Source organism: Apodemus sylvaticus, chromosome 1 (assembly GCF_947179515.1).
Source record: "Apodemus sylvaticus chromosome 1, mApoSyl1.1, whole genome shotgun sequence".
Classification (NCBI taxonomy): Eukaryota; Metazoa; Chordata; class Mammalia; order Rodentia; family Muridae; genus Apodemus; species Apodemus sylvaticus.
This window is the reverse complement of record NC_067472.1, coordinates 13,941,468-14,063,363: the sequence shown is the minus strand read 5'-3', so window position 1 is coordinate 14,063,363 and position 121,896 is coordinate 13,941,468. Positions and strand designations below refer to the sequence as shown.

General features: G+C 44.9%; 2 protein-coding genes across 3 annotated transcripts; one reads left to right on the top strand and one right to left on the bottom strand.

The window, feature by feature from the left end:
* Positions 1 to 414: 414 nt before the first annotated feature.
* On the top strand, positions 415 to 57,989 carry Slk (STE20 like kinase). Of its 2 annotated transcripts, XM_052183986.1 has the most exons (19): positions 415 to 1,101; positions 18,570 to 18,734; positions 21,752 to 21,800; positions 22,199 to 22,348; positions 25,314 to 25,386; positions 25,526 to 25,720; positions 26,611 to 26,692; positions 29,074 to 29,202; positions 29,500 to 30,855; positions 32,153 to 32,283; positions 32,488 to 32,611; positions 36,452 to 36,631; positions 38,816 to 38,908; positions 45,569 to 45,698; positions 46,349 to 46,473; positions 47,171 to 47,359; positions 47,880 to 48,005; positions 48,965 to 49,078; positions 54,625 to 57,989. In XM_052183986.1, exons 1-19 carry the CDS (start codon positions 952 to 954, stop codon positions 54,769 to 54,771), a joined length of 3,708 nt encoding a protein of 1,235 aa, XP_052039946.1. In that variant the 5' UTR covers positions 415 to 951; the 3' UTR covers positions 54,772 to 57,989. The 2 variants fall into 2 exon arrangements, with proteins under 2 accessions (XP_052039946.1, XP_052039937.1); XM_052183977.1 differs by lacking the exon at positions 38,816 to 38,908 and having other exon boundaries at positions 417 to 1,101.
* Positions 57,990 to 59,555: 1,566 nt separating this feature from the next.
* Positions 59,556 to 104,952, bottom strand: Col17a1 (collagen type XVII alpha 1 chain). The gene is made up of 54 exons (XM_052184116.1): positions 104,742 to 104,952; positions 98,700 to 98,762; positions 96,579 to 96,623; positions 95,605 to 95,709; positions 94,504 to 94,638; positions 93,485 to 93,532; positions 92,470 to 92,505; positions 91,460 to 91,507; positions 89,753 to 89,896; positions 88,376 to 88,534; positions 87,689 to 87,760; positions 86,240 to 86,311; positions 85,515 to 85,586; positions 84,383 to 84,544; positions 83,934 to 84,014; positions 83,455 to 83,499; positions 82,386 to 82,610; positions 81,439 to 81,654; positions 81,092 to 81,121; positions 80,698 to 80,724; positions 79,812 to 79,838; positions 79,650 to 79,712; positions 79,039 to 79,143; positions 78,136 to 78,198; positions 77,580 to 77,615; positions 76,956 to 77,009; positions 76,699 to 76,734; positions 76,237 to 76,272; positions 75,542 to 75,604; positions 74,592 to 74,627; positions 74,282 to 74,353; positions 73,451 to 73,477; positions 72,564 to 72,599; positions 70,854 to 70,889; positions 70,510 to 70,590; positions 69,168 to 69,203; positions 68,536 to 68,613; positions 67,670 to 67,723; positions 67,515 to 67,556; positions 67,286 to 67,339; positions 66,676 to 66,735; positions 65,992 to 66,042; positions 65,388 to 65,510; positions 64,842 to 64,979; positions 64,305 to 64,370; positions 63,818 to 63,958; positions 63,299 to 63,388; positions 63,099 to 63,209; positions 62,599 to 62,745; positions 62,018 to 62,365; positions 61,376 to 61,504; positions 61,074 to 61,136; positions 60,860 to 60,940; positions 59,556 to 60,410 (listed from the first exon to the last, which is right to left on the bottom strand). The coding sequence occupies exons 2-54, from the start codon at positions 98,749 to 98,751 to the stop codon at positions 60,358 to 60,360; spliced, it is 4,410 nt and encodes a 1,469-aa protein (XP_052040076.1). The 5' UTR covers positions 98,752 to 98,762; positions 104,742 to 104,952; the 3' UTR covers positions 59,556 to 60,357.
* Positions 104,953 to 121,896: the final 16,944 nt, after the last annotated feature.

The following is a 121,896-nucleotide window of genomic DNA, read 5'->3' as shown; positions in this document are numbered from 1 at the left end:
CTTGTATGGGTTCTGAAGCGGAAACAGTCCATTCTGAGGCACCAACAAGCATAGGCTGCTTTCCCGCGTCCCCCTGTGCAGAATGAGGCAACATCCGCCAGCGCAATCAACAGGGTCGCGCCGAAGGAGACCTCACCAACACGGTCGTGGAGTCACCAGACTCCGGCTCGCAGAGGTCAACGCAAAATCCTCGCGGCGGAGGGAAGCGCTCAAGCCTGCACCACACCTCCCGCCGCAGGCGCCAGCGAGCCGCCCCAACGCCAGCTCCGCGGACCCAACGCGCGTGCGCGGGGCCAGAGGGTACGCCCTCGCGAGCGCGCGGGGAGCAGGGCGCGTCCCCGGGAGGACGAACGCGCGCGCGCGTGGCCGAGGAGCTCCGGCGCGCTGCGAGTCGGCGTCGGCGTCCGTGCGCGCTGCGGGCCGAGGCTGTGTGGGCTGAGGCGACGAGCTAGGCGGCGGCGCCCCAGAGCCGAGGGGACGCGCGGGCGTCGCGCAGCGGGAGCGGACGCTTCGGATCAGACGCAGGGGCCCCGGCGGGAGAGCTCGGCCTCGCCGCTGCGCGCCTGGCGGGTGCCGGCCGCTTCCCGGGCCCGGAGCGGCCGCCGCCCCGGGAGACGCGCGGTGACACGGGCCTAAGGCGCCGCGGGCCGCGGGCGTCCTCGCCGTTCGGAGCCGTGCGGCCCGGGTCGGGCCGGGGACGAGCGCTGGGGCAGGTGCAGCCCCCGAGGCCCGCGAACGAGGTGCCCACCGTGCCGCTCCGCTCGTCCCGGCTCTCAGCGGCCGCGCGCCCCCCTCCGGGGCCGGAGCCGGGTCGGCGCCCCGCCTTCTCCGGGGAGCGCCCGGCGGGAGCGGCCCGGACCCCGGGCTCGCGCGGGAGACGACGCGCCACAAACTTTGCCTTTTATTGTTCCTAACCCTTTAAGTGCAAGGGGTTCTGTCGGGGCTGGGAAGATGTCCTTCTTCAATTTCCGTAAGATCTTCAAGTTGGGGAGCGAGAAGAAGAAGAAACAGTACGAACACGTGAAGAGGGACCTGAACCCTGAAGAGTTCTGGGAGATTATTGGAGAACTGGGCGACGGAGCCTTTGGGAAAGTGTATAAGGTAAGAGGGAGAAAACGGGAAGTTGGCTTAGGAGATGAAACGCCCGCCTGTCCGGAGTGGCACGAGGACTTCACCCCCACAGCCCTTCCCGTGCCTTGCCCGCCCCTTGGCTTTGTAGGTTGAAACTTCAGCTCTGCATCCGAGCAGCGGCTCGGGACGTAGGGCTTACGGAATACCGTGGGGCCGGGGGCCGGTTCAGGAGGGATGCGTCTTAACCCTGTCAAACTTCCCGAAAGAAATAAGTGTAATTTAATGGGAGGAGCGGGCGGTTGTGGCCCTCAAGTCTTTTAAAATCGGAAATTCATTAGCTTCTCACTGTGCTAATGTTTGTTTCCTAATGGCGTTTGCATGTGTGCATGAAACAGGCCATTTTTTGGGAGATGGGGACATCCAGCTGGCAGGAACTATAGTTCAAATAAAACGAGCAAAGATGCATTGCCAGCTTGGAGTCTTTTCTTGAGTTGGCTGCTTGGACACATGGGATGGAATGTCTGACAAAATTTCCCAGAAGATCTACATTTTATCCTAGTTTTGCAATATGATAAGCATCGTCTAGAAGGCAATACGAGTGCTTGAGGAATCAAAAAACTACACGAGTCTTTATTGATTTCAATAGAGGTTTGATATTTCAACACAGAGGTGTGAATGTTAACTGTTTACACTGTCCTAGGAAGTATATGAATGATGTCATTGGAATATTTACTTCCTGAAGGGTGAGGTTTTTATGAGCCACAGTTTAGGGGAAGGACCCACAGGTTGCCTAGAAATGAAAACATAGATTCAAGACTTTTCCTTCTCACATAATTTGTATCCTATAAAAGTCCTGGGACAAGGTGAGCAGGTAAGTGGCAGTGTCCATCTGTCCGTGGAGGGAAACTCTGAAGCTCACAAATTGATCATCATGGCCACATTGGTTGGGTCTAGCCTTGAACTCAGGCCTCTGTTCCCGTGTGTAGTAGTGTGTTTTTACTTTAACTCCATTCAGTAGAAAGCATGTCCTCTACTTTCTAAGCACAGTACACTTTGTCTTGTAATGTGTGCCTTGAATGCGATCTGTCAGCATCCCAGTCATTTTTTTATCCAGTCTGAAAGACACACTTTGATTGCTTTATGTGTTTTCAGAACATCTTGTTCACATGGCTACTGTAGCACATGTCACATATTATAATTGACATTTTCATGTTTAAATATTAAAATTAAGGCCCAAAATTTTACATTTTAATCTTTTCCTCAGCACATGCATTTCCTTACGTATCCGTTGAAATGAAATAGTGTATGTTACCTTCAGATGAATGCTTTTGAAAGTCTGCATATAGTATGGTTTCAGTAAGAGCTTTCTGTATAAAGTGCACGGTAGGAAGGGCATGTAGGTGTGGTAGGAAAATGATTCTAGGGGAGACTTGTTTAGTACTGGCCGTCAGAGCCAGCTTGGTGGTTATTCATGACCAAAATAACCACCTCTACCAACTTCCATTTTCTTAGTTGTAGAACCATAGGTTTCCTTAAACAATTCTTCAGATCTTTCCACATATTTAATGTCCTCTGAATATGCAGCTACTGAGGAAAGGCAACGATTGACTCACAAGGGACCTGGAGTCTTGTAGTGAGAAGATGGTTGGTAATCATGAACACTTTTCATGGTTTAAGACATTTCATCCAATATAAACAGCACAGGATCAAGAGCATGGGCTTTAGTACCAGAGCATTCCCCTCCCACCACAGTAGTCCGTGACCTTGGGCAAAGTACCTATTTATTCAGTGACTGCTTTCCCTCTTGAGAAGGCTGACTTGGGATCTGTAGTATAAATATATAGAAAGTACGAGAGGCGGCCAGAAGGGGTTCAATAAATGGTACAAATTTCTGTTACTGTTTATAGAGGTGGTAGAAGCAAAATGTGGGATGGGAGAGAGGAAAGGGACCCAGAAACTACTGACTTGGTTTCTAGGGCAGATGTGCAGTTGTACTCTGCAGCAGACGATGTATAATCCTATTGTATGTTAGTTGAAATTTCCTGAAAATTTTGAGACATTGTGTAGCTCAGCATTACCAAGTGCCTAGCATAATTCCTGGGGGCTTAAAGATTGCTTTACAATGATATTGACTAACACAAATTCTTTGTATCTGCTTTTGAGGAGTCAGGCAGGAATTTTGTTTTGTTTTTTGTTTTAAACAAAAATTTACACTTAATTAGCTTATCTGACTTTTTGGCTTTCCTTTTTCCTTTTCCAAAATGGTTTATTTTTTCAGAATTTTCTGAAAGTTATAAACTTATGTGAGGGAAACTAGACTTCTTTTTGTAGGGTAGATGCTATCATACCTTAATATTTTTGGTAGTGTGCAGTAGACTACTATTTTAAAACTTGATTCCGGCTACCATTTGCTTATAGAAATTGGTGACTGTTGAAAGGTTAAATGATAACTAGGCAGTCATGTTGTGTAGTTAGTTTTCAAAATCGGCTTCCCACCATACAGTCACACTCCTCCCTCTCAGCCCAGATCTGTATGGCTCTCACAGTTACTTGCATGCTTGAAAAATCACCACTGTTTTAAATTTGTTTTCTTTTTAATGTAGGGTGGTTAAATGTAAATGAAGATATGTAATATCCTTCATTTAATCAGTAACAGAAAGATAACATTAAAAATATGTATAGAGTAGCAAGTCTAGAAATTGTTTTACCTATTAAAGTAATTGAAAGTCCTGACTGTGTGCTGTATCACAACTGACAGGCCTATGCTTTTTAGAAAGTAGTGAAATATGTAATTCTTGTATGTGTGTGTTTAGGTGATAATAAAATAAGTTTACATTGACAACATCAGGGTCAAGGAATTCTGTTGTACCTCAGACTCTCAATTTAGTTTTATAAGTGTTTGAGTATTATAAAAATAGATTCATATTAAGTGTGTGCTGTGTCTTCCCTTTCAGAATCATTATTGTTTGTTATATGACCTTGGTTATTATCTGTCGCTGTGGTTAGTTCCACTGCTAGTAGGCATGTTGGTTGTATCTAAGTTTTGACACTGACATAAAATGCTGGGATGCTTCACTAAGACTTAGGAGTGGCATGGCTATGTTTCTGGAGAAGTGTGACTCCAATTTTACTAGATGCTGTCAAACTAAACTATTTTACATTTTTATTGGCTGTAAGATGTCTTTGGTCTTCATTCTTGTCAACATTTGGTACTTTTAGAATTTTTGACCACCTGATTATTAATAAATGTTTTTTATGTTTGTTGTAGTTTAAATTTTTTATATTCCATTCTTTTGTTCATTTTCTTATTAATACCATTATTCATTCATATGTAGTGCACACATTTGTAGTAGTGTATTCGTGTATATTCCAAATGCATCCATATACATCATTTTTACTATTTTTCTGGTTTGGTATTGTAAATACCTTCTCATTCTGTGTCTTGTCTTTCTATTTCATTACAGTGCCTCTGGTGAGAGACTTTTTCAAGTCAGAAGAATACAACTTTTCAGTTTTTTCTTTTCAAGCTAATGTTTATTTTTAAGGCATTTGTTCCTAAACCAATATCATGAAGATATTCTACTTTATCTTCCAAAAGCTTTAGAATTTTACTTGTAACAAGTCCACAGTTACGTAGACTACTACATTTTTGGGGGGAGGGGAGGTTGGTTTTTTTTTTGAGACAAGGGTCTCTCTGTGTAGCCCTGGTTCTCTTGGAATTCAGGCTGGCCTGAACTCAGAATTCTGCCTGCCTCTGCCTCCCAAGTGCTGGGATTAAAGGCATGTGCCACCACTGCCCAGCGACTACTAAACTTTTGTGTGTGGCATGAGGTAGGGATTCAGTCCTGTGTGCTGTGTTCCTGTCCTCCTCTGTTGAGTGTTTACTTACCATCTGGAGCTACTGTTTGCTTAGGCCTATGCGTTTTCTGTTAAGACGGGGGTCTCGTATTTAGCACAGTATGCTTTGAATTCTACTTCCTGCTTCTTCCTCCAAATTCTGGGATTACTGACACAGTGGGGCCATTCCTGGCTTTCTAGAGGTTATTATTTTTAATTTCATTTTTCAATTAGCTTATAAAGTAGGTTTCCCAGTGGCATTTCACATATGCTTAGTTTTGGTTGACCCTCCTCTCCTTTTGCATGTTCTTGCCTCCATCTTCCTTAACTGCTAACTCCTACTTCTATTTCCCCTTCCATTTTAGCGACTTGTTTACCTAACACCAAAATGTGTATATATTTTTGATTAATTAATTGATTAATGTGTGTGTCTGTGTGTGTGTGTGTAGGTCCTCATGCCACAAGACCTGTGGTGCTCAAATGACAATTCTCAGGAGTTGGTTCTCCCTGGGATGGAACTATAGTTGTCAGTTCTGCCCCAGATATGCCTTTACCTTCTGAGATACCTGGCTGGTCCAAGTAAATTATACCTGATAAACAGATCTTGACTCCTTCCCCTCCACTTCCCTGTCTTCCCCTCCCTTCCCTTCCTTCCTCCCCACCTCTCTTTTCTCTCTCTTGCTCTTCTCTCCCTCCCTCTTCCCCCTTCTAGTTTTTTAGTCAATTGCTCTGTCTTACATGTACTACTGTGATTGTTATTGCTGTTTTGGGCTTGATATCAATTTATTCTTTTGAGTAAGGTTATATTTTTGGTATAATGAGTGAGATCATTTGATGTTTTTTCTACATTAACATTTTTGAGATGGTACAGTTTACAGTTTATTCTTTTATTGGTAGCATTTGGATGGCTTTTACTTTTTGTATATTAATAGTAAGATTAATCTGTGTACATATGTGTTTTTCCTTGTGTATATGCGTGTGTGTATGCAGTTTGTCCTGTACGGGCATGTGTGTGTTGAAGTGTGAGTGCACAAGTGTACAGAGGCTCAAGGTTTACTTTCTCTCTATTCTTTCAGGCAAAGTAAGAAGTCTGCCAGTTGAACTAGTCTGTCTAACCAGCTTGCTCCAGGAAGCCTGCTTACCCTTTCCTAATGCTGGAATTATAGGCAGGCTACCATGACTACATGGAATTTATGTGTTCTTTTGGAAATCTGAACTCAGATCCTCGTGTTTCTGTATAAGCCCATTAACCACTGAGCTATCTCCCCAGATAGAAAATGTTTCTATAGTCTAGCCTGGCATAGAATTTGTAGCTCAGGCTGCCCTTAAATTTTTAGTTTTCCTGCCTCTGATTCTCAAGTGTTGAGATTGCAGGCTTATGCCACCTTGCTGGCAGCATAAGTATTTTCGTGTGTGTGTGTGTGTGTGTGTGTGTGTGTGTCTGTCTGTCTGTCTATGCGTGCATATGTTCATATGTGCATATATGTGCGTGTGCACCTTCATTCATTTGTGTTGGATGTGTACCTGGCCATGGATTTTCTCACTTAAAAGTATTTTTGTAATTTTGAACTTCTACCACGATGATTCTAGAAATAGTTTGGTAAATTTTTGATTACTATAACCAGTTGAGTATAAAGAATAGAGTATTATTTGGTTTATGTTCCTGGAGTTAGGATCATCCAAGAGCTTGGTACAACATCTGCTTAACATCTGGTGAGAGCTTTTATGGCAAGAAACATCATATGGAGACAGTAAATGTGTCAAGATCTGCCTAATAGCCTAACTATTTTTCCAGTAATTTATTAACCCATAAGTGGACTCTGCTTACTGAAGCAATTTCTGACAACAAAGTATGTGCAAGGAAACTTCTTGATCATGACAAACTGATTTGAAGCTTGACTGTGGCAGAGCCCTCATGATCCTGGTGCTTCCTTAAGTCCCATTTCCAGACAACATTAATGTGTGAATTTGGAAATTAAATTTCCTGCATATGAAGTTTAACTCAGACAGTAAAGTGCTTGTAAGGAACAGAGTTCAATCTCTGAGCATCTGTGTAGGTATCAATTTTTGCAACTTACTTTTAATAAGGGTTCAACCTCTCCTCTAGCCCACTATCCAGCAGAGGTCGTGGAAGAGAAAAGTTATTAGGCTATGGGGAAGTGGATCTGTTCAGCAATAGTTCTTTAGGGTTAAGCTCCATCTTCTTTGGCAGCAGTTCAGTCCTGTAGCAAACACCAAATACAACCCAGCAGCTGCAGACCAGTCCTCTAGGCAGACAGACACCACACACTGTAGTTCAATCATGGAGAAACCACCAGGCTTGCCAACCAGCATAGGAAAGGCAGCAGAAGTGGCAAACTGCTGCAGGAGCATCACGAGCAGTTCTTGGACAAGTTTCTCTCTGTCTACTAGTGAAGATCAACAACACTATGTAAGGTAAACCAATACATGTGTGTCTTTAGTGAAGAATAGTGAGGGGCGCAGACCAAATCAAGGCTCAGTGCTCATCTCCCACTGTCTGTGGGGTCATATTTATACTCCTTCATTAAAGATTCTTTCATGTGTTTGCTATATCAAAACATCCTTTCCCCTGTGTCTGCTTCAGGAAAACAGTCTTTCCTTTAGCAAGACATCCTTTTACCTGTGTGTCCCAGCAAACCATCATTTGACGTAACTAACTTTCCAAAAAAACCTAGAAGTTATCACTTTACACCTGTGTCATTCAGCTGGGACACTTGGGATGCCAGAGCTGGAATGGTGCAGGCAGATAAATCCTTTGCCAGCTGTGTTAGTTTATAGGCGAGTTCCAGACCAGTGAGCGTCCCTGTCTCAAAAAACAAGACGGATGGTACCTGAGGAGCAGCAGTGAGGGTGTCTACTTGCCTCCACCCACACAAACAGTGTGTGTGTATGTGTGAGTATGTGTGAGTGAGCGTGCGCATGCCAGTATACACTTAAATGAACTTGTATACACATACAAGCACATACATACAGACACACACAGAGTGCTTTATCCAACTATTTTCTAAGTCAGTAAGAGAAACAGTTCTTTTGCCAAGGTCCACAGCTGCTTGAATATAAGATGCTGCTGCTACTGTATAAATGTTGCTTCTTCACCCGCTCAAATAAGAAACAAAGTTAGTATGCTGGTATATACTAAAATGGGAATGGAATAGTTTTAAATTTCAGAATACTTTTTAATGGATGGTGCTAATCCAAACTGCTGAATTTATTTTCATTCCTAAAACTTGATTTTAGAAGGTTTTAAGTAAATAATCTCAAGAATATGAAAAAAGCAAGACAACTTACTTTCTACCCCTCCTTTTTCTTGTTAGCTTTCTGCTTTCTATGTGGCTATAATTACTTAGTTCACATAAAAGGAGTAAAACAATATTTAGTCTTTCTTCTTTTAATCTATAATATAGTGAATCAGCTTTGTCGGTTTATCAGTGTATTTCCTCACACGTTTTCCTATAAATTAGTGCTGGAATATTAGTAGTGCTTTTTATGGAAAATTATTTGAATTAGTACTCTCTCTCTCTCATTCTTCCCCCCAATCTATTTTCTTCTCTCCCTTTGACCTTCTCATTCTTTTTTTTCCTTTGTCTTGTCTCATCTTGTCCCCATATATATGCTTGCTTGAATACATCTATATACAATACATATATATATATGTATATATATATGTGTATGTGTGTGTGTGTATGTATATATATACATGCTTGAAAATTGTGGACAGATCAGTTAAAGATGAATTTTTGTTTCTTATTTGAGCAGGTGAAAGACAACTATCTTTTTTTATGAGCTAGTTTGATCATATAACCAGACTGTAATATAAATCTTCATTTATGCCATATGAAAGGATGGCATGATGAATCTTGGGGGAACCTGTGATGCCTTATCCCACAGCTGTGCTTTCCAGGAAGTGTCCACGGGTTTTCTGTCCTCCTCTATATCAGTTGTATTCAGCCTGTGTGTAGAGAGTGTCTTGTATATTGTATGGATGCATCACCTGCCAATTAAAAAGCCTATGGCCTATGGCTTAGGCAGAAAATAGAGATGAGACATCTGGGAGGAAAAAGAATTCTGGGAATGAGCGAGGTGGCAGATTGATTGGGTCAGGAGATGTAATGAGATGGATGCATGGTACCCGAGCATAGGGACCAGTCACATGGCAGCCTGTAGGTTACAATACATGGGTTATCTTTAGTTAGGATCTAGTCAGAGAAGAGCCTAGCTATATGGTCAAGGTATCTGTAAATATATTTTGAGTCTGAGTCTTATTTCTGGGAGCATGGGGCTGGGAAGAAGAACTGGGACCTAACTTCTGCAAAAGCTTACTGGCACGCATTATTTACATTTTTAATATTTTTTTTTCTTTGAGACAAGCTCTTGTGAAGTAATGCAGGCTGGTCTTGAACTTGGAGCCCGTGTTTTTTAGTCTCATAAGTGCTATGGTTATAGTTATGTACTATAATGCCCAGCTTTTTTTACTTTCTTCATTGTGGTAGGATATATATATAATATTTATCATCTTTATTCCTCTACTTTTCAGAATAGGACCTTAATATTTCTTTGTGTGTGGGGTGGAGTGATGGGCTTTGAGATAGGATCTTGCTACATAGCCCAGTCTGGCATAGCTCTTACTGTGTCTAACAGGCTGTTCTTGATGACCCCTCAGTCCTCCTTGCTTACCCTTCCTAATGCTGGGATTACCGGCATGCATCACTATGCCTGGTACACCTTGACTGTCTTTATATGTACTGTTGAGTGGGCTTAAATATAACAGAAATGTTTACCACCAACCACTAGGCTATGTAACTCTTCATTTTGAAAAACGAAAATTTCCATTTAAAGACAAGAAAGTCTATTTTTTCTCCAACCCTCGGCAGCCATTATTCCACTTTATGATTTTGATTGCTTTAATTGCACATTATAGTATATCATTTTGTGATTGGCACATTTCAGTTGCCCTGTTTTTAGCTTCAGCCATTTCTAGCTCATCAGAATTTCTACTTTTTTTTTTTTTTTAAAGCAGTGATGACTTTTAATTCCAGTACTAGGGAGGAAGAGGCAGGCAGATCTCTGAATTCAGGGCCTGCCTGATATACCAATTGATAATTCCAGGACAGCTTAGGCTACACAGAGAAATACTGTTTTGAAAACAAACAAATAAGCAAAACTCCCAAACCAACAAACCAAAAACCAAAAAACCCAAACATAATAACAACAAGAAGATACTCATTTCTACTTTTTTTTTTAAGATCTAAATAATACTCCTCTGCATATATTCACATATTTTACTAAGCCATTCCTTTGTGGATGGGATTTTGGGTCATTTCTACATTTTAGCTATTGTAAATGATGCTTCTGTGAAGAAAAGTGTGTGCTTACCTTTTTGAAACTTGTGGGAGTGTTGGACCAGGTATAATCTCATTTCAACCTTTGAGAAGCTGCTTTGCAGCTTCCCACAATCCACTGCAAGATCGTATATCCTCCCTGCTGTGCGCAGTGGCCCAGCCTTCTCCACTCTCTCAGCCGGGCTGTGGTGGCACACGCCTGTAATCCCAGCACTTGAGAGGCAGAGGCAGGCAGATTTCTGAGTTTGCCTGGTCTGCAGAGTGAGTTCCAGGACAGCCAGGGCTTTACAGAGAAACCCTGTCTCGAAAAAACCAAATCCCCAAAAAAAAAAAAAAAAAAAAAAGTTAGCTACTCTAATGAGTGAGGTAGTATTTGTTGTAGTTTCATTTTGCATTTTACTAATTAGTGGTGCTCAGCATGTACCATATACTTATTGGCTATTCCCATATCATATTTGAAGAAATTTTCTTCAGTCCTTTGCTTATTTATTTCGTGTGTGTGTGTGTGTGTGTGTGTGTGTGTGTGTGTGTATGATACTTATGTATACATGGTGTATGTGTTTGGATGCAAATTTGTTCATGTGCATATAGGCCAGAAGTCAGTGTTTGGTGCCTCGTTCAGTAGCTCTCCACCTTACTTTGTAAGAAATGGTCTCTCCTTGAACCTGACACTTACAGATTTGTCTAGATCTGCAGGTCTCAATCTGTAGTTGTGATCCCGACTTGCCAACAGTCCCTTTCACAGGGGTTGCCTAACACCATCAGAAAACATGGATACTTAACAGTATGATTCAAAATTACAGTTAGGAAGTAGCAAAAAAAAATTTATGATTGGAGGTCGACATAACATGAAGAACTGTATTTAAGGGGCACAGTATTAGGAAGGTTGTGAACCTCTGGTCTAGATCGTCCTGCTAGCCCCTGGGATGTTCCTGTGTCTGCTTCCCAGTGCTGCTTCTGCATGGGTAATGGGGATCTGAACTCAGATTCTCATGTCTGTGTGGCAAGCACGTTACTGACTGGACTATTTCCTCAGTTTCTCCTTTGCTCATTTTGAATTACATTTTTATTTTAAACAATTTATTTTAATCATGTTTGTGGGTTGTGTACAAAAGCGCAGATGTCTATGGTATTGAAACACTTGAACTGTTGTGAGCTGCCTGATGTGGTACTGAACTTGTGTCCTTTGTAAGAACACTATGTATTCTTAACTGCTGAGCTGTTGGTCATAGCCAAGGAGTAATTTTCAAATATTAAGCTGTATTCTTAAAAACAATTACATTTTGTTTTTTTTATTTTGTATGCGTGTGTATGTGTATGTGTGTCCTATGAGACACATGTGGAGGTCAGGAATAGTCTTTTTCTACTTTATAGGCCCAGAGGACCAAACTCAGGTAATTAATCAGCAAATGCCTTTAGAAGTTAAACAATCTCGTTGGCCCCTTAATATATTCTCAGTTTTATAGTTTTAGGTGTTATATTTAGATTTTTTAAAGGTTTGAATTTTTGTATGTGATACTGGATAAGGTACCAACCTAATTCTTTTGCACATGGATACTGATTTTCCTAACATGATTTATAGAAACATCTGCTCTGTCCCCATCTTTAACACCCTTGTTGAAGATCATGACCACACAGAAAAGCTGGGTTCTTCTCTGAGATTCCACTAATCTGTCTGTCTTTATACCCATGCTTATTTTGATTACTGTAGCTTTGTAGTAAGTTTTGAAATAAGGAATTATGAGTCCTTGAGGTTTGTACTTCTTTTATAAGATTGTTTTGGCTATTTAGGGTTATCTGAAATCCCATATTTTAGGATGGCCTTTTTTATTTCTGAAAAAAACGTGAAATGTTGAAAGAGTTTACATTGAATGTATAGCAATCTGTTGGCAATATTAACATTATTGTCTCTGTGAGCATATAGTGTGTTTCCATTTTTTTAATGCCTTTTTTTCCCCAGTAGTGTTTGGTTTTTGTCTTTTCTATCTTTTTGATTAATTGAAGACAACAAACCCTCTGTTGTCTCAGTTTTCCATATTTTATCTCTCAGTGTTGCTTTTAGTATGTTCAGGCTACTCAGTCAGCAGTCTGTGAAGTAAGTGGGACAGTGATGTAATCTGAGAGTTGGTAGACATTTTAAGTATCTTTATGCTCTGGACAGTTGGGATCTTTCCACTTGTTGTGTGGCGGAAATTATACTCTTTGCCTTTGAACCCCCAGAATCAGAAGTGGCCAAATTAACAGTATCAATATCAGATCAGTATTAGGGATTGGATTTCATCTTTTTTTTTTTTTTAACAACTTATTTTGTATTTATCCTGTATGGGGTTTAACCTTTCTCTTTAGTTTAACACTTTTGTGAGACTGGACTCAACTTGATTTTCTTTGTAGAGCATTTAAATTTTTCTCTCTCTCTTTTTTAGGTGTTTTAATTTCCTGCTGAGATTCTTATTAAAATTTGCTTGTTATAAAAAATATTATGTAGTCTCAGAAAATGTAGAACTGTGGAAATAAAATAGGATTTAAAAATTCCTCACCAACCAAGAAGTGTAACCACTGTTAAAAAAGTAGTGTATGAGAGTCTAGTTTTTACCCTCCTTCATTCCGAACATAAAATCAGTACAGAGAACTCAGGTAAATTATGTTTTCCCACAGTTCTGTAAATGTAAAGTAGCCATTGTGTTGTTAAGTTATGCAAATATAAATATATTGACTTTGAATGTCCGTGGCTTATCCTTGAAACCTTTTATCAAGAGAAGTTTAAATTAATTTTTACTACTTGTTATCCTGTTCTTACTTCTTAGTAATATTTGTTTAATTATTCCATGAAGTCTTTATGTGGAGTAGATGGAGCATGTGTTTAGCATCTTCAAGGCTATGGGTTCAATCCCAAGCTCCATATTAGACAAGATGAGACAAAACTAACTAAAAATACCTTAAGCTTCAAATTAGGAGTTTTCATAGTTTGGTTATTGTGTAGGTGATGTTTTAGGGTTATGGTACTTAACAGTGCTTATTTCACCTTGGATGTTCTAGAGTTCTTTGGAACTAGATTCCAAGGAGTGATTATTTTCAGGCAGAAAAGTAAAACTTTTTTTTTTTTTTTCTTTTTGTGTGAGGAATTGGAGTTAGGGCCTCTCTCAGGTGCTAAGCATGCCAGTGTGCAGAACTATACTTTCAGCTTCTTGGTACACTAATGTAACTTTTGTTTGTTTATATTAAGCAGAAAGATACCATTGTTGGTTTACAATTAAATCTAGGGCAGTGGGATATAAGAATTTGTTACAATAAGGAATTTTAGAGATTATGTAATGTTAGTTACTTTTTTTTTCTTTTCTCCATTTTTTTCACTAGGACTAATACTTTACTGTGTTCCTCTATCAGGACTGGTTGCTTTGGGTCTCTTCTTCCTACAGTGATCTAGTAAAATGGAAGGAGAAGGGCTCTCTGAGGGATTTTTGTCTACCTAATTTTTAATTACTGGCTCCGCTGTAGCTGAATGCTGTGTTTTACCAGTGGTGATAAATCTCTCTATGTCTGTCTTTTTTTGTTTTTCAATAACTATGAAAAGTAGCAAAGTGGGAGCTGTTTTTGTCAATGCCATTTTAGAATGGCTGTTGGCCAGTCTCAGTCTTCATGTAGCCATTCCTGCATCATTAACTCACGTGTCCTTTGTGTTATACAGTTAAAACTCCTCAGTATGTCAGCCTCTAAACTATTATAAGTTCTTTTGGAAGAAGCAAAGTGCATACTACTTACTTAAAATTTTGATTATGCAGAAAGTTCAAGAGAGCATCAGCAGTATTACCTGCAAAATGGGAGTCATTATCTTCCAAGATCTTGGAGAGGAGAGCTCACTTAACAAATGCTGAACCTCAGTGTGGCATTCTTCCCAACACTCCACAGGTGGAAGCAGGAGGAACCTAGGCTGAGCCTAGCCTAAAATACTGCAGCAGGACCCTATCACAAAGCCAGTCTTCCACCTGACCAAAGTGTCTTATTACTAAAGCATCTAATGGTCTGAGGATGATAGTATATGGAAAAGCAGAAATATCCGATAACGGTTACTCAAATGTAATTCACAGGAGTCAGATTTAAAATTTCATATATTCACAGGGATAATAGATATACAATAGCAATTTAGATGTATTGGCAAATTTTAATTAGTTTTTTCCTTTGGTCTAGGAAATAATAGCACATCTTTTTGTTGTACTTTTATTTTTTGAAATAGGGTATAGGTTGGGTTGACACTCACTATGTAGTTCATGCTGGCCTCCAACTTGGAAGAATCCTCCTGCCTCAGCCCTCAAGTGTTGGACTTGCAAACATGTATTAGTATACCCAACTTTATTTTTTATAGTAATAGTGTATCTTAAAAGGAATCCTAGATTTGATAAAATTTGATGGATTAGGATATCCTAGTATCAGAATAGTAAGGGAACCTTGTATATTTATAGGTCTCCTCCCCACCCCCAGCCAGATGGTATGGCTACCATTTCATTTAAGAAATGTTAATTGGTCGATCTTAGTGGTTAAGTTTACATATTAGAACTATACTATGTGATTTAAAGGGGTTCTTATTAACAAATATTAAGGCTGATCAGTTTTTCTAGCATTATTGTAAATAGTGCTTTGATAACATTTTTATGTATGAATTATTTATTTTATGAAATTATATTCTTATAATACAATGTGGGATGTGTGTAAGTATACGGTGTTCCCATACTGAAGCTATGCACACCTGTAGACAGATCATAGGCATGCATGTCGATGATGTAGCTGTGAAGGTGGTGCAGGGGCTGCTGCTATTTTCCATAGTGTTTGAGTTCTCTAAATAGACATGCATGTAAAGAGTGGGTTTTGGCATTTTTTTGTTTGTTTTTGCTATTTTGTTTGTTTGTTTTTTGAGATGACGGTTCATTATGTAGCACTGGCTGTTCTGGAACTATATGTAGACCAGGCTTGCCTTGAAGTCAGAGATGCTCCTGCCTCTTCCTTTAAAGTGCTAGGATTTAGAGTGTGCACCACCATGGTTAACGTGCTGGATTTGAATATGCATTTATCCATTCATTTGATACTTGTTAGTATTTTCATACTTGGTTTTAGCTGAAAGGCCAAGAAGTGACTGTTAGTAGTTTTAAAAAGTGTATTTTATTTTTTAAAGGTAGTGCAGTTTTGATGAAATGATAACACATAATATAAACACCTTATAAAAACAACCTAATTAGTATTTTAAGATCTGATTCCTAACCTTTTAAAAAAATGATCTTGAGGTGGGTGAACCCTGAGATTAGACACTTTCTACAAAGCCTGGTACCCAAATTTGAATCCCGAGACCTACATGCTAGGAGAGACCTGACTTCCAAAAGTTGTCCTTTGCATTCCATATGTACATGTGGGTAGTATTCACTGTTAATACACAACAAAATAAATGAAATGTAATTAAAAACTTAAAACAATAACAATAACAGCAAACTCAGATCTTGGCTCCTACTATTTACGCAAACCTTTAACTTGTAAACATTGGAAATGAGAAATTATTTAGCTACAGGGGAGGAAAATGGAAAACAGTGAAGTGGAGCAAGGAAAAGATAACCAAACAGCTAGAAAGAAAGTACTGAACCTAAAGGATGTAAGGAGTTGGAACTGAACCTGTACTTTACAGTCCTGACTGGGTCTGAGAGTCAAACTGATCTAAGATGGATTGTTAGGAGAAAAGCATACAAACTTCACACAGGTTTTACATCCTTACATAAGGATCCCTTACATCCTTATAAGGGAACCAGGACTCAATGAAATGGTAGCATACGTCTGTTTCGGATTTTAAGTTGGTCCGAGGCAGCCGTGGAAAGCTGCACAGTGATTCACAGAGATTACAAAGACAGTTTTTGTTTTTTTAAAAGCAAGGACTACCTGTGTGGGATTCTCTGGTCTATGGCTTCTATTAAGAATATTCTATTAAGAATAAAATGGTGCTTTAGTGGTTAAGATTGTTTACTGCTCTTATTAGATGATCCAGGTTCAGTTCCCAGTATCCATATAATGTCTCTAACCTGTAACTTCAGCTTCAGGGAATCCAGTGTTCTCTTCTGGCTTCCATGAGTTCCTACACGAGTGCATACAAATTCATACAAGCACACATGTAAAAACAATACATCTTTTAAAAAAAAGAAAAAGAAAAAAAAATGTTTCCTTTGGTGTACAAAGAAAAGGTATCTTTCTTGCTTGCTTTAAAAAATTACTGAAAACTCTGTTTTCAGGAATGGGGATGGTGAGAATGTTTTGTGTAGTGTTTTTCAAGGCCTTTAGTTGAAAGCAACCCTTGTGTCAGTGTGATGTGTTTGGAAAACTTGTAGACAATAATGATTAATGTGAAAATACACTCAGAAACATCTGGGTTTAAATCCTGATTCTGCCTTTTACTAAGCCATAAGACTGAAGGAAGCCTGTTACCATATTGTCTTAGTTTGGGTTTCTATTTCCATGCAGGGATGCCGTGACCATGGCAGCTCTTAATAAAGAAAGCATTAACTGGGGCCAGCTTACAGTGCAGAGGTTTAGTCCGTTGTTGTCCTGACAGGAAGCATGGCAGCATGCAGGCAGATGGAGTGCTGGAAAAGAAGAGAGAGCAACACTGGGCCTGAACCGAGCATTTGAAACCTAAAAGCCCACCCTTAGTAACACACTTCCTCCAACAATGCTGTGCCTATTCCAACAAGGCCACACTCGTGATATTGCCACTGCCTATGAGCCTATGGGGGACATTCTCATTCATACTACTACACCTGTTATTTGTTTTCCTTTGAAGTAGGGGTAATAAAATATCATGGTGTTGTTTTAAGGATTAAATAATACTACTAATAATGGCTAATAGTTTTGAATTCTTACTATAAATGTGAGACATTGTATTAAATGCCTAACTTAAATAATATATATAGTTAGTATATATTAGTTTTCAAAAACTGAAGTGTAGGTAAAATTCACTGATGAGAGAATCAAAACAGGAGTTTAAAAACATTTGCTGAGAGCAACATGCTTGGAAGTGGCAGCTGCGGAATCCGAGAACCATGAGCTGCAGAGACAGACAGTGGTGCTGTCCTCTGTCTGAAGCCTGGCAGCATTCTGCCTTCTGCATAGCGGCTGGGATTGATTTATTTTTCTTAGGCAGGTTCTTGCTTTGTAGCTCTGGCTGGCATAGCATTCTCTGTGTAGACCAAACTGGCCTCAAACTGGTATTGTTTCTCCTATCTCTGCCTCCCAAACTCTAGAATTGCAGGTGAGAACTACCTCACCCAGTCTGTGTAATTAATACTTATGTTTAAGTTATCTTTTAAAAATAGTGTGTAAGAGAAACCATAGTCTGGGAGAAACTATTTGCAAAAAACATGAGGTGAAAGTTTGAAAACTCTAAAACTCAGTAATTAGAAATTAAACAAAACAAAATAAAACATGAACAGCTACCTCACCAAAGAGAATATACAGCGAGCAAGCAAGTACCGGAAAGATGTCCCACACATGTCTGCTGTGAATTATACTTTGAGACACCCAGGAGACTTTGGGAATCTAAAGGACAGCATTGGGATGTGGAACAGCATCACTAGTAGGGACGCAAAGTGACATGGCCACTTTGGAACTCAGTGTGGCAGTTTCCTGTTTTCTTCAAAACTAAGCCCTCTGTATGCTCCAGCAGCTATGTTGTTTGCTATTAACTCAACAACTTGAAAACATATCTATATTGCCCACATGGTACTTCATAATTCCCAAAGTTGGAAACAGTCAGCATATATCATTAGATAGGTGAAAGGATAAACTTCTGCACAGTGGGAGACTATGTAGCACTAAGAAGAAGTGAGCTGTCAAATCATAAAAAGACTTACAGGAACTTTTAATACATATAGTTAAATAAAAGCCAATCGGAAAACTCTGTGATTCCAACTATGTGCCATTCTGGAAAAGGTAAAGCTAAGGAGGTGGGGAAAGGATGAGCGGTTACCAGGGTTACCAGCACTTGGGCTTGTAGAGGTGACTGACTGCATTTTGTTAGTTCTCAATGTGTGGCACCAAGGTGGAACACTAATGTGAGTTGTGCATGCAAGAGACAGTGGTATGTTAATGTAGGCTCATTGGCTGCAGCAAATGTACACCTGGTGTAGACTGTGGTGGGGTGGGGTGGATACAAAGGAACATTGGCTGCAGCTTGGTTTTGATAAGAACCTAAACATTTTCTTTTAAAAAACAAACATTAAAATGTAAATCAAGCATTTAAAGTGTGACAGACGTTTCTGATATTTTCATTTTTAGGCCCAGAATAAAGAGACCAATGTTTTAGCTGCTGCAAAGGTAATTGACACCAAATCTGAAGAAGAACTTGAAGATTATATGGTCGAGATTGACATATTAGCATCTTGTGATCACCCAAACATAGTCAAGCTTCTAGATGCCTTCTATTATGAGAACAATCTCTGGGTATGTAATTTTCATTCCTGAAAAGAGAAGCCAAAATGATTTCACTGTCGTAAAGAGGTTGTGAATACTCATTCTGTGTTGCATCCTCTATATAGCTAATGCAGTACTTGACTGAGGGTTGTCTGCCAGCAAGAGTCATCAACAAATTTCAGTGGGTGTTCAGCTTTAGATTTCAAATTGTAACATTTTATCCTAAGTATTTGACACTGGATCTAGGTGGGAGAGCTTGGTCAAGAATATTAACATCTCCAAAATATGTTTGTAATTTCAATTTAAGTATTTTAAATATTTTTGGAGAGTTTTTTTCTTCTTGGTTTTTTGAGACAGTGTTTCTTTGTGTATCCTAGCCATTATGGGACTCCCTCTATAGATCAGGCTGGTCTCAAACTCAGATCCACTTACCTCTATCTCCTGAGTGCTGGGATTAAAGGCGTGCCCCACCACTGCTCAGTGAAGGTTTATTTTTCTTTGTTATTTATAGTTTTTAATCCTAAAGTTTTTATGAATGGTACAATTCTGTAAGCTGTGAGTAGTGCTAAATATTAGACTCCACCTCACCTCCTGATGAAGTGGTTACAATTACATACACTTTGCTCATTTTCAAGAAAATAGACACAAGTAGATTAAGCAGTAAAATCTTAATACTTACTATAATAACTATTTACTTATACCAACCTACTTTTATCAAGTCTCTTTTTAAAAAAATTAAAAAATATTGATTTATGTATGTGGGTGTTTTGTCTGTATGTATGTCTGTTCACCATGTGCATGGTGGTGGTCAGAAGAGGACATCAGATTTCTTGGGACTAGAGTTATAGATAGTTGCGAACTTCCATGTTGGTGCTAGAAATCCAGCCTGGGTTCTCTGGAAGAACCAGTGAGCGCTCTTGACTGTGAGCCACAATTCCAGCCTATCAGGAAAGCTCTTTATAAAGTAGAGTTTTAGATGCTTTTCTTAGACTAAGATCTGGCTTGAAATCAAGACTTTCCTTTTGGATCTAGCTGCTTCTAGTTTGGAGCTTAGCTGGGTTAGCTCACTCTTGAGCTTGTTTATTCCTCCAGAGGATAGGTAAAGAATTCAGCTTTCAAATTGTATTTCAGATCATGTAATGATTTTGAAAATAAATTTTTATTGGAAAGCATTTATAAAAAATACTGTAGTAGCCTGGTGTGGTGGAGCACACCTTAATCCCAGCGCTCAGGAGGCAGAGGCAATGGATTTCAGTGAGTTGGAGACCAGCTTGGTCTGCATAGTTAGTTCCAGGACAGCAAAGGCTATTTATATAGAAATCCTGTTTCAGAAAACAAAAACAAGGGCTGGAGAGATGGCTCAGTGATTAAGAATACCGACTGCTCTTCCAAAGGTCCTGAGTTCAAATCTCAGCACCCACATGGTACCTCACAACCATCCATAAAGAGATCTGATGCCTTCTTCTGGTGTATCTGAAGACCGCTAGTGTTCTTACATATAATAATAAATAAATTTTAAAAAAAAGTATTTAGCGGAGGGAAAACATGGAATTACACATTTTGCTAAAATATTATTTTAAAAGAGTATAGTTATTATTGGTGTCATGCCTTCTAAAATACTTGTTCAGGATTCTATCAGAATATTCCTAAATATTACAAAATAAAAACTCATAGGCATTTTAAGAAATAGACTGGGGGCTGGAGAGATGGCTCAGCGGTAAGAGCACTGGCTTCTTTTTTTAGAGGTACTGAGTTCAGTTCCCAGCAACCACATGGTGGCTCACAACCATCTGTAATGGGATCTGATGCTCTCTTCTGGTGTGTCTGAAGACAGCTACAGTGTACTCACATACACAAAAAAACAAGCTGGGCGGTGGTGATGCACACCTGTAATCCCAGCACTCTGGGAGGCAGAGGCAGGTGGATTTCTGAGTTCGAGGCCAGCATGGTCTACAGAGTGAGTTCCAGGATAGCCAGGGCTCCACAGAGAAACCCTGTCTTGAAAAAAACAAATCCAAAAATCCAAAAACAAAAAACAAAACAAAACAACAAATAAATCTTAAAAAATGAGAAAGAAATAGACCTTGATGCTATTGCAAAATAAAAATTTAATTTACTATGAGGGACAATTTAACAGGCACCATTAATATAAATAAAATAATCATTATAGGATTATAACTGTTGTTAACAGTTAAGGATGGGTCCATGACAGTGATAATTGAGTTTGAATCTGTGTTTCTTTCTTTTTTAACTTAAAGAAAAGGACTTGAGTGATAGCTCAGTGTTTAAGAGCATGTACTGCTCTTACAGAGAACTCAAGTGTGTTTCTCAGCACCTGTGTGAGGTAGTTTCCAGCGGCTTGTCACTGCTTCCTGGGGACCCAACACCCTTTTCTGGCCTTCAGAATATATGTTCACATAATCTGGTATAGATACATATACATATGCATAATTAAAAATAAATTAAATCTTTAAAATAAGCCTGCTTTTTTTTCAAGATTTATTTATTGAATGATAGACAATATATTTGGTTACTTAACATTATAGTAGTTAATTGAAAGATGAAGGTAATGAGATATTTCAGTAATAAGATCTTTAAAATGTATAAATAATATTACAATGATTACACAGTGTATATTTGCTAATTTTAGAAAAGAAAGGATACTAAAAATGTGTCATTTATAAAAATGGGCATAATTGGGTGTGATAAAACATGACTACCAGCTTTTGGTGGTAGATACAGGGGGATTGCAGATTTGAGTCTAGCCTAGATTCTGATTTGAGTCTAGTCCAGACTATAGGGAAACCTGACTCAAGAACAGAAAAGAAGACAGAAGGAAAAGGGGAGGCGGCATACTGCTGTACCACGTTCTCCTTGTAAATTCTGAGAACATCTCTTAAGACCAGTAGCTGATGACAAAAAGAGCCCCTCATGTTTGGCATGGTACTGTTTCTATAGCCTAGATTAACTAGTAGCTTTTCATTTGTCTGCTCTTGCTAAGTTCTGAAACTTGGTATAATTACAAGCACCTTTTCATTCGTGTACAGATCCTCATTGAATTCTGTGCCGGGGGAGCAGTGGATGCTGTGATGCTTGGTAAATACCTTTGTTTTTATGTTTGATTCTTAAATTGTTCTCAAATTTCAACTGTATGCACATAAATCTAATTTTAGAATTTAGTACATTAAAAATTCAGCTTATATTTTAGGTAAATATAATTATGTAATGTTGAAAGTCTATGTCAGGAAAATAATTTTTGTAGATACTTAGCTCTTTTACAATAAAAGAGCTAAAATAGGCATTTTAAGAAATAGACTGAAGGCTGGAGAGATGGTGAAGATTTATTTTCTTTGTTATTATTTGAAGTCAGAGATGACTTCAAATCATCTTTGAAAGACCACAGTGGAGGAATGAACTGAAAAATATTTAATTAGCTTTATATTTTCATTGTATAAAAATAAAAACATTTTTTTTTTTTTACTTTCTCCTTATAGAACTTGAGAGACCATTAACTGAGTCCCAAATCCAAGTAGTTTGCAAGCAGACATTAGAGGCATTGAATTACTTACATGACAACAAAATCATCCACAGAGATCTAAAAGCTGGCAATATTCTTTTTACCTTAGATGGAGACATTAAATTAGGTAAGTTATTTAAAATTTGAATTTGTACTCTGAGATTGACAGTGGAATAGATGCTGTTTCGGCCTACCCAGACACGTAAACCAGGGGGAATTACTCCCAGCTGTTCCTGTAAACACTACTGTGGTTAAACATTACCAGTCCTTAGCATCCCTAAGTATATATAAGTAAGTATAGGCATCTGATGACACCTAGGAAGACAGCAGAAGAGGGTGTGTTCTTTCTTAGAAGCGTGGATTTATAAAACACTAGTTAAGATTTCCTCCTGTAAGTTTTTGAATATAGATTGAACGCTTGTAAATGCTTTATATTTGGAACATAATATAATACTAAACTCAGTTTTATCTTTATGACAACATATCTAAGAGGTTTTTGTTCCACTTGCTCTGTCCAGAGCCTTGCATTTCTTAAGCAAGTGATCTATCTCTAGTAGCCCATGTCAGTCTTACTTTATTTTACTAGTGTACACTTACTAAACTAACATGTAACCTTAGGTTTGAAAGTAAAATAAGTTTAAGGATTAGCATTTAATTTTGTCTTTTATACTAAAGGAATAAATGGTGAATGTTATTTATTAGATATAAATTATAGAATTTGATGTAAACTTTTAGTCGGGGGTAGTTAAGTTCACACATATACATACAAGTAGAAGATACAGCCTTTTAAGTTTTTCTAAACTGGACAATTTCAAGCAGTGCTGTCTAAATTTATTTTTTGGAAAAAGTAAAATTATTCAAAAGCCATGTTGATATTGATTCTAGTGATTTTACCCATCTCATTCTACATTGTCACAACGTGGGATGGGACATTGACATGGGAGGTGCTAACTTTTATCCTTATTGTGTCATAAAGAGATATAGAAATCCACATGTGTTTTTAGATAGGAGTTTTGAATGGTGACTTAGGTGAAGACATTAGACTTGGCCAGCCCCCACTCCACCCCCAGGTTTTTCACAGCTTGTCAGAGCTCAGCCCGTGCCCCTCCCTTTCCACACTTTCGATGACTTGGGCCACCACCCATGTGTGTTTCCTTACTCTCAGTTATTCCTTACTTACTCCCAAGAGTTTGAATTTGCTTGTATATAAAATTTGACATTTCTTTGACGTCTCTGTTAATTATACATTTCTTCTCTATTCTTCTCTTTACATAGTAGCATGCATTCTCATCAAATTAATATTGATCCAACCAAGAGAGTAATATTTGATTGTTTGGAGGCCAAAAAAGAAATATTATCACAATGGCATGTGACTTCTCCAGATCCACAGCATGCAAACAGATAGACTGTACAGATGTAGGTTCTAGTTTCCCAGTGACTGGATGGTTAGTGAAATGTTTCTTAAAGACTCCTTGAGGAGGTTGGAGTGAAGTGTGAGCCTGGGTCTGGACACTAGACCTGTAGGTGTCCCTTCAGCTGCACTCGCTGCCCCTGCGGTGGTGAGTGCAGTTTCTGTCTGTATGTTAGTGAGTTAGTGGATGAAGCAGAGGCCTAGTAGGGCCTCGATGCATCTCAAGCTTGATAGAACAAGTCTCGTGCTGCTTGATTAGCAGTGTCGGTACATTTCTGCTTGGGTTAGGGTTCTTTACTCACTACTGGGTTCAGAGTCCAGGACCCACATGTGCCAGGAAAGCGCTCTACCAAGACTGGCACCAGGCTGATTTGTCCTGATATCCAGATTTTTCTTTAATTGAGGCTTCAAAATGAATTATATCATGTTTATTTATTATTTTTGATAAATTTATAATCAGTTCATTCTTACTGTAAGTTAACAATTTTATAAGAAGAGATTCTCTTTAGTTGTTTGATTATTTGTGACAAAAACAGAAAAAAATATTTTATTTAATTTTAAAGATAATTAGTTGGTTCTGAGTTCTAAGCTAAAAAGGTAAGCTTAACCTCTAATAAAATTACAGTGGCACTGTTCTTTATAACTTAAATCAGAAACCATAAAGCTTCCTGGGTTTTCTTTGTAATATAATTAAATTCTTAAAATTTTTTTGTTTATTTATTATTAGATGATCTTACTGTGTAGCCTAGAGTAACTTTAAACTTCTGATCTTGCCTGAACCTCTAGCGTCTGTGACGGCAGGTGTGTACCACTATGTTCACTCAGCATCTGTAGTGTAGTTTTATGATGGTGCTGATGACATAGGATGCCATCATGAAGGCTGCTTCACTATAATTTCTGTTTTTTTTACACTACAGGAAAGTATCGGTTTAATTGTAGCATGCAACATTTGGCATTTGTTTTGAAGTATATAATTGTATATACTTGTATATGCAATTGTATAAAAGTATATAATTGTTTTAATTTAGAGTAACTTTTTTGTATTCAATTCTGAGAAATTTATCATCATTGTTATTTATCATTTGAATGTATATAGATGGTGATCAGTATATTTGTGATGAGAAATTTAGCAATTTCTTGAAAGGTGTGAGAAAGAGGATGGTTAAGATTAGAGTGGTGGAGATGGCTCAATGGATAAAGTGCCCATTGTGGTATATGAGGTCCTGGTATATGTTGGATCCCAAGAACCCATGGAAAAGCTGGGCGTGGTGATTGATGCGTGTAACCCTTACGCTGAGTGCTAGAGACAGGAGGAATCCTAGTGCTCCCTGGCCAGGCTGTTTTTGCCAAAATGGTGAGCTCCAAGCTCATTAAGAAGTAGTATTTCCAAAAGTAGGATGAGGAGGAACTGGGGAAGACCCCTGACCTTGGCCTCTGGCCTCCGTGAGCATGTATGCACACACCTACATGCATAAAGAAACATATATGCACTACACAACACACACACACACACAATCCAAACAGACTTAGAATGGCAGGGAAGTTCTTCCTGTTATGCTTACTTTATAATAAGGGAGGCCTCATTAAAGTCTTGAAATGCTCCCCTCTTTAACTCCATTGAATACAGTTCATCATGCCTAAAAGCTGTCATTAACGTTATTGTACGATTATTTATTTCAAGCGGATTTTGGAGTATCAGCTAAAAATACCAGGACAATTCAAAGGAGGGATTCATTTATTGGCACACCATATTGGTAGGTATTCATTTTTATGAATTTATACTGTTAGTTGTGTCTGCAGTAATTACTTTGTCCACACATAGTCATTATCCTGACTATAGTTTGTAATGACTATTAATTAAACATTGTAACTTTCATTTTCCTTTCTTTATAGGATGGCTCCTGAAGTAGTCATGTGTGAGACATCAAAGGACAGACCTTATGACTACAAAGCTGATGTTTGGTCCCTGGGTATTACTTTAATAGAAATGGCTGAGATAGAGCCACCTCATCATGAGTTAAATCCTATGCGAGTGCTGCTGAAAATAGCAAAATCTGAGCCCCCAACATTAGCACAGCCATCAAAATGGTAAGCTATTTTAAACAAAGTCTTTAAAGAACTAAAACATGATGTTCTGTTCTTCTAGTTTGCTAAGGGTCTTTTAAGTTTGGGGATGTGGCACAAAGGCTGTCAGTGGGTCTGTTTCTAAGACTTAGGGACCTTGGGAGATTGCTCAGCCATTAAGAGCACTGGCTACTCTTGCAGAGGGTTTGGGTTTAGTTCCAGCACCCACTTGGTGGCTCATGGCTGACTATGATTCCAGGGGATTCGATGCCCCCTTCTGGCCTCTATATGGAATGCAGGTGATCACATCTCTACATAAAGTAAAAAATGAAAACACCTGAGAAAGATCGAAGGCTCACGGAAACCATTATAATAACTGACAGGGTTTTGTGTGGAAGACGTTTTCTGTTCTGTAAACAGTGAAGCCTATATACAGTTTATATGTATTTGTGGAACTTAGTATAACAAGTTTTGTTACATTTTGGTAACTTGTGGAGATACAGCTGCATAGCAGTGATCATCTGTGTGCCCTATTGCATGTATATCTAACATATTTAAAAAATATGTTTCATAAAGTGTCTCTCTGTTTTTGTTTTGTTTTGTTTTGTTTTGTTTTTGTTTCTTTGTGTAGCCCTGGCTGTCCTGGAACTCACTCTGTAGACCAGGCTGGCCTCAAACTCAGAAATCCGCCTGCCTCTGCTTCCCAAGTGCTGGGATTAAAGGCGTGTGCCAGCACCGCCTAGCTATAAAGTCTTATTCTTATTAGTTTTCTTACCTTATTCAATTAATACTAATATATACTAAATATAATGAAACTAAACATAATTCATTAAGGAATTTTGTTTGATTTTTTTTAAAGAATTAATAACAGGGAAGTAAAATAAAATGCCATTGTTGACATTTTTATTCTACAGGTCTTCAAATTTTAAGGACTTTCTAAAGAAATGCTTGGAAAAGAATGTGGATGCTCGGTGGACCACGTCTCAGCTGTTACAGGTGAGTGAGGATAGTGTGGTGACAAGAAGTCAGAGTGTTTAACAGATCTGTTCACTGTTAGGGTGTCTCTGTGGAAAACCATCATGTGGTTTGTTACACGGCTTAGGACCACATGTGGTGTCATTATTAGCAGGCACTTAGTGTATAAATTGTCTCTCCTATGTAATTATGTTCTTTTTATTGTAATAGCTATTTGTATGCTGTCTCTAATGACTAAAAGCTAGCACCTTATATGCAGAGGCTATGAGCTCATGAACTTTTTTTTTTGTTCCTCTTATTTCAAGAGTTAAGTGTACAGTTAATAGTGTTGACTTTAAAAAGTGATGTGGGGCTGAGGAGATGGCTTATTTAGTAACGTGCTTGCTGACTAAACATGGGGACCTGTACTATATCCCCAGAATCCATGTTAAAAAGCCAGGTGTGGTAGTACATGCCTTTAATCCCAGTGCTGAGGAATCAGAGGTGGGTCCATTCCTGGGTGTGTTGGCCATCCAGTGTAAACCAGTTGGCAAGCCCTGGTCAGTAGAGATCTGTCTCAAAAAAAAAAAAGGTGAATGGTGCCTGGGGAAAAATGACACCTGAGCTTGTCTTCCGCTCTGCATGCACATGTGTACTGCACAGAAGTGAACACTGTACACACACCCACATGTGTGCGTGCGCATGCGCGCGCGCACACACACACATATACACACACACAGAAGATGGTTAGATAAATTAGATTTTATTTTAAAGTAGGGCCTGTACCTTATATTTGAAATAAAATTGTGTCATTATTATTACCTCATAATATTAGAGATAAACTGAATACCAAATCTTAGGGCAGTTGTTATAGGGATGTGTGTTATGTAATGCCAGTGTGGTAGTGTATTAAACTGACCTGTTTATCTGGGTATAGGGTGTGGGGAAAATTGACTTGCTCTGTTTTAACAAGTATATCTCTATGTCCCTAAACACACTTCCCAGTATTAAATTGCTCCTGTATTTGAAGATCTTAGTCCATAACAGACTGTATTAGGTAGGGTTCCCTGGAGAAACAGAACCTATAGAGGGCAGAATCAATAGAATTAATCTCCATGTATGCAAACAGGTTTTATTAGAGTGACTTACAGGTGACTGTTTCAACAATGGTTGTCTCCCATTGGAAAGTTTAATAATCCAGTAGTTTTTCAGTCCATAAGACTGGATGACTCATCTGGTCTTCACTATGTGATGAAATCCCAAAGAAGTAGGCTCTAATGCCAAGGAAGGAATGGATTTGCCAACATTAGTGAGAGCGAGCAGGCAAAGAGTAAAGTAAAGCTTCCTTTTTTCATGTCCTTTAAAAAGGCTGCCAGTAGAAAGTGTAGCCCAGATTTAAGGTAAATCTTCCTGCTGCAGAAGGTGGAATTTAGGGTAGGAACCATTTCAAATGGTTTGATCAAGAAAACTTCCTCACAAGTGTACCCAGCAGCTTGGGTTTTAGCTAATTCCAGATGTTGACAACTAAGAGTAGTCACCACACAGACACTGTTATGAGCTGAGAGCACAGAGAGGAGGAAAACATCTTTTACTTAACCTTGACATTAGGATCATTTAAAAAAGCAAAACAGGTATTTGTAGATACTTTTAACAGAAATGTAAAGGGTTTTGTAACTTTTTTTTGGGTAACGTTTTTATTAATATTGTGATGAGATTTATGTAGATACTAATGTAAAGAAAACTGGGTGGTGTACATGCACATGCATAGTACGCTTGCTTTTCCATGCCACATTGTGTGTTTGGTGGTCACAGAGTGACTTTCAGGAGTTCTTGTCACTCTATATTAATCTCCATGTATGCAGCCACCATGTGGTCCCTGGAAATTGAACTCAGGACCTCTGGAAGAGCAGGCAGTGCTCTTACTTACTGAGCCATCTCTCCAGCTCTAATGAAACTTTCAAACATAGAAAAAGCAAATGTATCTTATGCTCAAACAACAAGTTGTTTTGATTATTGACAAAATTCCTTCAAATTACTAGAACAAAACAAAACATAAAGAGGTCTGCAAGATGGCTCAGTACAGGTACCTGCAACCAAGTCTGGCAAACTGAGTTTAATCTCCGAGGACCACATGGTAGAGAAAGCTGACTCTTGAAAATCTGACCCCCTCATGTACACACACACTAAATGAGTAAAAGTGTTTTTTTAAAAATAAAACAAAATAAAATCCAGCTCAGGCAATCTTTAATTTTGCTTACTCCTGTCTCCTTCATTTTTGTTCCAGGTATAATGTTTGAAGTTATTATGTTTTTTATATCCATATTTCATAGTTCTTGACATAGAGGGATCTTTTTATATATTTAAAATTTACAAGCATTTCAGTTATCACTGAACATGTCTTTTTTGTTTTTCACAATCAACAGCATCCCTTTGTTACCGTTGATTCCAACAAACCAGTCCGAGAGTTGATTGCTGAGGCAAAGGCTGAAGTAACAGAAGAAGTTGAAGATGGCAAAGAAGATGATGATGATGAAGAAACAGAGAATGCTCTGGTCAGTGTCAGTAGGAGTCACGGTAGGAGAGTTCTGAGATGTGGTTGCACATGGATCTGAGGGTGCATTGCAAAACATTCAGTTAGAAGTGACACTAGTAACAAGGTTCCCTTTGTCACCTATTTTCATCATGTTCATTATTGAAGATGGAGACTTTTCAAAGTTATTTTTATAACCTCAAGTTTTATAGAATATATCTAATAAAATATCATCTGAGTATAGACATATAAAACCATTATTTGAATGATTGTTTTGAGCTCATGTTTAAGTACTAATAATGTATAAAATCTTTTGTAGCCAATACCTGCAAATAAACGTGCCTCCTCTGACCTCAGCATTGCCAGCTCTGAAGAAGATAAACTTTCACAAAATGCTTGTATTTTGGAATCTGTGTCAGAAAGAATAGAACACAGTACTTCTGGGGATAAATTTAGCAACAGACTTAATGAGAAAGCTCCTACTGACGGACCTGAGAAGGCTGTGGAGTGTATTAATGAGCATGCAGATGATGTTAGCTTAGAAGCTGTGGCTGAACTAAATGACCAAATGGCAGGGATCCATGAGAATGGGAGAGAGAAGAAAAGACTCAAGCTGGAAAATCTGCCAGATACAGAAGACCAGCAAACTGTGGATGTTAATTCAGTCAGTGAAAGAAATGAGAATAATATAGTAACTTTAGAAGTGAACACAGATCGTCTGAAACCAGAGGAAGACAAAAATAAAGAAAACCAAGAGATACTTGAGAATAAACTTTCACCATCTGAAGAAATTAAAGATATACATATTCATACAGTGGACTTAGTTTCTCAAGAGACTGGAGAAAAAGAGGCAGATTTTCAGGCAGTTGACAGTGAAGTTGGGTTTACAAAGGAAGAAACCCAAGAGAAATTGGGAAAAGATGATACAGCTCAAAAAGTTGTCATCAGTGACAGAAGCAGTGAGGTGGGAGCAGACGAGGCTCTAGATGGTAGTCAGAAGGCTGCTGAGCACAGCAAGGATGCACAGAGTGGGACTGTGGAGGGAGCTCTGGAGCCTACCCAGACTCTGACAGAGCAGCCCACAGAGGACCCTGAGGCGGGTGGTGCTGAGGAAGAGCCTCCTGCTGGAGAGAGAGTGGAAGATAGACAACTAGAGCCACAGTCTGCAGTGTGTGAAGGTGAGACACAGTCAACCAGCACTTCAAAGACCACACGGGCAACCCTGGAGGAACCAGACACAGATGAAGTTGAGCAAGTCAGTGAGTCCAATAGCACTGAGGAACTAGAGAGACTTGTAGTTCCTGGGGCTGAGGAACGGGCTCGAGGGAGTGAAGATGAGGCTGCTGCTACTGAGGTCGATTTGGAGAAGAAAGAAAATGCACAGAAAGTGCCAGTTAAAGCAGAGCCCCAAGCTCCTGCAGCATCGCAGCCCAGCGAGCCTCACCCTGTCTTAATACCCAGTATTAATATTAATTCTGAAAACACAGAAAATAAAGGAGAAATGGGTGCTTTACCAAAACCTGAAACCATACTGCCACCAGAGCCTGAAAATGAAAAGGGAAATGACACGGACTCAGGCACTGGGTCCACTGTGGAGAACAGCAGCAGTGACCTGAACTTGTCCATCTCTAGCTTCCTCAGCAAAACTAAGGACAGTGGCTCAGTGTCTCTACAGGTAAGTGTGTCTGGGGCTTGTTGGGCCTTGCTTTGTTATTTTGGCAATCTCTAATTCATTGCTACCTTAAAACACTATTATATCAGTGTAGTAATAACCTTATTCTTTTGGGGTCATAAGGCAATGAAAAACAATTGGAGAGAGATATTGTGGGAATAATCTAGAATTTTTGCAAACGATGTAAACAGGACAGGACAACTTCTTGTTTTCTCTTGCATATGTCTGAATGCAGTTTTGGCAAATCTAGCAAGGCTCCTGAGGATCAGGATATGTAGCAAAAGATAGTATATTTTTTAAATGCATTGTATTTATTACTTTGCATGTTTATGGCTGTGTGTGCATGTGTGTCATAAGGAGCATCTGGAGGTTAGGGGAGCTTAGGGAGTAGTCGGTTCTCTTCCACTGAGACTGCTTCTGTGAGAACCAAGGGAAGGCTAATTGCATAGACCTTACTGTAGAAGCTGGAGAAATTTATAGGTTAAGGAAGTGTGTGTGTGTGTGTGTGTGTGTGTGTGTGTGTACATTTACATACATTAAAAGCCTGTCAGAGTTAGAGGAATGCTGGGACTGCTGCTGCCATAGTCCTTTTGGAGGGAACCTTGAGGCCCTAGAACTGGATGGAGAGGTGAGAAGTGGCTGGAAGGTGCCAGAGGCAAACCTGAATTATGACTTATTTTCAATTGTGTGCCTTTTCTTCTACTTCCTGTTTTTGGCACGCCCTTTTTGTCTCTTTCCCTTTGGTCCTCTCCTTTCCCCTCTGTTCCCTTCCTCTTTCTCGTCCCCTTCTCCTTTCACAGTGTTTTCTTTTTCTTTTATTCTCTTCCCTTGTTTCTTGTTTATTCCCAGAGTCTTATGTGGAGCTTCCCAACCTCTCATCAAACTCCTGAGTGCTGGGCTTAGCTTTCTGCACCCGACCCCAGGAAACAAAGTAACTGTCTCCCTGTAGGGGGGAGAGCCCACAAAGTGAGAGATGGAAAGGTTAATATATAGAACTCATCCTATTTATTTGTATGAAAATTTTATTATTTTTGCCTAATTATACAAATTATGTGTCATAAAAGTTCCATATGCACATGACCAGAATGCCCAATTTCACTTAAAAGTTTTTTCTTTCATCTGTAAAGTTGAATGTGAGTTCTCAATTTTGGTTTAAGGTAATTTAACTGTTTTACAGATGATTCCTACTGCTTTATATGTGCAGTATTTATGGTTGTTGAGGCATTTTATTTTAAAGAGGAAAATATCTTTCACTGGTAATATTTATACAAAACCTAACCCCAAATGAAATCTCACTCAGGAGACAAGAAGACAGAAGAAAACATTGAAGAAAACACGCAAATTTATTGTTGATGGTGTAGAAGTGAGTGTAACAACATCAAAGATAGTTACAGACAGTGACTCCAAAACTGAGGAATTGAGGTTTCTCAGGTAAGTAGAGAAACAATATATAATTAACATGAGTTTTAACCTCTTTGCTGTTTCTGGAAACTGAGGAATAGAGAAACTAGTAAATTCTTGGTTAATTTTAGATTACTTGAAAATTTGTTTTTGGTTTAAAATCCTACAGTTAAAGCTTTTATTTAAACTATTACTCCAAAGTGTAATTTGCTTCTTTCTGTTATACTTTGTCAGGCGTCAGGAACTTCGAGAGCTAAGGTTTCTTCAGAAGGAAGAGCAGAGAGCCCAGCAGCAGCTCAATGGGAAACTGCAGCAGCAGCGTGAGCAGATCTTCAGGCGCTTTGAGCAGGAGATGCTGGTGAGGCCTTAGACTCTGTGCTGTGATGTCAGGGATGACCTAGTGTGTCTGAGACACTCTGAGACTCTGCTGTGGTGTCAGGGGTGACCTAGTTTGAGAGAGACACTCTTAAACTCTGTGCTGTGGTATCAAGATGAACTAGTGTGTGTGAGACCCTCTTAGACTCTGTACTGTGGTGTCAGGATGACCTAGTGTGTGTGAGACACTCTTAAACTCTGTGCTGTGGTTTCAGGGATGACCTAGTGTGTGTGAAACACTCTTGGACTCTGTGCTGTGGTGTCAGGATGACCTAGTGTATGTGAGACACTCTTAAACTCTGTGCTGTGGTTTCAGGGATGACCTATTGTGTGTGAGACACTCTTGGACTCTGTGCTGTGGTGTCAGGATGACCTATTGTGTGTGAGACACTCTTAAACTCTGTGCTGTGGTATCAGGTTGACCTAGTGTGTGTGAGACACTCTTAGACTCTGTGCTGTGATGTCAGGGGTGACTTAGTGTGTGTGAGACCCTCCATGCAGCGCCAAACACTGATCTCTGAGTAGGGGAATTTCCTGCTTTTGTGATGACTCAGGCCTCTGTTTTTTGAGGTGTTTTTAGAAAACAAAAACTTCTTGAAAGGGATCAACAATCCTTGTCTTCTCGCTGATTTATAGTATACCAAGCTTCATTTGAAATCTATCGTGAAAAATTAGTATTAGGAGACTGGTAGATTGTTTACCAAGTTTTGAGAGATCCCTATTACTGAGTGCCTCTTCAGGGCTCCAGGTTTGTTTTTCAGCTTTTAATCTTAGGTTTTTTGTTTTTTTTAAAACTATTTTGAAATTAAAATATTATTACATAATTTCCCTTTTCCCTGTCCTCTCTCCAGCTCCTCCCTTGTACTCTCCTCCCCTTTTAAATTCACAGTCTCTGACCTCTTTTTCTTTAATTCTAGCATATGTGTATTCCTAAATATACAAATACAACATGCCCGGTTTGTATAATGTTGCTTATATGTTAATATGATTTCGGGGCTGACCACTTGGTATCACATAATCATTTGGAGGGCTTATCCCTGGGGAAGGCCATTTCTTCTACTCTTAGCATTCCTTAGTTGCCTATAGTTCTTTGCTCATGGGTGTGGTAGTCTTGACATTTCTGGGAGACTCAATCTCATAGCAGATATCCTGTTCTTTGGAATTAGAATCCTTCCACCCCCTCTTCCCTAGTGTTCCCTGAGCCTTGAGTGCAGGAGTTGTGTGAGGATGGGTCAGTTGGGGATAGCACCAAATGATCACTTGTTCTCTACACTTTAGGTTAGTTGTCCTTTTCTGTAATGATTTTTATCTGTTGTAAAGAGATTTTGTTTGTTTGTTGCTCCTGAGGGGTAAAAGTTACAGTTATCTGTAGTTGTAAAGATAAATATTAAAATGCAATCAGGAACTTGCTGTTTTTGTAAAGTGATGGTTATAGGTCCTCCCCCAAGATCTAGGTAAGTTAGCTAGGTTTCTAATACCAAGCATGATTTCCTTCTTGTTGAGTTCAATTATGGAGATGTTGGTTACCACCAAGATGTATGAGTGCTGACATGGTACCATGCCATGCTGACTGTTGTAGTTCATAAGCATCATAGCTGGCTAGGACACGAAGCTTGCATGGCATTTTATGGTACCATAAAAGCTACTCCCTTCCGGAGGAGTCTTTCAGGTTAGCTTCTCTGTGGATCTTCTGAGTCTTGTGTATAAAATGCATGGTGTCTTCAGCTATAGGGACATACTTCACCCTCGTGGAGGCAACCAAAGGCACCAGCAGTCATCTATAGCATTTTATGAGTTTCTTGGACTCCTCTGACCAACAGCCCATAAGGGGGCTTCTAATGCCTGGTGTTGGGGTTTTTGTGAGATAGTCTGTGGCTTTGGGGGGGGGGCATTGTCTGCCCAAGTGGGAAAATTTTATTTAGATTATGCATGTATGTATGTATGTGCATACACACACACATAGACTTAGATATATGTATAATTTTAGGTAAATAGGTAATAAAGATATCTTATGACTTTTTCAGATGTTTGTACTATACCCTCCTTCTTCTTACATATTGACCTTTACTCAATTCTCGCTCCCACCACTGCCCCATTTCTGTCATTTCCTCTTCAAAATACATTTACCCTGCTACCCCGCTATTCTCTTCTCTATTGTACCTTCCCTTCCCCTGTGCGCCTTTGCTACTTTTCTGGCTTCTGGGATTGCTCCAGGTTATACAGTCAAATATGAAGATTTGAATTAAGAGCTATTATGAAAGAGAATATGTAATACTTGTCTTTCTGGGACTGGCTTAACTCACTCAGTATAATCCTTTCTATTTCCATCCATTTGCCTGCGGATTCTATGGTTTCATTTCTCTTAGCTGCTACATAGTATTGCATAGTGTGTCTGTGTTGCATTTTCATTATTCCTTCCTCAGTTGGACATTTAGGATGATTCCGTGTCCTAGCTGTTGTGAATAGAGCAGCAGTGAGCTTGGCTGAGCAAGTGTCTGTGAGTCGGTTCTGTCAGGTAGATGGCAGGAGCCTGCCAGGTGCTCGGGCATAGGCCAAAGAGTGGTCTGGCTTAGTCACATGGGAGATTGATTTTAGCTTTCTGAGAATTCTCCACACTGATTTCTATAGGCGCTGCAGCAGTTGGCAACCCACTCAGGTGAATGAGCGGTCCCCTTTCCCCACGTCCCTTCCAGCATTTGCTGTCAGTTATTCCATTGCTCTTTGCCATTTTGATTGGGTGTGATAAAAATCTCAAGGATTTTTTTGATTTGTAATTCTCTGATTGCTAGGGACAGTGATATTTATTGAAGTATTTCTTAATTTCTTAGCCACTTGTTTTTTTTTGTTTTTTTTTTTGAAAAGTCTCTGTTTGGGTCTCAGGCCTCAGTTTTGAATGGGTTGTTGGTTGTTTTGGCTCTTTGTTTTTGAGTTGTGTATTTTGGGCATTAATCCTCTGTCAGCATCAGAGCTGGCAAAGGTTTTCTCCCATTCTGTGCACCTCCTGTTCAGCTGACTGTTTCTTTAGCTGTTCAGAAGGTTTTTGGTTATATCAATTGTTGGCCTTAATTCTTGGGCAAATGGAGTTCTACTCGGAAAACCCTTTCCTACACCTTTATCATCGAGACACTGTCCAAGTTTTCTGGATTCTAAAGTTTTAAGGCATGCTAGCTCGAGCTGAGATTAGACTTGTTTGTGGTTTTTCAAAATTTACTTTCTTCACTGGCTTGTACAGTTAGACCTTCATGGCCTTGTCACCACTGCTGTGAGGTGCTGTGTACTTGTTGCTAAGAACTTCAGTTCTCTTGGGTCTGCAGTTAGGAAGGGAATTTAGGAACGTGGTAGAAAATCTCAGTAACCATAGGTTGAACATCTAGCTTAATGTATGTTAGAAGAAAAACATTATTTAGAATAGTATTAAAGCTTAAATTACAGTGTTGTGCAGTCTTGTAATGAGGACTGTGGTATGTTGATTATGTGGCATTGTTGATTTTTGTGTTTGGTCACACTGCAACAGGGTCCTGAGAAAATAATGAGAGATGTTCTCACCCAGTGCTTTTGCAGTCCTTTTATTCTGTTTTTTATAGTTTTAGAGATTATGTCTTTTCCCTGCATAGATTTTTGCTTTTCAGTTTCTTTGATTTTTGAGGACTTTTGAGGGTCTTTATTTTGTGAGACAGTGTCCCAGTGTATAGTGTTCCATTCCTGCCACCATTCTCTCCCCCTTCCTTCCCTCTCTCCTTCCTTTCCTCTTTTCTTGCATATTTTATAAGTATTTCTATATTCAAAAGTGTACAATACTTGAATAGATTGCGTTGTTTTACAGAGTAAGAAGCGACAATATGACCAAGAAATTGAGAATCTAGAGAAGCAGCAGAAACAGACAATTGAGCGGCTAGAACAAGAACACACTAACCGCCTGAGAGACGAAGCTAAGCGCATCAAAGGAGAGCAGGAGAAGGAGCTGTCCAAGTTCCAGAGCATGCTCAGAAACCGCAAGAAGGAGGTAAGGCGGCCATTGTGGCTAACTACCAGGGCTGCTATTAAAATGCAAATCACAGCCTAAGGAATTAGGAATAATGGCGGGTGACAGAATTGTACTCATTTATTTGTTCCTTTGTTCTGTCTTCCAAACAGTGATAGGCTGGCTGTTAGTGAAGTCCTATATTATCCTCATTTTGCTGCCAAGAAACAGGAATAAACGAGGTTTCAGTGCCTATCTCGCTTAACTTTGAACTAAGTCTTCAAATACAGCCTAAGCTGTATTTCATTCTGCCATCCCCTCTTACTAGTGTGATATTTAGGGCCTTTTTTAGAAATTCCTTTCAAGAGAACTTAACCTCATTGGTATTTACTGGTTAACAGCCAGAATTATTGTTTACAATTTACTTAACATTTGAAATTTTCTCTACTAGGTTTATTGATTTTTTTTTTTTTTTAGATATTTTGCCAAGTAAAAGCTGAATAGCTTGATATTCAAAATATTATCTATTATATCTTTGGGAAAAAAATATGTGATTATAAAAAGGTTTTGTCTTTCCTGAGCTGCTTCCCTGTGATATAGCTGATTACCATCATCTGTTAGTGAAGAGGTTTTTCCATGTATTGTCCTTTTGTTCCGAGATTAAAATAAAATACATCCAAGCAGTTTTTGGTGATAATTTTATGATTTGTTTTATATCTTCAGTGCAGGTGAAGGATTTACATTTTCAGGATATAAATAAACAACCTCAGGGGAAAATAATTATGATCAGTTCTCTTAGAATTGGAAGAAAATATCTCAACCGAACTGGGAATGCATTTTCACTTTTGTTACTCAGTTACCAAGATTTTAGCTTTTGACTTTTGCATTTAACTAAGAAGAAAACTGAACATCACATTATTAAATCCTAAAGATATATCCAAGAGAAGTGAGCATTCAGTGTACTCTGCTCTCCTCAGGGCACATGTGCTGTTGGTCTGCAGTTTTATTGCTGAGGTTAGCATTTCTAACAGGTTGTTGTTATCGTGGCTGTGTCTTACATAGAGTTGCTTTATATACCATGATAGAAATCCTCATTAATTAAAAAAAATCCTGGGTCATTTGTTGAGAGGCTAATCTTTGTATCACATTAAGTTAAAAGATTTAATTCTAGATGAGTAAGTCTAAAGTTACTGTTATATTTTGAATTTGGGGTGTTAACTAGTTATGTTTGAGAGCGTATATGTTTATATTGAATAATCTTATTGTGTATTTTTTTTCCTTATTGCTAAACTTCTTGCAATTTGGGAGTCTCTTGCTTTATTTGGTGATTTGGTGTCATGAAGAATTACTGTTGGGAACTTTAAGGACACTGTTAAATCAAAATCAATTTCTTTCTTGGGTGCCAGGGGCATGTGGTGATTTGGAATCTGGACTCTTTTGGTGCTTTTACTTGTAAAAATATGCTTGTTTTCAGAGCTGGACTATAGAGCTTTTGGTGGGTGAAATTCATATTTAGGCTATTGAAAAAAATAAATAAAAAATGCTTCATTTTAAAATATACTTTGTTTAGTGTAACAAATCATAGTTTACTAAACTTTAAGCTTCCTTATGTTACTGATTTTAAAGCTGACCAGCTTGGCTTCAGTTTTTGCCAAAGAGAATGTTATCTAATCCTACAAAAAGTTGTCAGCTATATGCATTTTGTCATACCATGTATGAAATGGTATATTTTATGGAAAGATTTTAATGTCCATTGATTTTCTCTGTGCATTTGAAGTCCCACTTGCTTCTTCCCTTTCCTACCCTGTGTCATGAAGTGGATCATTGAGAACTCTTCCTTTGGTATGGTCAAGTCAGTTGTTAAGTTTGCACTTTATCAATGGCATTAGCTTTTCATGTGCTTAGAGTCCTAAACATATGGATAGGTACGTTTGTAATTTCTGAGTCTGTCACTGTTACCTCAGCCGTAGTGCTGTGTCACTGATTAATAGGAGGGGACAGTGAGGCAAGGAGTGACCTTTGTGTGCTGTACTGCCTCTTTCTGCACCAAGATTAAGCATGCTCTGTATTTTTGTTCTTTCCCACTAACCAATGCTTCTGCTAATGCATGGTGGAAGGCATCTTTTTAACAACTTCAACTCTGATCTGAAGCTTTCTGCTCACATACTCGTGTTTTCTGTGGAGAAAGTATCATTTCCCCACCTCCTGCATGCTTATACACTGTAGGTTATAAATGAAGTGGAGAGAGCGCCCAAAGAGCTGAGAAAAGAGCTCATGAAACGCAGGAAAGAGGAGCTTGCCCAGAGCCAGCATGCTCAGGTAACAGCAGCAGCTTCAGGCCACTAAACCAGAAAGCAGCCTTCTCGCTCTCTCGGCTCCGCAAACCATGGTTGAAAGAGGAGATTTTAGCTGTAATTATTATTTAATGTTGAACTTTTCTTAGGTGTAATTATTACTTAATGTTGAACTTATCCTTGTCTATTGATACCCAGCACCCCTCTTTTTTTTGAGTATGTTGAATTTATACTTGCTGACCTTTAAATTGTTAATATGAAAGTAACTGAAATGTTTAGAAAGTTGATTACAGATAGAAGAAATGAAGGCATTAGGGTAATGGTTACTCTTTACTGATTTTATCATGATGGAAGTGCTTGTTTTTAAGTAGTGGTTCCAGTGCTTGCATGACTATTAGAAAACCATTTAGAAAATAAATAGTAAATTTTATTATTAAGTGGTAGATCAAACATTTGCTGCTTTTTAAAAGATTAACAACATAATCAACTTTAAGAACATTTTTAATATATTTATTTTTGGTTTAGAATCTAACAATTAAGTGAACAGGATTTTTTTAACAAGATGGATAAATTAACCAAATAAATGAATATCTTAACAGAATTTCCATGTTATCTCACTATATTATTATTTTAATGTGGTTTTATGCGATAACAAATGATTCTTAAACTTTTGGACTTTATAGGACTCTAGAAAGAAACATATAAGTCACAAAAATTCATTAGGGACCATGACATAGACTGCTACTAAAGTGTGAGTGACAGAGAGAGGGAGAAGGAGTATGAGTGTGTGTGTCCACGTGCGTGCATGTCTGCGTGCGTGCGTGTCCATGTACATGCATGTGTGTGTGTTTGCAGATATTTTAAAACTACTGTTTACCTGTTGTCATTTCAGAGCTGATAATATTTTAATACTATGGAAAAAGGGAACTATGATCTTAGAATTTACAATTTTAATAAACTCAGGTGATTAACTAATATTTTTCTAGCTATGAGCCATTGGGGTACTTTGTCATGTCCTAGTGTGGGGTGACCGGTTGAAGGATGTGGTGACAGATGTAGAAAATGCTGTATATCTAACACTTAGTCTCATGGTGCGCATCCCCCTGTCTCAGAGGTGAGGAGGAAGCCCTGGAAGGTGGAACGGCCCCCACACTGACATGTCTGGCAAGTGGTAAAGCCATGACACCTGTGCAGACAGCCTGTGCTCCAGGGTCATGCGTGGATCAGCACAGCACCTGCCTTCCCACTCTGCCCACTCCACCTGCTTAGCTTAGCCATGGGCTTTGTGTTTAGTGGGCATTTTTTTGTGAACAGTGTGAAAAAGGAGTCCTTGCTGGCTACATAGACACTTCTGGTTAGGTTAGATTTCAAGCTAGATAAATAAGAGCAAAAGTTTTGCCTTAAAAAGAACAAAACAGATGGTTTTTGTTCTGTAAGTATATCAATTATAAGAGTTGAGAATAAGAATTTGTTGTTGAATGAATGGAGTGATTCTATAATTTTAGTTTAACCTTTTCTTAATGACTTTTCATGTAATTTAGGGAGCTGGTTTATGTTTTCCCATGAAAGATAAAATAGTTGGTATATTCTTTCTGTAAATTTAGTGTTTAGAATGTGTAGCATTTCAAATGTATTTAATTCTTTGATAAATTTATTAAAACCTGGTAATTTTGCAGTCTGTTTTGGACTTTGTTAGAGTCCTTATGCCAAGACTGTGTTTATGCTACAGAGCTCATGCTACAGAGCTAGTGCATAAGACACCCAGCCACAGGCTCCCATGCTCTCTATAGGAGCCTGTGTTCAAAGGCTAGTGCTGCAGGGCTCAGGGGCTGCTTCTGTGTGGACTAAAGAGAAGGATTTTTTTTCTGTTCTTTGTCCTACCCTTCCCCTCCCACTTTTCTTCTCTCTCTTCCTCTCTCCTTCCCTCTCTTTGTTTCATATTTCATTTATTTATGGATTTTTATAGGATAATGTTTTTTGAAAGTTGTCATATAGAGCCTAAACAGGTGCTGGACCCACTCAGTTGGCTTGCAGCCCTAAGGATACCTAAGAATACCTGATTTATCTAGCTCTCATGTTTTATCTTATCTCATCTCATCTAACTACCTTCTTTGTTTCTATGTTTTATCTATTATCTCTTCTATCTATTATGTTTCTTATCTTCTGTCTGTCTTTTTCCTTTGTGGTTGAGCTTTTAAAAAGGAAGTCTACTGATTTACAAATGAGTTAAATGTTGAGTTTGGAAATTTCTGTCCTAGTTCTTATCTTTTATTGTATAGATGGGAAATAGGTCCCTCAGTTAATTGACTTGACCTAGGCCTAAAGGTCAACATTTGTACAATTATTCTTTCCATTTACACAAAGCCATTCAGATACCTGTATTCTCACCTGGGAGGTGCATTGTATTCTAATCCACAGGGTGTTGCTCAGGTCATGATTCAGTCTTTTCAGTTGTCATCTTGTGCAGTGTTCAACGCCCAAATGCAGGACGTAAGTCCGCGTGCTGTGGGGGGTGCCTTCTCTTCCTTGTGTTTTCTTTGACTCACATGTGCCTTTCATTATTAACTTCATTAACTGAAATGTATAACACTAAAAGTGGATGCCAGTAATAACTGTAATAATAGTCTGGCAAGCACTTTGTGCTAACAGTGATGCTGAGAGTTCCCATCTGGTCCTCACAGGCACCATCCTCATGGAGGGATGGAGTATGTCCTTTACCCAGAGGCAGATGTAGGCACAGAAGACTAGCGATCTGCTACAGACCAGTGGGCTGTGGCATCGGCAGCAGAGCTGGATGCAGAATGCTTGCAGTGAAGGGCTCTGTTTTCCTTCCTCCCCATCAGAGACTTTTAACTTGAAATTGTCATGATTTTTAATAAAAGTAAAGTATTTTCCTGGTAGAATTTTATAAACTTTGCACATGTGAGAAATTGAATGCTGTGATTAGATTTTTATCTTTGTGTGAAGTGACATTTTGATTATATATATATAATATAAATGTCTTAATTATGGATATGGTCAGAAAAGCCATGGTAAAAGTAGTGATTTTACTCCTGTGTAACTTGTCTCCTTTTATTTAAATTCTCAATAATAATAAATATTGTGGTACTGCTATTATTACTGTAGTTTGAAATTAAGTCTGAAATTCCAAACTGTATTCTTTCTCACAGTTACCATAGAAAAGGCTAGCCAATATAACATGCTAATTTTTGTTTGCAATGTTTGGTGTATACAACTGGAGTAGATAGAATACAGCTTGATTTCTGTTTCTGTTTTCCTCATTCCCAAATTAGATTTCAAAAAGTAATTGGCAGATACTTTTTAAAGCAAGAAATTATTATTTATAGCTTCTTTTCTGATCATTACCATTTCTGAGCAAATTTGTTGAGTAAGTGATTAAATTTCATACAAATAGTTTAATTTGTCATAATCTTTTTCTGGTAGTTTTTTAGGTGCAAAGCTATAGTTTTAATACTTACAATTGGTTAACTGATATAAATTACTTATCATAATTTGAGCCATTGTACTTTTAAAGGCCATTGACTTCATAGTTTATTAGGTCATTGTTAGAAATGACTTTGACTTACTTTCTTTCTTTCTTTCTTTCTTTCTTTCTTTCTTTCTTTCTTTCTTTCTTTCTTTCTTTCTTTCTTTCTTTTGATCCATTTATTATATATAAGTACACTGTAGCTGTTTTCAGATATACCAGAAGAGGGTGTTAGATCTCATTAAAGATGGTTGTGAGCCTGGGATTTGAACTCAGGACCTTTGGAAAAGCAGTCAGTGCTCTTAACCACTGAGCCATCTTTCCAGCCCTGACTTTGGCTTCCTTAGTTTGGGTTCTTTTGTTGTTGATATGTATTTTTAAAGACAAATGTTTTAGAATGGGAAACTTCTCTTGAATCCTGTTCCTAAGAGCAATTTCTAGTTACAAATTGCAATACAGATATATTTTGACCTTGATAGGTTCAATGAATGAGCAATAATATTAAATTTGAATTCATTTATTTGAAGTAAAGAAATATATTAATTTCTGTCTACAGGTCTTTCAGGTAATGTTTAGTGTTTAAAAATGTAAATCATGTGTCCAGTGTTTGGTCTGTGTTGTCTGCTTGCCTAGTCAGCCGTGAGTCAGTCTGGCTTCTGGCTGACTCTGGTCAGGAAGCACTCCCACACAGCCCTTCAGCACTGCCCACCTTGACTTGGACTTGTTTGTCCTTATTTGTCCTCTGGGGCAGCACAGGACCTGGTCTGCTGCCTCTGGATAGCCATCTTAACCACTGCTCTTTATTACGGAGTCCTTCAGCTGTCCACCGTGAAGCTTACTTTCTGAACCCTTTGTCCTCGACTTTGATTTTCCTGTGCTTAGTTTTGAGCCCTCAGTAGTTTGCCACTTGAGCTGGGGAGATGGCTTACTAGTTAAGAGCACTTGCACTAGACTCTGTTGCCTAGTCTCCAAATGACAGCTCACAATCATCTGTAACTCCAGTTCTAGAGGATCCAAGCGTCTCCACTGATCTCTGTGGGTGCCAAGCATGCCCATTGTGCATGTGTGTGCTTCTGCATGTGTGTACTTGTAGACAGAGCACATACATGTAAAGTAAATACATCTAAAAAAACTTTTTGATGTGGCACTGCCATAAGAGACTAATGATTCAGGACTATTGGCATTTGGGACCTATAGCTGGGTGCAGCCTTCAAAGAAGGCATTTATTGATTTTAATTACATTGTAGCTGACCCAGGGCCTAGCATATACTGAGTCAGTCTGTTTCTAGCACTGCCCAGCATGTACTAAACACCTCAAGAAAATTCTCTTTGCCCTGAACCCCCGCCTTGTGTGATCCAGGTCTTAAGTGCAGCAGCATGGCCACAAACTGTATAGACAAGCTGACTGTACTTACAGCATGGCCTTTGTTGAGCAGCCTTGGCACGCAGCTGACATGCACCTGGTTGCGTGCCCTTAGCTCGCCTCTTTGTTTTCACATGTGTGTTGCATGGATCTATGTTTTGATATCTGACTTCTGAGTCTAAATATAAAGTTGACATATATACTAGTTAATTAGTTGATGCAGGTATCTATTAGAAATAGGTGTAAATATTAACCAATGATCTTTTACCAGTGATAAAAATCTTAACCAAAAGAAGCTCCTCGCTGTACTCCCAGGCTAAACGTTTACTGAGTAGGTTTACATACAGACATTTGCATCAGAGGTTGAAAGAAACAGTATTTTAATACAAATAATTGCTGTAGGAAAAGGAGGAACTAGAATAGCTTTGCTGTTTGTTCTAACTGCTTAATAGGTGGCATACAGATCCTATATCTCTTTAATAAAACCTAGACTTTACTCTAGATGATTAATAGAAGCTTTTAGGCTGTGATAGGTATGTAGGTTACTGTGGTCAAGTAGCTAATTGTGTTTTATAAAGACAGTTCACTTGTCTGTCTTTCTGCTACTGTTTAGATTTATAATAAAACATACATGATACTGCAGATGACAAGGTGGTAACATTTACAACTTCACACAACTCCCTCACAACAGCCTGAAATGACCAACTCCAGAGGCAATGCTATGGGCCAACTCTTGGAGGAGTTTTGCCAGCGCGTGTGCCTCAAGGATCAGGCTGGTAGTGATCCAGATCTTGTCCTCCTCTGTCCAAGTACCAGAGAATAGTTCTGAAATAGAGCTGGGACTTGATTGTTTCCTGGATGCTTGAGAAAAGGATTATGGATTAAGTATTGTTTCAGTCCTAAAATGTAAACCCACCTTTTAAATTTGCATATCCTTTGCATTAAACACCATCTTCTATTATTGCCAAAGGGGCATAGATACAGACTTACTTTTTTTTTTAAAGCATAAATTTAGCAAATGGTAGGCATTCAGTAAATATTTATTAAGTGAATTAGTGAGTCTCAAGTGTTTTGGAAGAATCCCTTTATTGTTAAGAGTTTTGTGTGTAGGTTCATAAGGTGTCTCCTACTCCCCTACCTCTACTTAGTATCTCTCCAGCCATGCATTGTTTCTCACTAAGTCTTCAACCCGCTCCTTTTCAGCACAGGATGTGGGCGATAAGCCCTGTCCTCCTTTGTGAGTGCAGGTGTGGGATTTCTTCCTTTTTTTTTTTTCTTAGAAAAATAGGGCTAAAGACTGTGATAATCTGTGTTTCTTTGTTGCCTCTGTTCTTAAACTTACTCTTGTTCTAGCTGTACTATTGTGTACCAGACATCAGCTTCAGAAACTGTAATTTTGATATTTTCCCAAAGTTGTTAATGAAATAGAGCATTTTAATTATGAATGGGATATATCCTTTTTATGTGTATCATTTTTAGTTGTGAATTTAGAATGTTGTATATTCTAGTACTTTTTAGATTAGTGTTGGATAACTAATACATTTGTGTTGTACCTGCACAATATAATCTTAGTGATATTTTTTTTTAGTCCCACCAGCTTTATAAACTTTACTTAGAAATCTTGTAAGGATATATATATATATTTCAGTGCCAGAGTACTTGCCTGGCATGCACAAGGCCTGGGTCAGTCTCCATTACTTGTCCTCAAAAGAGAAGAAGAAAGAAACGTCACTAACCACTGATTCATAGATAACCGAATACATAACTAATACATTGATAATTGAATGTTTGATTCAGTAGCTCTGTATTAACAGATGGTTGACCATGTCTATTAGGAACAAGAATTTGTTCAGAAGCAACAACAAGAGTTAGATGGCTCTCTGAAAAAGATTATCCAACAGCAGAAGGCAGAGTTGGCCAACATTGAGAGGGAGTGCCTGAACAACAAGCAGCAGCTCATGAGAGGTATGTGAGCGTCCGCACTGTGTGCCTCAGCCACACCGCAGAGGCTCGAGGGCCTTGCCTTTGCTGTGGTGGCAAAGGGAAGGATAAAATTATATGCGAGAAGTTGTCATGAAATATAGTAGAAGTATCTACAAAGGTATACCGTGAACTGGGGTGTAGCTCAGTGGTAGCTTTAATGTATTCACGGTGCCATGATCTAAGGGCCTGCCTCATCTCAGCACTTCAAAAGCAGACCCCTCAAAACCAACCACCCAACCAACAACCCAACAAAAAAGATTTCCTTCTGGATAATGCTAGAAATTTATTTGAATAGTTTTATATACTCACTATGCCTTATAGTTACTGGTGTAATGAGGAAATGATAGGATGGAATTTTAAGTCCTTATTCCTTCTAACAATTGGTTTAGTTTTTCTGTCTTTTTAAGGTGGCATTTTGACATTCTTGGTAGGACATTCTTAGTTTAGGGCATTAAAACAAAATAAAAAGTGATAATAAATGCTATTTTATATTGGTAATATTTTCTTTATACCTTAGAATATCAGTTTGTGTGTATGTTAGTATATATAAAATACTTTAAATATTAAAATGAAGAGTGTTGGGCATTAGTTAAAAGAACCGAGTGACATTTTTGAAAACTACTTCTTTGTAGCTCGAGAAGCTGCGATTTGGGAGCTTGAAGAGCGACATTTACAAGAAAAGCACCAGCTGCTTAAACAGCAGCTTAAGGATCAGTATTTCATGCAGAGACATCAGCTGCTTAAACGCCACGAGAAGGTGACGCGAGGGGCTTCCTTTGCTTCTTCGTGCATTTTACTTTAAAAGTTATTTCATTGTGAAGTTTAATTTCTTAGAGGATGGAGTCTTGGCTTTATTTCTATCTTTTATCCTAATTTCATTGAGCTTTGAGTAATTGGTTATGCTTTATTTTGATAACTTCTTTTTGATTATATATATATGACCTTATGAATTGTAATCTTCATTGTGTATCTCCCTCCCTGATTCCCGTTGTGATCCAAGTATCTTAATAACATGTTGTTTTAGTTAGGGTTTTACTGCTGGGAACAGACAATGACCAAGGCAACTCTTATAAAGAACAGCATTTAATTGGGGCTGGCTTATAGGTCAGAAGTTAGACTTCTACCTCTTGTTCTAAAGGCAGCTAGGAGAAGGCTGACTTCCAGGGTCTTAAAGCCAATGCCCACAGTGACACACCCACTCCAACAGGCCACACCCACTCCAACAAGGCCACACCTACCCCAACAACCTCCTAATAGTGCTACTCCCTGGGCCAAGCATATTCAAAAAAAAAAACTCACATGTCTTTCCTGAAATTGGGAAAAAGTTTTGCTGCAACACTGCTGTCATCTAACAACTTTTCTTATAAATTATTATTGCCTAGTATTTTGTTGCTCATTATGCAGTGAGGGAGGGTGACATATCGCTGCATTGTTTCTCTTTAAATCCTTTTCAGGAAACAGAACAAATGCAGCGTTACAATCAACGACTTATTGAAGAATTGAAAAACAGACAGACTCAGGAACGAGCGAGGCTGCCCAAGATTCAAAGAAGCGAAGCCAAGACACGAATGGCCATGTTTAAAAAAAGTTTGAGGATTAACTCAACAGCCACGCCAGACCAGGACCGGGAAAGAATCAAACAGGTATTTAAACAGATGGGTTTTTTTTCAGGGTTTAACACATTTGAATGACCTTTAAAAGTCCCTCATGATTGGGTTTAGACATTTAGTCTCCCCTTGGGATTGTTATTTAAGTTACTGGGACCGCAGGGCAGGGTACGTGTTGTGTACCAACTAGTCTTCTGTATTTAGGACCATAGAGAGCAAAGCTTGCTCTCTCTGACAGATCTGAGAGCATGGGCATGAGATAACCTGACAGCTTTGCAGGTGAAACATGTCTGCCCTGTGACACTTGCACAGCCACAGATGACCATCTACCGCTGGAAGTCATTAAGCAGTTGGAACCCAGAGGCTTGAAGTCAGAAGGCTGGCTGTCCTCTCCCTGTACCCATTGTGCCGGCCACAGGCCTGAGTGGCAGGGTAGTTCCACCTTCCGTGTTCTGTATTTCAAGCTTTGTTACATTCCTTAAATTGCCACTCTAGAGTATATAGAGATTACACTGCTTCCTAACTAATTCATTGTTTTTGTTTTTCTTATTTATAGTTTGCTGCACAAGAAGAAAAGAGACAGAAAAATGAGAGAATGGCTCAGCATCAAAAACACGAGAGCCAGATGCGGGATCTCCAGTTGCAGTGTGAAGCCAACGTGCGAGAACTGCATCAGCTGCAGGTTAGGTTCCGGAGCCCGGCAGCGGGACATAGCTGGACATGCTGGGACTGAGTGCTCACATGGCAGTTGATGGCTAATGTGGGGGAAATAACTAACGTTTGGACATGTTGCTTACGAAAGCTTGGACTGTCGATAGAGACCCACGAGAAGTGTGCAGTGCCATAGGCCTTTGTTCTTATTTCCTATAACCATAGTGAATATACACAGTGAAGCTGAATCAGTTAAAACCCGAGAAATGGTCTTTGAAAGTGTTGTTAAATATGCCTTCTAGTACTAAATGATGGCATATTTAGTTAAGATTCTCAATTTATTTTTTCCCATTTAAAAGGATATGGCTGTTTTTACAGTTTTTTGTTTTGTTTTGTTTGTTTTGTGAAAAAAAGCTAAACATTTGGAAATCTTTGCTCAGTAGTAACATAATGATGTAGATTTAGGACAATTTTCGGAGTTCATATTGCGTGCATACATACATAGTCCATGTAGTGAGTGCCGGGAATGCTCGCACCCAGAGAAAGGGGTCATTTTGATACTCTGTATATTGGTTAGTTTACTGCAGTACAGTACTTACCAGTTCCACGTTTTTTACCAACTAGAAAAGCAAAGGCCTAAAGTATTTCTGCTTAAGTCCTTTTTATATGTTATGTTAACAGCTTTAATGATATTAAGTATTTTTACAAGAAGATATTAAAGTTTCAAAAGCAATGAAGGTATTTATACACTTATAAAACAGACTATTTCACAACTTTTGGCACTTAGTTTTTAAAGGAGAATTTGAACTTCCATAATATCATGATATTTAGCAAATAATAATTTGCTACTCTGAAAGAAAATTGTATTTGTTAAGAAGTGCTCCCAGCACTTGGGAGGCAGAGGAAGGCTACACAGAGAAATTCTTTTTCAGGGAGAAAAAACTTGGCTTCATTGGTCTGAAAACAATTTAATACCAACTTTATTTTCAGAATGAAAAATGTCACCTGTTGGTTGAACATGAGACTCAGAAACTGAAGGAGTTGGATGAGGAGCACAGCCAAGAGCTAAAGGAGTGGAGAGAGAAGCTGAGACCCAGGAAAAAGGTAACTTTAAAAGCTGTGCTGCAGCTGCGGCCCATGCATTTCCTGTCTGTCCTGGTTCTTTACCTCTCTGTATGGGCACAGTGACAAGGGTGGGTACAGAGATGAAAGGGCAGCATCACTGTTCCCAGAGGTCAGGGCCGCACGAGCAAGGGTGCAAGCTGGGACCCTTGTTGAGGGTAGGTTAGGCCAGGGTGCAGGGAGAAGGGCTTGTGAGCTCAGGAGAGGGGCTCAAATCCGTGAGGAGGCTGAGAGGGGGAAGCCGGCTGAGGTATGAAGCACGAGGGAGGACTTGCTAGGCAGGAGGGTCAGCTGGAAAGGAATGGGACAAGTGGAGAAAGCAGAACGAGCAAAAACATTATTACACGTGGAAAATGACAGATAGTTCTCCTTGCAGGCAGTACAGGGTCTATGGCATTAGGGAGGAGAAAGCAGAGACCACAGTCTGCAGGTGTCAGCTGGAGCCACAGTAACAGTCCTTGAACTAAATTTAAGATTTGAGACAGATGAATGGCGTGTCCCCCTTTCCCTCCATTGCCCTTGTTGTACCGACCTCCCCTGCTGCACTGGCTAACCACTGTGTCTGGCTGTCTCTCTGTGGTCCACATCTCTCTGTGATATCAGCCTTGCTTTCTCTGTGGGCTTCCAGCCTGGTGTACATCTCAGTGACTCTTCACCCATGTAAACATGTACTTAGCTTTTACTATGTGCCAGAGATTTTACTATGTATCAGGCTTTGTTTTAACCACAGTTCAAAACTGACATAGGTTGTACAGGAGACATCTTTATAAACTTTTAAAAATGAGCATGTATTGATTGAGGGCATAAAATCGTAAAGGCATGTAGGTGTGGCTTCTTATTGCTTATTCTGAATAATTTTGACATTTAATATTTATTTGTAGGCTCAGTTTTCCCTGTTTGTTTAAGGATGATACTGTCTTCTAATCAGGGTTACTAAGCTAGTGAAGGGCTGGGTGTGGCTCAGTGGGGTGCTTGCCTGTCGTGCTCAGTGTTCAGGTGTATACCACTTGGTGAGTAGAGGCAAGAGGGCCAGAGGTTCAAGGTCATCCTTAGTTACACGATGAATTCAAGGTTAGCTTGTGCTTCATGAAACCCAGTCTCAGAAAGAAGATGGGAAGCAGTTGAAGGAGTGAAGTGTGTGTGGCAGTGTCTTGGGACCGGGGGCCTTGGGCGCTTACGTTGGCACGCCTGCTCATCGGCTCTATTATTAGTGCTGTTTTGAGCTGGGGTTTGCTTGTGCCCCATGCTGGCCTCAAACTTTTAATTCTCCTGCCGTAGGCTCCGCAGTACTGCGATGCTGGCGTGCCCACTGGTTTTTGTTATCGGTGTGAACTGTGCCCTCTTATTCCGCTGTCTTCTAGGTGCCCTGTCTTCCCCATTTCATCCCCACTGTGTGTGGGGTCCTTATCATTTGATTTCCACCTCAGCTTTCTGTGTCCTGGCTTATTTATTTGGTTTTCTGTATTATATTCTTTGCCACTAGATCTGTTTCTCTCCTGTTGTATTCCATGAGCTTGTCTCTGTTCACTGATCTGATGCTGGCTATTAGAGTTCTTGGCACATTCTTAGTGGTTAGTGCACACCTGTCAAGCTGATAGGAGAATGTAAACTCAGCATTCACCAGATTGAGCTCAGTGTCACTCTCCCCTTCCTGCCCTCCTGTAGCCTTACCACAGGAAATGTGCTGTCTACATCCTCTCTTGGTGACATCCAGATTAGAGCCCAGCTCACACAGGCTAGAAATCTGAGGCACTCAGCATTCAGCAAGATGTTAACTGTGACTCCTTTCCAGTCTGTACTCTCTGTTCTGTTCTGTTGCTGCATCTCCTCAGCCATATCCTCACAAGTTTCTGCCCTTAGTTCCTCTCCTTATTTGGCTGCTGTCACCAGAGTACTTATCCTCATGAAAGTCTCAAGAGGTGTTTGTAAATCTTGAATTCCATCCGTGTGACTTTGAGATGTTCACAGTGACATAGTGTGCTGTAAACTTTCTCACCTCAGTGTGCTGCAGTGTGCATAGACTCTGTTCTTCCTACAACTTCTGTGTTTGTGTCATTGTTCCAGCTTGTCTTGTTCTCTGTCCTGCCTGTCACTTCTAACCATTGCTTCCTGGCCAAGCTCATGCTGTGTTTCTTCTGGGGAACTTTCTTGTACTTGGTTTCAACCTAAATAATAACACTTGTCTATAAATGATTTGTTTGCAGTCACTGATACTGTTCATTCAGTTCCCTATAGCAAACATTACAAGATGAAGCTTTGAGGTCCATGTTTGCAGTTCTGGCATGGTGGTGATTTTGTGAGGGCCACCTTCTATAGAGAAGAGCTCTCTGCCTGCCCCATAGAAGAATAGTACTCCCATCCAGAGTGCTCTGCTCATGTGATCTAATAACCACTCAGAATTGTGCGTTGTGTGGGAATGTAAGATGAATATCGCTTAGAGCTTAGGTTTAGGCAGTTTGTAGTTCACTGTGGAAAAAAGACATGCATGTCAGTAACTGAAACAGAAAACAGGTAACACTCACTAAGGTATCATGGGCTGCATGCTTACATGTAATGGCCACACGGCATGCCAGCTAGAGAAGTCAGGCAGGCCCCCTTCTGTAGCAGGGATCGATCTGAGTCTTGAACCTGGGGCTGCTGCAAAGTATGTGGTCTGAAGTACTGAATAAAATGCTTGGGTCTAGAAGTTTGTTTTTGTTTCTGTTTTCATTTTTGGTTATTTTAAGATTAAAAAGTTATGCATATGCATTTGTATTTGGGTGTGGGTTTGTGTGAGTGCAGGTGCCTATGGAGACCATCTGTAGCTGGAGTTACAGGCAGTTGTAAGCCACTCAGTGTGGGTACTAGGAACTGAACTGATCCTTGCAAGAGACACTGAGCCATCTCTCCAGACCCTAGGCAGAGGTTTAATCTTGGTTGTCAGAATAAATTCTATGTACTATGTAAAACAGTTGTCTTAGTTAGGGTTTTACTGCTGTGAACAGACACCATGACCAATGCAAGATTTATAAAAGACAACATTTAATTGGGGCTGGCTTACAGGCTTAGAGGTTCAGTCCATTATCATCAAGACAGAAACATGGCAGCATCCAGGCAGATATGGTGCAGGAGGAGCTGAGAGTTCTACATCTTCATCTGAAAGCTGCTAGTGGAAGATTCACTTCCAGGCAATCAGGGTGAGGGTCTTAAGCCCACACCCACAGTGACACACCTACTCCAACAAGGCCACACCTCCTAGTAGGGTCACTCCCTGGGCCAATCATATACAAACCACCACATTCCACTCCCTGGCCCCATAGGCTTCTTCAAACAGTCTATGGGGGCCATACTTAAATATAGCATAATGAAAAATACATTTAGTCCAACTTCAAAAGTCCCTGTAGTCTATAGCAGTCTCAACAGTGTTAAAAGTCCAAAGTTCAAGATCTCTTCTGAGATTCATCCAATCACTTAACTGTAATCCCCCAAGCAATACAGGAAACCAGCTGGGCAAAGTCCAATCTCTGCATCTCCATGTCTGATGGCAAAGCAGTCTTCAGATCTCCAACTCCTTTTTAATCTTTGATGACCTCAACAAGGTTCTGTCTCCTGGGCTTGTTCCACTCCCTGCTAGCAGTTTTCCTTGGCGGGCATCCTGTGGCTCTGGCATCTTTAAGATCTTGGGGTCCCCAAGTCAACTTCAGCTTCACAGCTTCTTTTTCCAATGTCTAAGATCCACACATGATCTTCTGTGCATCTCCAAAGAGCTGGAGTCACTTCTCCTGCTCTGCCCTCTGTAGTACTCTTAAATTCAGGTTAATCCACTCTGCTGCCACTGCTGTTCTTGGTGGTCATCCCATGGTACTGGCATCTCCAATATGCTGGGGTCTTCCACTGCAACTATGCTTCACCAAAGCCTCTCATAGTCTCTCTTCATAGTACCAAGCCTCAACTCCTTTGTATGACTGCTTCAGTCCTGGGCTGTCAGTTACAACTGAGGGTACACTTTCACCAATAGCATTCTTTGGCCACTCACAGTGCCAAACCTCAGCTGTTCTTCATGATGCCTTCATGCCTTCAAAACCAGTACCACCTGGATGATTCTTACACGTTACCAAGTACAGCTGCAGCATGAGGTACAACCTTGGCTCTCTGGAACACAGCTTCTTTGTGCTCTCAGAAAACACTTCCCAGAAGAGTTCACCTTAGTGATGCTGGTCTTTTCTTATCACCACTAATTTCTTAGCTCCAGCTAACCAGCATCAACTATCCCAGGATTCTCCTCCTCTTGAATATAAAGCCAGAGACACACAGCCGAAGCTGCTGAGTTCTGCTGCTTGCAGGAGCTGGAACACTGGCCCCCTTGTTCTATTACATTATCACTAGCTTCCTTTTTCCCAGCTCCTTCACTGCTTAAAAGTTGGCTGTCCTGAATCCTGCTCCATAGATTGACTTTGAACTCAAGAGATCTGCATGCCAGTCTCCTAAACACTGGGATTAAAGGTGTGGTCCACCAAACCTGGATTTAAGTTTTTCTTCACCTAGAATTTTGCTCTGTTGTAGGCTGGCCTTGAACTCAGAGTTCTGCTTATCTTTGTCTCTTGGGATTAAAGGCTTGTACTACCAAGCTTGGACCTAAATTTAGCTGGGTGGAATCTTGCTCCAAGATCACCCTTAATTCAATTTAAGATCCTTGAATTCAGCTCCATTTCACTTCCTTGAGCCCCTTTAATACTCAAACTATATATTTTGTACTTTTCCTTTCTCAGCTTGCTATGGTTGTTCAAAATTCTCTTCATCAGACTTAACCAGAGAACAAAGTCTTTGTTGGGCTTTTTTGAGACTTCCTTTGCAGATGCAATTAATATAGATCTCTTTACCGTATCCCTAGACAGTCTCTTCAGACAATGGCAAAAAGCAGCCCTGTTCTTCACCAAAACATCACAAAAACAGTCTCTCAGCCACATATTAGAGTTCTTCTCCACTGAAATCTCTTGGACCATCAGGCCTACACAGTTCAAATGACTCTCAGCATTACTGTCTTCCATATTCCCACTAGGCTGGCCCATTAAGCCCCACTTAAAACATTTCATGGCTTTCCAAATCCAAAGTCCCCAAATCCACATTCTTCCAAACAAAAGCATGGTCATGCCTATCACAGCAATACCCCAGTCCCTGGTACCAACTTCTGTCTTACTTAGGGTTTCACTGCTGTGAACAGACACCATGACCAATGCAAGATTTATAAAAGACAACATTTAATTGGGGCTGGCTTACCGGCTCAGAGGTTCAGTCCATTGTCATCTAGACAGAAACATGGCAGCATCCAGGCAGATATGGTGCAGGAGGAGCTGAGAGTTCTACATCTTCATCTGAAAGCTGCTAGCGGAAGACTCACTTCCAGGCAACTAGGGTGAGGGTCTTAAGCCCACACCCACAGTGACACACATACTCCAACAAGGCCACACCTCCTAGTAGGGTCACTCCTTGGGCCAGTCATATACAAACCACCACAACAGTGCTTAATTGTTTGTCTTTTCCCTCTTCAGACCCTGGAAGAAGAGTTTGCCAGGAAGCTGCAGGAACAGGAAGTGTTCTTTAAAATGACTGGGGAGTCCGAATGTCTCAACCCATCAGCCCAGAGCCGGATCTCCAAATTCTACCCCATTCCCACCTTACATTCCACTGGGTCATAGCAACAAGCGTCCTCATCTGGATTTGGCTTCTAAGTATATCATTGTATTTTCTTCATCTTCCACAGTATGTATGGCTACAAAGACAATCACCCGTTTCATCTTCTTGGTGGTTTTTAAAATTTCTTTCTTGGATTTTATTGTTTAACAAAGATGAAGGGCAAACGAACTAAGATAGATGCTAGGCCTTGTTGGCACTGCGGCGTCTTGCAGTAATTCCCTAAGGTGATTGTGTATATTTACCTTAAATATTGTATTCTTTAGACACTGTTGAAAACTGCCAGAGACATAATGCTTAAAGTTATTTGGAAAATATATCTGTTACATCACTAAGTATTAATAAATATTGTTTTACCTGATTTCTCAATGATGCTAAATTCTATAGATAGGATTCTGCTGTAGAATTGGAATAATTTTCTTTTGGTAAACCAACTCTTATTTTAAAAAAAAGCCATGCATTACAGAAATGTGTTATTGATTCAATACATAGATATATTTTTATCACTAAACAGGATCAAAATCTTTTAAAAGAGAAAAGTTATTTCAGTAATTTGTCACAGACATTGGCCTGTGTGAGTAGGAGCTGATTATTAAGGTGCTAATTTACTAAGATAGTGCCTAAAACACTAAATTGTAAACATATATAAAGTGGGGTTTTCCTTTTGGTCAACAGGAACAAAGTAACCTTCTCACTGAACATCACTGTTTTAAAAACTAGCTTATATTACCATTCAATAGAAAATTATATCCTAAACAAGTGTTGTCCGAAGCTTGGAAAGATGGAGGAGCTCACAGCGTTAAGATGTGCGTTGTGGAGCTCCCCTCCTCACTCTGAGTGCTAACCTGTAGCTCAGCAGCTGTCACCGAGAGCTCAGGTGACTCTGTGCCCTGAGCTACAGTCACAGCTACACTTCTGAAGCTACGCTTAGAAGACGTGTTTGTCCACAAAGGATTTTCATTCATATCAGGCACACACCCAAAGTGACACTGGGTTGTTTCCAATGAGGTTATTCAAGTGCATTTTGGTTTTATTTTGTTCTGTGTTTAAATTAATTACTTTGAGTAGAAAAGAGTGATGTCTTTATCATGTGGTTGCTGGTACATGTGATTGTTGATGCAATGTTCACTCTTAGTTCCTTTTGACGTTCAGAATCTCACCAGCCACATGTCAGGTCCACAGTGTTACAAACAGTGTATTTGTGAACCGTGCTTGCTGCCTGCCATTGGCAACCTGGTCTCTTTTTAGAGTGCTGGGAACCACATTGTTACCAGTATTTAGTTATGGTTTGAGGTTGGTGAAAAGTAGAAGTCTCAGTGTAAGGGGAACAGCAGTTCATGTAAGAAACTGTAGATGTCTATAGTGCGTTCTTGCAGTTCATTTGAAACTTTGGATGGTGAGCTTTATCTGGTTTAGATGGTCTTAAAATGCATGTGTAATTTTATTTTATAATTATTTTGGCAAGTATAATTTTTCTGGACAACCTTGTAGGTAGCCTTAACTTTCAGCCAACTTTGTTTTTATATAAATATAAATATATATATATACATATATATATAATGTATGGTTGTAAATTCATACACTTATCACATGAATGTGTTACTATATACAGAACTCTTAATGCTTTATTTTCAGATGCTGGGTTGAAAACTGTTGGAAAGCCTTTAAATATATATCTTTATAAAGTAATATTCAGGATGATGATGGAAATTGTTTATATTGTTATGATAAAAGATGGTATTATGTTGCCCAGTGTATTTAATGACTTATTTGAAGAGGCAGAGGGGAGGAAGGCTCTCACACCACTTTCTCCTTTGAATTTTTACAAATCAACCTTCAGTCAGTGGATTTTCTTTTCAGTTTCATTCAGGTAATTCAGACATGATTTGATCTGACTGAATGCCCTTCCTGTTCCTTGACATTTAGAGCCTTGTATCTGGGAGGGAGGGTAAAGGGTGTCTCCTGAAGCCCTGCCCTCTAGATTCCCAGCTCCTGCTTGGAGTTTTCTTTCAGGCATGCTCGCCTTCCTGTGTGTGCAGGACTGTTAGTGGAGCACACTTCTCAGCACTTCAGGTTATGCATAAGAAGTGTTTTATAACAGAATGTGCTGTTTCTAAACAAACCTGCCTACTTCTTCTAAGGCCTTATACCAAGTAGATAATAGTGATTGTTCTTTCCTGCATGAAGTATAGGTGGAGAGGGGCTGAGGGGCCAAGGCATCCATCCATACAGTGAGTCCATTCCTGATTAGATCACTCAGTTGCTGTGGCAGAACGTGCCATGCAGTGCATAAAGGAAATTGTCTGCAGTCACTGCCCCATCACCTGCATGCTGTGGACACACCACACCTCCTCACACCTCCTTCCACCTCCTTGGTCTAGCTCCTTGAGCCCTGGTACAGGGCTTCCTCCCTAGCCCTGTCGAGGCTCAGGCTGTTGGTTGCTGACTTAGCTGTAGTTTGAGGTGGAGTCATGTTAAGCTCGTTCATACCCTTTCTGTGCGTCAGGAGGACATTTGGAGTTTTAGGTTGTTGAAAATCTTGGAAGCTTCTCACAAGACAGGACATGGCAAGTTGTAACTAGATAGGAAGCAGAACCAGAGCTACCTCTACGCAGTGTTTTCTCAAGCACACGCTCTCAGGCATATGAGACCCTCATGGAGGCTCTCTGATTTCTTGAGCATCAGCAAGTCGCAGAAGTGATTGTTTTTTGTACTTCCAGGTCCCTCATACCTCCACACTTTCCCCCATTCTACACTGTGCTTATTAAATGACAAAGACTCTTCTAAGAAGCCAAATTCGGCTAAATTAATCACTAGAAACATTGCAGAATCAAACACCTAGAGCTGCAGTGGAAGAAGAGAGCGTTAGCTCTCTGCGAGCCTTCTGGTCCTCTCTGGAGATGATCGTGTAGGACACGGGGTGGTGATTTTTAGCGCTTCTCTTAAGTCAGAGGCAACAGTTGATGTCTCTGCTGTACTGTTCTTTGGCTGACATGGTTTTAATAACGCTTTAAAATTTCTGCTACAAAGCTCGGGGTAGAGTGTTTTATCAGTTTCAAATGTTGGCTGCAGCTTCAAAATGTGGTTCTTTGCAGTATAATAAATTCACAAGTTAAGTTTTCAAAGAGAACTTTGTTTCATATATGCTTCTTGTCTATTTGGGATCAGAAACATGTCTTTTCAATCATGGGATTGTCAAACAATAAAGCTATTTCTTAATCTATTTTTGGGAATCTTTTTTTTGTAATTAAAAATCTTAAAAATGAGATTGTCCTGCCTGAGACACTTTGAAGCTTCCCCCCCACCTTTTGGTTCTAGTTATATTTTAAACTTTTCTTTTTCCCAGTCTTCTGACCTTCCATGTTTATCATTGATCCTAGCTATCTCTGATATATATTCTCATTTTCCCCATGTCTCTCATCATTACTGACAAACGTAACGCTTGCCTTGCTGGTAAGTACCTTCCAACATGTCAGCTCCCCCTTTGGGAGATGTTTCCAGTGTTTATGTTGACAGTGGTATGTGCTTTTCTCTCTTTCCTTCTCCCTGGCATAGATTGTTTCAGATTGATGGGAAATCACATGTGCGCAGCCCCTCAGCAGACGCCGCTGGCTGCTCTGCTTGGCCTGGGCGCAGCTTGGCCGGAGAGAGCTGCTGCTGTCCCAGAGCCTGTGTGATGTTGGACTCCTTCCTGATCACTCCCGCTCTCCCAGGGAAACAAAAGAAGCTCTGGTCCACTGCTGTCAGCTGAGGGCACGGCTCATGTCTGTTACCTCCTTTTGGATTTTGTCTGCAGAGGGTAGCACAGTTGGACTCTCCTCCCATTTCTTCTGGGAGTGCAACTCTGTGAAGACTTCAGAGATGTCTTTGTAAAGACTAGTAACAAAGAAACATTTCCTAGGCCTGATTAATCAAGATAGGAATTATTAATAAGTAATACTTGAGCTCCAAAGTAAAAGATACTGTTTCACAGGGTTTTCATTATGAAATTGATAAATTCTTTAAATATTAAAAAAATGCATTGCATTTATTATTAAACATAGTGGGTTCTTTCCCCTGTGGGTGGTAAAGCAAGTTATCTGAAATTGTGAAGTCCATATGAATCTATTTTCAAATATTCTCATGTTGGTTCCTTTGGGCAGCCATCGGGATGTAACTGCCAAGAGATCTTGCAGCCTTCTGATGACTGGCTCAGGCCTTGGTGCTGCTCGCAGCTGCTGCGGGAGTGGATCTGAATTGTGTGGTTTCTCTAGGATGATACGTGAGGAACTCAGGAAAGAGCCTAGGAAAGGCAGAGGCGTGGAAGCAGGTTTACAGTAATCCACGCTTATTCAATGGAGAGTCACAGCTTGTGACAAATTAACAAATGGCCATTGACAAGTGCGGACTCTCTGGTTACACATGCACATTTTCCTTAGTAGACAGACATCTTCATCTATTTGGCTTCCAGTTGCACATTAATTGCAAAGAAGCTAATTTGTTGTATATGTGTTTAGATTCTAAGGAATTTAGAGAAAACAAAGTGCTTTGTCAGGCATGTCTGTCCGGTTGAGGCAGTAGCTTCTAAAAGTCTGCCTTTAGTGATCCCAATAATCAAATGCTGAAGGCTGGGTCTAAACTACTACTGGTCATCTCTTCCATTTGTGATGAACATCATTAGAATCAGACCCCTGTGACCCAGATTCTTTTTTTTTTAAACTAACTTTCTCACAGATTAAACACATATTAAAAAAGAAAAAAAAAACTTTAATTGAAAATTTTACAATTGAAATGATTTTTCATCTTACAGATTACATACAAATGTTCTTAGACAGTGAAAAGTGCTTAAAAACCAACTGTACCCAGTCTTTTACACCATTTCCTAAGTGCAGAATGGGGGTGCGGAAGCCATGTTTCCCCAGCGTCAGGAATTCTATATCCCCTCCTTTCTCCCTCCCTTGCCCACTGCCCCTCTTGTCCTATCTGCTGTGGTCTAGCATGTTGTCATAATAGTTACTTCTGGTATGTACCTGTGGACACAGGCCGTAGCTACGACAGTCACGCTTTGTAAGCCAACGGGAGGGTGACTGGTGTCTGTACCAGGGTAACTGTCTGAAATGTCACCTCCTCTGAGGAAGTGAACTTCTGAGTTTCTTCAGTTGCAAGAGTCACTTCTATGACTGGAGAATGCAGAGTGGACAGAGGAGGAAGAACGCACAGCAGCCTCCGTAACATAACCCATCACACGGCACCTATAAAGGCCCCCATCCCCATTTTCCATATTCTGGGCTCACTTTTTAGGCAAAGCTCCAAGATCCCCCAGCCAACAGTTACGTCACTGGCTTCTGAGGCCTGGCAGAGGCCTGAGCTAAGCGCTGAAGAAGCCGGGAGTCAGATCTATATAGCAGAGAAGGTAAGGCTCGCGTTAAACAGGGCAGCTATTCCAAAGGCCCACCCAGCCAATAGAGCCGCTTCAGATTGTGTGTCCTTGAATTCCCTGTGTGTATACATCTCGTTCAGACTAAGACAAGTGTTGCTGGGTGAGGTGGGCACCCTCGGACATAGGCGCCCACGATCTGGTCCCGGAACTTGGTGGCTCTGCCAAGTGCAGCTTATGGCTTGATGGCAATGCTTCTCTTCCTCCTCCCAGTATAGACATGGTCACCTGGAAGGCCAAAGATGAGTAGGGGTTAAATACCTCGTGGCCTGTGACCTTAGCAGAACCAGTGTTCCCAACAATGACTGCTAACCGGCACTTGGAAGATTAATCCTTATAAGACTATCTCCCCCCCCCCTCAGGTCACCTCCCTGTTTTGTTGCCAGGTTCTTTCTCACTCTGCAGCAGCTCTGCTCTTCCCTTTTCCCCAGCTGTGCAACACCATTTTGTGCTAGGTTTTTTTGTTTTTTTGTTTTTTTTCGAGACAGGGTTTCTCTTTGTAGCCCTGGCTGTCCTGGAACTCACTCTGTAGACCAGGCTGGCCTCGAACTCAGAAATCTGCCTGCCTATGCTTCCTATGCGTTAGTTTTTGCTTGACTTTCTCAGCCTAGCCCAGAATCAAATGACCTCTTCCCTACTGAACCCTAGAACCTCAGAAGTCACACACTGGTGCTTACCTTTGTCTCCCTTCTCTCCTTTGTTCCCCCGGGGGCCAGGTGGCCCTGGAGGACCTCGAGGTCCAGCAGGGCCTCTGTCACCTAGAAGGACAGAGAGGGCATGACACTAGTCTCTGAGTACAGAGCTAAAGGTGTGGCGCAGTGTGTCACATGCAAAAGCACTCCTCAGTGAGGTGGCATGACAGCTGATCTTGTGACCCCCGCTGTCACTCACCTTTGGGTCCTGGAGTCCCCATGTCTCCCTTCTGCCCCGGTGGTCCTGGGATAGTGCCATAGGCTGCAAGGAAGGAAAGTCTTGCCTTAGACTAGAGTTTGCCTGAGGCTTGGGAGGTCCAGGGTTTGTCCAAACAACACAGATAGCGGTGGCATGTGGACTTGTACAGGGAACCAGACTTAGGCCTCTCCAGTGATTTCAGCATCTCTGCTACAGGGGATTATCAAGTTGGTATTTGTCTGTCAGGCCCACAAGAGACTAAGCAGCAGGCTAGTACTGGAAAGCAGTGGAGATAGGCTTACTTCGGAAGAAGTCCATGAGGTCTTGTGTCACGTTGCTGTAGGCAGAGAAGACCCTGCTGATGCCGGGAGGGCCCTGGGGCCCTGGTGGGCCCTGGACAGTGTAGGCCATCCCTTGTAGCAGACCCTGACCTGCAGAATACCAGGGTGCTGGTTAGGAAACCGGATACCACTTCACTGTCGTCAGCCGAAGGGCAGTACCATCAGACTGCCTCAAGCAAAGCAGTTAAACAGATGAAACTGCCCTGAGGAAAAAGCCCTGCAGCTTCCTTCTCTGTTCATCAGACTGGTCTGACCTGAAGAGAGAGTCCTCAGGGACATTTGGACTACCCAAGGTGCTGACTGCTAAAGGGAGAAAGGCCCTCTTGGCTAACAACTTCCACAAAGCCCTGTCAGAAAGCCGCTCCTGTCAGACTTGTTCTAAGCAAAGTGCAAAGCCCTTGGCTGTGTGCCCTGTTCTCCACAGCTCAGGGGTCAGCACTGGGGTCCCTTGCACTGAGATGGTGTAACATTAGAATGGGGTCTCCTCGCCCTTGGTTCCCGCCCGTCTGACTCCAGAACTGCTATCTACACAGCCTGCGAAGCCGAGATGCAGAGGTGCACACGTGACCCTGCCCCCTCCGAGGCCCACAGGTTCCGACTTACGCTGCATGCTCTCCGACACCCGCACTGCCAGCTTGTTGTAATCTAGGTCTCCAGTGAAGCCAGCCCGGAACGATTCACCGTTGGTCCCATATATACCACCACCTGCGGCTGCCCCATAGCCTCCGCCTGGGCCGATGTCAGTACCATAGGGGCCCCCATCTCCTGCACCAAAGGCTCCACCTTCGCCTAGGGAGCCTCCATTGGTTCCCCCTATACCCCTGGAGGAGCTGTAGGAAGTGTCTCTTCTGGCTGAGGAGCTGCTACCCCAGTTGTAGTGACCATCTCCAGGTGGTCCCTGTGGTCCCGGAGGACCTGGCGGGCCTACGATGAAGCTGCGGACATCAGGACCTGTGGGGTGGGAAGATACAATATCCAGTCTATGGTGGATAAAGGAATTGAGACCCAGGGGTCTCTGGAGTCTTAATACCCCTCAGAGTGAACTCTGAGGCCCTTGTAGGTGTACAGGATGCTGGTGAACAAAGAGACTGGTCTGACCAGACTGCTGACCGTCTTGTGCCTCCTGCATAGGAGTCTTGAAGGTCTAGGGGGAAGGCACTGGAGACCAGCATCAAGGTACCCACTTGTGAGGTAGCTAATCAGCTCGCTGCGGAAGTTGTCACTGTTTTCAGCTGCATAGTTGGACAGGCCTGCTGAGACGCCTGGGGGCCCTCGAGGACCTGGGGGACCTGGTGGGCCTGGAGGGCCTGGGATGGAGGACAAACCAGCAGCTGTGTGAGGAGAGGGAGAGAGGACGGTCAGGAGCCTGGCTTTGGCCTGCAGTGGGCCTCCCATGGGTTGGGTGCAAGAGATGGGGGTTGGATGGTGGAGTAAAGTGGGGCGAGGCCTAGGTGGTCACCCTACATCCTGTGTCTTAGACCTTCATCACTAGGCATTAGAACATAATGCAAGGTGATGTCCTTGGTAAGTGACTGATCATATGGCTCATGAGCTGTCTAGGCGCATGGCTCCTCATAGCCATGTGGCCCTGCCCAGGGTGCCAGGGCCCTCCTGGTGCATCAGGGACGTCCTCAAAGTCAGGCTGCAGCCCTCTGCCCTTCTCTTCTGCTCTCTAGCGTCCTACTGTGCAAGTATGACGAGAGGTCCTCCACGCTGATGCTGGACCATGCACTGCCTGGCATCCCGGGGGGCCCTGGGGGTCCTGGAGGTCCAATGATGTCTCTGTAGTCAGACCCTGGGACATCAATGGGCAGTACGTAGTCAGTCACAGCCTGAGCAAGGTTTCGGTTTCCAACCCAAACGGATGTTCCTGCTTGGCCTTACCTCGGAGCATGCTCAGTAGTTCCTCATAGGATGTTCCTGGTAGGCCAGGGGGGCCCGGAGGGCCAGGATACCCAAAGCTGATCCCAGAACCTGGGGAACAAGGTCCCAAGTAGTTGGAGACTCATGTGGGACAGGGGCGGATGGATACAAATGGCCGGTCAGGGAGGAGGGTAGATAGCGATTTGGAAAAAAGCGGGGTCCGAGGGAGGGAAACAGCGGCAGTAGGGAGGAAGGTGGATGGGCATGAGATGCAGACGTAGTGTGGGCAGTGGCACCCAACGGGGAGGGCACTGAGCGGAGCACGGTCCGCTGCCAGCCGCTGGGTCTGGAGTGCCCGCTAGTGCACTCCTATACCCACGTGCCCCTCTGGGCCCCTCACTGTGCTCTCAGGCAGCTCCAGAGACTGCTGCCTCTGCAGGGCTCAGTGCAGCTGGTGGACAGGGGTGGGGGTGGCCAGCGGGGCTATCTCGGTGGGCTTGGATGCCCTCGTCCTGACCCTGTGCCCTCCTGATCACTCACTTGACATATAGTTGAGGATGTGTCTGCTCAGCTCTCCATAGTCCAAAGACAGGAGGGACCCATCTCCACTGACGCCTGGTGGCCCTGGGGGACCGGGAGGACCCACAAGGTGCTGACGCAGGTACTGCCACACATCGTTCCCTGGAGAGGAGAAGGTGCCTTCTGAAGCCTAGAGGGGTCTACCTGCCCAGCCTGGTTCCCAGTAACTGCTGGGAGGTCCTGGTTTTTGGTGGGCACACACTGGTCAGGGGGAGTCAGCCTGCCTCTAGGGGCATGCTAGTGGAGGAAGCTGGGAGACTCCCTCTCCCATTTTCCATGCCTCTGGGACTCAGCACACAAGGCAGAATGGTGAGCGAGTGGCTCCTGGTCGCAGAGGACTTCCTCTGGCCTGTGGCCCTTACAAAGGTCACCGATGGACATGTGCCCTCCAAGTGAGGACAGAAAAGAGCAGAGATGCCCTTCTCTCTGCCCACTGTGGGATACTCACGTCGCAGCATGGCCAAGATATCTTCTGAGGAGGAGGCAGAGGACAAGCCAACACCATAGCCTGACGCTGTGGGAAGAAGACCTTGGCTGACCTTGGTCTTGGAGCAGACCCTCTGCATCCAGACTCTGAAAGCTCAAGTCATTGTCTTTGGGACACTGCATGCTAGTCAGAAGGTCAGAAGAGGCCAGGAATAGACGGTGGCTTTTCGTACGGAGTGCCATGTTCTAGAATATGCTGTAGCCTGATTTGTACCAGACACTGTCAAGCTGAGGGTCCCTTTTTGTGAACAGAGGTGGGCCCATACTTGGGCACATGCTGGTCAAATGCTTTGTATGCCTGCCTCTATTAGGCCTCTGTTCCCAGTCCGACCCAGGGTTTGTTGAGGCTGGGCACGGTGGCCCAGCCACGATGAGTGTGGAATCAAAGGTTATATATTCAGGAGAAGGGTAAAACAGCCACTGAAGTAAGGGATGAGCTTTTGGGGAGCAAGGGGGACTCATGAAGGGCAACAGAGCGCAAGAAGTGTCACAGACTTACACCGCAAGTAGCTCACGACCTGGCTTGCCAGCTGGGAGTAGTCGAAAGTCTCTCCTGTGATGGTGATGACAGGCCCTGGAGGACCTGGTGGGCCTGGGGGACCCTGAACTCCTGAGAGATAAGTCCTGACGTTGTCACCTGCCAACAAGGGAGAAGCAGTCAAGCCTGCTGCTGAGAGCATCTGACATCCTTCTGATTACAGCAGGAGAGAGGGGGCTGTCCTGCTGCACACAGGCCCAGGCTATCTGTGCTATCCCGGAGGGTTTGGACTGACAAGACTCCAATTAGCCTTCCGTGTAACATATCACCTATACACAGGGAGGAGAGGGGCATGAACACATTTGAAAATGTGTTCATGTGTGTGTGTGTGCATACAGACTTCCAGGGAGGACGAAGATGAGGCACATGTATGGATAGGTATGTTGGTCAGCTCTCTTGACTGCAGGCCAGGCTTCATGGGTGGCCTTCACATAGATGACCATGCCCACACTCCTTTGCCATCTCCCTCACCCTCCTTTCCAAGGTGTGGGGTGGCGAAGCACTCACTCTGCATGTACTCTGCGATGTAGTGCTGGAGATCCTGGCCGGAGCTGCTGAGAGAGCCCGGAGGCCCAGGGGGCCCTGGAGGGCCAGGGGGGCCCTGCATGTACATGGTGCTTGCCGATGTCTCTGGAGGGAAGAGAGTATCCAGACTCAGCTCCTTCTCTCTAGGGCAGGCCGAGGCTTTGTGTCCCTGCCTGCTCTGAGGAGCTAGGACAGTGGCTAGCAGAAGGGGCACATCTGCAAGGGGGCGGAGCTAGGTGCTGGCCCAGGCCAGACGTCCTGCCCCTTCCTTTCCTTCAGCACTCTGCTCTGTTCCTCAGCCTCCCTCCTCAGTCTCCTTCCTCTCAGGGCCCGGACCTCCCAGAGCCTATTCCATTCTCTTCTTTGGTCCCCAAGCACAACCCGCTGACATTGGATTTGTATGTGTATTTCAATCCATCCCCGCGAGCTTGTGACCTCCTTAAAGGGAGCTCGGGACCCTCTGAGGAGCTGCGGAGTTAACATGCAAATCAGAGCCCGGGAGACAGGGAAGTATCTCCATCCTTCCTCCCATCCTCAGGCTGCCTAGGAGGATTGGAGAGGAACTTTGGTCTCCTTTAGTTCTTACCATGAGAAAGGCCACCAGAGATGCCAGGAGTACCTGGGACACCAGGATCACCTGCAATCCAAATTGAGGAACCCTGTGTTGTATGCACCTCTGACTCCAGGCAGCTCTGGAGTGGAAGTTCAGCACCCTTGGTGGGCACAGTCATTCCATGCCTACAGTCTTGCTTGCAAAGATGCCATATCTCTCTGGGGAGGCCTGCATCCCTCTTCTGAGCTCTCTCTCTCTCTCTCTCTCTCTCTCTCTCTCTCTCTCTGCACTGAGGTTTGTACATACTTAGCTATCTACAGTCACTCTTTGATCTACTTGTGTGGACCAAATGCACAAGCTCAGAGTTCTTGCTCCCTCACCCCCTACCCCAGGTTATGTTTGATGTACCCTGATGTCCTCTGAGCCAGCAGGCACTGGGATCTCCACTGACCACTGGGGGGGGGGGGGCTCCAGAACCCGGGGCATCTCATTCCACACAGTCAATCAGGTGGACACTGTTGACAGATTCCCTGGCCATACAGTTTCTCTCCTGCTCCCACCCGGTGCAGGGAGCTGCTGAGCGGCTTGTGGGCCGTGGTACGAGGATCAAGAAGTGCTCCTGCCTGACCAGCCTCCTCCACAGTCTTTGGCCACCAGGCAGATGAGAGCAGAGGACACAGCACGCTGGCTTCTGGGAGCCCAAGACACTGCCCTTACCTTGGTCTCCCTTGGGACCCGGGGGGCCTGGTGGACCTGGAGGGCCAGTGAAGAAGGTTTCTGCAAGGAAGGAAACAGGGGGTGTGTGGATGAAGTGCTGTTTCTGAGGGAGCAGCAGCTAGCACTGAACCCGCACACTGCAGATGCTCAGCCGACATGGCGGCATGCATATCAATCCGTAAGGATGTGTGTTCAGGTGTCTGCGTGGTCAAAGGGCTGGGTGTGTAAATGAATGAAAGGTGACTGCAGATGATGGGTGTGTGAATGGGCGGATGGATCTTACACAGGACGAGCTCTAGCCTGACGCTTGCTCTTCCTTGCTCCATCGGTTTCTTTGTTAACTTTGTTGGCCTGTTTGTGTGCCTGCAATCTTCCTCCTTCACCAAGTCCCCAAGTGCAGTGACCAGGCCTCTTGGGTCACTCCCCAAGGGCAGAGCTGGCTCTCTCTTCCTTCCGGCCAGGTTGCCAGTGTAGTTGGGTTGACTGGCATATTTTCCCCACAAGCAGCAAGTAGCAGGGGGATTCTGTATTCACTCTCCCCTCAGATGACTACAGGAACCGCGGTCAGGCTGAGGTAAGAATAGGCATGACTGGATGCCCCCAACGCTACCTGAGTCTGTCAGGGAGGATCCTGGTGGGCCGGGTGGGCCTGGTGCACCTTCCCCTAGGGAAAAGAAGCCGACGATTCAGTCATGCCAGCAGGCGAGTCAGGAGTCCACCAGGGGACAAGTCACGAACACTCTTCCTGAGAGCCAGCCCAGAAGGACCTGGGCTCTGGGTGTCCTTGTCTCCCTCCTCCCCTGTCCTTATGCCCTCCTAGCAAGGAGTTCAGCCCTCACCTGGCGGGCCTCTGGGTCCTGGCGGGCCTGGGATCGAAGGCCCTGCAGGAGGAAGGGAGATGCCAGTCTTAAGGGGCCGACAGACTCCTGAGGTCAGCAGTTCCTCATGGCATGCCTCAAGACTCCCCACCTTCCAAAGATCAATGAGTTCTTACCTGGGGGCCCTCGGGGGCCCGGTGGGCCAGGGGGACCTCGTAAGTCAACACCTTCTGCAGAGAGAGGCAAATGGAAACAGAGGAGGCTGTGGCCGGGCTCATCCCCATGACCCTACCCTTTGACCAGGATGGCTAGCTTCAGGGCTGCAGCCCACGCCCCATGCACGGCACCCCCTAGAGCCCCATCTGCTGAGCTGCCCCCATTCTGAAGCACCGCAGGACTGACAACTGACAGTCTGGGCGTGTGCAGTGATGGTGAGGGTTTGGGCTTCCGTGCCAGCCAGAGTTCAGGCCTCACTTCTGCTTATTTAGGTGACAACTTTTCACTCTCTCTCAATCTCTGTTTCTTCCACCATATGCCAGGGTCCCTGAGACCCACACCCTAGGGATGCTGAGATGCCTCAGACTCAGCAGGATGCCACCAGATGCTGAACCCCTAATGCGCTGGCTTCACACCGTTGGGGTTCGCTGCTGTCTTCCCTGCTGGGCAGCCCAAGCATCTAGGTGGGATCCCAGCCTTGGTCCCCCTTGGGCTCTTTGTGGACAGGAGGTCACAAGAGTCAGACCACCTATGACCAAGAATCCAAGGACACCCGTCCTTGCTTTCTGAGTTAGTTTCCTATCTGATCTGACCCAGGTCCTGCTGGAAGGCCACAGCCTGTCAGCTGTCATATTCTCCTGGCTGTGTCTCTCTCACCAGACATTCTCTGCTGTTCTTACCAGCTCCCACTGCAGAGCAGAGAACATGGCCACTCTGATGTGACACTTTGCAATGACTCACTGGTGCAGCTGCCCGGGCCCTGACAACACTCATCTCTTCCACTCCCTCCTGAGCGACACCTGCCCTGCATAGTGCCTGCACTCACGGGCAGAGAGGACCTCGGAGATGGAGCTGCCACTGTTCAGGAACGAGTCACCAGCAAGTCCTGGCTCCCCTCGTGGGCCTGTGGGGGAGGGCGCAGGGTTAGAGGGCACACTGCTTCAGCAGAGCTCTGTGGGGCGGGGCCTAGTCGAGGGAGGGTGTGGCAAGGAAGGGCGGGACCTAGAGGAGAGAGGCTGTATTCCAGCTGAAGGAGGAAGAGAGATTAGGGGGAAGAAAGCAGGGTCAGGGCAACAGTGGCTGCTACTTCTGCCTCCCACTGTTGTCTTGATACTTGGACAAATCACTGGACAGTAACGTTATTATCAGAGTCCGGTCATCTGAAGCCCAAGGTCTATGAACACAGTCTGCTTAACCTTGACACTGCAGAGCCTCAGTCTTCCTGTCCTGAGGAGCCCTGACCCTCTCAGAAATACAGGGTGAAATGAAAGAAGGTGGATGCTTGCAAGGCCTGTGGTGAAGAGAGGCCCGTTGTGGAGTCCAGGAGGTCCTGCTATTTCTTTCTCTCCCCTCCCCCTTTATAATTCAGGGACTTAAACCCCACCTGGAACCCCACCCCTGCCCCCACTCCACCCCCACTCCAGCCCACAGACTGTGATTTTACAGAGTGAGATAGACCTTGTTGTCCTGGGAGACCAGCAGGGCCAGCCGGACCTGCAAATAGTTACAGAAAAAGGAGTTATCACAGAGAAAGGAATCACAGCCCCTCCCCCAAAGCTGAGGGAGGGGCAGGTCCCCGGGAACACAGGAATGCTCCCAGAGCAGATTAGCAACCAGAGGCCTGTCGTGTAAAGCTGACAGGAAGGGGACCCTGAGGTGGGCACATCACACTGTTACTGGTTGGGGACATCTAGGTCACTTAAATATCCACTACTCAATCACCACTCACTGGAGCATGCTTGCATAGGAGTAGTGCACACTTGCATTGGGTATAAATCATGTTCTTAATTTGAATACAAATATTTCAAATAATTGAAATGTAAAACAAGATAACAGGCATTTTGGAAAAATGGTGTAGAGGGTGGGATCAATTCTTCAACATGTAAGCATTTTGCTTTGTTTTATTTCAGCAGTGTTTTTTGGTTTTGTTTACATTTTGTGAGAAGGTAGCTGTCCCCACAGAGCTGACACATTCCCCTGACAGGGGGCTCTCTGACCGCTCCCCCCCCCCCGGGGGGGGGGCTTAGCTATACAGCAGCACTTCAGCCTCATGGAGCACAGGGCCTTTGGGTTGTCCCAGAAACCTGTTGTATTACTTTTCTAAGAAACAAAGAGTTGAGGAGCCTTCATCAACTTCTCTGGTTCTGGAGACAGAAGGATCTGGATAGAAACTCTCCCCTGCCCTTTGTTGGCTATGTGACCTTAGACAAGTAATTTGCCCACTCTGGGTCTCAGCTTCTGCTCTGCGAATGCTGAGGGTAGCACTGGGCTCCTCCGTTATGAGCACGGGCGTTCTCTCTCTCCATAGTTCTGCCCCCAGTGTCAGGAATTGAATAAATGTGCCTAGAACCCTGTACTGGCTGTTTTGTGTGCCAACTTGACACAAGCTGGAGTTACCACAGAGAAAGGAGCTTCAGGTGAGGAAATGCCTCCATGAGATCCAGCTGTAAGGCATTTTCTCAATTAGTGATCAAGGGGGAGGGCCCCTTGTGGGTGGTGCCATCGCTGGGCTGGTGCTCTTGGGTTCTATACGAGAGCAGGCTGAGCAAGCCAGGGGAAGCAAGCCAGTAAGGAACATCCCTCCATGGCCTCTGCATCAGCTCCTGCTTCCTGCCCTGCTTGAGTTCCAGTCCTGACTCCCTTTGGTGATGAACAGCTGTGTGGAATTGTAAGCTGAATAAACCCTTTCCTCCCCAACTTGCTTCTTGGTCATGTTTGTGCAGGAATAGAAACCCTGACTAAGACACCGTTGTATCCACAGCCTGCTACTGCTGATTGGGGACAGAACAAGAGAACAGACCTGGAGTCCCTGGAGGTCCTGGGGGTCCCATGGCACCAGGAGGTCCGGGAGGTCCAGGCACAGTGATTGTTGACGACCCCTCTGGAAACAGAAGAAACATGGAACATGTCGGTCACCTTCAGAGGGGCCAGGACCGCAGTAGGCTGCAGGTTGGCAAGATGGCCGCCTCTGCTTCTCATCCCTCTGACTTCCTCCCCTGTGCTGACCACAGGTCACGGAGCCACAGCCTGGTGGTCAGTGCTCACCTTTGTCCTCCCTCAGCACCTGTCACCTGCCGACATGGAGCAGATGCCCCACAGGACAGGCAAATGGAACTCAGGGCGGAGCCCTCCCAGGCTGCCTACCTGAAGTCAGGACTCTGCCGGGAGCGCCAGGTTCACCTAGGGAGGACAAAGGGAGTGGGCGACAGGATTACTCGGTGTCTTGATGGATGATTTTCAGAGCTTCTGGTGGCCCTGAGGGCCACCTGTGGTCCTCTTGCCCGCAAGCTAATGGGATTTCAGTAATGAAGGAAGCCTACACTACCCTGAGCATCTCTCTCGACCCAGACCCAGGGCCCGGAGCATCAGTCGTCTCTCAGAGAAGGGGTCTCCTGGGAGGCTACGGAAGAATTTGCCCTTCCATGAAGCCAGAATGGGGGCTAACCTGAGACTCATCCTTAGCCCCACCCCATCTCTTCTTCCTATAAGGGCCATAGGCCGGAAATTTATCTGAAGATTAGAGGGCAAATAAAAGTCTCTATCCTATGCGTGAATTCCCTGGGTGACAGGACACCATGAAAAGGGTTTCGGCAATTGACAAATCTGGGCAATTCTGAGGTCACAGCTATTCTGTATCTTGAGGGACGAAAATGAATGTGTGAGTGAAGGGCTTCCAGGATTCATATGTCCCCAAACATACCCACCACTCCAGCAAAGGAGTGGAGAAGGACAGGAATCCTGGAGCTGGGAGCCAGGCTCAGGGAGAGAACTAAACAAAGCTCCACTGACCAGGGTCCTCCCGCGGAGTCTAAGGCGTGTGAATGATCATGCTAAGCCCCACAGTGGAAGGGTGGCTTTGACTTCTTCTCAGGGAGAGCAAAAGCGTGGGTTTTGCTCACGTTCCCACAACGGGGGGTCAAAGTCAAGGCAGGAGACCACTCTGTGAGAATACACTCTAACAATTAATAACCCGCATCCGTGGTGCGTCTCCTTCAGGAGAGCCTGAAGACACCCCCTCCCCCGAGGAATACTCTGTGGTACCCCTAACCCTATGAGGCCTTACTGAAGCCACCAGAGAATCTTCCGGCCTATGAAGTAGGAACTCAGCTGTCATATTTTACAGCTGGGCTCATTTATCCTCAAAGATCTTTTTGGCTCAACTGCTTGTTAGAAATAATAGTTTTAAAAACCCTTTCTTCCTAGGGTCCCACCTGGTGTGTTTGTGATGGTCAGGGTGCCAAGGCTTGGGAACAGGACACAGGACAGAAGGGAGTGTGTATTCCCGAGCACTCTGCGTTCCTGTTTGCTCGGCCGGGGTCTGATGGGCAGGGTTGGACCAGAGTGTTACTCCGTGCCTGCCTGCCTGTGTGGCATTGCACCGCTCCAACCAGACCCCCCGTGGCCCTCTGACTTGCCCCTTAGAGGGGTTAAAACACCCCTCCCTTCCTATAGACAGCTCTTTCTGCACCTTTGCTGTCCCAGTCACACCTGGGACTTGGTGGAGGGCCTGGCCTTGGGTGGCTCTGGTCTCAGAAAGCTTTGGCATCAGCGGTATTTTAGAGGTAATGTGGGCATTTTAAAGGCAAACAGGCACTTGGGACGCTTGGGGGTGGGTGGGGAGGAAACTTCCTTTCCTGTCTTCCTGCCACCAGGACCTGGGGACCTGAAAATGAGTCTCAGGGTTGAGCCTGGAGCAAGAGGCCCCGGTTCTCAGCCTTCCTTTGGAGCCACTAGATGCCACTGTTGGTCCAGGCTCTGGTTGGAGCAGGCCTCCCGCCTGCCAACCCCTCCCAGCTGTAAAAATGGCTGGTGAGAAGATGAAGAAAAAAATCCTTCCTGGGAGAAATCACATACCTTTAGTCCCTGGTCGTCCAGGGCTACCAGGAAGTCCTGATGTGATTAAACACAAGTCAGTCAGGATGATTAAGGCCCCGCGGCTCTAGATGTCTGCCCTCCTTCTCCCCTCTGGCAGTAAGCAGCCAGTATTCTGCCACTCAGCCTGGCCACACTGGCAGCCTGACAGAAGCAGCAGGATCCACTCAGGTCTTGCCTGAAATCACTTGGAGTGGGAGTAGAGCTCTCACCTAGAAGCCTGTCTGTCTCTCAGACATGGAGGCCCAGCAGTGTTGGGTTGAAGCACACAGAGACTCTGGGGGGATCCCTGTCACCCTAGGTTACAAAGCTGTCACTGTCCCTCTCCCTGTTGACTGCTGTGGGTCCTGCTGTGTTCAGAGTAGCAGCGGTTGTTGGCCTTTGCATAGCTTGAACTTGGTTTCACTCTCTTTGTCACAGAAAGTGAGGGACTGGGGGTGGCAAATAGTTCTTAAAGCAGAATAGGTTTTTACCAGTGGGCTTTAAAGGAGCCACCATCCCGGGAGAACCCTGGGAGCCAGTGGCGTGCAGGAAGCACACACTCCCTTCCTGCCACAGGGGACTCCACATCTGCTGGCTAAGAGAATTCCTAGCCTGCAGCACCCTCCCTGGATGTTCCTGCAGTAGAGACAACACAGCACAAACAGGATCTGACGTCACTGATATCAGAATGTCACCCACATTGCGCTGTGCAGGGTTCTTTGTTTTTTATTTTGTTTTCCCCTTATGTGCTTCTCAGCACTCGCTGTGACAAAGCCTGAGACAGAGCTGCTTGGGAGAGGGAAGGACAGGCTCAGGTAACTAGAGAGCCACTGGCCATCATGCCGGCCTGGCAGGAGACGGCAGCCGGGAGGGACTGGCTGACTCACCCTGAGGTCCTTGGGGTCCTGTGAGGCCTGCAGAAAAGGAGACATAGGGCCAAAGGTTGAAGGCTTAAGGACTGCTTAAGCTAAGGAGCCACAACACCACACAACCTTGCCCACAGAGCCGGTGGGCATGGTGGTGAGGGGGTCAGAGGTTACAGGAGGACATGCCTCACATCGATCTGGCCCAGAGTCCTCCCGTCTCTGGGCCATTCTGTGAGCTTTCTCGTGATCAGATGCTCCATTGGGCTCATTTGAGTTCAGAGATGCTTCAGGAATATAAGGAGATCCAGGAATCCAGAAAGCATCCCCCGCCCCACCTCACACATGCACACATGATGCCAAATGTTGCTGGCACTCTATTACACTTCACCGAGCACCAGTCGAGGAGTAGGGGTTCCTGGGTGAATGGTCACCGTATCTGGTTTTGACTTGTTTTCCCCACAGCCCTGAGAATCCTGCTCTTGTTTGGCCCTCGGTAGTGATGCAAACAAGGCCTCTTCTCTCTGATCGGTAGGTACTGATGAAGGCCTGGGTGCAGCCCCAGGACAGGAGACAGGCAAGGTACTGAGCTTGAGTTCAAGGGTACAATTGTAAGGGTGCTCATGCCCCTTTCCAGAACGCCTTGCTTAACTTTTATCTGTTAATTCTTCTTTTTGAAATGTCAACTTGTGGTTAAGAGTTCTGTGCTGAGCTGCTGAGGGCAACGGGATAAGGCTCACAAACACACCGGGCAGCACCTGTGTGCCTACCTCACCCCCAGTGCGCACACGCGCGGGAACACCCCTGAGTGGCACGCACACAGAGGACAGTGGCGTCCCCTTCCTGTCTCGTTACCTGGCTTCCCTGGGTCTCCAGCAGGTCCTGGTGGGCCCCGCGTTCCAGGCATCCCTGTCAGGCCTTGCTCACCTGCAGAGAGGGTGAAATATTGGAATGGCTCTCCCTCGGGAAAGGGCCTCTGAGCCGTGGGTTTCCTCAGCGGCTTGCTAGCAGATGGGCAGGGTGAAGCCCAGAGACCAAGACTGCTGTGCACGTCCCTTTGTCATTAGGATGGAGGGCCCAGGCATGCATGCTGGGGCAAAGGAAGGACAGGGAGGGACAGACAAGGGCAGCTGGGGACCATGAAGACCACAGCGCAGTGGCTAACCTCTGGAGCCTTGCTGGCCGTCAGCGCCAGCGGGACCTGGGAAAGAAGAAAAGTAAAGTCTGTTCAGTTCTCTCTCCTGTCCCAGGAGGCTTGGAGCACACGGTCTCCTAGGTGGAAGGCACACGCAGCTCTTCCCATGGCTGTCAGCCTCAGGAGCCTTGTCTTTGTGAGACACAGTCCCCCACACAGTCTCCTCACAGCTTCTCCTAAGGCACGTTTCCATGCTGGGAACCATCCGGCACACTCTGTCCCTAGTGCACTACGGGAACAGTGTCTGCCTCATTCACCTGAGGGCCCGGAAGTGAAAGTCCTTCAGATCCCTGTCACCTCTCCCCTTAACATATTCCTAACCTCCTTCTAACGTGGGGCCTCCTAGGACTTGCCTCATTGGCCACACTGTTGGCACCGCCACACAGACAGTTTTCCAAACCAGTGTTTCTTAAACACTTTCTAAGTCCTGAGGAACATCTGACAGGCCGTTTCTTTTTTTTTGTCCTCAGGGCTGTAAACCACCTCTTCTTAGGTTGTGTCCTTGCTCTCCGGGCGTCCCATGGCCCCCGTCACCACTCACAGGCCTTGCTGCAACTTGCAGGGATGAAGCAGGCCACGTCCTAGTAGCTTACTGTCCTGCATACAGTAAGCACTTACTAATGCTTAGTCAGTCAATGGTAGTGAAAATGTCATCTCCCCATTGAGGTGGCCTGAGCGTCGATGGGACTCGAGGCTGAGGCCAGGCTCCCTGGAGACTGGCTCAGTAATGACTAGTCAAAGTGTGGTGGCCTGAATCTGGCTTGGACGCTATCCCTGAGATGGACGACGGGGAGAGTCCTTGGTGGGCAGGACATAGCCAGGGAAGAAGGGCAGTGCCTATTCAGAACAATGAGAAATCCCCAGAAACCTGCAGCTAGAGAGACCCTGGAGGGATGCTCAGCTGACTGTGGGATTCTTACCCATTGCGCCCTTAACTCCTGGTTCGCCCACAGCTCCGGGCAACCCTCGAATGCCAGGCTCCCCTGCAAAGAACAAAGGACCTGCTGCTGGAGGCTCTCGGGCTCTGCAGGCCTCTGCACTGGCAGTACACAGCTCCTGCGTCCTCCTGTTTTCTCTTCACCCAGAGGAGCTGCGAGAAGCAACCTCTGCTTTGCCACCAAGGTCAGAACCGCCTATCAGCTCCGCCCTGTAGGCAGCAGGTTCAGACTGCCCCAGAAGCCATGCTGATCTGAGGGGGACACATATGAGTCTGGTTTCTTTGGAAGCAGCAAGCTGTCAAAGCGCGGTTACCTTCAACCTCTGTTAACCCACGCGGTTGGCGAGATGTGCGCGGCAGGCAGCGTATACACTTTATGCTGCTTTGGGAACTGATTCTCAGTTTTCCCAGTCAGATTCCCCCAAAGGATCAAAGACAGCTCTAGCCTTAGCACCAAACAGACATGGTCCGTAGCTAAATGGATTGCATTTAGACATGTGCTTAATTGACCTCCATCCCTAATGGATTTAATTTTTGTCGGAGATTTTCTTAGATTGAAGTAAAACTTCGAGGGTTCTGAGCCAGAAATTCTGCCTCACCCTCTGTATTTGTCCCACTTCTGGTGATTGCTAGGTCTTAAAGGATCATGAATTGGCTAAATTCCTGGCTAGGACTGACCTGTGAGGCCTCTGGGTCCTTTCTCACCCTGGTCACCTAAAAGAAACATGGGGTATGGGGGGAGGGGGAAATCATCAATTATGAGCAAGAAGAACAATCTCCCTTCACGACTCAGAGCCCTGAAGCAAGCAGGATGCTGGAGAGCCAGTTCCCTGATGACACTGGAGGAGCCGGTCCACCCATGATCCGCCCACAGCCTCTGCTGTGGTGAGGCACAAGGTGGACCAGACCAGAGAGTAGACACCTCAGAATGTGCCTCCTCACCACAGTGAAGACCATTCAACAATGCACATGTGAGCTGGGGACTTGGTTTCCCTTCTTTGTGCCTCAGTTTCCCTCTCAGCCCCACAGCCCAGGGACCAGAGACATATGTGCTCTTGGACCCTGTACACAGGTTATATCTGGGCACCTAGCAGCAGAACAGACCATGGTGAAGGCTGAGCAGCAGCGGGAACTGTATACCTTTGGGTCCTGGTGGTCCCACGAGTCCTTTGTCACCTGAAAGGGAGATAGGCACCTTGGTAGGGGATGGCCAAGAAGGGTCAGTGTCCGTCTCTGTAGACAGCTTCCTACCCCATACTGGTTCCACCTCCCTGCCTTGCGCTTGGTGGCTTGTGGTCATGTCCATCAGACCCTCTCTGAACCCTGAGTCCCAGGTCTTTCTTGAATGAGAGGTCTCCACAGAATGCTTTTTATTTCCTGCTCCTCCCCTAGCTTACCTTTGACACCAGGAAGTCCCACTTCACCTCGGAGCCCTTGGGGACCCACAGAGCCTGCCCAACAGAGGAAGACATATAGTTAGGTGAGTGTCCCATCTTCTGAAGAGGCGGACACACACTTTAGCCTGGATGCCGTCCAGGGAGAGCTGGAAACAGGGCAGCATGTATGCACATAGACGCACATGCACCTTGATGCAGAAGTCAGAGACCACGCCCCATGGACTCCCTCATCTCCCCAGGCTCCCTCTGGCCCACACTGGTCCCTGCCAGTCACCAGGCTCAGGCATTAGAATGCCCCAAGGATGCTGACAGAGACACTGGCTGTAACTCAAGCTCTTAGGGTCATTTGATACATATGGGACAAGACAGACGCAGGATGGGAGCTTCCTGTTGGTGAAGCTGCTGAGAGGTCTCGGCCCTGACACCAGTCACGCGGTGATTTAGACAGGACCTAGTAAGACACTTAAGCTCAGCCACAGGCTGCACGGTGGACAAGTTTTGTGTGTTCAGGAAGCTTTCGTACAACCACTTCTTTTGCTTTCAAAATGTTTGTTTTTTTTTCCTTGTAACATCCCTTTCTTTACCACAGAAGCAGCATGTATTTACAAGCAGCAGCACACTGACCTGGGGGGCCCTGGGGACCAGGAGAGCCACTGGGACCTGAGAAACAGGAGAGGGACAATCATCAGAAAGCCAAGCACTGGCTGGGACAACTGACCCTGGATGAAGGGCAGGGGACAGTCAGGGAGCTCATTCTAAGGGCCGTATGGGTCCTCGCTGGGACAGTACACCAGAGGGTCCAGGCATGACCCTTGTGGGGAGGCCACAGCTTGGCAGGGTCCACAGACCTTTGCTTCTTCCTAAGCCATTTTCTCTAGATCAAAGGTGGAGAGAGGAGGCTGCCGCTGGGCTTCAAGCACACTGTGTGTGTATTTGTGTCCAAGTCAAGGCAGAAATCACCTGGTTTCTTGTTAGACACCACACAATGCGACACTGAATAGAAAAAGCCATCTGTCTCATGCCCGGCTATGAGGCCAAAATTGTAGCCAAGTCTTCACAACCAGAACTCCTCTGTGGAGGAACACTTGTCATCGTGGACAGACCTGGGGCTACCAATCTATACTCCTGGGAAGCCCGGGACCTGCTTCCCTGAACACGTGGATTGGTCTTCATGACGTACCTCTGAGACCCGGAGAACCTGGGGCTCCAGGAAGGCCCCGAGGGCCTTGTTCTCCAGCAATCCCTGAGGAGAGACGGAAGAAATGCGCTGAGAAACTCCGGCCCTGGCAGTCACGTGTGGAAGGGAGGCTTCCCACTCTGCCAACAATCCAGTGAGCAGTCGGTGCCTCTCAGGGTGAGGCCACTCATGAGCAACACCCTCCAGGAACTCGGGCACCCAGACAGCTCACCAAGTATGTGAGAGGGTCCGCGGTCCTCAGTGACTTTGCCTGAGGCTTATGATTTTTTTTAAAGATTTATTTATTGTTATATATAAGTACACTGTCACTGTCTTCAGACACCCTAGAAGAGGGCGTCAGATCTCATTATGGATGGTTGTGAGCCACCACGTGGTTGCTGGGATTTAAACTCAGGACCTTCGGAAGAGCAGTCAGTGCTCTTAACCTCTGAGCCACCTCTCCAGCCCAAGCCTTATGGTTAAGGGGCTGAGTTCAAGGCATCCCCGGCTCCCTGAGGCTCTAGGCTTCTGACTCAGGCACTCTGCCGTTTGCTCGGCTGAGCCGCTGCCCCGGTGGCCCCAGTTTCACCCCACGCCCGGCTGTGCTTCCCGCTCTGTGGCTCCTTGCCCTCCACCTTGACCTGGCTCTGTTCCTCATCCTCTCTGGGGAGGTCGCTCCCCCAGACCTCTCTCTCTCTCTGGGGAAGCCCCCAAATCACAGGCTGGATCAGACCCTGGCAGCCTGGCCACACTCCATCACTAGTGACTGGCCCTGCAGGGTGCAGCACAGACCTTCCTCACTATCCACCTCAGCAGGTGCTCAGCCAATGCCGCCAGAAAAGGGAGGGGCAGGCGGGAGGATGGGCGGATGCAGCTAATCCTCTTGGTGTAGGCGGCACCTCTTACCTCTGTCTCCTTTCTCTCCAGATCCAGGAGGTCCCGGCTCACCACGAGGTCCCATGGGGCCTGCTAGTCCTCTCTGGCCTATGGGTCCTTCCATGCCAGGATCTCCTAAAGGTGGGGAGGGTCAATCTCACCGTTAGGGTCACGTGCCATAGCCCACAGACAGCCTCTCCTCAGCAGAACCATGACCCAGAGACTCTTTTAGGTCTCTGTTGTTTCTCTTCCTCTACAGCCTGCCCAACCCAGGACCAGAGTGACCCTGTGTGTACTAGCATCCTGCCTCTGCCCCAAATCTGTAAATTCCTTCTCAGTTCACCATCTTTGCGCCTGTTTTGCCTTGATGCCGCATGTGGCTTGCTGCCCTTGGCCACCTCGGCTGCCTCTACAGCTTCCAGAACCCTTTATCCACCTTTTGGGCCTTTGGCTTCAGTGGTCCCCTCTGCTCTGAATGTGTCCCTAAGCGTGCCTGCCACGCCCTCTCCTTTTCAATTCCCTATTTAACTCTCTGTCTTTCTCTGTTGTAGTTACTGCTGTCTTCTAAGACAGGATCTACTGAATAAATGTGTAAGAAAAGAGTGAGGTGGAAACGAATGATTAGAAAGGACGGCTCTTACCAATGCTGCCTTTTTGTCCCTTTGGTCCTTCTGGGCCAGGGTGGCCCAGGGGCCCAGGGATACCTGTGGATATAAAAGAAGCCTGTGTTTCCTCCTGAAGTCAGCAGCTAGGGCTGAGCATACCCAAACCCATAGCACTAGAGATCACTGCAGGTTACACACCTGGGATTCCAGGAAGGCCTCGGTCTCCTGTGGGGACAAAAGGAAAGGAGACTTCAGATGGGGAACCTGGCCTGGTCCCACAGGAACCACTAACAGGATACACATGGGGCTCTTGGGAGCAGATACATCCAGTTCTATTCAGATTGCTGAAACCACAAATACTTTTTTTGTATCCTTAGGCCCTGTAAGTTGTCTGGGACATAATTATAGTGAAAATTGGACAGTTTTCTGAAGTTCAGATGTACTCAGGAGGCCTGTACTTTACCTGACACACCGGCCTGCCTGGAGACTCCAGAGCCACCAAGATCCCATCTCAAGCATGGTCAGGAGGGCTGTGGGCTTGTGGGCCTTGGGAGCTGGACTTGGGTAGGGAGGCGGACTTGGGTAGGGAGCCGGGTGTGTGCTGAAGTTGTGGGTGCGTGGGAGCCATGAAGGAGACACGCAGGAATGAGGGGCTGGCAGAGGAGGAGCCCAGTTCCTGCCTGGGATCCCCGGGGAGTGAGGTAGGACAGAGCGGAGGACAGAGGAGGACCTTTCTCCTGGAATGGTGCTCCCTGGGGAAGGCACCCCGGGTGCAGAATCCCTTGGGGTGATGAAGACAGAAGGTTCCTGGGCCCATCCACGTGATCCTCTTAGTCAGAGACTCTGGGAAGGGCCCAGAATCTTTGGGCAGTTCCTTCCCACACCAGAGTAGATAGAGTCCCAGTGAAATTAGGCAAGAGAAGCTGCTTCCTGTCAGCTAGGGGTGGGGTGATGGGACTGGGAACCTCCTCTTCCAGCGTGCAGGGATTACAGCTGGTTAAACCGCCTCCCTCGGCCTGAGGGATTGTCTGCTTGCTTTAACCTTATCTCCCCAGTGTTTAAGGTAAGTCTCTGGAATACTCACCTTTAGGCCCTTGACTCCCTGTGTCACCTAAAACCAGAAAGCCGACACTGTGAGATAGGGTAATAGCCAAGAACCACTTTACAGCCGTGTTTCACACAGGTGAAACATTGGCAAGACATGAGCCACATATCAAGGTGAGGGGCGGGGCCTGCAGCTCCGCCAGAGACACCCAGGCACAGACCACTAGGCTTCCCCTGTGTGGTTGGTGCCTAGCTTCTGACCCTGCTGTGATGTCTGACTGACTGCAGAGTCACTCCCAGCCTTCTGACAGATAGTTGGGTGGTATTCTCCCTCTCCCATATGCACAAAAAAGCAGAGTCCAATCCCAGGGGAGCATGCCTCTCTGCCTCCCTTCCGGGAATGAGAACAGGGAAAGGTCGGCCCACTCCAATACCTTTTGGACCAGGACTTCCTCTGAGATTCCCTACAAGAAAAAGCAAATCTTGAGTCTCACACATACACACACACACACACAGGATGGGTGTTGGGAAGAGGCAGAAGCTAGCCATTAGAAATATAACCCCCACCCCCTTGTTGTTCCCATGATATTGAACCATGAGTCTCTCGTGGACTCAGTTTTCCCACCAGTGAAATGGGATCCCAGCCCAGCTCCATCTTGCCTCTTAGGGTGATGGTGGATAGGATGGGAGGGGGCGAGATGCTGGGTAGTGTCCCCAGGACAGGCATAAGGCCGCCCGGGCCCAATGTTCTGGGCTGGCTGGCCGTGTTCCTGGCTCTCACCGTTCTCCTGCTCCGTCATCAGCTTGTTCCTTACAAACAGCCAGATGGCCTCCGGGCTGGAGCCGTCCAGCTCAGCCTTGCCCAACCCAGATCCCAGGCTGGGTGCCTCAGCCTGGAGGCGGTCCTTGCTGCTTCTGTCCGTCTTGAAGTCATGATAGAGCACCTTGGTCTTTTCTAGCTCCTCCACACGGGCCTTCAGCTTCCTTACCTCCTCCGCTGTGAGGGACACACGTGGCCCATCAGTGAGGGTGGCGCTTGCCCTGGGGCCCTGGGTCAGTCAGGGGCGGGCATCTCCACACCCCTGGGTCCATATTTCAGCAATTCGTATGCAGAGACAATCCTTGTGGGCAGTAATGGCCAACATCCTCCTGGACCTCAAGGAACCCTAGCCCTGTCACCACCGGAGCCAAATTCAAACAAAGCAGGTTCTACTTCCTCTGGGAGGTGGAGAGGGTGGTAGCAAGGAAAGAGAGTCAATGCTCAGGTAGGGGGTAGAGAGATGGCTCAGGGGTTAAGAGCATTGACTGTTCCTCTGAAGGTCCTGAGTTCAAATCCCAGCAACCACATGGTGACTCACAGCCATCCATAATGAGATCTGATGCCCTTTTCTGGTGTGTCTGAAGACAGCAACAGTGTACTCATATATAATAATAAATAAATCTTTAAAAAGAAATGCTCAGGCAGAAAGACCATGGGGCAGTGTGGCCTTATTAAAGGCTGCCAGTGCAGGAGCCCGGGGTGGAGCTATGACCACAGACTCCCCGTGTTCTGCATCGTGATCTCCAGACTTGGGCCAGGTGCCTCGAGCGGCTGTTTCCTGTCTATACTGGGTTTACACTTGTAAGCTCCAGCCATGGGGCTCCAACCCTCAGGACCACTTGTGGTTTCCCATCCCGAGGAAGGGGTGGAGGGCCGGGGACTTTAGGCACGGTGGCCTTGCCACCTACCCAGAGCGATGAGACCGAAGAGCAGACCCAGCAGCAGCAGCCAGGTGAGCAGCAGGCCCAGCAGCCATTTCCACCAGCTGCAGCAGGAGCCGCAGGGGCACCAGGCAGGGGCACCGCCCCATGCGCCTCCACCGCCACCTGCGCCACCTCCACCGGTGCCTCCACCTTTGCCTTTGCCACCGCCGCCACCACCACCACCACCTCCTCGGTCATAGCCATGGCTTTCTGTGGAAGAAATTGGAAGGATGAATTGGATTCAGGAGGCTCCTGCCCATCTCCCGTCAAAATTGGTGACATCATGTGGGGACGGTGAGGAGGAGGAGGAGGAGGAGGACTTGAGTTTACATGTAGCTTTTCATGAACACAGGGCTGCGGCTGGAGAGTAAGTCTGAAATCCCCAGGCTTTGGCTGTGTGACCCCGACTCTTTATAAAATGAGGTTCAAAGATGACCTGCTTCATAAAACCGGATACAGAATGAAATGAAACAAGATCTTTAACCATCGGAGGACTCAGCCGCAGCACAGGGTTTAACACATCTTCATTGTTGGCAGTGCCACACGCCTCTGTCACAACGCCTTCATCTCATTAAGCCTAAACCTACAGGCTCTGGTGGCTGTGCCTCGCTGACCTGCTCGCCCGTCGTGGCTCCCACAGCACCTGGAGTTACACTTGAGAACCATGAACCTAAAAAAGGTAAGGCTGGCTCTCTAGGGAGATGGGAACTTCAAACTTCTCTCCCAAGGCAAGAGAGGAGGTGAAGAAACCACCAGGGGCTGGAGCAAGCGTGGGACAGCACCATCTTGGGCCTGTCTTGTTATGTCTACCCTGGCGGAAGGCTGGGCCCCAGGGATCAGGCTGACGAGCAGAAGTTGTAGAGCCCGTGAAACGTCATCCTTGTGACTCTGAGGTTGCCCACTGCCTCAGCCTGTCCATTCCCATTTTCTAGTCTTCTTCCCCTCCAGCCTTTAGGAGGCCAGAGCTGAACAGCTCTGGTGTCACATCATCTGCCCACTAACCATGGCCAGCCCCTCAGATCCTCTCACGGCAGGGGCCCCCGTGCTTCCTCACCTGCCGAGATGGTCTTGCTCTTTGTGGATACAGTATTTAGGTCTCCTACAAAACACATGAACATGAGTAGAGGAAGATCACATAAACACATACATGTGTACCTCACACATATGAAACCCAATGTAGTGAACTCCCACATGTGACCTCCCACCTGTATACCCACACATGTACCCCTACACACATACACCTCACACAGTGCACCCCCACATGCATGCATACTCATGCATGCGCGCGCACATGCACACACACACACACACACACACACGAACATGTAACACATGAACACATACACACGCCCATTCCTATATTAAAACTGCAGCTTCCCACCCAGCAAGTCTGAGGAGGACTGAATTCTGTGTTCCTAACACTCTTGGGTTCTGCCAGTTGACCCCACGTTGAGAGCTGTGGTCCCAGAAGACAAAGAAATGAGAAGAGTAGGCTTTGTTGAAGTTGGGTGGGCAGGGTCAGATTTGTCTTACCGTTCACATCTGCCTTTAGGCAGGTGTCGGCGGCATACGCAGCCTGCTTCTCTTTTTTCAGGGTGTCCTCTGAAAAAGAAGCTGTGCACAGAGCCAGTGACAATCTGCTCTAGTCTCTCCCTACTCTCCCTGCCTGCTCAGATCCCATCGCTCCCTGGGAAGACCAAGGTTAACCTGGTAGGAAGTTAGTCCCATTTTCCTGGGCTAATCTCCCAGGGGGCCGTGGTTAGACTCCTGTTACCCACAGACTCCCTGTGAGAACTCCCAAGTTTCCCCCGCTTCTCTGTACTCAAGGCAGGTCCAGGCAGATATTTTTCCATCGAAATGGGATCCCGGTGATTTGAAGACTAAATCGGTTCAAACCACCTTGTAAGAGTATTGGCCTCCTGCACTTGTAAAGCCCTTGCTCTGAAGCCCGTGCCACCGGCTCCACCTGTGCTCTGGCTTACTTGAAGAGATGCTGGCGGGGGAGGCGGTGAAGACCTTCCCACTGTCCTTGGTCATGATCAAGAGCTCCATCTCCTTCTTAGCTGGTACGTTGTCTTTCTCCAGAATCAGGAACTTGCAGTCTTTGTGCAAGTGGTCGTCACTCTGGACACTGGTGGTGCAGGCTGGAGGGGACACAAGTGGATGAGCTGGGAGGAAAGGAGGTTCACCAGTGTGTATGGGGGTGCTCCTGGTCCCTTAGACAGTGATACTATGACGCATCTTGCTGGCTAGGTCTGGTTGTCATGAAGTTAGCTCAGTGTCAGCAGTGCTACATGACTGGTCTATGGGGCTATCTCCCTACCTGTAGACACAGGATCTCCCTTGATTTTGTAGATGTCTCCTTCACCAACCAGGCCCTTCTTAAACTAACCCGATAGACTTGTGCTACCATCCTGGTAAGGTTTTGCTAAAGCTCTGCTCTCTTGTACACGGACCACATGTCTATCACATCACTTGCTTGCTTAGGAATCACGCCATTCTCTCGAATTGTCTGGCGTACTGTGTATTTCTCATCTGCTTGTCCGCCTGGCATTGTCCTGCTCTCCCCACGAGTCTGGTCCACATGCTACCCTGACACCTGGAACACCAAACTGTCTAAACTAAACCAAACTAAACCATGGGTGCACAGTAAAATTTCATTTTCGATGATGAATGAATTTCTGATTAGGAGGAGACCCAGCAGGATCTAAGCACTGGAAGGTATACCTCATTGCATGGGGGGTGAGCTCGAGTTGATAAAGATTCTATCGAAAGCAATGAGATGCTGGCAGCTTCTCTGGGCTCCCTGCCTCTGATAAACCAATCATATAGGTTTATCATGTAACAGGAGAAGTCCCCAGATAAGCGTGGTGGCTGGAGTGTAACAGATAGGGGGCAGGTGTGTGTGTGTGGGGGGGTGGAGCTTCCTGCTCCTGGGAGGGACACCACGATGATGATCCTCTCCATAGAAATATCCAGGAGATGTTGGGCTGAGTTGTTTGTGAGTCCCAAGGCACCCCTGGTTCTCGCCTCTCTTCCAGGATGCCATGTGTTGTATCGGGCACTTCTTTCTGTGTGCCAGCCTGGGTCCTAGAAGCTGGCCCTAGTACTCACTGGCAGAGGTGGACACGCCGGTGCTGGTGACAGTGGGTGGTGGCTGGGGCACATTTTTCTTTACACCATACGCTGTGAGAGAGAAAGCATCCTGAGCTGGCCAGCCAGGGAAGGTGGCTCGGGGGCCGCCCAGAGGAAACACGTGAAACCAACTCTCTCCATCAGTGTGGGGCTTGATTCCCTATCTTTTCCTAGTTCTTAAGCCCACTTCCTGAAGGAAGTCCTCTTAGACCTCACTCATTACAAACCCACTTAACTCCTGTTGCTTTACAGGATTCTCCCATTGCTTCCTGTGCGTTAGGTGTTTTCTAAGGAGCAGGCAAGTTGGATACCGGAGCTGAACACCACCACGCCCCTTGCCTGTTCTAACCCCAGGTCTGCGCAGGGCCAATGGCCTGGTGGCACACCGTAAAACCAACCACTGAGATTTAGTTGAGTGACAGTGGACTGCAGAAAAGGGCATTGTGAGTGCAGGAGGCCACTGCCCTGACCAGCTGGGCTGAGAGATCTGTGGGAGCAGGGTGGAGGTGCTGGGTTTGCAGGCTCCCTGTGTGTTTATTGGAGATGGTGAGGCAAAGGTTGGCTTCTCTAGGCTTGGAGAGAGGGCTGTCTTATTGGTGGGAAAAAGTCTTTTGGTCCTTTTAGCTGTTTGTAATAAGGTTGTAGGTCGTAGCATCTAAGGGCAGTCAATTCCCAGTTCCAAGCCCCAAACTTGCACTACCAACCTGTGGAAGCAGTGGTTGTGCCGTGGGAGATCACAGAAGAGCTGGGGGCCAGATTGTTCTGCATGCCAAACACTGTGAGAGAGACAGAGAGGAGGTGGGGATGTTCTCTGGCTGCTGGGAGCCTCCTGGAGGCCCTCCCTCCAGGATCATTTTTGTGAAAACGTTTTGCCAGTGGCAGACTGTAAAACTCTCCTGGTTTTCATTGTTCTTAGTAACGTGGTCATCTCCCCCCCCTCCCCCCCCGGGGTAAACGTTATTAATGACTGTTTCAGGGAACTGGCCATGTATCTTCATAGCAGCGGTTCACGTGGGGCCTGCTAAATATTAGCCTCTCTCAGAATCCTAAAATATCCTGTCCCTGTAGCTCTCTATGGCTAGTTGGTACTGAATACAGACACGTGGGCTGAGAAGCACTAACATGGGTGGGAATTGAATACAGACACGTGGGCTGAGAAGCACTAACATGGGTGGGAACTGAATACAGACACAGGGGCTGAGAAGCACTAACGTGGCAGGTCCCTGCCTCTCCTTTCAACTCTTCTGACTCAAGCACATAAACCCCCACCCCACCCACTTTTGAGACAGCATACCTTTTTCACACCATCTACTGTGAGATAGCACGATGAGCCGGCCAGCCCGGGAAGGTGGCTCGGGGGCCATCTGATCAGCCCAGAGGAAGCACATGAAATCAATTCTCTCTGGTAGTGTGGGGCTTAATTTCCTTTGGGAAGTCCTCTTAGACCTCACTCTTTACAAACCCACTTAACTCCTGTTGATTTACAGGATTCTCTCATTGCTTCCTGTGGGTTAGGTGTTTTCTACTCTAAGGAGCAGGCAAGTTGGATACCGGAGCTGAACACCACCACACCCCTTCTCCTGTTCTAACCCAAGGTCTGTGCAGGCCAATGGCCCAGGTGGTCCTTATTTGAAGACCACCTCTTGAGAGACAGCATATCTCTATACAGTCCTGGAACTCACTGTGTACATCAGTATGGTCTTGAATTCAGATATTTGCCTGCCTCTCCTCTGGGGTTCTGGGATTAAAGGTGTGTAGCATCACATCCTGATAAGTCCTTGCCCCAGTTGTGACTCCATGGCTTGTGGCTGTCCACTTAATGACTTGACATAGCCTAGGAGCTGTCAGTGGGAATCGCTGCGATTCTCAGTGAGGGACTGTCCACCTTGAGTCAGACAGTAGGCATTGCTGAGGGCATCGTCCTGACTGCCTTAACTGACGTGGCCCTCAGTGCCTACGTACGGATGCTCCAGTTCCCTGTGATCCAGTGCCTTCTACTGCCCTTCCCCCACTACCCCCGGCAGGCACTTCACGGTAATAGTGAGCAAATATACCTGCAGGCAAAGCACTCATCCACACGAAAGAAACACAAATACGCTCTTCTCAAAATAGCGTAAGGGGACAACCAAGGTGACAAGGTGGCAGGCTCTAACCTGAGGAGCAGCTGCTGAGTCCTGGGTGCAGGGTGGAGGAGCAGGACGCCATGTTGTTTGGCACACCAAAGACTACAGTGGGGAAGAGAAAGCAGGTGACGGTAAGGCTCAGGGCAAGGAAGAGCTCAGACTCAGTGGGAGTGTCAGAAGAAATGCAGGATCTGGCTCGTGTGTCCAATTACACTTTTGTTGTTAGAAGAAAAAAAAAACCCTAATATTTAGTTCTCTCTCTTTGATTCAGGGAACCAGACATGAGCCTGTGGCACCTTAGGTCCTAGCCAAAGATGGTTTTGGATGGCCAGACCTGGAGTAGACAATTAGATCCAGATAATGACTCTCTTATTAGTGATTCTATTTTATAGAGTGGGGGATCTCAGAAAATTAACTGAGTTGTTCAAGATTCTCACAATCACACTCATTGGTACATGGTTTTCTGACCTTTTTACATTATATTTTTCCTGATACCCCATCTGGAATATTCATTCTATATAAAAAAAAATACCTGTTAGTTAATTAAGTTGAAAGGAATGGGTGTCTGGTGTGAAATGCTTTGGCCATTAGGCAATGAAAAAACTTCCCAGGAGGCCCTGGAGGTAGATGGCACACAACAAGGGAGATCTTCGATGGCAGAGTAGAGCTGCAGCTGTCCCCATCTGGGAGTGACAGGCCATCTGCAGTCACACCCACCTGATCCTGTTGAGTAGGCGTTGGTGTTGAGAAGGGATGTGCTCTGGGCTGTTACGTTGTTGTGATAGGTCCCCATGGAGGACCCTGCAGGCAAGGTGGAGGACCACATGTGGGGGGGAAAGTTGGTGTCCAGTATTGTTGAATCATAGGTTCCTGACACTGGGAACAGAAACACACACGCATACGTCACTGGGAGAGATTTGAACTCTTTCCTGCTGGGGCTTCCCTGAGTTTAGCACTGAAGGTCCCATATCTCAGGAACTCCCTCAGTTTTCAGGACAGCCTGAGGTACTGAGCCATTCTACTTTTGACTGAAGTCAAAATTTGGTCTATTAGATCACAAAATTCTTGCCAGTTCTTGGTGAAATTTGATATTAGTTTGCTTTAGAATCCACTCATTATGTCTTCTAAGCTTTTTTTTCCCCTACATTTTGGTGTCTCCACCAATGAGGACAACTCCTTTACTGCTTTACCATTTTCAAAGATGTCAAAGGGTAGTTAATCAGGAGCAACTTTTAGCCATCCTTAGCAAATGTGTATGCACCCGAGAAAGGAATGTCCAGGTATAGTAACTCCTTGATCATATAGTAGCCTTCTTACTTAGATACTCATTAAAGCATCTCTGTGTGTCAACCAATCCCAAAGGCACTCTGTCCCTGAGAGGACTTTTCACAGATCTTCTAATATGATGTTATGTCTGCCTATTATGTGGGAGAAGGGTGCTGGCCAGGCCACTGCTAACATGCTTGGAGGCTTGGCTTTTAGGGAAGTCACACAAGGAAGATCACAGTATCAAGACTTTCCCAGAAACAGTTGAAAATCTTCATGCATAGAAGATGTCAATCCTTTCCTCATCTCTGTCCTTGGCTCTGCTAACTTCTCTTTCTGTCATCCGAACAAGTATTTCTCTCATGGAAGACACACGCTCCCTGAGGATGCTGAGAACTCCTCACTGTGTGACCCTAACCTCTTAGGATCCTATTCAATTTCCCAGTGACCCTCCTCTCCTCCATGGCATCGACTGTGCCTCTCCTGTTCTGAGCCTTCTCTCAAGGCTTGACACACAGTAGGCACAGGATAAACGCTTCACTCCCGATGATGTAAACACTACAAGTCTCCTCTCAGTCTTCTGTTGGGGAACCTGACCAACACATCTCACACTCTCATAACCTGCTTGGGGTAGAGATCAGGTACCACATCCTCAGAGGACAACCAACTGGGTGGATGAGAAGCCCCACCCAGACCTTCACAGTGTGTAAGAGCGGGCACTCAGTACCTTTCCAATTCTGGGAGAGCTGAAAGGTCTTTAGGGCACACCTGCCACACTGTCCCCATGACCCCATGACCCCCGTGGCAGACTGAAGCTGATGAGCTTACCTGAGTGGGAGCTCGCTGTCACTGTTTTGGTCTCTACGGTGCCCTTCTTGGGGATGGGGAGTGTGTTGGAGGTGTTCCTGGTGGGACTCGCACTTGCGGACCGACTTCCCTTAAGCAAACGCTTCACCTCATCCAGTTCTGTCCCTGCAGAGAACCCCAGACTTTCCCATTAGGCCCAGGACCCTTTCCCAAGTCCAAAGGTCAGGGAATGGCTACTGATGGCCCTCTGATAGGAGAGAGGCTTCCATCTGCCTCCTGTGTGGGGACACTCTCCATTAGCTTTATCATTTTAAATTTTGCCAATTTATAACTGTTATAAACCTGACAGTTTGTAACCTTAACAGAGTCATAAATATAGGTGCTCCGAGTCCTTAGAAGATATTTCCGGATTTGACCTTATTAGGCACCACAGAGGTGACTGCCTGGAAGACACTGCTGTCCGTTTTTGGGCTGTTAGAGGGCTAGGCTCTTCAAGAAACTAGCTTAACAATTGTCCCTTTCCTGAATATGGTGCCTTAGATGACCTGGTATGCCTGCCAGTGTCAAAGGGACTTGAGGTTTATAACTCCTAAGCATTTCACTGCGTCTGCACTCATATCTGCTTTAGTTTCAGGTCCATCTGAATGATTCTATTTGTCACAAGGTAAGCTAGTAGAACCAGGTTCTTGTGTCCCTTTGGAGTGGCCAACAGGAAGGAAGGGGGGTATCGGGCAAGGACAATGAACAGGAGACAAGCAGATGGACTGGGAAGTGCTGGCAGGTGCTGGGAAGTGCCCTGCCTCTCTCCCTAGAAAGCTCCACCCATTGGGATCAGCATTTCTAAGCCTGGAAGGACTCTGGTGAGAACAGGTTGGACATAGGGTCAGATCCCATGACCGACCAGGTATCAAGCTCTGGGGCCAGCCTAGCTGGAGGGCCAGCCTCACCAGGGTCCTCGGCCACACACCAGTCCTTCCTTCTTTTAGGCCTTGTCCCTGGATCCCACCCTCAAAGTTAGGATCATTTCAAAATGTTGCCAAGGAGCCTCTAACAAGGGCAAGAGGGATCTAAAGTATCCAGTGCGCTGAGACTGGTGAATGTCTAACGTTGGAGATGAAATTAAAACCCACATTTTCGGCTCCCAAAGTTTCTCTCATCTGAAATTTCCCTTTGGGACCCCACAGAGAACTGCCCTTGGGAGGTCTCTAGCTATGTATATCTTCCAACCCTGACCCACCATTCAGTTTCTCTTCAGTCAACCCCTGCATAGACAGACTTCTCTGACCCTTGCCTCTGTCTCCATCTCCCTGGTTGTACTCCCTTTCATACAGAGCTATAGGTGTTGAGTGGTTTTCCATTTCCCCATTAGACTCTGAACTATTAACCAGGGACCATGGCTTACTTAGCAACCTGGCTCCAGACCCTAGCCCAAGAGCCCACATCCAGGAAGCCCTCAAGGATGTGTGACAACTGAGTAAGTATGGGCACAAACACACACACACAGGAATACACACACTCACATACATGTGGGCACACACACAGGCACATGCACATATGCATGCATGCATATGCATGCGTGCGCTCACACACACAGAGCGAGAGCACACGCACACACACACACACACACACACCACAATAGCCCCTGACCCCTCAGCACTGTGCTGCACCTGGATCTGATCGACTCTGTTCCCTAGACACTTTCATGATGGTAGGACAGTGACCACTTACATCTGGTGGATGGTGACGCACTCTGCAGCCGAACTCGGATTTCGCTCTCTGTACAAGGGGAGAGGAGAGATAGGGATGCTGTGGATGAAGGAGTCTGTATCACTGCCCTGGACCCTGAGCTCCGAGCACAGCATGGCTCACTGGGTTACTCTGTGATTTCTCAGTTCTTCACCAGGAAAGCTGGGTGTCACCACAAAGGAGTATCCCTTCCCTTCTCCACTTGCCAACTGTGCAAGCCTGGGCACCAGAGACTTAACAGGAACCCTAGGCTGAGCAAGGAGGCCGAGATACTTTTTATCAGCGCCCTCTTCACAGCTGTCAGCATCCAGTGTCTTTCTGCCTCCCAGCTCACTCAAGGTATGGACAAAAGAATCTAAACCCTCCAGTGTTCAGTTAGTCACCAGAACAGGAAGTCCATAACCTTAGGAGCTTAAGAGGATTAGCTTCAGCTAGAGTGGGCATCTTTTAACAATCATCCTAAAGCTGTGGGTGGCTGGAGTACCCGAACTCAAGCTCCTGATGATAGTGAGACACAGTGGGAACAGAACCTGGCCACGGTGAACACGCTGAGCCCACAAAGGACACTGCCTTCAGCACAGTCTGACATAAGGTTCCTGTGGTCACTCCGGGCTCTGCTGGGGTGGCTTCTCCTAGAGCCTTTCTCTCTTCTATCATTTCTAGGTGATGACTTTACAAAGTTAGTCCTTGCATAATTTGGAAGAGATGGGCTTTTGCTTATCTTGCCTATAACAGCAATCAAAGCACATCTGTGGGGGAGAGTAGCTGTGAAGGCAGATGTGACGTCTTGTATCATCCAGACTGTCACTGGAGCCCGTTAGGTCATTATCAGATACTCCCCTTCCCATGCTCTTGGAGTTGGACAAGGCTCTGTCACTACTTGAGGCTCCTCAGTGAGGTGCTACATGTTACTGCGCTTGGTTTCCTGGCTAAAGGCTGGCTCGTACTAGCTGCTCAGAGTGAGCTGGACTGAATTCAGTGGGGGTACTCACCCCGTGTTTGGCTTCGTCCTCTGGTTGAAGAAGAGGCTAAGAAAGAGAGAAATATGGTCTTAGGCATGTTTCTGGCATGCTGAATATTTTTAACACTTGGAGATTTTCAAAGTGTCTAAAACTAGATGGGGTGGGGGTGGGGCCTAGAGGGTTCTGTATAGCAGATACTGAAGAAATGTTTCCCAGATGCTGAAGGGTAAATAACATTTTTGCAACATCTCCATGCAATTTAGGTGAGCAAATGTTGAGTTAGCTAATGCGTAGAACACTATGTCTAAGAGATAGGTGTGTGTGTGTGTGTGTGTGAGAGAGAGAGAGAGAGAGAGAGAGAGAGAGAGAGAGAGAGAGAGAGAGAGAGAGAGAGAGAGAGAGAGAGAGAGAGAGAGAGAGAGAGATGCATTTGGACCAGCTGAAAACAATATCAAAAGAACCCAAAGACTGCTAAATCTTTAATTTGTTTATTAAAGCCTGCCTTGGTTTTCCCGAGGTAAGCAAATAGAGAAAATTATAATCACTAGGTAACTCCAACTGATCTCTACATTGAGATTCTAAGAATATAGACCAAAGACTTAAGATCAAGTAAAGACACAGCTTAGGGTGGCCCAGATAAATGATATGACCCTGGAAGGGAGCTGTGGAGGCTGTGGAGGAGGAGCTGGGGTCTCCGTTTGTGGGTTTGTGGACTGAGTCTACTGCTCCTCCTTGGTAGCAGGCCTCTGTGAAGCCCATGGAAAGAAGCATCCTTACAATTAGTGCTTGGCCTTAGGGGCCTGTGTGTCCTAGCATGAACCTTGTATAAACAGCTTACCATTTTAACGGTGTCATGAGCAAAAGCTGGTGACAGCAAGCTAATAGGACTGGCAGCCCCCCTTAGCAAAAAAGCAGCAGGAGTCAAACTCTTCAGAAGAAGCCATTTTGTTTGTGGTATCCCTGCCCTGCAACCCACCATTCAGGCATCTGTGTGTGTGTGTGCGTGCGCGCGCGCGCGCGCGCGCACACTAAGGAGAGGGCTTACCGAGTTCTTTCCGTGGATACTCAGGGGAAGAGTTGCCACTGGAGCTCCCTGGAGAGGAGATGGAGCACTTAGTACAAATGGTTACTTACCTCCCTCTTTCTAAGGCTTCCTAGAGGGTAGGGGTGTATCAGCTACAGCAGTGTGAACCACTAGAGCTGGAAGTGTTTCAGGAGGATCATCTTGGCAGAATTCACCCAAGCAGGGCCTTCCTCCTGAGTTTCCTGTTTCAACTGTGGAGCCCAGTCTACATTTGAAACCCTAGGGTTGGCTGTTTCTAAATTTTCCTCCCATCTCATCAATGGCAAAGCCTGCCAACTCTGCCTCTTTTATCTTACCCCTCCCAGCCCTCCTTCTCCACCGAGCCCCAACCCAGATTTCTCTCTTCTCCACTATTGAGGACTTCCTTTTAACTTGTCACCTATCCACGGTGACAAGCTTTCTGGGACTCAAATAGGATCCAGAGGATCCAGAGTCCCAGGATAAAAAAACCTCTGTGTCTTCTTATGTGGAGACTAAAGTCTACACCTAGCATAGAATCTGGGCCTCCCAATCCCGTTTTAGCCCTTGACTGTCCTGTATGCCATGGCTTCCCCACCTTGAACTGTCCCTGTCCTCCCATCTGTGACTGTCACTAGGAAGCCAAGGCTTAAGTAGCACAGCCTCCGTAGTCGTCTTTGAGTTCCTTAGTGGAAACCAGAAACCTCCATCGACTCAGCCTTACTGCTTTTTCCTTGGTCTTCAATTGTCTATAGACCTTGAATTGTCTATAGACCTATAGTTCTTGAAGACAAGATCCATAAGGCATTTAGTACAGTGTAAAACATGACAACATGTCAGTTGAGAAGTGAGTAAGTGAATAAAAAAAATGAATGAAAGATGAATGAAGAATGAATGAATGAATGAATGAACACATCTTCCAATTGTGTGGATGCAAGATGGAGCAGGGTGCAGACACATGAGAAGCCAAGAAGCCAACACGCACAGGACGAGCGAAGTCACACCAGGAAGAGACCAGATACCTTCATATGTCCCATGGCGCGTCATGTGACTTTTCCTTTCAAAGGTGGAGCCAGGAGAGTTGAGCAGGGTGGAGGCGGGCGAGTGAGCTCTCCTGTGGTAGCTGGAGGTGGAAGCATTGCCTCGGACGCTTCCACCTGCAAGGGGGAAAGAGTGTGAACCCTCCTGGCACCGCCTCACCAGAGATGATCCCACTGCCTTGAAACACAGTGGCATTAACCAAATAACCCCCTGGATGCTAAGGGAGGGCCCTGCGAGAGGGACAGGGGACTGCAGGGGACACTGTGAAAGGGATGGAGGGCAGGATGGTTGCTACCGCCTTTGGGGGCAGACACTGAGAGGCAGGATACACACACACACACACACACACACACACACACACACACACACACACGAGTGTGCAGAAGTGGTAAGGATGCCATAGGGTTGACTTGGTGCAGGACCACTGACTCCTGCTCAGAGCGACTGGACTCTAGCCCGCTGGGAGGGCCCTTCTGAACGTCCCATTGACTTTTTATTTTCTCTCCCACATGTTAGTGGCTTCCAGGGCTGTGGATGTACGTGTGCATGTCTTTGTCATACTTCTGAGTTCTCTTGCTTTTGCATGAAAGATGGCCTCTCGGGAAACAGACTCTGTATTTGCCCAGCAGAATACAGTAGCACAGGACTACTAGAGTCTGTTGGCAGAGCAACTCAGCCTTCACCCTTCATGCAATGCTGGTAATCTGACTGTAATCCCTAAACACACACAGCATTTTCTAAAAGCTGTGGCTTAAGTAGAGGGACTCTGCTTCTCGAATGTTAACTGTCCTGGACACTTAATGAAAACAGAACCCATTTTATGTAGGTGGCTAGTGCTGATGATTGAATGTTAACTGTCCTGGACACTTAATGAAAACGGAATCCATTTTATGTAGGTGTCTAATGCTGATGATTCGAGAGTCAGCCCCGCTGGAGAGTCTCTTGTCCTTTGGGTAACTCTTAGGGGTGTGCGGCAGGAGAGGCAGACAGGGTAACGTCCCACTCCTGCGCTGACTGCAGTGGTGGGTTTCCGTGTCTCACCTCTGTCTGTCACCCTGCCCCTCCGACCAACAGGCACCTACTTGAGTTGATGTAGCCGCTGCTGCCATGCATCAGGCTTTGTTTCTCTAGCCGACTTCCTCCACCCAGAGAGCCTGTCTTGGCGTAGCCATTGCTGGTGCTCCCTTCTGCGGAAAGCAGGTGACAGCCCCAGGGCAGAGCCAGGGCAGAGGGTCATCTTCCGCTCAATGGGGGCCTTCCCTCCTTCTCACCAGGAGCCTGCTGGCTGGGGTCTCTTTTACCGTACTCCAAATTCCACGCTGCCCTTCCCCCCATTTGCTTTCAGTACAGATGTCTGGAGTCAGTGCCCTGATGTGAATGAGGGACTTTTGATGGAGCACAGAAAGCTATTTGGTAGGAAAATTAGTGGAGGTAGCTCCTCCTCCTCAGATGAAGTTTGGGCTTGCCTCTTGCAAATGCCCAACCAGGACCTAGACACAACAGCCACCAGAAGTGCTGGAAGGACCACAGGTGGCTCTGGCTCCTCTTGACCTGCTTCTGTCACCCAGCTCTGGCCACAGATGGTGGGCCCTCCCTATTCTGAGGCCCATTAGGGCCTGGGGTAATGTTGGGCCTGGGTCTCTGCTATCAGCAATATTTAGGAAGTCCCGACCCAAAGTATAGTGCTCACGGAGGATTTCCAGTATTTTACTGAGCAGAATAGCAAATCCATAAAGATAGACAGCTGACATAGTTCTTAGGGGCCAGAGAGAGCAGGGAAGAATGGAGCACGGCTGTGAATAAGCAAGAGGGCTCATTCGAGGAGGGTGGGAGTATCCTTAGAGGAGACTGAAAAGCAGTCACTGTACACTCTAACCAGGAAGCCCACAGTGCAAGCTGGTAGCTCGCTGTTGCGTATAAGTCAACATCAGTATAGCTGCTAGCAAAAGACCATATTCCAGAGAGTTTAGATTTTCTCAGCCGGAAGGTAAATTCTCATGTTCAAGATCACAGATTGGGGCCTTTACAGAGGACCTACTAACGCACAGCCACTTACTTGGTGGTAAAGACGTGAGTCTTGTCGTTACTGTTTCCGTGACAACTAGAAAAGACAAAGGAAGAGGAGATGCTGTGGGACACGCAGGCATTGTTGGGTTTTGGCAGGACCTGGTGTCTGCCATAGGTTAAGCATTGGGCTCAACAAAGGGTTTGGGTAGATGTGTCGTATGACAAGGAATCTGAAAATATGAACAACAACAACGATGTATGTAGAATATAAATTTTCTTCTTGGTGCCAAGGGAAGTTATCCATTGACTAGAAGAATGAGTTGCCTTGGCACCAAGGCCTCCCACCTATCGCTCCAGTCCAGGCTTAGCTCTGAGTCTGGAAGAGGGCCAGCCTTCCTTTTCTTCTAGTCACACACACTATCTCTGCTCTGTTCCTTCCCAAAGACGCCGAGGCCAGCTGGAGCCAAGACCCGGCCCATCTCACTCAGTATATCCTGATGAAGTTGGTGTCTCCAGAGTGCCGTGATTCATTCTGCGACCCTCATGGGCATTGGTGAGTGTGGACAGGAAGGGCAGCCTGAGCAGATCACGTCTGAGGCCAGGGAAATGAGCCATGCATGTATCCCAGAGGCAGGTTTTCAGGAAGCTTCTCTAGAGTCAAGTGGTGGTAAGTATACAAAGATGCCAACAGCCTCTGGCATCTGAGGGAACACCGCTCAGAAGCAGGACCCCGTTCCTCTGCAGTCATTCCCCTAAAGTAACATGAGGTTGGAGTGGATTCCCAACGCCATACCAGGGCCAACTTTTGTCTGACTGTGGCCATCAGTACTCCTCTCTCCTATCTGGAGCCTCATCTGGCTGAGGCCACTGTGTGTGGGCATGCGTGTGGCACAGCATGCATGGGCACATCAAAGAACTATTGTCGGTTCTTTCCTTCTACCTCATGGGGCCAGCGGGTTAGTGCCTTCACATGCTGAGCCATTTCACTGGCCCTCACTGGTCTTTGGAGGAGATTTTTTTTCCTGTGTATATGTGCACACTTGTACAGATGTGTTAGAGTGGAGTGCATGCACACATGCGTGTGGGAGGAGGGATAGAAAGAGATGGTTCAGGCCACTGTGTGCTGCGTGAAGCCGGCGGTTGGCGCCTGCTCCGGCCATGCTGCCCATCTATCCCTGTCCTCCATGTGACAACACTTCCAGCCACATGGAGCCTCTCACTTCCTCAGCACAAGATTATGAACGCAGTGGGAAAGGCAGTCAAGACATATAAGGAGACGGTTCTTCACAGGACGGTGGACACTCCACTTGAATAATGGCCCGAGAGCTCCCAGGAACCTCTCAGTGCACGGGCCTTTGGGAGGGTTTTTTTTTTTTTTTTTTGATGCATAAAAATAACTTATTTTTCAAGTCTGTGGAGCCAGAATTTTTTGTTGTTATTGGAAATAAATGGAAGTCACACAATAAGTGAAAAAGTTTCCTAATTTAGAGTTGCCGGAGAGACAGTTTAAACACCCTCAATCGATCACTTGGACAGTTGCACAAAGTAAGTGTATCTGTTTCCAGTTTTAGTGTACACTTAGATGGTGAGACCAGAGTTGTGCCTGTCCCATATTATAAGGCATGAGATATTATACTTTTAGGTTTCTATTGTCCTACGTCCCTAGGGAAGGAAAAGGCTCACTAATCCACAGAGAGTTACACGGCCATAACCACAGAGGATTAGGCAGTATTAAAGTTCTGCTCATAGTGACGCTACACAGGAAAAAATCCGTTTCTCCTCTCCTCTCTCCTTCCTCCTCTCCCCACCTCTTCCCCCTTTCCTGTAGTTATTTCTCTTTCATTTTCTGTGGTACTGAGGATAGTGCCCTGAGCCTCGGCAGGTGTGTGCTAGGCAGGTGTGTGCTAGGCAGGTGTGTGCTAGGCAGGTGTGTGCTAGGCAGGTGGTCCTCCACTGAGCCACACCCCTGTGCCCAGAAAATGGCAATTTTCATCCCGGGATTTGATTATAAGCGTGTGAGAGCGAAGGCTGAGAGGAGCGCTCCTGGGAGAGGGGTGGAGTCTATCTGGGATGAATGTGGAGACACAGCTGCAGTGGTGGACTCGGGACGAGGGACACTGTTTTCAGGTGAGCTACAAGTCCCAAGTAAAAGAAATCCAGACACTCTTACTTCTCTCAGTGACTTCAGCGCCATCTCGCTTGCTTTTCTTGGTCACATCCATCCCATAGCCACCTGCAGGAACAGAAGCCATTACTTTTAGCAAGTCTAGCCCCTCCCACCTCACATAGACACACAGACACACAGACACACAAACACACAGAGACTGACTCCCATAACCACCTGCAGGAACAGAAGCCATTGCTTTTAGCAAGTCTAGCCTGCATCTCTCTCTCTCTCTCTCTCTCTCTCTCACACACACACACACACACACACACTTGCATGCACATATGCACATGCATGAGCAGGCACAGGGTCAAGCTAATCAAAAACCTGTTTCCTATCATTCAAAGGCTAACTCTTGTGCACATCATCTTGTACAGGCACCAGCCCCCATTCTGGCCATCGATTGCAACAGACAAAGCCCAACAGTTCCCTTCTATAGTCTGCCTCTTTTAGAACAGAGTGGGATAGCCTGCCCTCCATGAGGCGTCCAAAGGCTTCAGCAGCCCAGGTGCCCTGCCCGCTGTCTAACTGTAACTATGGCTATGCCTTGCCAGGGTGATGAGCGACTGGAGGGTGTGTTGTGAAGCACTGGGGGGTTTGCGAAGCGCATTTTCATGAGCTTTACACCGGTCTAGGTTCTAGTGCTGGGAGACGGCTCTGTAGATTAAATGCTTGGGAGACAAACATGGATTACCCAGAACCCTCACAAAAGCCAGGCAGGTGTGGCTGCTGCTTGTAATTCTGGCACTTGAAAGGCAGGGAACAGGGGCTCCCCAGGACAACGTGGCTCCTTAGATTAGCTAGAATTGGCAAGCTCCGGGACCTGTTGACAGCTTTAGGTGCACACACACACACTCACACACATACACACTTGAGCATTCTGTGTTTTAGATGGAAGTCTGTGAATATGACCTCCAAGCTGTGCTAGAGTTTGACTGTGAGAACAGTGTTTGACAGAAAAAAATCACATGCGTATTTGCCTAGATCATTACAGTTTGCAAAGTATGAAGTGTGCTCCTCATAACAGACTAGTCCTGGAGATTTACAAGCAGACACAGGCAGGACAATGCAAACCAACAGCCGTACTCTTACTCCACTGTGGGAGGCAGCTCTTGGCTGCCGTGTCCCTGAGCTCAGGTGGAACAGGCAGGAATGACAAGGGGTGGTGGCGGCAGACTATGGGCTGAAGGCTCACACAGGAATGGACGGGAAGGATTCCCCAACAGGGCTCTTCCTGCCAAGGTGCTCAGTACCAGTTTGTGGGAGGATTCACTCACCACTTTTCCCCGTAGGGTTCCCCTCCCGCTCCTGTTCTTGTCCCTGGCTCTATCTTTGGTGCATTGCTGTCTGCATAGTAGAACTGGAGCCATTTCTGCCCCATGCTGAGCTCTCCCATATACTCTTCATCTGACTTCTGGTTCCCTGGCTGCTCTGACACAGGGGTTGTTGGACCCTACAACATGGCTTTTGTTGTTTCTTAGAATTTCGTGTATGGATATTTTGTCTGCCTGTATGTCTGTGCCCTGAGTGCTATGCCTGGTGCCTGTGGAGAGCAGAAGAGGGTGTTGGAGCCTCTGAAATGGAAGTGACAGATGGTTGTGAACTGCATGTGGGTGCTGAGAATCAAACCTGGGTCCTCTGGAAGAGCAACCAGTGTCCTTAACTGATGGGCTGTCTTTCCAGTCCCACCCGTGGGTTTGGCTTATTATTTGTTTGTGGTGTGTGTATGTGTGTGTGTGTGTGTGCGCATTGAGGAGGAACCATAAAGTTATTTTAATTTCTTTTAAACTCAGAATGGAAATAAATGTAGTCTATTCTGGATTATATTTTTCTTAAGAGGTGTTTTTTGGTTTGTTTGTAATGAAGGAAGGAATTGACGAAGGTAAAATATGTCTAAGACTCATCTATGCAAGTCATAGTGTAGCCTGAGGTGACTTCCTTGTTGAGACTGTGACAAAATGAGAGCAGCTCAGAGACTTGGAATTAGCCAAGACTGGTGAGAGTTAGCTTCAGGGTCTGGCCGAGTGTGCTAACCCCTTGTTCATTGGTGTTTTTTAAATCTAGCTTCAGACAAGGAATGTGTCACCATGAAAAAAAAAATGTTAGCTGCATTGAGCTGCCACAGAATGTCTTTACAGGCATGTTTCCTGGAGCTAAGAGGAATGGCTTCATAAAATAGCTCCATAAGGGACTCTAGCCTCTTAAGGGCATGAGCTGGCTGGTGACCATGCCGGAAGTCCCGCAGCAGCCTACAGGACAGTGCATGCCAGTCTGGGAAGATGGGTGTCCTCTTTGAGACCCTTACTTTAAGATTTAATTGTCTTAGGACTGCTGCTGTTTTTGCTGGGATGGTAACACTACCACCAGCACTGTTCTTCCAACTGACCATTAGCCACAAACCGGGAGGCGACTGAGGAGATTCAACACTTCCGTACACTTGGGGCACTAACTGGCTGTCTAGAATGGTACTTAATTGATAAGAAATTTACCCTGAGATTACTGTTAATTTTAATGTTGGAATCTTACTATACATACATCATTTTTGATATTTCCATGATGCTGATGGCTGATTCTACTGGCATATGAAGGCTGGTACGTGGCAGCTTGGAGAGGTCCAGTCTCTGGGAGCTAACCCTGCCCAATTCTGCTGTTCTTTTTTTTTTTTTTTTTTTTTTTTTTTTTTCTGTATCTAGGGCAATAACAGGCATGTCTAGGCTCTTTACGCCCTGAGATCTAAGGACAAATCTTCTGTTCTATAGCAAAAAAACATAGTTTCCCTAGCTTCCACAGGGCACAAAGAGATAGCTGCTTTGTGGTTTCCTGGGTTTCATGATTTTGAGCCATTTCTTAGCCCTGAGTTCCTCAGTGGGAAGTGCACTGTGGGTAGAACCTGCCCCAGGTGGGCGGGCACTTCCCTCTTAGCAGGCAGCCTTTCTAACGTTGGCTATGCTGTAGCCGTGCATTTCTATGCCCAGTCTGACTGTTGGAGATAACAGGGATGTGTTGGAGATGGATTATTTTAAATCAAAGATAAGAAGAGACTTTCTATGAGTTCATGATTTCATGGAGGGTGCTGGGTGCAGACACAGACTTGGGCTAGAACTGTTCCCCAGGACAGAGGTTTTTCCTCACAGAAATTCTGTCTGAATCATTCTGAGAGTGTGTAGCTTTGTAAAAGTGTAACATCAGGCAGAAGGGAGTTCAGCGGGGTTCGTGCCCGAGCCTGCCGTTCCTGGCAGCCTTGGCTGTGCTCTGGAGTTCCCAAAGTACCACTTAATGGAAGCTTTGTCAACTAACATAATTTTTAACTTCCTAGAATTTTGGGGCTGCTTCACTGCTGGCAAAAAAGAGTGGGTTCCTTAAGTTCTTAATTCCAAGTTACACCAATTTCCATCTGTTTTCCCCCCTGACATTTGCTTACTTTTATTTGCTTATGACAGGGTCTCATTATGTAGCCCCGGCTGGCCTGGAGCTTGTCATGCAATCCATGCTGGCTTTGAACTCATAGAGACCCACCCGCTTCTGCCCCTCGAGTGCTGGGATTAAAGGCGTGCGCCGCCACGCTTGGCTCTCAGGTGTATTTTCAAGTTATATTATAGTCAGTGTGTGTGTTATGATTAGGTATAGGTACACATGCAGTGATCTAGTCAAGGTAAATAATGTTTTCACACCTTAGACCCTTCTCAGAGTCTTGGTTCCTACAAATCTTTCTTCTAGTTGTTCATAAAATACATAACAAACTACTGCCAACTCTACTGCACCCAGTGCTGTGGGGCACAAGAACCAGGCCTTCCCCCACTGTACTTTGTCAGCTGTCAGGCAGCCTCTGTCCCCCGCCCCCTTATTTCTCAGCCTCTGGTAAGCACCCTTCTTACCCCTTGTATGAGGTCAACCTTTAGCTTCCCCATGAGTGAGAACATGCCTACCCAGTGTTCTTAGCAGCTGCTATATACTTATTTTATGGCTAATGTTTTTTTTTAAACTATCAAAATGCCCCCCATGTGACTTTCTTATGCATGAAGACAAAATTTGAAAACAGTTTTCTACTTTGATTGGTAATTTTTTTTTACTTTTTTTTTTTTTTTTTTTTTTTTTTTTTTGGTTTTTTGGATTTGGTTTTGTTGAGACAGGGTTTCTCTGTGTAGCCCTGGCTGTCCTGGAACTCACTCTGTAGACCAGGCTGGCCTCAAACTCAGAAATCCGCCTGCCTCTGCCTCCCAGAGTGCTGGGATTACATGTGTACACCACCACCGCCCGGCTTTCTTTTATATTTTATTTGAATGGTGTCAGATCTACTCACAACTGCTCAGGTCTGTGGTCTGATACACATGCCAATAAGGACAAAATAAGGGCCAACCATGGTCACTGACAGCCATCCCTGGCCTCGACCTTATCTTCTAATGACACAGGAAACACCCATCCTTGAGACAGACAGAATAATGAGAATACATGTTTTTATTTCTAGCTTTTAATCTTAGGAATAAATGCTCCTATATTCTGCTAAAGAATCATAAATAAAATATTTCTTTTTTAAGCTTTCTGTTACCCCAATCTGTGTAAACTGTAAATTTTAAAATAAAGCAACATTGAAATTGCTGCAGAATGAGAAAGTCGTGCCTTGACTATTTATCTGACAGAACAGGAGCTGAGCAGGTTTGAGGGCCAGGAAGACCAGAGTCCTGATGCTCACATCATGGGTTTAAATCTCCTCACCACCCAGAGGTGAGTGTGCTGCCTACCTACTGGCCACCTTAGAGTTTCACGACCACAGATAAGACACTGACTTGTAATTATGTCAGCTCATGGGCCACTGTGGCTGCTGCCACTAGTGATGGCAAATAAGCCAGGCGTGGCCCACAGACCTCTCTCCATTGGTTATGATCTGTGTTTGGTAACTTCTTAGGCCTGATTGTATCCCTCATCACAGGACTTACCCTGCAGATTTAAAGTGGGCTTAAATCCAGGGTCACTGGATCTGACCCTGGTACACGCTGGGCTGATTAGCGTGGTGTTTTGCAAGGTCTAAGAGCAAGGTAGAACCCTTAATTATCTGAGGGTGTCCATCAGAAGATGGGCAAGTATTGGGTTCATTTCCACTTACATCCATGCCTCAGCTCTGAGAACACAGAGGAGGGAAGGAACAGGCCTAGTTCTCCAGAAAGTGCCCGTATCGGTGTCAAACTTTAGACTGTGGAGTAACTGCTTCTAGGGAGAAGTGGGGCGGCAGAGGCTTTCCCTGCTTCAACAGTGAAGGATACTGTGCCAGTTAGTCCAACTGTGCTCCAGTTAGACCTCAGCTGATAAGTCTAAAACTCAAAGTGATTTGGGGAGGAGGGGAAGAGAAAGGCCAAATTGGCCATCAAAGAGTACAAGCATTGAAACAGTGCCCCCTCTTTTCTCTCTCTTCCCTCTCCCTGGTGTTCTCTCTCTCTCTGTCTCTCTCTCTCTCTCCCTCCCTCCCTTCCAGTTTGACTCTAGAGAATTCCTGGACCAGTCACACCATTTGAAGATTTTGCTTTTCCTTTTTAGGAGCAGTATACCAGGAACAGAACAGCCACGTCTGTTAGCTCCCAGAGCTTACGGTGACCCTTCCAGCAGCAGAGGCCTGAGCGGCCAAGGCTGTGCCTGGGAGGCCGCCACTCACCTACACTCAAACTCCCCTCCTGAGCCATCCCACTGTCCAGTGGAGGAGGGAGAGGTGGGAATGCTAGCTGGAAAGAGCAGTTTACTAATACCCTTCACAGCCTTTACAACCACTTTACACTGCTTTACAACCCTGACAATAATGGGAAAAGTCCCTGCGGGGAGAGCCCACTGGCTCTCAACTGACCTTCTCTCGGCCTCTCCTGGATGTCCCTTGGCATTCCTTTTAAAAAATAAAACAAGCCCAAGTAGTGTGCACACACTCACGTGTGACCAATTAACTGGTTCAACCAGAACACCAGACATGAATTCCATCTTCTTTTCTCCAATAAACATTTTACAATTGGGAACAAGCCTCAAACCAAAATCTCAGAGAGAGAAAAAAGAAAAGGTCCTGCGGCTCACCTGGTTTCCAGTCTGGAGCAACGGAGACAGCTTCGCGCAGACACCCTCTCTCTCTTTCTCCCTCTCTCTCTCTTCCTCTGATGCTTTTCTTCTAGAAGTTTGCTGTGGCACTTTTTTTTTAATCCGGACCTAGTCAAGGTGTGTTAAAGCTGAGTGATCTTTCAAAAATGTTCGCTTCTTCTCTCCGGCCTGTTTCCTTCAGCGCTTTGCTTCAAAAACAAGTCCTGACAAAGGTGCGCCGTGGTTTGCAGCCTCACCCCACCCTTCCAATTATCTGACACTTGCTGGATTTAAAAAAAAAAAAATCTGCCTTCAGGAACCAAACTTTATAGAGGGCAGAAAACTTCCCCTGCCAGCTCAGGTAGATTAACCATTTATAGACCTGAGGGGAAGGGAGAACAAAGGGCTGGCCCACGGGAAATACCTTTACCACTCCTCCCTCCCCTCACCGCTGAGGAATAATCAGAACCCAGCAATTCCTAGAAATTCCCTCCCTTGGCAACACAGAGCGCCTGAGTCCCAGCATCCGTGTGTCCAGTAACATCTCTGCTCACAGGGAGCTGTGGCCAAGGTACCTGAGCTCTGAGCTCTGGACAAGCCATGAAGAATGTGTGCCAAAGATCTGATTCTCCCACCTCTCCCTTTGACCTCTTTCTTTCCTCCTGGCCAAGCCAGACCCCACACACCTGGGTCAAATAGCGAACTGATGCCCAGGTTCGTCCTCCTGAGACGGAGGAGCCTGGGCAGCTGGTGGGAAGCACATTGCTCTTTCAAAGGAGGTGGACTGACCTATGAGGATGACCTAAGAGAAAGCAGGGTGTCTGGCAACGGGCATTCAGCCACCCATGATGGAGAAAGATGCTCGTGGAAAGGGTTAGGGACCATCTGGTCCTGCAAACCAAGTGATCACACAATTCCTCATTTCTTATTGGGAGGTCACCAGTCAGATTAAGTCGGGCCCCATCGCAATGTCCCCATTTTAATTCAATCACCTATTTAAAGGCTTTTTTAATTCCAATACAGATAACATTCCTGGGATGCTGAGGGCTAAGACTTTGTGACTCGGGTGGGGGTGTGTGTTGCAATTTGAGAAAACAATGCGTAAAGTGATACAATTGGGAATGCAACGACTATTTTTTTTTAAAAAGTAGTTCTGGGTACTGTGATGGAGGAAGCATAAAGGCGTACATAATTCAAGCCGGGCTAAGAAAGTGACATCTAAATTGCTCTGTGACAGAGAGGGCATAGGTGAGGAGAACGTGTAGAGTATTCTAGAGATTGGATGGAGAACAAGGCAGCCGAGAAGGCTCTGAAGCTGGGCAATCATGGCCATTGGAGAAGCAGGGACGGGGCCAGATTGTGTACAGACTCTGTACAGAGAGAAGGGCGGAGTGGCAGGCGAGGACAGGATGGCAAGGTTCCCTCTTCACACAGGGCTTTGGGGGTCACGACAGGCTTGGGCTTTGGTACCTCGAAAGTTTTCTTTTTTTTTTTTAATTTTTTTATTCGATATAATTTATTTACATTTCAAATGATTTCCCCTTTTCTAGCCCCCCCACTCCCCGAAAGTCCCGTAAGCCCCCTTCTCTTCCCCTGTCCTCCCTCCCACCCCTTCCCACTTCCCCGTTCTGGTTTTGCCGAATACTGTTTCACTGAGTCTTTCCAGAACCAGGGGCCACTCCTCCTTTCTTCTTGTACCTCATTTGATGTGTGGATTATGTTTTGGGTATTCCAGTTTTCTAGGTTAATATCCACTTATTAGTGAGTGCATACCATGATGCCTCACTTAGTATGATGTTCTCTAGCTCCATCCATTTGCCTAAGAATTTCATGAATTCATTGTTTCTAATGGCTGAATAGTACTCCATTGTGTAGATATACCACATTTTTGAAAGTTTTCTTAAACTTAAGGTTGTTACAGGCGCTCTCCAAGAGCTTGGATTCTGGAGGAGAAACAGCGGTGGCACTAATTTCTCACAGGGCCTATTATATGCCAATCACTTTACACACGCTCTCTTATATAGTCCCTGCAGTGATTAGTACCTTCATTCTCCCCCCCCCCTCTCTCTCTCTCCCCCCCCTTCTCTCTTTAGGGATGTGCACATGCCAAGGTTTGAGTGTGGAGGTCAGAGCAAGCTTTTGGGAGTCGGTTCTCTCCTATCGTGTGGGTTTGGGGCTTGAACCCTGGTCCTCTCTGACCGATCGCATGGGTTTGGGGTTTGAACTCCGGCTGGCAGCACCCACGCTCCCTGAGCAGGTCACTGCTCTTGTCCTCGTTTCTATCGCAGGGAAAGGAGAAGTTCCGAGCTGGGTAAGCCGATCAGAGGTTTTCTTTATTTCCCACAGATGGCTGAACCTCTGTTCCACTTGACCTCTGAACCCTTATAGTTAAATATAAGAATATTGAGAGTCTTATGTTGAGTTAGGGTCTCCTGATGTAGCCTTGGTTGGTCTGAAACTCGCTGTGAAGACCAGGCTGGCATGGACCTCCTACAGATCCACCTGTCTCTGTCTTCCAAAGCGCTGGGGTTAAAGTGTGCAGCGCCATGCCTGGCACACCCGTAGTTTTGAAAAGGAGGAAAATAGGCATTACCAACTAAATCAGACCAATTACAAAGGACAGCCTAAAATAAAAACTCAAACTGTGCAAAGTGTTTTTTTTTCCAGTCAGTAACATTATGATACTGATATGATTTATTAATTTACTAAAAGTAGATAGAAGCCTGTTTAGCTGTTTAACCATGGCTACTAAATAAAACATGCTAGCAACCATTGCATAAACATGGCTGGGCTATCCCCTCTCTGGAACCTATAGTATTATTGATATTCTTTGCATTTCGTAGAAAATCAGGTCATCAAACTCTCTGGGTAGGTAATAAGCCTGTGTGTTCATATGAGCACACATGTTCCTACATATTTGTGTATGTGTGGCTATGTCATGCTTACAGATCCTGCACTAGGTACGTTAGGGGAGAAGAAAAAGAAAATTCAGCATTCACTCTCCACCTCCCTCAGGTTCTCGGTTTACAGCTCGTGACAAAACTGTGTATGAGACTTTCCTTGGTGCATGAAGGGAAAGAGGCCGTGCTCTGTTAATATTCATATGCAGAACTCTTGGTACTAGAAATGTTTCCGAATGACCAGAAATCAAAGGAAATCCTGTTGGAATGCGAAGCTGTGAGTCTGCTCTCAGAAACGGAAGTGACTAAGACACCACAGGGAAAGGTGTCTGTCTCTCCTGACTACAACCAGAGCCATGCAGGTGAGTCACTGATCAATTTTTTAAAAAGATGGACTTATTTTCCTCCTATGCACTTGAGTGTTTTGCCTATACTAGGTGTACCAAATACACGAGGTACCCTCTGAGGCCACAAGATGGAGATGGATCCCCCTAGAACTTGGGTTGCTGCTGGCCATGAGATGTTTTTGTCGGTGCTGGGAATCAACCCTGGGTCCTTAACAGCAAGTTCTCTTAACCACTGATCCCTATAGCCCCACAGTGATTACTTTTTGATTGGCTAGGAGTCAATCCAAGCTCTTCAAAAGGCATCTGGAAAAACTGTCCTATTTCTGAAATGATCCTATGACCTTAAAATAGACTGAGGAGGAAGGAAGACTGCTCACGTGTGATGCAGGTAGAGAGCAGGTAGACCAGACTTCTTACAGGCTGAGCAGCATGGGAACAGGTAGATTCTGCAGTCTGCAGAGAAGCCCGGTTTGGTGGCCTGGGTGAGCGCTTTTGTTAAGCACCTCCCGAATCTTCACGTGCACACATTTTCCTTTCTTTGTGCTCTTGATGACGGCGTCCTGCGGACTCTACCTCTCATAAAAGCATCCGTGGTGATGCTTAAGGCGCTTCTGTGCAAAGAAAGACTCTAAATTCTGGGGACTCATTTGCACACTGCTTCTAAGAGAAAATTATAAGAAAAGGGCATACACCCCAGCACTGGGGAGGTAGAGGCAATTGGATCTCTGTGAGTTCAAGGCCAGCCTGGACTACAGCGTGGGTTCCAAGACAGTCAGGGCTACACAGAGAGACCCTGTCTGGGGTGGGGGTAAAAAAGTATAAGGGCATCAAGAAGGGGTGGAAACACAAAATAGTTTAAAATTTTTTGTATATAGTTTGTGAAACCACTCCAATAGTATATCTGATGATTCAACTCTTTTTTTTGAACAGCACATCCACTGATTTTGAAAGAACTAATCCACACTTCTTAAAAACAACACAAAAATTATGTGTGTTTTGTTATTGTTGCTACTACTAGACAACTATCTGCCTGCCAAGACTTCCCTGACGACCATAACGTATTGTCATGTGAACAGAATGTATCTATAAAGAATTATGATCAGGATGCATGTTACAGTTTGTGGAGGAGGTTGGCTACAGGAAGGATGTGAGACCAGCACGGTGAACAGTTTCCCTTCCCACGTGGCTTAAGGTCTTTTCTCCATCTATAGCTTGTCCTGAATTGTCTGTCCCCAGCTGTGCTCCTAGATTTCTTTATTATAATATCAAACGGCCTGGTTTCCTTTCTTCCAATTCTAACCCAGATCTGTTGATTCATGTATCCACACTAACCTCACACGTATTTGCTGACCAACAGAGGAAGCCTCCGCCTGTTGAGCCTGGACCAGGAGCAAGTCATTGTTGCGTGCATGCATCAGCTGAGGTGGACTTCAGTTGTATAAATCAGGATCTTCACTATGCATATATGGCACAGGAGAGACCACATGTTCAGAACTTTGGAGAGTCCTGTAGGGTGGGATATCACTGGAGCTGGGTTGGCCTGGGTGGGTTAGAAACTGTTAGAAACTGAAGTTGAGAAAGAACTTCAAGTACCGAGTACAGAGGGGAAGAACAGAGCTTTGGGGGGGAAGGTTCAGCATAGTGTGAGCACGGAGGGGAGAGAGGTGCCAGGCTCGAAGGCTCGAAGGCTTGGATGTGACAGTCCGATGGTTCCAAAGGTGAGGGGGATTACTGAAGGGGAAAAAGGAGCGGTGAGCTCTCTGCGGAGGAATGAATACTTCTGGTAGCACAGAGCGAATCACCACACAGTGGGACAAAGTAGTGAGGCTCTAGATGGTGAGAGATAAAAGGAGGCCTGGGAGAGCGCTCACTGGGCAACACACCTGTCACTCAAACCTGAGGATCCAATGGGAATCCAGACAAAACACCTGCCCTTCAAACCTGAGGATCCAATGGGAATCCAGACAAAAAAGCTTGCACAGGGCTCCTGCTTGTAATCCTGATTCTATGACTGTGATGCCTGTAATCCTAACACTAAGAAGGCCGAACCAGGAGGATCCCTGGAATTGGCTGGCCAGCCGTCTAGCTGAATAAGGGAGGCCCAAGCTCAGAGAGAGGCTGTGCTTCAAATCAGAGTGAAAGGCTAGAGTCATGGCTCTGCAAGTCATCCGTGGGAGTCACATGATGGGAGGGAGGAGAAAACTGACTTCCTCAAGTTGTCCCTGATGGCTGTGTGTCCACACTCTTGCACACGGAAACACGCACACGCATACATGCACACACAAATAAATAGATTAAATAATGTAATTTTTAAAAATGTGGAAAGCAGTTAAGGAAGGTAGCGGATGTTGATTTCTGCCTATTTATGACTCATGCATGTGCACGCCATGCACATATGCACACACACATGAACACAATTAATTAAAAAGGAGCTCAGTGTGAGAGGCAATGACGGTGAGGCTTGGACAGACAATAGCACTTAGTGATGGCTTCTGGGCTGCAGGAGACACCAGACGCTGGGAGGATGTTGGGATTTTTCCAAGCCGCCGGAGACCGCCGACCACAACAATTTCCCTTCCCTGCCAAGTTACCGTCCTCAAGCCTACATGTGTTGGAGCTTACCTTCCAGGGAGTATGAAAACAATAACGAGATTATTACTTTTCTTTCCAGTCTTCTTTGGTTCACACCCTATCACATTGAGAATGGGACTTAAAAACGGCCCGGTTATCTGCCTTGAAGAACGTAGGAACTAAGCAATAGAACAATACTAGACCATGTCACCTATAGGCGACACTTCTAAGCAGTTGGAAGCTACCCTGTGCTATTTCTGGCACATACCCTGCAAAACCCCTGACACTTATTTCTAGTTATTTAACATTCATACTCTTTGAACAAAAGAGCTCAATGGACTCAAGAAAATTATGGGATGTGCCGGCCTTAGCGGGTGCCTGCTTTTGCCAGAGCCTGTCCCATGTGAAGGTCACGTATGGAAACTTAATCTCACAGCAGTGCTGAGAGGTGAGACCCTTCAGAAATGGTCACGGGGAATCCACCTTCCTGAACAGATCAGTGCCACCTTTAGGTAGCAGGTCCCACCCAGGAGTAAGCTGGGCCTCTCTTTTTTTCTCGTGCCCATGTGAAGTACTCTGCCGTGTCAGGAGAAGGCTCTCACCAGGGTCTGCTCCCCAGTCTTGGACTTCTGGAGAGATAAATCCTTTTCTTTACCAATTATCTGATTTCTGGTATTCTGCTTATGGAAGCACAATGCAGATCTTGAAGGCACCTTTTATAATCTGATAAAAGATTCTTTTATTATTAGAGGAGAAGGGAAACCTTTGTGTCTTCCAGGTTGAGGAGCCTTGGTGGCCTTGAGCTCTCAGTGTGCTTTTGCCCACCCTGGTGGAGTTGAGCCTCTAGGCCAGGCAACTCCTCCTCACGTTGTTTGCCCAGAAATGTCACAGGAGCCTGTCAGAGCACAAAGCTCAGTGCAGGGAAAGACGCGCTCTCAGAACTGAATTATCTTACTAAGTAAGTTGTTTGAAATGTGGGTTCTGCTTGATCTCTTCTGGGGAACAAGAAATAAAAACAGTTCCATGAAACAGCAGGAAGCTGCTTGACAGCTGGATTAATGACCAGATTTTTATGCTTTTAGGCCAAAAAGCTGAAAAGCCTGAGTCAGGCGATGATCATTCCCTGGTGCTGGAGGCCATGATTCAGGAGCTGGGCCTGCCCTCCACAGACATGTTCACACAAAGACTCTCTTCATTAACACGAAGGCCGCACCCTATTATCTACCCTGTGGTTGCCAGTATATTCCCCACGGGTATGTCTCCAGTGCATAGACTCAGGCTGAGAATCAGGTCTCAGTGCCAGACACACCCATCAACTCAACACGCTACTGGTTAATAACACTCATCTAAAAGTTCCTGAACTAATTACACCAGTGGTCTCCGACTTTGGGGACCCTGATGCCTTAGCGGGCCACGGTGAGGTGCTACTTAGTTGCTGACATTCAGGAGACCCCATGTGATATTCAGGGAGTTGGGCCCGATGTTTCCCTGTTCTTCGGCTGAACTACAACCTTAGGCCCTAGGGATTTTAGCAAATGCGTGTTGTTGTGGAACTAACCACCACAGCATGTAAGATGCAGAGAATTCCCTTACACCCTCAAATTCACTTCTGTTCCACTTTAGTCCATTGCTATCTCCAGCCTCTGACAGCTAAGGATCTGGTTCTAGTCTCTGGCTTTGCCTTTATGCAGAATGCAGTTACACGGACTAAACAGTACCTTTCCTGTCAATATCTGAGGTCCATCCATGTTCTATTATGCATCATTAGGCTGGCTTTGCGATGGAGTAATTTCCCACTGTTTGGCCTTAATTTTTAATACATACTCTTACAGTGATGGACACTGGGTTGTATCAGTTGTCTTGGATAAGTACCTTGATGTGTAAGGGTGGGCCAGGTAAATGCAGTTAGCTTCATAAGATGTAACAAAATCTTGTATTGTACTATTGGTATTCAGAAAATGATATCTCAAATTGTGATACTTTGATGTTTTTACATGCTGAACTAGAAAACCAACTTAGAATCTTAGGTCCCTGACCTCTATCTAGCCCGCCTCTCCTATTAGGGACAGCTTTGACCCTTTTGTAAAAAGTGATATTTCGTTGTGTATTATGCCCTCCAGACTGAACCAAAAAGACATGTTGGCTTTCTGCCTCCACCTTAGGGTTCCACTTCGTTTTACAGAAAAGGATGCTAAGAACTGCAACCGTACCTGCACGGACTATGTCACGGGACAGTGCCTGTCCCCCGGGCTCATTCACATTTCAAGGGGAATTACTTTACAAGCTAATTTCTGTCTCAGGGTCTATTTGCTCCCCTGATAATTATTTACTGTCTTTCTGAATCGCCTATATCCCCACCTGTCCTTTTCCCCCGTGATGAGATTATCACACATGGGACTCATGCGTAATCACACTGCCGTGATTCACTCCTCAGCAAGTTAGAACATCTGTGTATCTTTTCTCCTGTTGATTTGTTGATGTGTTGTTCCAGCAAACCTTCAGAGGGCAGAACGAATGCTTTCCCTGCATCCTCATGGTATGCTTTCTCTCCAGGAGTGATGTAAGAGAAGTCTAGTTGTCCCACGTCCTCGTCAGCTCTTGGTATTGTCTGTTTGATTTTAGCCATTCCAGTAATTGTGGAATGGCATTTCTTTAGCATTTTAACTTATAGTTCTGTAGACGTGGATCATCTTTCCATAGGATTGTTTTTTTACAAATGTGTCTATTTAGAATCTGGATCATTTTAGTGTTGTTGAAATTTTATACTTCTTTTATACATTCTGCATATATGCTCCATATCAGATATCTAGTTTGCCGAGTCTATGCTTGCCATTTTCCTACCAGGATCTCCTGTTAACAGGGTCTAATTTTTTTTCTATTATGAATTCTGCCATTGTCATGGTATATAAGAAATCTGTGGGGGGCTGGAGAGATAGCTCAGTGGTTAAGAGCACTGGCTGCTCTTCCAGAGATCCTGAGTTCAAATCTCAGTACCCACATGGTAGCTCACAACCATCTGTAACAGGATCTGATGCCCTCTTCTGGTGTGTCTGAAGACAGCTACAGTGTACTCACACATAATAATAAATTAATCTTTTAAAAAAGAGAAATCTTTGCTTAAGTAGCAAAGTTCGAGGAATTTTTTGATATATTTCCTTATAGAAGTGTTATCATTTTTGTCTTCAAAGAACTAGCCTGAGGACTTTTATATATGAGTCAATATCCTTTGTCTTATTTTCTCAGACCAGGCCTTGCTGGATACTTTTTGTTGCTGTGACAGAATGCAGGAAAACAACTCAAGTGAGAAGCAGTTATCTTGACCTTACCCATGGCAGCCCCTCTTGTGTGTCTGTTTTGCGGTGAGACCATACCTCACCACGGCGGAGGGGATAGCAGGACAAAGTGGCAGCCCAGACACACGCGCACACACAGTGTGCCTTCACTCTTGAACTCTCTCCTTTCCTTCCTTTGAGCTGGGCCCCTGGCCAATGGGATAATGCCATTCATATTCAGGGGGCGGAGCTTCTCACCATAGTTAATCCTCTTTGGAAATGCCCCATCCAGAGATACATTTTCTGATCTCCTAAGCCTCTCAACCCAAGACAGTCAAAGATCAAACTTAGCCATCGAAGTTTAGCCCTTATAAACTTAATACCTAATTACATCCCCTTGAATTGTAACATTTCACCCCTGGAACTCAAAAGGCTCCTGCTAATCTTCTAATGCAAAATCTATCCAGTCTATCTCTAAGAGCCCTCACCGGTTTAACAATCCCAATATCGCCCAGACTCTCCTCTGAGACACAAAACAAACATTTACCTTGAGTTCTTGTAAGCTTCAAAAAGAAACACAAACACCTGTACTGCATACAACGGCACAGACTAAACATTTCTATTTCACAGATGGGAACAGGACAGAGCAAGAAAAGCATCAGACCAAAGCAAAACCAAAACCTGCATGGAAAAAAAAAAAATCAAATCCTATAGCTCCGTGTCCAGCATCCACAGCAACGGCATCATGACGTGGGCTCTGATGGGCTTGGGACTTCTTGCCCCACCCCCACCTCTATGGCTTTGCCGGCTGTAGCCGCTCATGCTCACGCAGACAATCCCTTCTACACTCTGGGGGCCTTTAACTTCCTCGTGCTTCCTTTGGACCTCAAGCTTCAGCCCCATTGCTGCATCATCATCCTGGAGTGAGATCCAGAGACCCTCCCACGCTCTGTTCCCTCTCTCGTCTCCCAGGCTTTCCTCTGAGATCTGCGTGGAAGCCTCCACAGCCTTGCAACTTTGTATTTTGCATGCCTGCAAAACCAGATTGGTGTCAGGGTCTGCCACCACCTTGAGGAGTAGCGAGGGCCTGGGACCGCGACTGCAGCAGCTTCCCAGTACCTAGACAGAGAAGCCTGGAAAACAAGGAGCTCTGAAACTCCTCAAAGCAAATTGTTTCCAGTGAATTGAAACTTCCACGGCTTTGAGCCTGTGATAGGTCGGGTCCAGCCTATTTCTAAGATGCTCTGACAGTATCTTTGCTGTTGTCCCTGGGTAAAAAACATGGCTTCTATTTGATGAATCTCTTTGACAGCCACACTCTCCTTGGCCTCAACTTCACACATCTTCTCCAAACCATTTCTCTTGTTAGTGCTAACAGTTCTCACTGTAAACTTGGGTAAATAAATACCAACGCCACAGCCCGAATGCCGAGCTGCCTCAAAATTCCTTCCACTAGTTTAATTAGTCCAGTACCTTTAAACCCAACCTCCCACAAAGTGTCATCTATGGATGAAATGTAGACAAGTCCTTCCTTAATGTAATACAAATACCCTCCAGTTCTGATGGAGTCTGCATCGCCATCTGAAACCTCATGAGCATGGTCTAAATTTCCATGGGCATTCTGACCTTTTGAAGTCCTCCTAGAATAGGCTGCTTAGTTAGCATTCTAGGCTCCCCTTAGCCCACATTTCCCAAAAAAATCAGAATTCCTCTGGCAAATTACTTCTAAACTACCCTACTAGGTTGTCACAGTGGTGATCTACTTGTTATGAATTTTCTGTGCTAGTCTGACTCTCTGTGGCCATGGAGCACGGAGCTGAGGAGGAACTTAAAGGAAGAGGGGTTTATTTTGGCTCCATGTTTCCACAGGTTCAGTCGGTTAGTTATCTGGATCTGTTTGAGGCCACTGGATATCCAGCAAGGCATGGTGGGGAAGAGCTAGTCACTGCCTGGCGCATGGCCGGCCACCAGGAACAGGAAGTAGGAGGAGACACAGAGAGAGAGGCTCACAGAGATGGCGCTCACATTCCAAGATTTCCCCCTTAGCTAGTTCTTTCTAGAAATGTTTTCATAGACACCTCCAGAGAAGTACTTTACTAATGTCCCAGGCCTTTCAATCCAATCAAGTTGATAATCTTGATTGTCTATCAATACACCAGGCTGGGCGTACTCATAATCTTCCTTAGCCTCTCAAGTAGGAAAATTAAAATCATTAGCTATCATATCTGGATCCTTCACACATACATGTATTTTGTGTGCTTGACAAAAACCTACTTTATAAAAGGTCACGTATGGGGCTGGAGAGATGGCTCAGTGCTCTTCCAGAGGTTCTGAGTTCAATTCCCAGCAACTACATGGTGGCTCACACCATCTGTAATGGGATCTGATGCCTTCTTCTGTTGTGTGAAAACAGCTACAGTGTACTCATATACATAAAATAAATATTTTTTTAAAAAAGTCATGTATGAGACATGCTTTATTTGGATATTTCATAATTATCTTGTTTTTGAAATTTTAGTGTTTCAAATAATATAGGAACTCTGAAAATCAGATTCACTATTGCTTGTTCAGGCTGTTTTTTATTTATGAGCACTCTGAATTAAGTGGCAAAAATCTCTTTTCCTTATTGTGTATGGCCCCCCAAAGTCTCTGTCCAGCTGACTTAACATGAACAAATACTTGTACAGAGATTTTTCTTAAAAGCGGGAACCAGTAAACATCCGCATGTTTGTTAAGGAGTCCGCGCATATAGTACGGCATGTGCCCGGCGCTCAGCTGGGGAAGCTGACCGCTCCACGCTCCACAGTACCTTACACTTCCTGCTTTCTCCAAGCCTTCCAACTATCATGGAGAGAAACGAAAGGCTTCTAAGGGTTTGCTGAGCATGCGCGCAGCGCATGTCTCCATTTCTATGCATGCGTCCGGTCTTCTAGCTTTCTAGAAACAAGTTAAAACTACAAACAGCCCTCATGGCATCCCGCAGTCCCATGCAGCACAGACAACTGTGACAGAGAATCTAGGAAAAGGGGCTGTTCTAGAGTGAGTTCTCACTTTAGCCCTGGGGCGTCGGTAGTACAACGCTTGATTAACATGTGTGGCCTGTTAGGGTTTAACCCTATAACTGAAAATAAGAATAACAGAATGAGATAGAAAAGTTAAAAATGATTTTGCAAGCTCCTCTCCCCATCTCCATGCTTTCCTTTTTTTGTGACACACCCTCTGTAATTACAGTTTTTTTGCATATCATGGGTGGGGGTTATTATCCGAGCACCGGCAACCCACCAGTGGCTATACCACTGAAGAAAATGACTCCCCCTTCTTCATTAGCCATTAGCTGTCAGTGGCCACGCCCCCACTTGTGATGGCGCGATTGATGGAGTGATTTCATGACAGCAGTGGCCATGCCCAGGAAACCGCACGCTGAACATTCACCCCTCAGCCAAGGCTCACATTCTCCCCACCCCTTCTTCTGTGAGCTTGGGCACTAAACACAGTTTACTAGTTTTTCTCAAATTATCTTCTCAAAATTAACTATTAATATCACTGAGCTTACTTGTAGTTTTGTTCCCAATTTCATGACCTTCTGATAGGTTCATTATTTTCCTAAGAGAATATACTTCCAACTTTGTTTTACTGTTATATTTTGGTTTTTAAGTGTTAAAAATTCTTTTAAAATTAGATTCCTTCATTCGTTTAGTGTGTGTGTGTGTGTACACATGTGCGTGTCCCTGTGTGTATGCATGTGTGTGTGTGTGTGTGCATGTGTGCATGCATGCATGCATGCCATCATGTTCAGGGGATGCCAGAGGACAACTCTTGGGTCTCTCCTTCCACCATATGGGTTCTTGGGAACAAACTCAGGTTGTCAGCATTGATAACAAGTACCTTTCCCTACTGAGCTATCAGGCCTGCCCTGGAGTGTCTGAAAAAAATACACCTTCTATTATGTGTGCGTGCATGAAATGTGTGTACGAGCACATGACCCCAGTGTGAGTGCGTGTGGAGTCAGAGAGTAACTTGGTGGAGTCGGTTCTCTCCTTCCACCTTTATGTGGGCTGCACCTTGTGTGTCCCCCAGGCTTGTGTGGGAAGGGCTGTCACCCACTGAGTCATCTCCTTGGTTTTCTAGTATTTAATTCCCTTTTCCTTCTTCCTTCAAAGTTTGGGGTCTAGCCCAGGGAATTGCACATGGAAAGCAAGTTCCTTATCAGTGAACTATACTCCTAGCCCAGGTTACAGCCCTAACCTGGGATCATTGTTCTTAGTTAGGATGAGGACTGAGCCACTTGATTTGGGATATTTGTTCTTTTTCTAAGAGTGCAAACACTGCCTTCGGCGCTGGAAGCTTTTCTCTAAGCACAGCTTTTGCAGCACACCTCACACTTCTCTATCCCATGCTTTAGTTTTCATTTGGTTCAAGATACTTCGTGATTCCTCTTTGACGCATGGATGAGCTGTTTGATTTTGAAATGTTTGGAAATGTTCTCATTTTTCCCTGTTATTAATTTCTACTTTAGTTATATTTAGTCAGTAAATATACTAAGTTTGATTTCAATTTATCTAAGTTTATCTAAGTTAAGTCCAGATAAAGTCTCTCGCTGTGTGTATGTATAATGTGTATTTATGTATGAGTGTGTGTGTGTATGTATGAGTGTGTGGGGGGTGAGTGAATGTGGTGTGAGGTTAGTATATGTGAGTGTATACATGTGTATATGTGTGTATGGATGTATGAGAATGTGTACATGTGTGAGTGCGTGTCTTTGATAGAATCTCCTGTAGCCTGGGTTGATTTCTTCCTCACTATGTAGCTGAGGATGAACTTGGATTTCTAACCCTCAAGCCATCACACCTTACATCCTAAGCTAATGCTCATGCACTGAATCAGTTTATGTGGTGCTGGGCATTGAACCCAGGCCTTCATACCTGCTAGGCAAACACTCTATCATCAGAGCTACATCCCCATCCCAATCTCAAAACTAAACCTCAAAACCTTTTTTGAAAAATCAATTTGTTTCCTTTTATGTATATGAGTGCTTTGCCTGTGTGTGTTTATGTGCACCACGTGTGTGCCTGGAGCCCAGAGAGGGCATTGGATTTGTGGGCTCTGTGTGGGTATGTGGGACCCAAATCCAGGTCCTCTGCAAGAGCAGCAGACTGCTGAGCTAACTGTCCAGTATGAGGATAGTTGTTTAAAATCAGTATTTCATATATACTTGAACTAAGACTTCAGAAACGTACTTGGAATCTTCTTACTTACTTGGAAGGTGCCTGGAATTTCTGCCTTGTGTTCTGCCATGGGTGACCCTTCATACTATTCTCCTTGAATAAATACCGTTTCCCCTAAGATTTGAGGTTATTTAAAAAATCGAGCAATTCCAGAGAACTGCTTTGACTCTAGTAACACTTAGGATGGATTCATATTTACTCTTCACAGTGGCATAGGATGCTATTGTTGTTGTTGGATATTTTCATTTCCCACCCTCCTCCTGCAGTGAGTGATACCTTCATGGCTGTGGTGCTTTTGCAGATCCACATTATATCCCATAATAATGTCTAAAAAAAAAAAAAGAAAAAAGAAAAAAGAAAAGGACTATTAGAACAATTTTAGAAGTGATACTTTTTCTTTATCCCGACTAGCTTCCCAAATAAATGAGAAGATTAATTTATTAGCAAGCTTTATGTCACAGTAACTGAGCAGTTACTAATCTAATCCTCTAAACTAATCTGGCTATTTCCGAGCCAAAAATCTCCACACTTACATTGTAGTATTGATTTGGTTCTCTCTGCTCTAGGTATGTTCTCATGGTGACTGCTGGACCCTTTCCTCAAGGTGAACCCTCTCCTTCTCCCTCTCCCTCTTCCTCCTCCTCTACCTCCTCCTCTCTCTCTCCCTCTTCCCTTTCTTCATCTCCCCTCTCTCCCCTACCCTGGCTAGGGTAAAAGACAAACCCTATTCTCTCCTCTGCTCACCCACTGGATGGTCAGCTTTTATTGAGCACCAGAGAATAAATGGTGAGCAATGTTCACACAATGTTGAGGCAGGAGATACTTAGAATAAGCATTACAGTGCCATGTCCAAGTTGTAACCAGATGTGGGGGCAGAGAACTCAGCATTTGAACAACACAAGGATGATCTTTACACAGTACACAATAACATTATGCCTTTATGTCTTCTTAGAAGCCCTTAGTCTTCCTCAAAAGCCCATGTCAGACTTTTCTTCAGATCCCATTAGCTAAGAAATGGATCATGCTTATTTTTAAGTCCTTTGCTAATAAGGACAATGGGTGGAGAATGACACAATGGAGAGCGAGCCTTCATGGCCCCTAGGATGCTGTATCCTCAGTCTGTAAGGTTGCTGTGCACAGATCCGCTGTAATAATGCTGTGTGTGTGTTGCCTATGTCTGCTCCCAAGTGCTGAGAAGTCTGGATTAATTCTTCTTTCTAGGAACAAAGTCCATTAACACTAGGGATACCACTAATTATTTATATTCTTGTATGGAAGGAAAAAATAAAATTAATGGTTCTGCAATGCTGGAGGTGTTATCATACAGACCATAAATTATACCACAGAGCCTTAGTGACAAAAACAAAGATAAAAAAAATATACAATGAAAAAAAAACTCATTATAAAATAAGTGGTATTACCTTCAGTATAAATATTTCTAATACTCTCATGTCATTTGTAAGTGTATCTTAAATAAAGTTCAAGTAGTTATTAATAAAGGCAGGCCTGGTGGCTCACACCTGTAATTCCAGTACTTGGAAGGAAGAGGCAAGAGAATTGAAGTTCAGCGCCACCTTTGGCTGTAGAATGAGTTCAAGGCCATCCTAAGCGTCAGAAGATTCTGTCTCAAGCAAAACAAAGTGATTAGTAATATATTGCCACCACTTAAATTATAAAATTTAAATGGGTGATTTTGGAGGCAAGGAAACAATTTTAATTGAAAACTAGGGTGAGCCTAGGGATTGCTGGGAAGAGACATCGCAGTGGGCTGTGGCCACGCTGACACCCTGCAGAGGCGCCCTCTGGTCAGTGCTCAGTGCTCTCTGTTTTGTTGAGTGACACTGAGGTATAAAGCAATGCTCTTGTCACAGAAACAAAAAAGTTCAGAAAGAACTTTTCCTTCAAGGGAGTAAAAATGCCCGGATATGCTCTTTGAAGTTCCCCGGTTTCATTTGTGTGGTCAACTGAGCTGTCGGGGAGGTGAGAACTTTTCGTGGCTCTTTGTCAGCCTGGGAGAAGTTTTGGGTTAGAGGAGGCACAAAGGTGTGGTTGTTGAAGGCTTGAGTGACTTTGATGCTCAAGGAAATGGAGTTGGAGATGTGCAGCGAGGGACATTTTGTCTGTCAAATTAATGGCCAAAGGGATTTCAACGTAAAAATGTAAAGTGTTTCTAAAGCAGAAAATAATTTCACAAGTTCTCATAAGACAGACTACATTGCCTACAGCAATGATGTACTTATTGTAGGTAGCCTAGGCCTGAGGCCTGCAAAGCTTGTGACGCCATGCAAAGCAATGTATAGGTCTGTTGCCTAGGCAACGGCTGCCATTTACCCAGAATTCCATAGCCCACCTTTACCTGTAATTAAGTCACCCCCGGTATATAACTGAGCAGCGCTCCTTTCCTCTCTCTCTTTCTTTCTCTTCCCCCTTTCCTTCCCGCTGGCTACCCCTTCCCCTTCTTAAATAAAGCCCACGTGGAGCTATCTGGTCTAGCGTGTCTCATTGCGGTTCACGGTTCCACCGCGGCCCGCGGCCTGGCGCCCGGGGTGCGCACATGTGAGCCCGGCAGAGGAAGCCACAACGCAGGGAGCAGACAAGACACCCGAGCGAGCGCAGAAATCAACGCAGAAACCAACACTTACATGATAGTAAAAAAAAAAAAAAAAAAAAAAAGATGGAGAGAAGATCTTGGCATATAACCCAGGCTGGTCTTGAACCCACAATCCTCTGCCTCAGTCTCTTGAGCTTTAGGATTGTGTGTTGCTTAGTTTTTGTCAAGTTGATACAAAGTAGAAACTCTCCGTAAGAGGGAACCTGAGCTGGGATTGATTGGTCTGTGG

Coding starts and splice junctions, on each gene's coding strand:
- Slk (XM_052183986.1), top strand. CDS start 952: ATGTCCTTCTTCAATTTCCGTAAGATCTTCAAGTTGGGGAGCGAGAAG. Junction 26,693..29,073: donor CCACGTCTCAGCTGTTACAG/GTGAGTGAGGAT, acceptor CACAATCAACAG/CATCCCTTTGTTACCGTTGA. Junction 30,856..32,152: donor GTGGCTCAGTGTCTCTACAG/GTAAGTGTGTCT, acceptor AATCTCACTCAG/GAGACAAGAAGACAGAAGAA.
- Col17a1 (XM_052184116.1), bottom strand. CDS start 98,751: ATGGATGTGACCAAGAAAAGCAAGCGAGATGGCGCTGAAGTCACTGAG. Junction 86,312..87,688: donor ACTCAGCAGCTGCTCCTCAG/GTTAGAGCCTGC, acceptor TCTCTCTCACAG/TGTTTGGCATGCAGAACAAT. Junction 81,122..81,438: donor GATGACGGAGCAGGAGAACG/GTGAGAGCCAGG, acceptor TTTTTCTTGTAG/GGAATCTCAGAGGAAGTCCT.